Source organism: Grampus griseus (genome assembly GCF_964374135.1).
Source record: "Grampus griseus genome assembly, chromosome: 9".
Classification (NCBI taxonomy): Eukaryota; Metazoa; Chordata; class Mammalia; order Artiodactyla; family Delphinidae; genus Grampus; species Grampus griseus.
The window spans coordinates 13,358,224-13,502,402 of record NC_139003.1 but is presented as its reverse complement, the minus strand read 5'-3'; the positions used below and the strand labels follow the sequence as shown (position 1 = coordinate 13,502,402).

Sequence of the window (144,179 nt, the reverse complement as noted above, 5' to 3'; positions counted from 1 at the left end):
ATATATAAAATAGATAACTAATAAGGACCTACTGTATAGCACAGGGAACTCTACTCAGTACTCTGTAATGGCCTACATGGGAAAAGAATCTAAAAAAGAGTGGATATATGTATATGTATTACTAATTCACCTGAAACTAACACAACATTGTAAATCAACTATACTCCAAAAAAAAACCTTGTGGTATCATTGTTTAATGGGGTGAAAAATATTCAATAATAGGGTAAATAAAAGATTCAAGAGGGACTTCCCTGGTGGCCCAGTGGATAAGAATCTGCCTGCCAATGCAGGGGACACGGGTTCGAGCCCTGGTCTGGGAAGAATCCACATGCCGCGGAGCAACTAAGCCTGTGCATCACAACTACTGAGCCTGCGCCTTAGAGCTCACGAGCCGCAGCTACCGAGGCCCGCAACAAGAGAAGTCACAGCAATGAGAAGTCCGCGCACCGCAACAAGGAGTAGCCCCTGCTCGCCGCAACTAGAGAAAGCCCGTGCGCAGCAATGAAGACTCAACGCGGCCAAAAATAAATAAAATTAAATCTTAAAAAAAAATGATTAAAGAAAAAGTATGATTGTTACAAACAAAAAAGTATAGATGTACACAGAAAGAAAACTACAAACGATATAACTACAAGGATATAAACCAAAGTGTTATTCCTGGATATATTAGTTTTCTATTACTGCATAACAAATTGCTACAAACTTAGTGGTTTAAAACAACACGTTTATTATCTCACAGCTTCTGTAGGTTTCTGTAGATGTGCAGGCACAGCTTAGGTGGATTCTCTGCTCAGTCTCACCAAGCTGAAAGCAAGGCGTCAGGCAGGGCTGTGGTTTTCATCTGGGTCTCAGGTTCTTCTTCCAAACTCACTGATTGTTGGCAGAATTCATTTTCTGTGGTTGTAGGACCGAGGTCCTTGTTTTCCTGTCAGTTCTTTTGTTTGTTTCGGCTGCGCTGGGTCTTTGTTGCTGCGCGTGGGCTTTCTCTAGTTGCAGCGAGCGGGGGTTAACACTTTGTTCCAGTACGTGGGCTTCGCACTGCGGTGGCTTCTCTTGTTGCGGAGCACAGGCTCTAGAGCACAGGCTCAGTAGTTGTGGCGCACGGGCTTAGTTGCTCCACGGCATGTGGGATCTTCCTGGACCAGGGCTCGAGCCTGTGTCCCGTGTTGGCAGGCAGATTCTTAGCCACTGCGCCACCAGCGAAGCCCCTTCCTGTCAGCTCTTAAAGGCTGCTTGCAGTTCCTTGCCACACGGTCCCCATAGGCAATCACAACATGTGTGTTTGCTTTCAGCCAGGCCAGCTGGAGCATCTCTCTCCACTTTCCCTTTGGCAACCAGCCAGTGAAAACTCTACTTTGAGAGGATTCACCTTATTAGGTCAGACCTACCCAGGATAAGGTCTCTTTTGCATTATAATGGAACATAATCACAGGAGTGATATCTCCCATCATACTCACAAGTTCCATCCACTCAAAGGGGATGGTATGATATCTGAGCAAGGGTCATTCTAGAGTTTTACCTATCACATTGGATTCTTTGGGTTTAAAACTTTATTCTTTATGATTTTGTTACATTTGTTTAATAAAAAATGTTATTAATATAAACCTGTGAATAGTTATCATGTAAATGAACACTGTCCCTTAATTTCAGTGCCCGTTTGCCTTTGCTTTTATAATTGTGTTGGTACCAAAATTTGTAATGCACCTGTGTCTCAAGCTGCAGTCCACAGACTACTGTCTCTGGAAATGACCTTTAGAGTCCCTAAGACTGTAGGTTATGACAGCAGTGTTTTCGGAACTTTGACTATAATCCATATTAAGAAACACAATTTACATTTCTACCCGGTAAGACGTGTCCTTATCACATGAGATGCACTCTGACATAAATATACCATTCATTTGCTTAAAATGTTGCTTGTGGCCCATAAATTGTTCTCCCCATCCATGAATGGGTTACAACCTGCAGTGAATAACACTGCTCTGGAGCGGAGGTTCCATGTCTCTGCTACTCCTTTACTCCTTTATACCAGCAGTATGATTAGCAAGCAAGCCACTTAAATGCACTGATCATCTCAGACACTTAGACTAGATTATAAGCTAGAGGGTAAGAGTTGTGTTTTGCCTATCTTTGAAGTCTGCAGGATTTAAACAAAGCATATCCTCTGTAAGAAACTAAATTTCTTACATTTGAATCTCCTGATGCAAGTAAACAGAACTAGAAAAATGACCAAAAAAATCACTCCCCCCAAACCTTGAGGCTTAGGACTCCACAGTGTCAAGAGAGAACAGATGTTCAAGTCACAAAGGCCAACTGAGGGGATGGTGGTGAGGAAGAGTGTAAATCTGTTACTCAAGTCACCCAGAAAAGTGAGCTATATCCAGAAAGGAAGCAAATGGCAGCAGATCTGTTTAGACCCAGACATGGAGTCCAAAGCTATAAGGCTTCCACGGACACACTACCTGCTGGACACTGGGCTAGTTAACTCCTGCACCTTGGTGTTCTCATTTGCAAAATGAGACAAAAACTGGCCTTAACTACTTTACAGGCTTGTGAGGATCAGTTCAGAAAGCTCGAGGGCTTCCCTGGTGGCGCAGTGGTTGAGAGTCCGCCTGCCGATGCAGGGGACGTGGGTTCGTGCCCCGGTCTGGGAAGATCCCACATGCTGCGGAGCAGCTGGGCCCGTGAGCCATGGCCACTGAGCCTGTGCATCCGGAGCCTGTGCCCCGCAACGGGAGAGGTCACAACAGTGAGAGGTCCACGTACCGCAAAAAAAAGAAAAGAAAGCTCGCAAAGCGCCTTATAAAGCATTGTGCAAGTTCTTCCATGATGACAGTGTCATGGCTAGGTGGCACGGACTTCAAACTATGGCACAGACGGCCCAATAATGTGCAAGTGGCTTTAGAAGAGTGATAGCTGAGGTCCCTGTGGGACAGGATTCTGCGGGTGCAGTGACTTCAGGGGAGGGCTAAGTTCTGGTTAGGCTAAGAAGAGGACCAGTTGGGTGTGTCACATGTTACTAAAGTACTGAAACTTAGCAAGATCATCTTGATATATTAGGGCAATCCAATATTATCCCTATAAATGTTACCGACACACTTACATTGATATTCTTTTCTAAAAGGAAAGAAACTGTTGTAGCTAAGATAGTAAACTGGGCATATCCTGCAGGGTATCGACTGCCACTGATGGTAGGGTTCAGTATGAGGTATCATATGTTCTGCCTCTGCCGGCTTCACGGCTTCAGCACGTCTTTGGTCTGAGGGGTTGTCCCCTTTCCCCCCCTTTCAGGTCTCAGCTCAGATGAGCTCTCCCTGGCCAGAGACGAGCCAGGCCTCCCATTGAAAGCTCTCATTTTACACCTTTATAGTAGTTATCATAATTTATAATTACCAAAAATAATCACACAATGGGACTTCCCTGGCAGTCCAGCGGTTAAGACTCCACACTTCCACTGCAGGGGGCACAGGTTCCATCCCTGGTTGGGGAACTAAGATGCTGCATGCCGCGTGTTGTGGCAAACAAACAAACAAATAAATAACACAAATATCTCTAACTCCATTAAGAAAAGGACTACAACTATTGTTATCAGGGTATTTCATGCTAGGCTACATCGGCAAAGAAACAAAACAAAATAGACTCGCAAACCTCAGTGAATCTCTTGTTCATGCAAAATCTGATTTGGGGTGGAGGGGTTCTCTTCTCCAGTGACCTGGGGACTCAGGATCCCTCCACCTTGTAACTGTCGATTCAGCGGGGTGGCTTTCAACATCTCCTTGGCAGGAGGAGGGATGGAGGAGGCATGCAGCACGTGGTCTGGGTCAGTCACATGGCAGCAATTCAACTAAAGTCCTTCCTACATGTTTAAAAACTGTAGTACAAAATCTCGTTCTTCTAAAAAAAATTACATATTTTCATTAGTAGTATTTATCACCAAAGATTAGGCAAAAAAGCAAGTAAAGTTTGTAATAATGCTTTTCCTACTAATCATGTCTGTATATGATGTATCAATTTTAAAAGATAAAGTTTATTTATGTTTGTTCATCAGTACAACTTACTTGATCACCTTACAACTTACTTTCCATTGGATTATCTTGAATAGAGGTGCCTAAAAGTACTGTAAACATAAATGAATATTTTAAATACTGAAAGTCTTTTACTTAGATTTCTGTATAAAATGACAACTCATTTCTTTAAACAGATGATTTCAACACAGGACTGGTTGTTACGCTGTGACGACATGAAGATCCAGAATTTCAGAGGCTTTTTACCCCCCAGCTGGCGTCCCATGCCCCTCAGAGGTCAGCTGAGCGTTCGCCCCACCTCTCCCTGCAGTGTGACCCAGGCCGGTGGAACCGCCACCTCCTCAGAAATCACACGTGGCCACAGGAAAGTGGAGAATGAGGAAAACCAAGGGCTGACTGACTCTTAACTTTCATCTGGAAATGATATTTGTCACTTCCGCTCACATTTCATCAGCTCACGAAAGTTAGATGGGCTTTGCCACTGTACCGCGCACCTACAGAAAGCCGACTTGGACATTTGAAGAGCGTGAATAACGACGACTACAAATACCTTTATCGACAGCATACCTCCTCCCTCCCTCCCCCAAATCTTCGGCAGTATTTGCTTCACTTTTCCTCCAATCTTAAAAAAAAATAATCTGTGAATGTCCACAGGAGTTAGTCACAGATGTAAACATCACTTATTGTTGTGTGGTGGCAGGAAAGACGTTGAGATGGTAGTTTTGTGCAAATGGGAAAGAAGTTTCACTCATCACCGGTGGTCCCCCAACCGTGTGCAATCGGCAAGCACACAGAAAGAGCTCACTTTCAATGTAGGCAGTGACCAGGCAGCAACACGCATTAAGGACAGGCTTATACATAAGCTTCCACTGCCTTTTCTGAGACACAAAGAAGGCTGCTCCGAACATCAACCCCCCTAAACTCCAGCACTAAGCCATTATCACCACCTGGGTCACGCCTAGACCATTCTCCCCACCAGACTCGGACATGCCGCCAACGGCGCAGCTCCTGATGAGCCTCTTCCTACTTTCTGGACACCAAAAAAACCAGAGGCTTGAGTCTCTGGCCCGGCTCAGATCCCCAACACTTCCACCTCGCCTCAGGCTTTCTAGCACCCCTCTGGGAGTACATGCGGTCCCCAGCAAGGCCTCACCAGCAGCAGCTGAGGGTGAACTTTGGGCACTTCTGGAAGGGAGCAGCTTCAGCTAAAAATCCACCAGAAGGGAGCTTACAGGAACAGACTCCTCAGTGGACCTTCAGCTATGACCATGACTACAATAAGTTGCAATACACACAACCCTAGATGTGGAGACGTTTTCAATAGCATTAATTCTTAATATAGATATTACAACTATTAATTCTTAATTATAGATACTAAATTATTTTACAAATAGGCACTGTAAAAAGGTTACTGAAGGTCTTCCATTGGAGTGGTGGAAGGGTTTTTATTTTAATAATAAAAAATTTACATAGGGAATTCCCTGGTGGTCCAGTGGCTAGGACCCCACACTTTCACTGCTGAGGGCCCGGGTTGGATCCCCTGGTCAGGGAACTAAGATCCCGCAAGCGACGCGGCACGGTCAAAGAGAAAAAAAAAAAAAAAAATCACGTAATAGAATTAGGAACAAAAACACCGTTATTTGCGGGTCTGAAGCAGGTTCAACCAGCACATGGCAACAGAAACTGTCAGTGCCACTGTCCAATAAAGAAGGCCTAAGCGTTAGTCTTAAAAATCCTAAAAAGAAATTTGATGATCCCAGCTGGTAAGGTTTTCCTCTTTATCTCTTTCTCTCTCAAACATTTCTCAGCAGGCTAGATGTTTTAGGAAAGGTGTCAACTTTTCTCAATGAACCTATATCCACAGAAATTTGACTAACTGATGAACTGATCCAAGAGGCAATGAAAGAAACAAATATGCTTTGACATCTGCACATTTCAAAATGGCTCACTACACAAAACAGAAAGCCAAATTATGGGTTTTTAAAATTGTTTTATTTGGGAAAAGTGCGTCTTACAAAAGGGCAGCTGCAAAATACAGAGACCTCTGCAACAATTACTTGTTTTTGCTTAACGTGAAAGAATGAGTGGTATCCAAGGAATCAAAGCAGTAGATGGACAAATCAGGGGCATCTCCAAGTTATTTTCAGGAAATAGAGCAACAAAACGCAAATTTATAATTTCTGATCAAGGAATTCTTCTAACAATTTAACTTGAGCTTATCTCGTGGATTACCACCTCTCCGTCCCCTTTTAGTGGAAAAGCATGACTTACTACTGCAAACCAATTACTCCACTACAGGAAACACCTTAGAACATAGTTTTGAATCACACCTGTCTAGCTGCAAAGCTCAGGGATGGAATGAGGCAAATACCCACAAAAACGAACAGAAAAACCCGACAACAAAACCCCTCAAATGAGGACAAAGGTTTGTCAAAAAGTGCCTGGACTAGAAAGTCTAGGAGATCATAAAACATTAAATACAATTGTGTAACTGAGACCCAGTTTGTGTTAATACATGAGACAACCAGATAGTTTGAACTTCTATGGCTAAGCCCATTTCCCTATTTATAGAGACAGAGCTAGCCCTGCTCTATTAACAGCTACCAATGTACTGCTTTGTCCTTTAAGATCTATTTGCCACACGAGGCTGAAACCACTAAACTTGAGTTTTTCCACTAAGGCTACAGACACTGCATCTATGCAGGGATGAGAAGCTTGTTACACACTCACACGTACCAAGTCTATCAGCCCTTGGGAGTCAACTTCCAACTCTGCATTTATTTTATTCCACTATATCTTTATATGTGTTCTTTCACAATTTTCCTATCAGGCTAAACACAGTAAAAATCTCAACACAGTCGCACCTGGTTCTGGTTACCCAGCAGTAGTACTTGTGTGCAATTAAACAAGAGACCAAAACCACAGAACAAGTGCACAGGGTGGGGATTACAGGGCAGGGAACAGATATAAAAACACAGATGTGCAGAATTCACCAGAAACCTCAAGCATCTGCCTAAGTCTATAGCAGAAGGCTACATGCCACAGTTCAGATCCTTCACCTATCACCCCAATTCTTGGACCCCACAGCAGGGCCAATGCTGTTACTTTTGAACCTGGGGTCCTCAAAAGTGAGTACTGCAAATCCAGAAATGCTACCCTTGAACTGTGTGAATCTGGCTGAAAACAGATGACGCAACAAACCTACACTCTAACTGTCTGACAGTTAAATTCATGTTACAAAAAAAACTAACTTTAAGATTTATTTTTGTAACTTTCTGAAACAGAGAAAACAACATACTCCTTGGGGAAAGGTGAGGGATTGAGAAGACAGGCCCTGGGTAAAACTTATTACGACAGCACCTGGAGTCGAGAGGCCTGCCTAGGAGAGAACCACGGGCGCTGCCGCCACGAGCGGGCACGGCTGCCGTCTGAGGCTCAGCAGACCAGTTCACACGCCCCGCAAAGCTGCTATAGATCCAAGTCATAAAAATCTTCCAGCTCATCGTGAAACAAGTCCCACTCGTCTTCAGAGTCCGTCAGGTCGTCGTCCCCACCTGCAGCCAAAAGCATAAGCAACATCTCGCCCAGCTCGAAGGTGACAACCTCTTCGTCGTCGTTGTCGAAGGGGTTGCCGTGCTCTCTTTCCTCAATGAGCTCCCAGAAGTGGTTCCTTCGTTGGGCCTGTAAAAAACAGGGCCGTGATAGGGATGGCACTGCCGAGTAGCATCTTCTATTCTCTTGTTTCTAAGGCAAAACGTCCAGCACACCAGAGGGCATGACGAACCAGACTTCTTATTTAGGGTTTCGACTTTACCAATTCCTCCCCTCTGGTTACTTGAGGCCAACAGCTTAGTCTAGAGCTTTAAGCATTCTAGTTTCTCCTCTCACAGCCCTCCCAGTTTGCCGAAGTTGGTTTCCTCCTTTAATGCTCTAGTCTCGTTCCCAGTGTTAATCTTCTCCTTCCCCTACCCCAATCTGTGTGGGACTCAACTGAGAGTGTGGTATTTCCCCTCCTTCAAAAAAACAGTGAGAGTTACCCGGTATCTGCTTGATGTTCCCACTTTCTGTCTCTGTGGCTCCTCTCTACGGCCATCAGGGTACGCATGCTTGTAAAAACAGTTCCCTCCAAATGGACAGCTCCCGCGTCCTTCATCAAAATACCTGCACGCCTTGTTGCTGGAAAGGAAAATATCGCAACCCTTATTCACAGTGGATTTCAGGTCTGTATTTGACTATCATCCAGGGTTTCTTTAAACAGGGAGGGATAGAACTGGTACGTCTGTTTACATCCCTTCCCAAGGTGTGTTCTTAAACACGTGTGTGCTATTGCATGAAACACTGACCAGAAACGGAAAATGGTCAAGTCTACTGTTTAACAGCCCTAGTACCGCAGATCCAGCAGAGAGAAAACCTTCGAGAAAGCCCACACACAGGAACATAGGACAACTGTAACATGGAATCAGGACAAGGCAGACCCCATTCCTGGGGCTTTAGCTCTCTCAGCAGTGCAGACTTCATCGTAACGCAGCCCTCTGGCGTGCACCCCAAGGACTGTGTTATAGCAAGATACAGAACAGGTTAAGTGTTATCAGCGGTGACAAAATAAACTGTACTGGGAAGTAAAAGAAAGGGTAGGAAGGAGGTAGGAGTATATAATGCAGCACTGTTCTTTTCAAAGTGAACCCAAGCGACGTTGGGATCTTAGGTTGAGAAAAGGCTGCAGTGCTCATACCTCATTGCCTCCTTGTATTTCTGAATGAGTTTCTGCTTCTCTTCTTTCTCCTCCACCCAGTACTCACTTGGAATGACAAAGTTAGATGTGATGCGGCATTCTGGGCAGGACCTGGGAAACAATGAACAGGCTGCAATGCAAATTCCCCTTCACAGGCCCACTCTCCTTCAAGGACACACCCTGGTGTGTCACCTCCAGGTTTAAAGACTTAACTGAAAGGCAAATGGGCTTTTCCTGAAAGGGTTCCACACACTGGTCACACAACTGACCATTTATTTTGAGGCAAGACAAACTCCTTTATAAATTCAACTCAACGGCTAGCCAGTTCATTAAAAAAAATAATAATAACTTAGGTTAAAAAAAAAAAAAGAAGACATTTCACACAGACTCCTTTTTCTTTCGTTTAAATAAATTTATTTCTTGTAACTTTGCTCTGTTTAGATTATGTAGTTTTTGTTCAGTTATGAGAACAATCTTTAAAGGATGGTGGATTATTGGCTAGCTTAATGGATGGAATAGGAAAGTGGAAAATGTAAAATGTCAGGAAACATACATTCAGAGCTAGATAAGTTTGTTCTCTGAACCTAAACTGGCTAATCCATTAAACACAATCTCCTCAGAAAAAAGCACGAAGATTCTACTAACTGATACATATGGTTTCCTCATTCAAATAAAAGTAGATATATCAACTAATCTAGAAGCTAGCTGAAATACAAAGAAGAAATCCCAATTAGAAGAACCCCCAGTTTCAAGATAAAATGCATGCATTTAAATGCGGTCCATCTGGTTGAAAGTTGGCACAAGATACTAAATTCTTCCCCAAAATAGAAAAGCACAAACGAAGACTGGGGAGGAGCCTCACTTTATGATCTTGCTCTCAAATTGCTTAGCACTCCTCCACTTGCGAATACACTTGAGACAGTAGGTGTGGTTGCAGTTGGAGAGGATCCCGAAGCGGCGCTCGCTGGGGTTGGCTTTTTCATAGACCACCTCCATGCAGATCCCACACACCATGTCCTTGCTGCGCTGCACGGCAAACGAGAGCTCCATGTCCTTCTCATGGGCCTCGATGCAAGACTAGAAGTGGAGAGAGGTGCAATCAAGTCATGGAATCACAACAACTTGACAGCTAAAGACTCCTGTGCAGAGAATCGAACAGTCAGGTGAAAAGATAATGTTCCCAATATGACACTGAAAACAGCTTTGTTCACCAGTGAGTACAGGTGCACCGACATCTGGGGACTTCACGATACTATAAAGTCAAACTCTGAGGACTCAACTTCAGGAACTAAAAAATTACCTAATTTTCTCTATTCTGCAACTCAACCCCTGCTGTTATTCACACTATAGTTTTTCACACTAAGTTTGTTGATTTTACAGGTTTCTAGATGGAAAATGTAATTAGGATTAAGGCTGTAATTTATAACCTATCAGAAAATAAGGGTGAAGGAAACTAACCTTTATTAGGTGACAATTATGTGCCAGGCATATAATTCACATTCAAAATAAAACAGCTTTATTGAGATATAACTTACATCCCATATAATGCATTCATTCAAAGTGTACAATGAAATGGTTTTTGGTATATGCACTGAGCTATACAACCATCACCACAATCAATACTAGGACATTTTCATTACCCCAAAGGGAAACTCCAAACCCACAGCAGTCACTTACTTCCCCCGACTCAACACCTGTAGCCCTAGGCAACGACACATCTGTGGATACGCTTATTCAGGACATTTCGTATAAATACACGGCCCTCTGTGACTGCCTTTGTTCACTTCGCACATTTTCAAGGTATCTATGGTGGCACAATATATGATTATTTCATTTTCTTTTTCTTGCTGAGTAATATTCCATCGTATGGAGAGACCACAGTTTGTTTTCCCATTTTCAGATGATGGACATTTTGGCTGTTTCTGCTTTGGGGCTGTTATGAATAGTGCTATGAACACTCATGTGCAAGTTTCTGTGTGGACATCACATACTTTTTATTTTAAATGAGGTATAATTTACATAACATTATATTACACATATTTTAATCTCTAAGAAACATGCTAATTATAGGAAATACAAAAAAGCAATAGAAAAGTCCCATAGTCCCATATAACCAGTTATTTTAGTATATATTTTTATCCTTTTCCTAAACCTTTTTTTAAACATCTTTATTGGAGTATAATTGCTTTACATAAATGCTGGTTTCTGCTGTACAACAAAGTGAATCAGTTCTACGTATACATATATCGCCATATCCCCTCCCTTTTGCGTCTCCCTCCCACCCTCCCTATCCCACCCCTCTAGGTGGTCACAAAGCACCGAGCTGATATCCCTGTGCTATGCGGCTGCTTCCCACTAGCTATCTATTTTATATTTGGTAGCATATATATGTCCATGCCACTCTCTCACTTCATCCCAGCTTCCCCTTGCCCCTCCCTGTGTCCTCAAGTCGATTCTCTAGTAGGTCTGTGTCTTTATTCCTGTCCTGCCCCTAGGTTCTTCATGACTTTTTTTTTTTTTTACATTCCATACACATGTGTTCACATACGGTATTTGTTTTTCTCTTTCTGACTTACTTCACTCTGTATGACACACTCTAGGTCCATCCACCTCACTACAGATAACTCAATTTCGTTTCTTTTTACGGCTGAGTAATATTCCATTGTATATATGTGCCACATCTTCTTTATCCATTCGTCTGTTGATGGACACTTAGGCTAAACTTTTTTTTTTTTTTTAAAAACAATCCCCTGAAGTAGGCACTGCTCTCCCGAATATATACAGGGAGGGGTTCAAACTGCTACATCACACAGCCAATACGCTGAGAAGGCAGAGGTCAAACCACACTCCACTGCTTCACCACCACCCACAGTCAAAGTGAGTTTATTAAGAGATGATTATGATTAGAAGCAAAATCTGCTCCAATAAATATAAGGTTTTTAATACAGGGTCTTCCCAACAAAAAGAAATTCATGCAGCAAATGGGCTTAGGAAACCATAGTTTGAAACCTTCATCCATCGCTGATGAGAATGTAAAACAGTGCAGTCACTGTGGAGAAAGCTTGGCAGTCGCTCAAAATATGAAGCATAGTTGCCATGTGACCCAGCAACTCTATTCCAAGGTAATCAAGACATATGTCCACCAAAATTTACACACGAATGTTCATGGCATTATTTATAATAGCTGAAAGGTGAAACAACCCAAATGGAAAAACAAAGTGCTGTACAGCCATACGGAGGATTATTACTCAGCCATGAAAAGGAAGGAAGTACTGATACACACTCTAACACAAATGAATCCTGAGAACATCTTGCTAATCTTTTAGCCAGTCACAAAAGGCCACATATACGAAATGTCCAGAACAGGGAAATCCATAGAGACAGAAAGTAAAACAGTTGTTGCCAGGAGCTGGAGGGAGGGAAGAACGGAGAGCAGTGGAGCTAATGAGCCAGAGGCTTCTTTTCTGGCATAATGAAAATGTCCTAAAATTAGAGAATAGTGGTTGCACAACTCTGCGAATATACTAAAAACCAATGAAATGTGCATTTTAGAAGAGTAAATTGTATGGAATGTGAATAGAGAAGCTGTTATTTTAAAAAAGAAGAAATAAAAAGGAAAAAAAGCCCAAAAAAGTCTGAGGTTCTAAAGCACAATTTTCTTGATAAAGCAGTCAAGAAGCCTAGGAAGGAGAACACCCCCAACTTAATGATAATCACCATTCAATTCACCAAACGTTTCTTTGAAATGAACTGACAATGTTGTGAAAGGGAAAATATAGTTCTCACACCTATTAACAGAATATCTTCCTTAAGACTTACTTTTATATGTTGTGATCTTTGGGCAGCATCCATTGGGTGGAGGACCTGCAGCCCACACATATCACACGAGTCTCCGTGGAGATACACACAGTTCTCCCCATATCGGCACTCTCCCACCGCAGCATAGGGGCAGAGCTGCTTCTTTGTTTCCACTGCAGTTTGCTCCTTCTCTGATTCTTCCTTGGTCACTGAGCCCTGCAGGGGTGCTTCAGTGGAGGAAGGGGCAGCTGAAAACGTTTAAGAGTGTGGTAAAGGTCCAAAACGGATAAGGCAGATACATGAACTATAAATAAGGTAACTGAGAAACTAACTGAAAAGAAAAAAAAAAAATGAAAAGAACTTCAGTTAAACTCCAAAGCAGTCTATTGAACTAATTCCCTTACTCTTGAAAAAATGAATTTCTTCTGATACTGACATTTCCAAGATTAGCCTTGTTTTAAAATTTTTTTTAAAAACCTTTTTACGTATTTCTTGTGCAACTGTACTGATTAAAGGAGAGATGCTTGGGACTTCCCCGGTGGCACTGTGGTTAAGAAATCCGCCTGCCAATGCAGGGGACACAGGTTCAATCCCTAGTCCGGGAAGATCCCACATGCTGCGGAGCAACTAAGTGCGTGTGCCACAACTACTGAGCCTGTGCGTTAGAGCCCGTGCTCCGCAACAAGACAAGCCACCACAATGAGAAGCCCACACACCACAATGAACAGTAGCCCCCGTGCGCAGCAATGAAGACCCAATGCAGCCAAAAATGAAAAATGTTTAAAAAGAAAAAAAAAGGGAGAGCAAGAGGCTTCAGTTTTTCAAAACATTCTAAATTCATTACTATTGGGATTCAAAAAGTTTCTTTCACTCCATCTGTTAAGTCTTAGGTAACCTAATTTAAGAGTATTAAGATTAGACTAAATATGAAGATTGGAAGCAGGAAGCTTGTGAAAACTCAGCTAATTGATGAACTACTCCCTATCCCTCTGACCTGTTTTTATTCTTCAAAATACTCACTACGGCCACAGTAGGGCTGCCCAGGAACAAACTCAATGGCGTTCACCCAGTCTTCTGAACCTGCTCCTACAGTTGAAAAGTTTGAATTTCTTGACTCAGCTTCGCCCATATTCATTTCAACAATCGGTCCAACTACTGATGAGAGACTTGAGGAAGCAGCAAGGGGTGACTTTGCAGTTAGATCTGTAGCAGTTGCTTCTTCCTGTTTCAATGGCTTGCTGTGTTCATATCTTAAAAGTAAAATAAAACAAAATTTAAAAAGTCGGCAGTCACTGTCTAACCAGAAGCCTCTAGATGGAATATATTCCCTATCCTGTCCTTGGGTTCTTTTCAAACTACTGTGCCTATGAATCACGTGGAAAACTGTTAAAAGGCAGATACCTAATTTCTAAGTCTGGTGCAGCCCGGAGTTTTGCGTGTCTAAGCAGCCCTCACACGTGCCACTGCTGCTGCTCCAGGGAGGGACCAGTGTGAGCAGCAAGGCCATGAACCAGGGGTCAGCAAACTTAGAGTCAAATACACACAGATTCGGGGCTCTGCAGGTCATATTGCCCATGTTACAACTATTCAACCCTGCAGCTGTGGTTCAAAAGTAGCCATAGGGGGCTTTCCTGGTGGCGCAGTGGTTAAGAATCCACCTGCCAATGCAGGGGACACGGGTTCGAGCCCTGGTCCAGGAAGATCCCACATGCCGTGGAGCAACTAAGCCCGTGCGCCACAACTACTGAGCCTGCGCTCTAGAGCCCGTGAGCCGCAACTACTGAAGCCTGCGTGCCTAGAGCCCGTGCTCCGCAACAAGAGAAGCCACCGCAGTGAGAAGCCCGCGCACCGCAACAAACAGTAGCTCCCGCTTGCCACAACTAGAGAAAGCCCGCGCGCAGCAACGAAGACCCAACGCAGCCAAAAATAAATAAAATTAAAAAAAAAAAAAAGCAGCCATAGGCATTATCTAAATGACAATGCGTGCTGTGTTCCAGTAAAACTTTACAAAAACAGCCTTTGGTCAGGTTTGCCCTACAGGCCATATAGTTCACCTACCCATGCTGTAGAACATCTATTACCCTTCAAATTCCACTCTAATTAGGAGTTTCAGACAGTTGACTACCGTTCCCATGGCAAGTCTGCTAAAGAGATTGTGCAGCCAAAATTAACATTGATTAAGAAAGCAAGGCTGACACTCAAATTCAACAAGTAAATATGTGAAACATTTTACCAACACATAAAATTCCCCCAATATTAAAACGCAGAGATAGTATTTACAAAATATGCAGTATGTATTTTCTTTTCCCACATCCATCCATTCACCTAATTTTCTTTTCTAAATTCTTACCCTACGCATCTTCTGCTTGCTTTTCATCTGTAAAATTATCATTGACCCTTATCCCCAAATACAGAAAAAAACTGTTTATTTCCTTTAAGAAGCACCTTGCTGCCTGAGAAAATCCTCACAATTCTTTGAGCATTCTATGCTGAGAGATTCACCCAGACACAATAAATTAATTATGAATGCAGTATATAAACTGTGTTATACAGTATGTATCCAGCAGTTGTTGTAATTAATTAGTTAACTGGGCAGTACTAAGCATGGATCATCTGTGTTATAGGCGTCTGGCTTTACATCTAAGGAAGAGGTAAAACTTTAACTAAAGACTGTCCTTTAGCTTATGGCAAACATTTGCTGAGCTGGTCTTTATCCTTATATTATCTCAAATCTTCCTATTTCCTACTCCTAAGCATTAGGTAACCTACTCTGCTTTGCAGTACAAGTAATTTGAGTATCCTGATATCAGCTACAAAACCCAGTGCACTTATCCCACAGACTGGAATTATGCCAGCTGAAAATATGCTCTTTCACTTGCACCTCACTTCATCATCAAAAAACTCTGAGAAAGTCCTCTTTCGTTTTATAGATGACGTGTAAGTAGTGCTCTAGGTCTAATGTGACTCCAAAGCCACCCTGTAAAAGAGAGCAGCCATTAGCCGTATCTAGCTGTTTATACTTAAATAACATTTAAAACTCAGTTCCTTGGTCCTGGCACTAGCTACGTTTTCAAGTGTTCAATAAGTAGTCACACGTAGCTAGGGGGTCACCTTTTTGGGCATTCACACTATCACACAAAGTTCTATTAAACAGCACTGCTCTGAAGTTTGTTTCAGAGCCTTAAGGAACCTTAGAAATCTATCCCCAGATCCTCACATTTTAACTGCTTTCACCGCCTTTAAGTTAGAAAAGAACCCGGGTTTCAGAATTAAGACAGGCTCGAATTTAAAATGCCAGCTTCACCAATAGAGAAAGCCTTCAGGGCTTTGGGAAAGTTTTAAAGGATTAAATAAAACTAAATGTCAAGATACATAAAGGGTCTAAAATAGATATGACACCCATATTTTAGTTCTCTTTCTTTCTCCTTTGCCATATTCATTTCAAGAATTTCAGGGTAAATGACTCAAAAAACTACTTAAAAGATAGGACTCGAATGCTTATCACCATCTATCAAATTGCAAATACTACCAAGTTTTTGAAAGGAGTGCATTTTGGTTTTAAGGAAAATTTATCAAGGAATCAATAAGGTATAAATAAAAATTTTGAAAGCACAGAATATTAGCAAGAAAGTTCACACTTGTAAATAGTGCAGAATATATCTATATAAAATACGCTTCTGAAGTAAAATTTTGTGAGTAAGCACTAGGAAAGGTAGGGCACAAATAAGAAAGAATAAAGCAAGAAAGAAAATGACAAAGGCAAAAGCAATACTCCCATTTTGAAAGGAGTTTACTAAAAACTAATGGTTCAGTGAAGCATGGAACTCTTCGTAGAAAAGGGACTGGCCCCCTACGGCCCTCAAGTCAAACCCAACGGGAGCTAGGAATGGTTTTGGCATTTTTAAATAGTTGGAAAAAAGATCATTTTATGACACGAAAAGTAATTGAAATTAAAATTTCAAGGACTTCCCTGGGTGGGCCCGTGGTTAAGACTCTGCACTCCCAATGCAGGGGGCATGGGTTTGATCCCTGGTCGGGGAACTAAGATCCCGTGTGCCACACAGCATGGCCAAAAACAAAATTAAAAATAAAATAAAATAAAATAAACTCTCTCTCAGAAATGTTTAAATTAATTAACTAATTAAATAAAATTTCAGTGTCCCAAAATAAAGTTTCATTGGAACACAGCCACATCTATTAGCTTATGTATTTACCTAGGGCTGTTTTTGTGCTACAAGAAACCGTATGGCCTGCCCAACCACAAATATTAATTCTCTGGTCCCACACTGAAAGTCTTCCAGGCCCCGTTAAAGAGAATCCTCACATCTACTGGATTCAGTCCATGACAGTGGCTTTGTAAAGTTATTAATTCTTTAAGAAATTAACACAGAATTGCTGATCCTTTAAGCCACAGTGGTAAGTTAATACTGAGGCAACACTGAAACTAATATTGAGTTTTTCTTTCACATCTTGCAAAGAATACTTTGATACAGTATCAGTTTCTATCTAAGGAAGTTTAATCCATTTTTCTTCTACCTCTACACAAAAGACAGACACTCCTCCCTCTGGTTGGCTTGCAACTCCCCACCCCCAATCATTCTGAGCTTTGATATCTGCCTTTAAAGATTTTAACTTATGGGATTTGGTAGGTCTATAGGACAAAAAAAAAAAAAAAAAAACCCTCCAAAGGGGAATTCCCTGGTAGTCCAGTGGTCAGGACTCCAGGCTTCCACTGCAGGGAGCATGGGTTCAATTCCTGGTCAGGGAACTAAGATCCCGCATGCCTCATGGTCACTCCAAAGGAAACAAGATCTACCGTAACAATGGTTGTCAACCAAGGCAGTCCTGTCCCTTTCCCAAGTGGGTGTTCAGAAACAATGCCCAGGAGTTCTAATGGCACTTACTCAGTGGGGGCAAAGGATGCTAGATCTCCTGCAACAGTCCTGAGCAACAAAGAACTGGCATCACTAAATAACAGCACCCCATTATGCAACACGGATGCAGCAATACTTCTGCAATACGGATACAGCAACACTTCTGCAACACAGATGCAGCAACACTTCTGACCTGTTGGAACTAGGATATCATTTCATTATAAACTATTCCCTTCATGAGGAGTTAAACTACTCAAAATCCCTGGGCATTGGCCAAGTTGCATAAAAAGATCTCTACATAGTAAGAGTGAAAAGTAGGCTTAAGCCCCCAAGTACAATTTTAATGAGGAAACAAACAGTCTTGGATTTTGGGACAAGCCACTCCATGAGATTCCTTCCTTAGCTAATCTATAATCAAGCTCTTAATAGTCACCTATATCAGCCTGTCCCAAACAATTATCACCAAACTTTCCTTTCAGGTAGACTATTGGGATGTAGGTTTCTCTAACTCCTTTCACTTCACCCTAAGAGCACTAAACCCAGCTCATATCAGGATCATTCCCCCAAAACGGAGCTGTATACCCTTACTAAAGAGAGAACTGCTGATTAACACATGGAGCCTAGGCCTTAGCTCGGATTTCTTCAATTTACCCCCTTATTTCCCAGTTATTTCACCTCTATGGTCCAATACCTCAGAAGAGTACCTCTTCTGAAATAAGAGGCTCATCTGTTAACAGCCATAATTTTCCACAATCTATCACACAGTATATTATTCTCCAAGTCTCTCTGCTGCACACCTTAGAGCCCCGTGTCCACTCTTGCTTACATTCAATTCCTCTCTCCCTATAGTTTACAAGGATTCTCAACTGACTGCCTGGTCAAGGAATTACGATGGTTTAAAAATCCTGCAGAGGAGGTGGAGTCAAGATGGCAGTGTGGGAAGACGCAGAGTTAGCGTCTCCCCACAACTAGGGCACCTGCTGGCCGCTGGTGGTGAACTCTGACACCCAAGGAGACAGGAGGAACCCCAAAGTGAACCGGTAGGACATAGGGAGACTGACGGCAGGAGAAGTGGAGGCCAGACAGGATCGGTGCCCCTGCGGGCAGGGAGATCAGGAGAGGCAGGCGGGAGGGGCCCTCCAGGAGGAGAGGAGGGCGTTTCCCCGCCCACTCAAGCCCAGGAAGCCTGCTGGGCTCCCAGGTGAGGTTCCCGGCCCTCTGAGACCAACCTCTGCTCCTTGAGCCTAAGCCGCAGCCCCCACAGTCCCCAAGGCCTTTTCCAGCACTGTGGGTCCTGAGCACTGGTCCCACCCACTGCCCAAACCTTGCCCTTGCTTGGGCCCCACTCTCCACAGCTAAGGCCTTTCTCCCCTCCCCCCCAACTTTTTCATTTCCTTCCTCCTTTTTTTTTTTTTTTTTACTATTGTGATACTGATGCACCTTCTGGTTGTTGACTCATCTATATTTTATTTTCATATTCTTCCTCAAATATCTGTTAATTTCCTAGGCTAATTTTATTTTTTACTATATTATTGGGGGTTTTTTTGCCACCCCAGGCAGCTTGCGGCATCTTGGTTCACGAGCCCGGAGTCGGGGTGAAGCTCCTGTGGTGGAGTTCCAAGTCTGAACCACTATACTAACAGAGAAACTCAAACCCCAGGGAATATTCATCAGAGTGAGGCCTCACGGAGTCTCTCACATCAGCAACAAAACCCAGCTCTACCCAATAGCCTACAAACCCCAGTGTTGGAAGCCTCAGGCCAAACAACCAGTAAGACAGGAACATAATCCCACTCAAAAAAAAAAAAAAAAAAAAAAAGGAGAGAGGGGGAGAGAGAGAGAGAGAGCAAAAAAATATATCACAGATGAAGAAGCAAGGTAAAAACGTACAGGACCAAATAAATGAAGAGGAAATAGGCAATCTACCTGAAAAAGAATTCAGAGTAATGATAGCAAAGATGATCCAGAATCTCGGAAACAGAATGGCGGCACAGATTGAGAAAATACAAGAAATGTTTAACAAAGATCTAGAAGAACAAAACAGAGATGAACAACACAATAAATGAAATGAAAAATACACTAAAAGGAATCAGTAACAGATAACTGAGGCGGAAGAACGAATAAGTGAGCTGGAAGACAAAATGGTAGAAATAACTTCCGAGGAGCAGAATAAAGAAAAAAGAATGAAAAGAATTGAAGACAATCTCAGAGACCTCTGGGACAACACTAAAAGCACCAACATTCGAATTATAGGGGTCCCAAAAGAAGAAGAGAAAGAGAACGGGTCTGAGAAAATATTTGAAGAGATTATAGTTGAAAAGTTCCCTAACATGGGAAAGGAAATAGTCACCCAAGTCCAGGAAGCACAGAGAGTCCCATACAGGACAAATCCTAGGAAGAACACACCAAGACACATATTAATCAAACTAACAAAAATTAAATTCAAAGAAAAAAATATTAAAAGCAGCAAGGGAAAACAAAAAATAACATACAAAGGAATCCCCATAAGGTTATCAGCTGATTTTTCAGCGGGAACTCTTCAGGCCAAAAGGGAGGGGCAGGATATACTTAAAGTGATGAAAGAGAAAAACCTACAACCAAGATAACTCTAACCAGCAAGGATCTCATTCAGATTTGATGGAGAAGTCAAAAGCTTTTCAGAAAAGCAAAAGCTAAAAGAATTCAGCACCACCAAACCAGCTTTACAACAAATGCTAAAGAAACTTCTCTAAGCGGGAAACACAAGAGAAGAAAAAGACCCACAAAAACAAACCCAAAATGATTAAGAAAATGGTAATAGGAACATACATATCAATAATATCCTTGAATGTGAATGGATTAAATGCCCCAACCAAAACACAGACTGGCTGAATGGATACAAAAACAAGATCCATATATATGCTGTCTACAAGAGACCCACTTCAGACCTAGGGACACGTACAGACTGAAAGTGAAGGGATGGAAAAAGATATTCCATGCAAATGGAAATCAAAAGAAAGCTGGAGTAGCAATACTTGTATCAGATAAAACAGACTTTAAAATAAAGACTGTTACAAGAGATAAGGAGGGACACCACATAATGATCAAAGGATCAATCCAAGAAGATGTAACAATTATAAATGTTTATGCACCCAACATAGGAGCACCTCAATACATAAGGCAAATGCTAACAACCATGAAAGAAATCGAAAGTAACACAGTAATAGTAGGGGACTTTAGCACCCCACTTACACCAATGGACAGATAATCCAAACAGAAAATAAATAAGGAAACACAAGCTTTAAATGACACAACAGACCAGGCAGATCTAATTGATATTTATCCACCCAAAAGTGGCAGAATATACTTTCTTCTCAAGTGCACATGGAACATTCTCCAGGATGAATCACATCTTGGGTCACAAATCAAGCCTCGGAAAATTTAAGAAAACTGAAATCATATCAAGCATCTTTTCTGACCACAACGCTATGAGACTGGAAATCAATTACAAGAAAAAAACTGTAAAAAACAAAAATACATGGAGGCGGGCTTCCCTGGTGGCGCAGTGGTTGAGAGTCCACCTGCCGATGCAGGGGACACAGGTTCGTGCCTCAATCCGGGAAGATCCCACGTGCCATGGAGCGGCTGGGCCCGTGAGCCATGGCTGCTGGGCCTGCATGTCCGGAGCCTGTGCTCCACAACGGGAGAGGCCACAACAGTGAGAGGCCCGCGTACCACAAAAAATAAAAAACCAAAAAAACATGGAGGCTAAACAGTGCACTACTAAATAACCAAGAGATCACTGAAGAAATCAAAGAAATTAAAAAATACATAGAAACAAATGATAACGAAAACACCACGACCCAAAACCTATGGGACACAGCAAAAGCAGTTCTAAGAGGGAAATTTATAGCAATTCAATCTCACCTCAAAAAAACAAGAAAAATCTCAAATAAACAATCTAACCCTACACTTAAAACAACTAGACAAAGAAGAACAAAGAAAACCCAAAGTCAGTAGAAGGAAAGAAATCATAAAGATCAGAGCAGAAATAAATGAAATAGAAATGAAGAAAACAGTAGTAAAGATCAATAAAACTAAGAGTTGGTTCTTTGAGAAGATAAACAAAATTGAAAAACCTTTGCCAGACTCATCAAAAAGAAAAGGGAGAGGACGCAAATCAATAAAATTAGAAATGAAAAAGGAGAAATCACAACTGACACTGCAGAAATACAAAGGATTATAAGCGAATACTACAAACAACTACATGCCAATAAAAAGGACAACCATGAAGAAATGGACAAATTCTTGGAAAGGTACAATTTTCCAAGACTGACCCAGGAAGAATTAGAAAAGATAAAGAGAACTATCACAAGTAATGAAACTGAAACTAACTTAAAATCTTCTAACAAACAAAAGTCCAGGACCAGACGGCCTCACAGGCGAATTCTATCAAACATGTAGAGATCCTTCTCAAACTCTTCCAAAAAAACTGCAAAGGGAGAAACACTCCCAAATTCCTTCTACGAAGCCACCATCATGCTGATACCAAAACCAGAAAAAGATATCACAAAAAAAGAAAATTATAGACCAATATCACTGATGAACACAGATGCAAAAATCCTGAAGAAAATACTAGAAAACAGAATCCAACAACACATTAAAAGGATCATACACTATGAACAAGTGGGATTTATCCCAGGGATGCAAGGATTCTTCAATATATGCAAATTAATCAATGTGATACATCACATTAACAAATTAAGGAATAAAAACCATATAATCATCTCAATAGATGCAGAAAAAGCTTTTGACAAAATTCAACACCCATTTATGATAAAAACTCTCCAGAAAATGGGCAAAGAGGGAACCTACCTCAACATAATAAAAGACACATATGACAAACCCACAGCAAGCATCATACTCAATGGTGAAAAACTGAAAGCATTTCCACTAAGATCAGGAACAAGACAAGGATGTCCACTCTCGCCATTCTTATTCAACATAGTTTTGGAAGTCCTAGCCATAGCAATTGAAGAAAAAGAAATAAAAGGAATACAAATTGGAAAAGAAATAAAACTGTCACTGTTTGCTGATGACATGATACTATACATAGAGAATCCTAAAGATGCCACCAGAAAACTACTAGAACTAATCAATGAATTTGGTAAGGTTGCAGGATACAAAATTAACACACAGAAATCTCTGGCATTCCTATACACCAACAATGAAAAATCAGAAAGAGAAATTAAGGAAACACTCCCATTTACCACTGCAACAAAAAGAATAAAATACCTAGGAATAAACCTGCCTAAGGAGGTGAAAGACTTGTACTCAGAAAACTATAAAATACTGATGAAAGAAATCAAAGATGACAGAAAGAGATGGAGAAATATACCATGTTCTTGCATTGGAAGAATCAATATTGTGAAAATGACTATACTAGCCAAAGCAATCTACAGATTCAATGCAATCCCTATCAAACTACCAATGGCATTCTTCACAGAATTAGAACAAAAAATTTTACAATTCATATGGAAACACAAACACGTATGGAAAATGACTATACTAGCCAAAGCAATCTTGAGAAAGAAAAATGGAGCTGGAGGAATAAGGCTCCCTGACTTCAAACTATACCACAAAGCTACAGTAATCAAGACAGTATGGTACTGGCACAAAAACAGAAATATAGATCAATGGTACAAGATAGAATGCCCAGAGATAAACCCACACACACATGGGCACCTAATTTACAATAAAGGAGGCAAGAACATAGAATGGAGAAAAGACGGCCTCTTCAATAAGTGGTGCTGGGAAAACCGGACAGCTACATGTGAACGAATGAAATTAGAACACTACCTAACACCATACACAAAAATAAACTACAAATGGATTAAAGACTTAATATAAGACCAGACACTATAAAACTCTTAAAGGAAAACATAGGAAAAACACTCTTTGACATAAACCACAGCAAGATCTTTTTTGACCCACCTCCTAGAGTTCGGGAAATAAAACCAAAAATAAACAAATGGGTCTTAAACTTAAAAGCTTTGCACAGCAAAGGAAACCATAAACAAGACAAAAAGACAACCCTCAGAATGGGAGAAAATATTTGCAAATGAAACAACAGACAAAGGATTAATCTCCAAAATATACAAACAGCTCAATATCAAAAAACAAACAATCCAGTTTAAAAATGGGCGGAAGACCTAAATAGACATTTCACCAAGGAAGACGTACAGATGTCCAAGAGACACATGAAAAGATGCTCAACATCACTAATTATTAGAGAAATGCAAATCAAAACTACCATGAGGTATCACCTCACACCAGTCAGAATGGCCATCATCAAAAAATCTAGGGGGAAAAAAAAAAAAACTCTAGAAACAATAAATGCTGGAAAGGGTGTGGTGAAAAGGGAACCCTCCTGCACTATTGGTGGGAATGTAAATTGATACAACCACCAAGGAGAACAGTATGGAAGTTCCTTAAAAAACTAAAACTGGAACTACCATATGACCCAGCAATCCCACTACTGGGCATATACCCTGAGAAAACGATAATTGAAGAAGAGACATGTACCACAATGTTCATTGCAGCTCTATTTACAATAGCCAGGACATGGAACCAACCTAACGGTCCACCAACAGATGAATGGATAAAGAAGATGTGGCACATATATACAGTGGAATATTACTCAGCCGTAAAAAAAAAAACTGAGTTATTTGTAGTGAGGTGGATGGACCTAGAGTGTGTCATACAGAGTGAAGTTAAGTCAGAAAGAGAAAAACAAATACCGTATGCTAACGCATATATATGGAATCTAAAAAAAAAAAAAAAGGTACTAATGAACCTAGTTGCAGGACAGAAATAAAGAGGTAGACATAGAAAATGGACTTGAGGACATGGATAGGGTGGGAGGGCAAAGTTGGGGCAAAGTGAGAGTAGCATGGACATATATACACCACCAAATGTAAAATAGTTGGCTGGTGGGAAGCAGCAGCATAGCACAGAGATCTGCTTGGTGCTTTGCGATAACCTAGAGGGGTGGGATAGGGAGGATGGGAGGGAGGCTAAGAGGGAGGGGATATGGGGACATGTGTATACATATGGCTGATTCTCTTTGTTATGCAACAGAAACTAACACAGTATTGTGAAGCAATTATACTCCAATAAAGATTTTTTTTTTTTAAATCCTGCGGAGACCATCCTACTACAAAGAATCGCTCATTCACAGTGGGATGGACTTCTAACACCTATTGCCCTTTTTAATATTGTGACTGACTACAAAAGACATATCTGGGTTTTTTACTTTTGGGTTTTTTTTTGAGGAGTGTCGTATCAGTTTTTTCCTTCTAGCAATATTGCAATGAAAAAAATCAGCAGAGAGCAAAATGACCACTAAACTCAGGTACCAGGGGTTCCATTTCTGGGAGGCTTCCTACAGTCACATGGAAAGAATCTTGTATTTCTTCTCTACCCTTACTAGATTTCCTAAGTAAAACAGATGTGAGATAGCCTAACATCAATATCCCACCCGTCAATAATTTCTTAGTCTTTTGAACTCTAAGCATTTGAACCCAATAGCTGACACAATTCTTTTCTGATAATAGGATGCTAAAATTGGCTATGACACTGTCAAAATATCTTACCTAGTGTGATCATTTAAAATATGCCTGGGACTTCCCTGGTGGCGCAGTGGTTAAGAATACGCCTGCCAATGCAGGGGACACGGGTTAGAGCCCTGGTCCAGGAAGATCTCACATGCTGCGGAACAACTAAGCCTGTGTGTCACAACTACTGAGCCTGCGCTCTAGAGCCCACAAGTCATAACTACTGAGCCGTCACGCCACAACTACTGAAGCCCACGTGCCTAGAGCCCGTGCTCCACAACAAGAGAAGCCACCATAATGAGAAGCCAGCACACCGCAATAAAGAGTAGCCCCCGCTCACTGCAACTAGAGAAAGCCTGCACAGCAACGAAGACCCAACACAGCCAAAAAGAAATTTTTAAATAAATTTTTTAAAAAACCTTAAAAAATATAAAATAAAATATGCCCAAAATTCTTTAACAGTCCTCCCCCCTTCAACAGGTGGAGGCCAATTTCTTTCCCCTTGAAAGTGGGCTGGACTTAGTGACTCGCTTGTAATAAACAGAATATAGTGGAAGTGACAGTGTGTGACTTCTGAGACTAGATCATAAAAAGGTATTGTGGCTTCGTCCTTGCTGTCTCTCTTGAATCACTTACTCTGGGGACAAGTTAGTGTGAGGACACTAAAGCAGCCCTAGGGAAATGTCCACGAGGCGAGGAACTAAGGCCTCCCACCAACAGATGTGTGAGTGAGCCACCTTCCAAGTGGTCTTCCGGCCCCCACTGAGACTTCAGATGATGGCAGCCCTGGCTGAAATCTTGGCTGCAATCTCTTGAGAGGCTCCAAGCTAGAACCACCCACTCAGCTAAGCCACGCCAAGATTCCAGACTCCAGAAACTATGAGATAGTAAATGCTTACCATTTTCAAGCTGCTGAATTTCAGGGTAACTTGTTTAACATCAATAGATAACTAATACACTTAGATATTTTCTAAACTGAGAAGATAAAGAAAAGCTCTAACTGGGACTTCCCTGGTGGTCCAGGGTTAGGTCTCAGCACTTCCACTGCAGGGGATACGGGTTTGTTCCCTGGTCAGGGAACTAAGATCCCACATGCCGCGCAGTATGGCCAAAAAGAAAAAGAGAAGAAAAGCTCTACCCAATTGCTAGCAGAACCCACAGAACCCACTACTGCTGAATTGCAATTTAACAGGATTATGATACCAATTAATGAATGATTATAGAGATTACTTAATAACTAATCCCTCTTGATTTTCCACATTCTGAGATAGATACTAGAGACTGTTCTGAAGCATTTTCTGTAAATCTTGGCTTAAAATTTAGTCTTGCGAGCTCAAGTGGTTTATGAAAGTTTAGTTGGAATGAGAAGCCCTCTTAACTAGTAACCTAATACACTGTTCCAAATGCCTATGATCTCATTTTCTCTCCATAATTCATACTAATAGAGAACTGAAACTAGTCCCAATTGGTCAAATATGAACCTTATTCTTGGTCTTTAAGAGGAGATGCCATTAACAAACAGGCCTTCACCACACCCTATTCCTAGGTTTGCCGAAGTTGCTCCTCAGGCACTATTTAAATTTAGGACTGTATTATAAACTCATTTTTTAAATGTAATACATTCCCTCCAAGAGAGAGATGTCAGTGTGCTAACATTTCTAATGAGCACTTTTTAAAGTACTATTTTAGGGAATTTGCTGGCCATCCAGTGGTTAGGACTTGGTGCGTTCACCGCCATGACCCGGGTTCAATCGCCGGTTGGGGAACTAAGATCCTGCAAGCTGCGAGGCATGGCAAAAAAAAAAAAAGGACTATTTTAAATCTGTTATTTACAAAGTTGTTGGAATTATGTATTTTCCTCTCATTTTTTTCTGCCAACCTCTCCATCCACCCCTGAACAAAACTGAATTGGAAACAAATTCTTACCTGCAGCGGTCTCCGTAAATACAGTACCCTCGCTGAAAATACTTGCACACTACACCATATGGACTGTCAGAGAGGTCATGTGAGTATCGACAGTTATCTCCTTCCTTACAAACCCCATGCATGAAATACCTGTGAGACAAAGAACCACAAGTTGGTTTATAAGTCAGTACTCAAAGAATTCATGACCAATATATTCTAATAACACAGGAGCACTATATACTAGTACTTTATTCTACTGTTATAGTCTATCTACACAAACACGAGAAATGAACACAAAGAAAGTAGAACTAGACTGTATGACCATAAAAGTATCCATGATGGTACTACAGGAAGGTTGCCTATAGATACAGACACCAATTTAAACTTTGAGGTCATCATTAATCTTGTCTCTACGTGTTAAGTCTGACTACTGCTCTCATTTTACAGTCCTACAGAGGTAGCTTCTTGTTTTCCACTAACTTCAGCCATAATGGCAGCTCTATCTGCAAAAAAATCAAAGATAAGCAAGAAACAACGTAAACCTGAACGGGTCAGACTACTGTATATGTTTCAATTCTTTGAGAAACCATTTTAATTCTTTAAAAGCCACATGTGAAAATACAAGTAAAATTTGTTGCAAAGGTAGAGGCAAAGGGAAATCACTTTCTGTCCTTCATTTAGCAGACTCTTGCTCTGAAGGAGAACATGTGTACCTAACTAGCAGTTTCCAAAAACCAAGTATCAGAGAATGACTCAGTTTCTAAGAGGACCTGGGAATTTGCTACAAGTGCAACTTCTGAGACCTCACCTCAGACCAACTAAACTGGAAATGGGGCGGGGGGCCAAGCAGCAATCTGTAAGTAACTAGGTGGATCAGGGAAGTGATAAGGGGCTTTATTTTTTTTGTAGATAATCCTGATCTTGTAAAGTGGGTAGAACTATCACCACCCGTTGCATCCTCCCTCCCATCACTGACTTTGGTCTCTTTCTCTTGAGTAGAGTTATGAAAATTTCATGTTGGCAGACCATTAACTGCCCCGAATATGCATCTATGTACAGCTGATCCAGAGTAAGGAAAAAGTGCCTACCTCCTGGGTGTGTCAATTATCTAGAGAAGGAAGGTAAAATAGCATTAAGTGCACTCTACTTGTCCACTGGATTGAAGGATATATAGAAAAGAGACTCATATTTACCTAAAGGAGCCTTGAAGAAGCCTGCCCCAAATTGAAATGTGAAAGGTTCTATTCAAATTACTGGCATGGGGCTTCCCTGGTGGCGCAGTGGTTGGGAATCCGCCTGCCAATGTGGGGGACACAAGTTCGAGCCCTGGTCCCGGAGGATCCCACATGCCACAGAGCAACTAGGCCTGTGAGCCACAACTGCTGAGCCTGCGCTCTGGAGCCCTGAGAGCCACAACTACTGAGCCTGCGTGCCACAACTACTGAAGCCCACGCTCCTGGTGCCCGTGCTCCACAACAAGAGAAGCCAGTGCAATTAGAGGCCAGCTCACCGCAACAGGAAGTGGCCTGAGAGCCCGCGAGCAGCAACGAGGACCAAACGCAGCCAAAAATAAATAAATTAATTAATTTTAAAAAAATGACTGGCATGTATACCTTCTATGTGACACAGAAAGAAAAAATGTTAACATCTTGGTGGAACAGCTATAATTATCAAGAAGATCCTGAACTACCCTAGGGTTTCAGTCCGTAACAAAACATAAGAATATAGTAGTAGGAAGTCAAATTCTAACTATAATTAACCTAATTTCAACTATTATCAGGTTTAACTTAATCTAACTAGGTCTGAACTTTTGCTCAACTACAGGGCAACTTTCTGCAAGCTTTGAAGCTGTCTGAGCACCACATAACACAAATTTGAGTTAAACCACTTGCGCCAATAGGTATTTTTTGACTGTATAAATGAACAGATTAATACTTAAAAAAAACCCAACAACCCAACAAGTCAATAATTTCATTGTAATCACCACTAGTATAATCATGCTTCAAAGTATCTATAAAAGTATCCACACACACACAAAAAAAGTATCCACAGTTGGTAATTGCTTATTCATTTCAAACAGTCTCACTGTTTGAATACAGTTGCTTACTGTCCCATCCCCAGTGGGAACTTTCACAATTCTCAACACAAGACAAAGCTGTCTATACCTTCAATATTCTTTGGGGTCAGTTTGAAGTCAAAGGTGCACATACTGATACAGTTTTAAGGCTTGATAAAATACCTGCCCCTGGAGATTGCAGAGCCGTCGCTCCAAGGAGTTCAGCTCCCTGACACCTGCATTTCAATGTCCAGCAGGATGCTCTTCCTCAACACTTGTGCAACACCTCACACCACTATTACTTTCTGACATCCATGATAGTAAAAACTGTTCTCGAGAATCCAAAATGAAAGAGTAAAACTCCGAGTCACTGGCCCAAGACAGTGTAGCATGGCCTGTTGGCACCTTTTGACCAAGAGCATAATACAGCAATGACCAAGAATGGAGAGAACAGAGGGGAGGACAGGCTGGAAGGCTAGGGAAACAGATTCTGCAGGGCCTTTTAAGTCAAGTTATCTTAAAGCAGTAAGAAACCACTGAAAGATCTGAAACAAGGACATGTCAGAATTAAATTTAAATTTTAAAACACTACATTAAACTGCCTTCTTCCAGGTGACGTGTCTGGGCCAGCTGATTACATTTACGTCTAGGGACTTCAGTTGATTCCAAGTTTTAAGAGCCAGCAGTGGATGCAGGCACCAGAACAGTTAATACAATCGGGCTGCAGCAGCAGTCAACTGTTTGGATCCAGGTAGTAATAAAAAGCACACAGTTTAAGAACTGGGAAGACTGTTTAAATTCCAGCTTTGTGACCCTCAGTAAAGCTATTTTGTCTTAGTTTCACCACTCTTTCAGATTTAAGAACTTAAAAAAAAACCAAAAAAACCCCTCCATGTGTGCAGTAGCAGCTGCATAGTGTCTTTGCTGGCACTGAGTTCATTTCCCCATCTCCCCTTCCACATCTCTTCTCTGCCTTGACTACATTTGTTTCCGACCACACACTGTAAGAGGTACACACTAACGAATCGGATAAGAAAAGCAAGAGACCTAGATGTCATGCCATAAGAAGATTTTAAGTAACTGGAGTAGTTTGGCCAGAAGACAAAGGAATAGCCTTTTGCAGCACTATTCCTGGCAAAGTCAATACATGTGGGAAGCTACATCATAAACCTGGCTCAGCGTAAGGACTGAGAACTAGAACTATCCAGCAATGAAATAAGCTCCTGAGGTCCAGAACTAGCATCACCAAAGGAATTCAAGCAGACACAAATCACCTGATACCGCAGAACCAACAGAAACACTAGAATACAAGCCCTAATTAGTTACTGCCAAATACTAAGCATTATTTTACATGGTTGTTTGGTACATATGGTCTGGGTTTCTGGTTTGTTTTACTTGCCTGTTGTCTCGCAGTGATATTAACACTGTTGGTATAAACAGTCCTCACAGTGAAATCCCTTCTTGCCAATCCATGTCTAAGAGATTATGACATGATAGTGTAAGTTATAACCTAAAGAAGAAGAAAGGCAACTCTCCCAAGAATTTCTCCCCATTTTCTTTTTTAAATGCCACCACCAAAAAGTCATCATCCAAATTCACCTTAATGCCAGTGTCCAGGCTGAGCTTGCCTTCAGTTAAAGGCTGGGCCATATGATTTCTATGGTTCCTTCCACCTTGAAGATTCTATGACTCCAATCAGACATTGTCCAGTAATAAAGACAAATACAACTGACTAGAATCCCCGACTGTTGTACCTCTTGGAAACGTAAGCATGGTTACCAAGATATATATAAGAAACCCCAACAGTAGCTTGTGAGGGTGTAAGAGAACCACCCAATACCCTCAAAGTACTTCTAGGCGTCATAACAACCTGTCTGGGGATTTACAGAATATTAATTAATTTGGCACTTAATCACTTAATCTGCTGTGACACTGTTTACTGTTACTTAATTCTTGATAAGTACATGCACCCTATTTCTCAAACTAGATTGTAAATTCCTGGTGTTTAAGAACTATAGTTTATTCTGCTTTTTATCTTCTATAGTACCTGTACACATAATACTTAGATATGTGTTCAGTAAAAACTGTAGAAGACACTAGGTGTCATGGGGAATCACAGTGCCAGTAGCAAATTAATTTCTCTTTCCCTGGGCTGAATAGCTTTTTCAATGGCATCCCTTCAAAAAACACTAAAGTCTGAAGGCAATAAATTTTATTGTGGATATCACAGCACTTGGATAAAGACTTTCCGGAAAAACTCCCTTCATTTTTACACTACACTTAAAGTTTTTGAAAAATCAAAATGAAAAAACACTTGGTTTTTGTGTATTATTTCAATACACTCGTCTACCATTGTAGAAGCACTCTGATAAAACATTGTCTAAGTTCAAAATTACAACTTGCAAGTTATGACTTTGTTGTTTTAACCCCCAACACTCAAGAAAACTAGAAGAAGCAATAGCATTTCTAGTTCACAGCACTAAATTCTAATAAAAGATATCAAAATGGCCTGGTGGGGGCAGCATAACACAGTTCCTTGGGAAAAGTATACCTAGGTTTTCCTTAAAGGCCGCGAAGATAAACACAATGACAGAATTTCAAGAGAAATATTTAGACAATTACTAACCAACAAGAAAATACAGATGATTCTGAGCAACCAAAAACAAATTTATAACATCCAAACAGCTAAGAGGATTATACCCTTGGTGAAGAAAACAGCCTTAGTCAAATTCCCAGATATAAAGGGCGGAAGAGGCACAAACTAGAACACTATCTGGAATTCTCTTCAAAGGAGATTTTGCTATCAAACACAATGAAAATATTTATAATACAGTGCATTTCTGCATTTCCTTCAACATCTAGCTCTATGTCTCTCGTTGTAAGCACTAATGCTTATTTACTGAATAACTGAATGAGGTAGTCCCAGAAAGATATACACATGTTCTATTAAGTCCTTTGTCTTTGCTGATTTACAAGGGTCGTCCACTTCTTAACGAAAGCAGAGGAATCTCACAAGCACATGTCAAAGTGGGTAATTTTAGGTGTGGATTTATCAAGATCAATTTAAGCATTTACTGAGTATACCAGGCACTGAGTAAAGCCCTACAGATACAATGATAAACAAAACAGGGCCCCTGAAAGCTCAAAGCTTACAATAAATAAATGAAGATATCATATTTGGTATTCCCCTATTCAAAAGGAAGAAAGATTTTTTAACAGGAGATCGTGTTACTACTTAGAACAACTGAAAACAATATCAAATATTAAAACCCAAGACTTATCAACTAGCCTGTGCTTTTTTGGATAACTGTCTCAAAGCAAAAGCTATAAACAGCTTCATATGAAAAACAAAAACAATAGCATATCTAAGCCTGTATCTGATACATAATGCTTCTTAGAAATATTACTCAGCTACGTAAATTTCTTAAATATATAAATCTATTGGTTCATGGGCAAGGAACTCCCACTGGTCCAGGATCGATCTGGGATCTTTCAGAAACTCAAAGATCCTAAAGGTAGACAAAAAGGAATGATTAGTCTGGTGAGCTGTTCTGAATTCTGGTGACACTGGTGAGGAAGTAGAAAAGGGGAAGTGGATCAGGGAAAAGTGCCTAACAGAGGGGAAAGTAAAGTGTAGAAGTGATAACGCATTCTGGGCAGAAATGAGTTGAGCTCAGATACAGACGCAACAGGATAATAATGAGACAAGTAATATATAGTAATGTCAAGTTAGTGATGGGTATTCAAGGCTAAACTATATTGAGATCACAGTCTGTGTAAAATCAAGGCACTGAATAGAGTTCTTAAAGAACCCACATATTAAAGGAAGATTAGTCTGTGTATAGATAGATTGGAACTGCAGGATGAATGGCTAGAAAATTCAGGAATGTAAAAGGTTACACTACTCCCTTTATTTTTATATTTTTTATTTTTTTGTTTTTTTGCGGTACGCTGGCCTCTCACTGCTGTGGCCTCTCCCGTTGCAGAGCACAGGCTCCCGACGCGCAGGCTCAGCGGCCATGGCTCACGGGCCTAGTCGCTCCGCGGCATGTGGGATCTTCCCGGACCGGGGCACGAACCCGTGTCCCCTGCATCGGCAGGCAGACTCCCAACCACTGCGCCACCAGGGAAGCCCCTAGTCCCTTTATTTTTAAAAGAGTCAACTAGCACATACATATCAACTGTAACATCGTAGATAAAAGAGAAGTAACAGAGTCAAATAATTGGTTCCATTAATAGGAATTTTTTAATTCTCATTCTTTGGGATACTGCACAAGTATTCTAAGGATCTACAGATCACTAATAAAAGAAGCTACCTCAAACGGCTTTTATGCTTTCTACATCCCGTTATTGAAAATAAACTTAATTAAACTTATCATTCATGCCTTAAATGTATCATGTTAAGCACTGAGAACGCTTCACTCTCGCTGTTAATACCAGGGAAGTGAGTTTTGTATATTAAGAATATTTTCAAACATTTACATATAAATTAAATTACCCCACCTAAGTGAAAACCGGCGTTTCAACTGATTTTTTCAACCGATTGAAAAACAAAAGCTTCTAGGCGCTTACTGATCACTTTTTAAAAATCCAAGTACAACATCCAATTAAATGCCCTAATCTTAAACGTACAGCTCGATAATTTTTTACAGGCGTGCACACGTCAGTATAACCGTCCTCCACTAATCACTTATTTTTTTTCCAAATATTTTCATCCGACATCCCAAACCAAAACAAAATCTCTCTCCTTTGGGAGCGACGAGCTCCTCGACTCCCTTAAGTAAGATGCGTGGATTTCCAAGAGATACCTTTAGCCGGGGCACGGGAACGGCAACCCGTCAAATTTAAGGCGGAGGAGACGACCCCGGCCCGGCACTCGGTTCTAAGACAAAGCTCACAACCGCCAACCTCGATAAACATACAAAGAAGAAATAACCAAAGCTCCTGCTCCAGGTGGGGCGGGGGCCGAGAGACCCGAGAAGACTTTACAAACGGATGACACGGCGCGGGGCCCGGCAGCCAAGCCCCCTCGCCGGGGCCCGCGGCGCCGCTCCCCGGCCAGGCAGGGTCGCGGGGAGGCGGCTGGCTCCAGGAGACACCGCCAACCTCCTTCTCGAAACGGCTAGCTGGAGGCAGGGGCTGGGGGATCCGGCGACAATAAGAAGGAGGGAGGAGTCATCCTACCTCTCCCCGTGCGCGCTGCGCGCTCCGCCGGGTGCGGGGAGACTGCGGGCGGTGCGGCGGCTCCGCAACGAGGCCGCGCGCGCCCGAGCCTCGGCGGCCGGCGGGGGTTGACGCAGCGCGGGCGGCGAGGCCGCGGCGGCCGCGGGGACAGGAACGCCGGCGGCGGCGGCAGCAGCAGCAGCACCGTCGGCGGCGGCTACGAAACGCCGGCTCCCCTCCCACCTCCGGCCGGTCGCCCGCCCCTTCCTCCGGGGTCTCGGTCCCCTCCCCGCGCCCGGCGCCGGCCGCGCTGCGTCTCACCTGCAGGTGACCTGTTTAGTCCAGCCGCCGCTGCTGCCGTCGCTGCCGCCTCCCCCGCCCCCCGCCCCCAGGGACGGGGAGGTGACTGTGGGGGTAGGGGTGGGGGAGGCCGCTGCCGCCGCTGCCGCTCGTGCTCCTGATGTTGTGGCTGTTGTTCCGGGAGCTGCAGCCTCCGCCATTACTGTTTATCCCACACAGCAATGGCGCCGGAACTTCCGGGATCACATAATTCCGGTCCGGCTGCGGGGAGGAGAAGGCGGCAAGGCGAGGGGTGGAGAAGGACACTGAGGCGCCCGCTCGTTCCCCTCTGCCCCGCGTCGCGTCTCAGAGCGATCTCGCCGCTAGCACTGCGGGCCGGAGCCCGAGCGCCCCCAGCCCGCCCCCAGGGCTCTCTGATTGGTGGGCGAGGCAGCCCCGCCTTGGAGGGGCGGGGCGAGGGCGGGCTACCCCAGGTGAGGCCCACCCCCCCACCTACTGCCCCCAGGCTCCACATCCAGGGAACCAAAGTCCTCATTTCATTTCAAGGGCACTGACTTAGAGGAATGCGTCCCAGCATAGGCTGATGCAGTGGAGAGGCGGAGTGGGATTGGGGTCCTGGGTTTGAATCCAGACTTCCCTGGCTCTACCAATTACTAGCTGTACGAATTTGAGCTGGTTACACATTCTCTCTAGCCTCAGTCTCCTGATCTCTCAAATGGGGGTGAGAGTAGGCCCCACCACATTGGGTTGTGGTGAGGTTTATATATGTGTGGCAATCACTGAGCTTACTGCCTGGCAGACTAAACACTTAATAAATGTTCTCTCTTATTCTTCCCATCAGAGGTGGGATCTCTCAACCCAAGAGAATAGCATGGTGGCTAAGCAAATGCTCTGCAGTCAGCTTGTCTCCATTACCTCCAGGCTTCTCCCATTCCTAGCAATGTGTTTTTGAGTAAGTTAACTTACCTCTTAGTCTCCTGCTTTCCATCTGTAAAATAATAATAATAATTTTAAAATAACTCCCTACCCCAGAGACGATTATGAAAATTAAATGAGAGTCCACTGTGCTTCACACTACAGTTTTAACTTAATAGATATTGAATAACAAAAGCTGTCTGAAATATCCCAGCTTCTAAGAGTTATTTCTAAAACTAAGAACATTAAAAAGTATTTAATCCTACTTTCTGATTAAACCCCATGGTCCACACAGATGCTGCATATTAAATCCTGAGCAGTTTTTCATGAGCCCTTAAATTTGCTTTTCTATAGTCTCTCTACCTTGAGAAAGTGAAAATCCACCCCACTGATAATCAGACCACAATGTACCCAACAGACACAAACAAGGACAGTGGCAAAGCCAACAGAAAACAATGTTTCACCCAAGGCCACACCATGACTGCAAAATGACTAACAATCCCCTTTTGAGTAATCACAGCTTTTTGCTAATGACCTTCCCAGCCCCACTTCACTTCTCCCTCTGACCTCCCAAAGAAGATTTATGAGACACCCAGTTTCTAAACTGCCCCACCTCACGACAGCACCCCAAACCAGAGCTGGTCTCCTCTTCTGCTGTGTTGTTACCCAAAAAGAGCTTCAACCCTGTGAGAAGCCCCTCCCTATTCCCCTTTCCAAGATGCCCACATTCCGCTCCTGGGTGGCCTCCCCTGCTGCGGCAAGTTAATAAATCTTTGTTGGACTACAGGTGTGTCCCTGGTAGTCTTTATCTCTTAGGGTTTATCTGTTGTTGTTAAATAACAAAATTTCAACCAAGTCAATTTTATGATCTAATTGGCTTTATTGAACAATTCATGAATTGGACATCTAGAAAGGAGTTGCACTGAGCTGTAGAAAGGAAAGGTTTTTAAAGGCTGAAAGGGGGCAGAAAAAGGAACTTATTAGCAAAGAAAGCATTGTTCTCCCAAAAGGAACAGAAGGGGCCTACTGGTCATTATCACCTCACCTAGTGCTGACCAGGTAATTCCAGGTTGACTGGTTACATTCCTGGGGGGTTGAGACAACAGGCTAGGCATTAAGTCTTGGTTTGGTGATGTGAGGTTTAGCACAAGTGACTCCATTTTGGGCCTTCTGTCTCCTTTTTAACACAGTCAAGTGATAAATTGTGTTTTTAAAATGTGGGAGTAGGAAAGGAAGTACTGAAACTTTTTTATGTTAAGAAAGAGGGCCATTTAAAACAATTCTATTTTAGAAAAATCCTCTTGTAAAGTATGGATTCTTTTTGTCTCCTCACTGCTGCCCTCACCTGGAAGCAGTGATGCTCAGCTCAGGGCCCTCAGAGCAGTCACATGAGATGGTAAAAGATCTGAGTCACAGAGATACACCTGGAAAGGCCCTGGGCCTCAACTTTAAGATGGATTGAGGATGGAACCCAGAGCTGTCCCCGACACCCCATGTGCCCAGCCAAGCTGAGCTCTGAATTTTAGATCTTCCTGTTCAGCCCTGCAGCCAAAGTGACTTTCTCTGCTCCAAGTTCTCCAAGGAGGGTTTCAATCAGGGTAAGGCTTTACTAGGCCCCATCTACAGACCTCATCTCTCTTCTGCCCCTTTTTCGCTTCTCCAGGAACTCTGACCTCAAGCTTGTTACCAAATGCAAGTTTGTGTGCCCGAGGCACCGTGAGGCCAAACAGACCTAAACATCAGAGTCTGGTGCAGAGAGAGGTTTATTGCAGGGCCAAGCAAGGGGAACGGGTGGCTCAAAAAACCCCAACTCCTCGATGGTTTTCAAGGAGAAATTTTTATAGGCAAAATTTGGGGTGAGGGCTGCAAGGTGTGTGACTTTCTTCTGACTGGTTGGTGGCGAGGTAACTGGACGGTGCTCCAGGAATCTAGCGTTCAGCCCGAAGTTGCGAAGTTACCATCCTCCACCTGGGTGGGGACCTTAGTTCCTGCAGAAGAACTCAAAGATATTGTTATGTACATTCCTTCAGGAAGAACCAGGACCCTGCCCCGAGGTTTCACTATTGTTTCTTGACTACTCCTTCTTTGTTTCTGTATTCCCTCCCTTCCCTGATTAGCAACTGTTTGAATCCACCCTTTGGGACTCAGGGAATATCAAGGAGGCTGAATGAAGCTTATAAACAAGAAACAGGGGGCAGGGAAAGGGTTTGTACTTGGTTTCATGCTGACCCAAACACGCAAGTCACACTCTCACAACCTCATCATCTAGACATTTCCTTGGCTACCTCCTCCAAGCTTTTGCCAAAACTCAACCAGAAATTCTCAAATCTTGGGGCTGGGGGTGATAAATTGGGAGATTGGGATTGACATATACACACTACTATATATAAAACAGGTAACTAATAAGGACCTACTGTATAGCACAGGGAACTCTACTCAATACTTTGTAATGACCTATATGAGAAAAGACTCCTAAAAAGAGTAGATAAATGTGTTGACTAAAAAACTCTTCACAACCTAAAAGTTGAGAGTTGTGTTTTATTCAGCTGGAGTTTTTAGGACTTCAAGCCCGGGAGTCAGTGTCTCAAGTAACCCTGAGAAAATTGCTCCAAGGAGAGGAGGGGAGCTGGGATATATACTTTTGTAACAAAGGGAAGTTAGTAGGAACAAAAGATTACTGTTAATAAAAGAAAACCAGATATCTCAAGTTAAGGAATTTAACATTTTTCTATGTATGGGAAGATGCAAGAGTTGGGCTCACTGAAATCATTCCTTTGATATGCACCTCAGTTGTCTGGGGCCAGTACCCTGTGTTTTCACGTCCTGAGTTTCCTCAGGGCTCACCGCAGGGAGTGGCTGCAGTCTGATGGCTGCTAGATGGCAGGTATTCTTTCCTTCCTGAGTCCCCTCAGGGATCACCAGCGCAGCCTAGTGAGCTGCAACTGCTGATGACTGTGACATCCTTTGTTTACTGATAATGGCAGGCAATATTCCATTTATCATATGTATATGTATAACTGATTCACTTTGCTGTACAGCAGAAACTAACACAACATTGCAAATCAACTATACTCCGATAAAAAATTAATTAAGGGATTCCCTGGTGGCACAGGGGTTAAGAATCCGCCTGCCAATGCAGGGGACACAGGTTCGAGCCCTGGTCCAGGAAGATCCCACATGCCACGGAGCAACTAAGTCTGCGAGCCACAACTACTGAGCCCGTGCGCCACAACTACTGAGGCTGTGTGCCTAGAGCCCGTGCTCCGCAACAAGAGAAGCCACCGCAATGAGAAGCCCGCGCACCACAACGAAGAGTAGCCTCCCGCTCACTGCAACTAGAGAAAGCCCGCGCACAGCAACGAAGACCCAACGCAGTGAAAAATAAATAATTTAAATAAATAAATTTTTAAAAATTAATTTAAAAATTAAAACAATTAAGAAAAAGAAATTCTCAAATCTCAATTTCTCCTCTGACTGCCTTTTAAAATATTGCAACACGTTTCCTCACCACCTCACCCCACCCTCCTACACTCCTAATCCCCTTACTCCGCTCCATCTTTCTTTTTCTTTCTTTCATTTTTTTTTTTTTGGCATGCAGGAACTTAGTTACCCGACCAGGGATCGAACCCATGCCCCTGCAGTGGAAGCTGGAGTCTTAACCACTGGATCACCAGGGAAGTCCCTGCTCTATTCTTCTTTATTGCATACTATTTACCTTCTAATTTACTATAGAATTTCTTGTTATTTATTTTTTAATTGTCTATCTCTCCTAGCTAGAATATAAGTTCCCTGAGGGCAGGAATCTTTACCTATTTTGTTCAGATGTATCCCAAGTCCCTAGTACAGTGTCTGGCATATAGTAGGTGCTCAATAATATGTGGGCAATGGATGAAAGAATTCTCTGTTGTTAGAAAAATTACTACGCCTTGTCTCACCATCCATACCAATAGGAATAATGATGTTTTGTATTATAGGGAAACAAAATAAACGAAGAGTCATCCCTTTCTCTGGGAGAAAAGTTCAGCACAAGGCAATCCATTTACCTCTTCCCTCACAAAATATTTATTAGTGATTTTGATTTTGCTGGACCCATGCTACCCAAACAGCCAGGTTACATAGGAATCATGAGCGGACTTTAGTGCCTGAACATAGTAGCCCGGTGACATTGGGCAAGTTCCTGCCTAAGTCTCCTCACTGGTGAAATAAGGCCAGTGGTACACCTTCCTTATAAGTATTAAATGAGTTAATATATATAAGCCTCAAGAAGCCTCCCTAGGTGTAGTAACTGCTAGGTAAGTATTTATTATTGTTTCCATTGATGTTGTTATATGATGTTAAAACAGGGTTGCCAGATTTAGCATATGAAAATACAGGATGCCCAGTTAAATTTGAACTTCAGATAAATAACAAATCGAGTTTTAGTGTAAGTATATCCCAAATATTGCATGGGATATACTTATACTTAAAACATTCGTTGTCTGAACTTCAAATATAACTAGGCCTCCTATATTTTATCTGGCAACCCTACATCAGAATCATACTGATGCTTTTCAAAGGCCTGTCACCTCCTTGTCTAGTTCTAGTCTCACAACAGGCTTGTCAAGTTGAGCAAGCACAGATTATTTTGCCCCTATGAATCTGAGCAGATGAAGTTGAAGAGACAGGCAGAGATGCTGTGCAGGATCACACAGCCCATGAGTGACAGAGCAGAGCTTGAAGCTTGAGGAATTGTAGCTGTGGGGCTAGTGTTCCTTCCCCAGTCGGTACTGGAAGTCAGGCTCTCCCCTAGGGGAAGCTTTTAATGTAAAAGGGAAGACTACAGACAAGATGCAATCCCACTTGTCGGTCTGTGCCGAGTGCTACAAAATTAAAGAAAGTATAAGAGATAAGGCTAGCATCGTGCCAAGCTGCTGTGGATTCTATTGCTGTGGGCAGATCTACTTTGCACTCTGTGGAACAACCTTGAAAACCTTACTGTGTGAATTCTAGTCCCACACAATAAGCACAAATATTAATCTTCCTGTTATTTTCTTTCCAAAGGGGGTTCAAATAATGATTTGGTCTCTGTAAAAACACTTTGTATTTTCACATAGGTCAGTGGTTCCCTGCCTTCTTCGGTGTAAGTATCCTCTCCAACAATTTATGAATTATTTTGTATTAGAGGCTGTGTTAATTTTTCCTTTGTATAATTTTTTTTTTATAATAATACAATCATGTGACTAAACATTTTTTTAAAAGTAGAAAAGGGCCTGACAGGGACTTCCCTGGTGGTCCAGTGGTTAGGACTCCAGCCTCTCACTGCCCAGGGCCGGGGTTCGATCCCTGATCAGGGAACTAAGATCCCACAAGCGTGCAGAGCAGCCAAAAAAGAGGGCCGGGGTGGGGGGGTCATGACAAAGATTCTTTGACTAAACTCTACTCAGGCTCCCCTGAACTTTACAATGAGGCCTCAATTTTTGGACTTCCGTGTTCATCTCTGCATCCAATTTTAGCAAGAATCCTGTTAAATTGCTTTAGCCAGAATCCTCCATCGCACCGGTGCCGGGTCGAATCTGGGAGACAGAGTTTTGGGTGAAGTAGTAAAGGACACTATTGCTTTGCCAGGCAAATGGGAACACACAAGGTTCCTGCCTCAAAAAAATGTGTGTGCCAACCCAAGAGGATTTGAGGAGGAGTTTTATAACAATACTTCAAAGGTGGGGTTGCTGACAAGATGAGGGTGTGTGCAGGGTCTCAGGGTCTCCTGATTTGATGGGCTTCTCTGCTCCCTTTAATCTTGCCTCGGGTGGTTTCTCGGCAGCTCCTCCTTTGATTAGCAACTGTTCGAATCTGCCCTTTGGAACTCAGGAAAGGTCAAGGAGGCTGGAGTCTTGCCTACAAGAAACGGGGGACAAAAAAAGGCTTCCTTGCCCAGGATCCCATAACCCCACCCCCGTTTCACTAAGCACTGGACCACCAGGGAATTCCCCTCTCTCTCTTTTTTTAAATGGAAGTAGAGTTGATTTACAATTATTTGCCATTCCTCTTAATCCTCATAAGTTTAAGAGATACTTTATTTCCTTTTCTGTCTATTCGCAACCTTTGCCCATTTTTCTCTTAGATCATTTGTAAGCGGAATTAGGGAAATTAGCATTTTGTTTCTCATGAACTGCAAATATGTTTCTCAGTTTGTTGTTGGTGTTCTGATTTTCCTTGTGATTTTTGCCATGTGGATTTTTTTTTTTAAGATGCAGTCTAATTCTATGTTTTCTGGATTTTGTATCATAGTTATAAAAGTCTTCCCCACCCCAAGGTTATTAAAGTATTCACTCTCTTTTTTTTTTTCCTAGTAATTTTATGGTTTGATTTACTACGTTTAAATTTATGATCCTTTTGTAATTTGTCCGGGCACAAGGTGTTAGGTGTGACAGCTTTGATTTTTCCCAGACGGTTACCCAGTTGTCTCAACACCATTTATTGAATAGTTCATCTTTTCTCCACTGACTTGAGATGCCATCTTTATGGCATATTAAATTCTTTTTTTAAAAATTTTAATAGTGTTCATTTCTTTTTTTTTTTCTTAAGAAATTTATTTATTTTTGGTTGCATTGGGTCTTCATTGCTGCACGGGCTCTCTTCAGTTACAGAGCGGTGGGCGGGCTTCTCATTGCGGTGGCTTCTCTTGTTGCGGACCACCGGCACTGGGCCAGCGGGCTTCAGTAGTTGTGGCTCGTGGGCTCTACAGCACAGGCTCAGTAGTTGTGGCACACGGCCTTACTTGCTCCGCAGCAGGTGGGATCTTCCCGGACCAGGACTCGAATGCGTGTTCCCTGCATTGGCAGGCAGATTCCTAACCACTGCGCCACAGGGAAGTCCCATATTAAATTCTTATACTCAAGTCTGTTTGTGAACTTTCTGTTCTCTTTATTTAAATCCCAGTGCTGTATATTATTGAAGGTATATAATATCTGTTAGTGCCATCTTACTATTTTTTCCAGAAAAGTTCTCACTTTATCTTTTACATATGAAATTTAGAATCTGATTGTCTAATTTTTAAAATCCTGTTATTTTTATTTTTAACCTTAAACATTTTGCCCTACCCCTCCCACAATCTGCACATAATGCTTGGAGCTCTTTGTCCTCAGCTTTAGCTCACTGCCTGGCCCAAAATCTTTGTTGAGTAAACAAATGAATAGATAAACCAACGGGTAGATGCAGGAATGAATGCAAATTTAGGTTTGTGCTGGTTTACCCTAGTGTGAAGCTCCCCTCCCCCACTCTAAAGGACAGGAGCTAAGGTCTTAGGAAAAAAATTAGGAAAACTTGTAGCAAACTCAGTGCCTCCTCTTTAAATGGCCTGGTGTCTCAGCCCTTCGGCATTCCCACACCCCCAAGCCTTTGTGCAGACCAAATAGCTTTTGCAGTTTGAGGGCTTTCTTTTAAGCAGGGAGCAAAAAATGCTAATAATGTTTCCAGTTTCCATTCTTGCCCTTGCTAGGAGTGTGAGCTGTAATCTCCAAAAGTACAAAAAGGCCCAGGGACAGCCCTAGGGGTGGGTGGGAAAAAGATCAACTAGTTTTGAGAAAAGTAAGCATTTAAAATACCAAGAAGTTAGAAAAATCTTATCTGCTTTAACCTGTACTTTCTAGGGTGTGTGTGTGTGTGTGTGTGTGTGTGTGTGTGTGTGTGTGTGTGTGTGTGTGTGTGTGTGTGTGTGTTTTAACCGTTAGAGTAAACGCTACTCTCTCTTCTGCCCTAGTGAAACCAAGCTTTCTAGGAAACAGAGGCTGGAGAGGGCAGCCTAATCTCCGTAGGAATTATCTATTTCAGAAGACTTCTTGAGTCCAGACTAAGAAATGGGTGCTGAGAATGAATTTAAGAATTCCCTAGGCTGGGATTAACAGATACACACTACTATGTATAAAATAGATAACCAACAAGGGCCTACTGTATAGCGCAGGGAACTATACTCAATATTACATAATAATCTATAAGGGAAAAGAATCTAAAAAAGCATATATATATGTGTGTGTGTGTATATATATATGTAAATAGCTGTGCTGTACACCTGAAACTCACACGATATTATAAATCAATTAAAAAAACAATTCCTTAGCCTTATTTGGTTAAAAAACAATTTTGTTTGTTTGTTTGTCTTTTTAAGAAAAAGCTTCTTCTGGGTACAGTCTAAATGGGCCACAGTCTTAGAATGATGGCATCAGTGAATGTATTCACTTATTCATTCATTTAGATAGGATCATCAGGGAAGGCTTTTCTTTTCTTTTTTTTTTTATAAATTTATTTATTTATGTATTTTTGGCTGTGTTGGGCCTTCGCTGCTGCACGGGCTTTCTCTAGTTGCAGAGAGCGGGGGCTATACTTCATTGCATTATGCGGGCTTCTCATTGCAGTGGCTTCTCTTGTGGCAGAGCATGGGCTCTAGGGGCGCAGGCTCAGTAGTTGTGGCCCATGGGCTTAGTTGCTCTGCGGTGTGTGGGATCTTCCCAGACCAGGGCTCGAAGCCATCTCTCCTGCATTGGCAGGCGGATTCTTAACCACTGCGCAACCAGGGAAGTCCAGGGAAGGCTTTTCTAAGATGATATTTGAACAGACACCTAAAGGATTGGCAAGAATAAGCCAATTGAAAATCTAAGGGAATAGTGTACAGGACAGAGGGAACAGCGAGTACAGAAGCCCTGAGATGGGGTCATGCTTGATATAATCCAAGAACTGCCAATGCCAGTGTGGCTGGAGCCCACTGAGCCAGGCTGAGTGTGGCCAGAGATGGGGCAGGCTGGCTGGGGAGAAATGGGAAGAGAGAGTAAGAGACAGGGTCCCGAGGAGCAGATTCCTCCTAACACCAGTTCACAGCATGCTTTGGGTGTGAGTCTACCAGCCAGGCAGAAGTTATCAAACCTATTGAAACTGCACCGAAGCAGCGGGCATCCTGGTGTGGCTACCTGAAGGGAGGAGACAAAGGGATACTGTGAGGGGAGGGGAGGGACAACACAGACTCCTTTTTCATTCTCAAATAATCACAGGTACAGAGTGTCTTTCTAGCTTTCTGTCTGTTTATCCTTCTGGCTTCACACGTAGCAGGGAGCTTTGATCTGAAGGATTACGGCAATGCATTCTGGATTTGGTAATTACATGGGAGAAAAAAAAACTTTCTCTACTCTCTTAGGTTCATTATCTAGGACATGCAAATTAAACTGATAAAAGACAGATTAACAGGAGAAAAGAGTTTGTTTCATACGCATAAAAGTAGCCAGCGAAAGAAGTAGCTGGCTTTTTAAATGGCTAAAATTAAAGGCTTATACACCTAACTTAGTAGGGAAAAGGGAGGGAGAGAGAAGGCTTCTATGGGAAAAACCCAATAGGTTTCTTTAGGGAAGCCCAGTGGGTTTTTAGAACAGGTGAGAGATAAGAAGGTTTGTGATAATGATTGTCTACATGGGTATGCACTGTATTTCTGCCTTCTTGAGGGCCATTAAGGGGATTTATGGTATCCTCATTTCCTAGCAGTTGCTGATTTTAGTTAGGTAAGGAAAACTCAGAAAAGCTTTTTTTCTGCATCTGTTGAATCTTAATTGTCTTTAGCTTAAAATCATCTTGATATCAACTCTGGGGCCTTGAGTGGGTCCTCACCTTATCTAATATATATCTCATAGCATCTTGTGCCTATTTTCCAAAATATAAAAATGCACAGGTAATTGACAGATGAAACTAATGCCCTTTGATCAGAGAGCTGCGCAGAGAATACTCACTTTATGTGTCCTCATAGGACGGGGATCTGAGCTCCTAGGACTCACCCTTGAAGAGCAGTACAAGACCACCAGCCCCCCAAGCCGCAGAGGAGCCTTCACCTCGCTGACCCCACCTCAGCTCGGTGCCTGCAGCTCCTTGTTGCCTCTCACAGCAGCGGCCAGGCTTCCTGAGCACTGGTTCCCATGCAGGACCACCAGCCAGGCCCAGAGGCGACGGATGCCTTCCTCTCCCTCTTCCCAAAGCCCCCCTGTGCCCAAGTCCTGGCCTTTTCACTTCTGAAATCTATCTCAAATTTGCCCTCTTGCATCTCCACTGCCACTACTCTAAGCTATCATCATTTCTTGCTGGGCTATTTCAGTGGCCTGGTAATTGGTCTGTGGGCATCTACTCTGGCTCATCCCATTCCATCCTCTGCATTGTAGCCAGTGATCTAAATCTGAAGATGCTGTGTCATTCTCTTGCTTAAAACTTTTTCATAGTTTCTGGTTACTTTTATTATTTTTTAATTTATTTTTTAAACATCATTTATATATATATATTTAGTTACTTATTTGGTTGCACTGGGACTCAGCTGCAGCAGGCGGGCTCCTTAGTTGCAGCATGTGGGCTCCCCAGTTGTGGCATGTGAAATCTTAGTTGTGGCATTCATGTGGGATCGAACCTGGGGCCCCTGCATTGGAAGTATGAGTCCTATCCACTGCACCACCAGGGAAGTCCCTCTGGTTACTTTTAGAATGAGAATTAAATCCTTAGTAGGATCTACAGAGCCTTACAAATTTTGGCCCTGTTATGGACTGAACTGTGGCCCTCTCTCCCCCAAATTCCTGTGTTGAAGCCCCAATTCCCAGCACCACAGAATGTGACTGTATTTGGAGACACAACCTTTAAAGAGGTAACTGAGGTTATATAAGGTCATTGGGGTTGCCCCTAATCTAAAATGACTGGTGTCCTTATAAGAAGAGGCACTTAGGGCTTCCCTGGTGGCGCAGTGGTTGAGAGTCTGCCTGCCGATGCAGGGGACGCGGGTTCATGCCCCGGTCCGGGAAGATCCCACATGCCACAGAGCGGCTGGGCCCGTGAGCCATGGCCGCTGAGTCTGCGCGTCCGGAGCCTGTGCTCCGCAACGGGAGAGGCCACAGCAGTGAGAGGCCCGCGTACCGCAAAAAAAAAAAAAAAAAAAGAGGCACTTAGGACACAGACAAGCAAAGAGGAAAGACAATATGAAGATACAGTTCATCTGCAAGTCAAGGAGAGAGGCCCCAGAAGAAAGCAACCCTGGGACTTCCAGCCTCCCCAGCTGTCAGACAATACATTTCCATTGCTTAAGCGGCCTAGTCTGTGGTACTTTGTTATGGCAGCCCTAGCAAACTAATACTGGCCCCTACGTACCCAGCCAGCTTTAATGTCTCTACAAAGCTCCCTTTACTAAGTTTCTAGAACTTGCCTTGCTCCCTCCCACTATGTATCGGTACCAAGCTATTCCCAACCTTCTTTCCCTTGCCTGTTCCCACCACAGAAGTGAAATACTAGCTTTCCCAGCATCCCTTGCACCAAGGGATGGTCATATGATCATAGACCAAGGAGCTATGAGGGGAAGGCTGCAGGGAGGCCTCTGGGAAAGATGTCCTGGGTTTTCTGGATAAGTCAGGCTTCTGCTTGGTCCTCCCTACCTCCTGCCTTTGAAAACCATCCTTATGTCTGGAGCTGGGCTGATAAGAGGACAGGCCTGAGCACAAGAAGTAATGTACAGAAGATGGTAGAGCAGAAAGAGCCTCAAAGACAGAGTGCAAGAACTGGCCCAGTGCCAGCAGCCACCACCTCCATATTTTTTGTTGTATGAGAAAAAACAAAAACACCCAATTGTTTTAGCCACTGGCAGTCAGATTTTGTTTCTTGAAGCCAAAAGCATTTCTAACCAATGTATGACTTAAGGCTTTGCACATGCTATTCCCTTCTCTGGAATGCTATTCCCTCCTCTCCCCAACCTTCAGACCTCAGCTCAAGTATCACTTTCTTGGGGAAGTGTTCTCTAGGCTCCTGACCAAGTCCAACCCCTCTGATCCACTCTCACACTCCAATTCCCCATCCTTCATAACACCTGTCATGATGGAAACATTATGTTTGTTTGTGTATGATTATCTGAATGTCGGTCTTCCCCCCAAAATCTCTTGAGAGCAGGGACTGTATTTATATTTGTTCACTGTTGTACCACCAGTATCTATGACACTCAATATGTGTAGAATGAATGAATGAATGAATGTCAAAAAGGTCCAATCCCAGGACATGCATTCATTCAAACTAGAGCAGTGTCTGGTGCATCATTTCAGTTCAATAAATATATGTCTAATGAGTGAATGAATGGGGGAAACAAAGGTGAAAAGTAGCAGCACCTGTCCTCAAGGAATTTAGAAGCTAAGAGGGGAAGCAGACCCCAAAGCAGAACATTTTACTGGGAATGTGCAGTGGTAGAGGCACCTGCAAGGTGCTGTCAGAGGTCAGAGAAGCAGCCATTATGCCAGACTGATTGAGAGTGAGGGTAGCAGGGAAGGTGCCACATGAGCTGAGCCAGCCGTGTGCCCTTGCTGCAGACTGCAGATGCACAGGCGTGGAGCTCAGGGACCGGATGGTGGAGGAGGGCAGCTGGAAGCAGTTCTACATTCACTGTTGAAGCATAAAATCCTCGGCAGGAAAGGGCAGGCTGCAGCCAGCTCTGGGGGAGGTGGGGAGGGCAGGGAGGGGTTGGACTTGGCCTGCAGGCAGTGGGGAGCCCTGGGAAGGTCTTGGGCAGGAGCCTGGCGCCGGTGCAGGTGGTCAGATCACAATCTAGCAGCAGAAGAAAGGTAGCTCTGAGTCCTGAGCTGCCAGCTTCACCGTGGTTACCTACCCTTCTAACTGGGATGATTCTGAGTCCCAGGCAAGGTTTCTCCACACAAGCTGTTCCGAAAAACAAATCAACCCTGTTAACTGAGTCAAGGAAATGGGTCCTGACCATTCATCAAGGACTCTGGCACCTGCCCCGCAGTCTCTCCACCCCAGGCCAGACCAGAAGGTCAGTTGTCTTTAAAATCCACGGGGAGACTTCCCTGGTAGTCCAGTGGTTAAGACTCCGAGCGTGGATTCGATCCCTGGTCGGGGAACTAAGATCCCACATGCCACGCAGCATGGCCAAAAAAATAAATAAAGCAAAGCAGTATGCTAACACATATATATGGAATTTAAGAAAAAAAAATGTCATGAAGAACCTAGGGGTAACACAGACCTACTAGAGAATGGACTTGAGGATATGGGGAGGGGGAAGGGTAGGCTGTGACAAAGCGAGAGAGAGACATGGACATATATACACTACCAAACGTAAGGTAGATAGCTAGTGGGAAGCAGCCACATAGCACAGGGAGATCAGCTCGGTGCTTTGTGACCACCTAGAGGGGTGGGATAGGGAGGGTGGGAGGGAGATGCAAGAGGGAGGAGATATGGGGATATATGTATAACTGATTCACTTTGTTGTAAAGCAGAAACTAACACACCATTGTAAAGCAATTATACTCCAATAAAGATGTTAAAAATAAATAAATAAAATAAACTAACTCACTTTAGAGATTAAAAAAAAAAGCAAATCAAATCCACGGGGACCACCCTGACTCCAGTTTTCCATGCACTCACCCTCAGGGGCCATTTCCTACCTTAAAAAAAAAAATCCCTACTATATATAAAATAGATAACCAACAAGGACCTACTATATAGCACAAGGAACTGCATTCATTATTTTGTAATAACCTATAAGGGAAAAGAATCTGAAGAAAAATTAGATATACATGTATGCATAACTGAATCACTTTGCTGTACACCTGAAACTAACACAACATTGTAAATCAACTAGACTTAAATATATATATATATATATATATATATATCTCCAACTTAAAAAAAAAATCCCAGATACCTTCTCTACTGTTTATACCCAGGCCTTTTCAGCCCCCCTAACTGCTCTACCTCCAGCCACTGCTTTTATAGCCCATTCTCTAGGGGTTTCAGGGACAATCATCCTGTGAGCCCAAGACCCCCCAAGAAAATGCCACTTGTCATAAAATCTTTCTTGGTCATCAGATCCTGCCCTAAATCAATGAAAAGCTTGAGGCTTTAAATAGAAAGCTGAGACTTCCCTGGTGGCGCAGTGGTTAAGAATCCACCTGCCAATGCAGGGGACATGGGTTTGAGCCCTGGTCTGGGAAGATCCCACAACTAAGGATCAACTAAGCCCGTGTGCCACAACTACTGAGCCTGCGCTCTAGAGCCCGTGAGCCATGACTCCTGAGCCTGCATGCCACAACTACTGAAGCCCGCGCAGCTAGAGGCCGTGCTCCGCAACAAGAGAAGCCACTGCAGTGAGAAGCCTGAGCACCGCAATGAAGAGCAGCCCCTGCTTGACGCTGCTAGAGAAAGCCCGCGAGCAGCAATGAAGACCCAACGCAGCCAAAAATAAATAAATAAATAAAATTTTAAAATAAAAAATAAATAGAAAGATAGAAAGCTGGCCGATTCCATTTGATTATACTCTGGCAATGGGGATTCTGGTTCCAACACTGCATTTGAAATGTAAAAATGTGTGGTGTGATCCAAGTGTCCATCAACAGATGAATGGATAAAACAAAACGTGTTTAACATTCCCTGGTAGTCCAGTGGTTAGGGCTCCGCATGTCCACTGCAGGGGGCATGGGTTCGATCCCTAGTCTGGGAACTAATACGATGCAATGAATATGATTCAGCTTTAAAACAGAATGAAGGGCTTCCCTGGTGGTGCAGTGGTTGAGAGTCCGCCTGCCGATGCAGGGGACGCGGGTTCGTGCCCCAGTCCGGGAAGATCCCACATGCCGCGGAGCGGCTGGCCCGTGAGCCATGGCCGCTGAGCCTGCGCGTCCGGAGCCTGTGCTCCACAATGGGAGAGGCCACAGCAGTGAGAGGGCCACGTACCGCAAAAAAAAAAAAAACAGAATGAAATTCTGACACATCTCCAACATGGATGAACCTTGAGGACATTATGCTAAGTGAAATGAGCCAGTCACAAAAGGACAAATCCTGCATGATTCTGCTTATATGAGGTACCTAAACTAGTCAAATTCATAGACAGAAAGTAGAATGGAGGTTGTCAAGGCCAGGGGAGGGGAGAAGCAGGGAACTGGGAGAATGGGTACCAATTTTCAGTTGGGGATGGTGAAAAGTTCGTGGAGATGAAGGATGTCATTATGGTTGCACAACAGTATGAATGTGCTCACCACTGCGAACTCTACACTCAGGAACGCTTAAGGTGGCCAATTTTGTATTATGTGTAACTTAACACAATTAGAAATTTCAAAAATATGAATGGGTTTAGGAGTATTTGGAACAGATAACACATACACAGTCGAGTGCCTGTTCTGTGTGAAGCCCTGTGTGAGTCAGAGCTGCACCAGGAGCCCAGTGTGCTCATCAGGAAGGCAGACATCACTGGAAAGAGGATCCAGTACCGGGCACTGCAGGCAGCTACCAAATAAGGAGGTGTATGAGATATAAATAGCTGCTAAGACTGGTTGAGGCATGCCCTGACTTTAAGACCAGCTCAGCTGTTAGCTGCCTGGGATACACTGGGCTCTAGCTCAGTGTGCTTCCTCCCTCCTCACACCCCACCTGTCCTGCCAAGGCCTCCAGCTGCTCCCTCCCTCTTGCATCTGCCCAGTGGCCCCATCAGCTGAAGGCCCTGGGATCCCGCCCTGACCGGGCTTATAGACACACTTCCTGGTTGCGGCCACAGGTGCTCCAGCAGGTAGTCAAGTCTGCGGTCAGAAGGGATCTCTTCAGCGACCTCCCTGGTGGTCAAGTGGTTAAGACTCTGCACTTCCAATGCAGGGGGCCCAGGTTTGATCCCTGGTTGGGGAACTAAGGTCATCCCACATGCCACATGGCGTGGCCAAAGAATAAAAAATAATTAAGAAGAGACCTCTTCACCTACTTTACAGATGGGGAAATGGAAGGGCTGGAGGCGAGGAGCTGTGCCCCAAGTTCCACCGTCACCCGGAGGCAGAGCTGGGTGAGGATGTTCCATGCCTCCCTCTCTCCCAAACCTCACTGTCCTTTTGGTGCCAGGGCCTTCCCGGGGGACAGGTAAGAATCCGGAGGGGTGGCTGAAATTTATCTCTTCCTCTCCCCCAGGTGAGGCTATAGGACATTATCAGTTTGCCAGTGAGATGTCCATCTGCTGGGCCTACACAAAACGCTCAGGGAGTGGGACTTCCTGGTGAGGGAGTGGGACTTCCTGGTGGCGCAGTGGTTAAGGCTCCGCCCTCCCGATGCAGGGGGCCCTGGCCAGGGAACTAGATCCCACATGCATGCTGCAACTAAGGAGGCTGCCAGTTGCAACTAAGACTTGGTGCAATCAAATGAATTAAAAAACAAACAAAAAAAACAACGGGGGTGACGACTTTTCTTTCTGGTGTGTGTGTGTGCGCGCGCGCGCACGCACATGCATGCAAACAGAAGAGTGTGTAAAAACAACGTGCATAGTTCGAACTGAAGGAGAACAGTCTATGCTACCCCAAAATGTGCCATTCTGGAATGAAGATTATTTTGAGCTGAAGGCAATTGAGAATCAACAGATGCAGGAAGGGTTCTCTGTCCTTCTGCCCCTTTTCCTCCTAAAAGCAGGATATATATTTCCCTTGTGAAGGTACCAGAAAGAGGAATGCAACTCTTATTACAGAGGTGGAGGCACCAGCATTGAGGTGAGTCTGCACAACCAAATCTCACTAACATAACCCTTATCTGTCATTAGCTTCCCCCATATATTTCCTAGTCCCTTCTCCACAGTTTATCGTCCTTTGAAACCCAAACCATGTTTCCTTTGTTAAAATGGTATATGAGCCCCTGAGTCCCACCATTTCTTTGATTTTCACTTATTTTCTGTCAACTCCCATGCACATAAATATTGATAAAAACTGTGTACATTTTATCCTGACAATCTGTCTTTTGTTAGTCTAATTCACAGACCCTAAGAGCTCAGAGGAAGTTTTCCTCCAACAAAACACACCCAGGCACCTATCACCCATATCACGAAGTAGAATATTATCATATCCTAGAAGTCCTGCCCTGTGTGCCTCTTCTTCCTTTTTTTTTTTATTTTTATTTTTATTGGAGTATAGTTGAGTTACACTGTTGTGTTAGTTTCTGCTGTACAGCAAAGTGAATCAGTTTTACATACACATATACCCACTCTTGTTTAGATTCTTTTCCCATATAGGTCATTACAGAGTATTGAGTAGAGTTCCCTGGGCTATACAGCAGGTTCTTATTAGCTATCTGTTTTATATATAGTAGTGTGTATATGTCAATCCCAATCTCCCAATTTATCCCTCCCCCCTTCCCCGCCATGTGCCTCTTCGATAACACATCCTGGTCCCAAGTAAACCATTGTCCTACATTTTGTTTGAATCTTTCCTTTGGTTTTCTTTACATTTGTTTTTAGCTGCACACGGATTCCTAAACAGCACATTATTAGGTTTGCCTGTTTTAAAATTCGATTTAAGTGGAATCTTACTCATATCCTCTGTTTCTTGCTGCTTTAGCTTATGTTTGTGAGATTAACCTGTATTGGTGCATACGATGTAGGTTATAGATTTTTCACTGTTGCATAGTGTTCCACTGTATGGTTATCCCACACCTGATTTACACATTTTACTGTTGATGAATATTCCATTACCTCCAGTTTCTGGCTATTACAAATGATGCTGCTCTGAATACTCCTGTACATGTCTTTTGATACACGTAGGCATGCATTTTGTTGGGTGTATGCTTAGGAGTGGGATTACTGGGTCATTGGTAATCAATTGCTTTACTTGGTAATGTCGGTTTTCCAGCGGCTATACCATTTACTTCTGTCATATCCTGTTGCTCTCGATTCCTACATTTTTTTTTTTTTTTTCCCGTACGTGGGCCTCTCACTGCTGTGGCCTCTCCTGTTGCGGAGCACAGGCTCCGGACGCGCAGGCTCAGCGGCCATGGCTCACAGGCCCAGCTGCTCCGCGGCATGTGGGATCTTCCCGGACCGGGGCACGAATCCGTGTCCCCTGCATCGGCAGGCGGACTCTCAACCACTGCGCCACCAGGGAAGCCCTCCGATTCCTACATTTTAAACTGTACACCCAGCAGGACCTGAACGTTCCCAAGCCCCTGCTCGTCCAACTCCAGGCCAAGGCCAAAGCCACTGCCCACAGCAGTTTGAAAAAGATGTAATCTTTCTCAAGTGATGAAAGTGTTCTGCAGTTAAACAGTGGTTATAGTTGCACAACTTTGTGACTGTGCTAAAAGCCACCAAACTCTGCACGTGAAAAGGGTAAATGTTACGGTATGTGAAGTGAGTTATATTTCAATTTAAAAAATGGTCTGACTTTAATTTTTGATCATGTGGGAGGTTTGAAATGGTAACACGTAGTGGTTTCAATGTGCATTTTTCTGATCAATATTGTATTTGAAAATACTTTCGTCTGTTTATAGATCATTTGTACTTCCTCTTCTATGAAATTACTATACTCTTTTTTTTTTTAAGTATAATTGATCTTTTCTTTTTGTTTATTTGGCTGCGCTGGGTCTTCGTTGCTGTGCACAGGCTTTCTCTAGTTGTGCCGAGCAGGAGCTACTCTTCGTTGCGATGCACGGGCTTCTCACTGCGGTGGCTTCTCTTGTTGTGGAGCACGGGTTCTAGGTGCGTAGGCTTCAGAAGTTGCAGCATGCGGGCCCTAGAGTGCCCAGGCTTCAGTAATTGCAGCCCTTGGGCTCAGCAGTTGTGACTCACGGACTCTAGAGCGCAGGCTCAGTAGTTGTGGTGCACGGGCTTAGTTGCTCCGTGGCATGTGGGATCTTCCTGTATCAGGTATCGAACCCTTGTCCCCTGCATTGGCAGGTGGATTCTCAACCACTGTGCCACCAGGGAAGTCCCACTATACATTTCTTTTGCCTATTTATCTGTTGGATTGTTTGTCTTTTCTTGTTGTCTTTTCTTATTGTTATAAGCCCCCTTATAGCCTAGGGGCTACTTACATATATTTAGGTCCTAATCCTTTGTTGGTTCTATATGTTACAAATATCTTCCCCCAGGTGTGGCTTATCTTTTTACTCTACAAAATGGTATCCTTTGATGAAGTAAGGATTTTTTCCGCCGTGCTTCTTTTTTTAAATTGCATTTAAAAAACTGAAATAAATGTACAGACAGTAACATGCACAGGGATTTCCCTGGTGGCGCAGTGGTTAAGAATCTGCCTGCCAATGCAGGGGACATGGGTTCAAGCCCTGGTCTGGGAAGATCCCACATACCGCGGAGCAACTAAGCCCGTACACCACGACTACTGAGCCTGTGCTCTAGAGCCCGTGAGCCACAACTACTGAGCCCGTGTGCCACATCTACTGAAGCCCATGTGCCTAGAGCCCGTGCTCTGCAACAAGAGAAGCCACCACAATGAGAAGCACGCATACTGCAACGAAGAGTAGCCCCTGCTCTCTGCAACTAGAGAAAGCCCGCGCGCGGCAATGAAGACCCAACACAGCCAAAAATAAATAAATTTATATAAAAAAACATACACAGAATAAATAAATAAAATAAATTTATATTAAAAAATAACATGCACAGAACTTAATTGTTGTTCAGTGAATTTTGACAATTGTGTACATCCATGTGATCACCACCCAAATCAAGATATAGAAGATTCCCACCACCCCGGATTGTCCGTTGTTCTTTCTCCCTTTTAGTCAATTCTCTCATCCCAGCACCACAATCACTTTCTGAATTTTATTATCACAGATGAGTTTTGCCTTTTTTCGGATTTTTATATGAAGAGAATAGTGCCATGTGCATTATTCTCTTTCTGGCTTCTTTTACTCCACACACTGGGAGGTTCATTGTCTGGGTCAACAGTCTATGTCTCCTCCTTGATAAGCAGTGTTCCATTGTATGAATACACCATGATTTATCCATCTTTCTCCCTCTATGATGTTCTTATTTTTACTATATTAAAGCTTTTCAGTCTTTTGCTTTATAATTTGCACTTTTTATGTCTTGTCAAAAAAATTCTTCCTCGCCTTGAGGTCAGATAGGCATTTTCCCATATTGTCGGTTTTTTTTTTTGGCTGCACCGCGCAGCACGTGGGATCTTAGCCCTCTGACCAGGGATAGAACCTGCTCCCCCTGCACTGGAAGGTGGAGTCTTAACCACTGGACCGCAGGGGAAGTCCCCCATATTGTCTTCTAAAAGTGTTGGATTTATGGGAATTCCCTGGTGGTCCAGTGCTTGGGACTCCACGCTCTCATTGCTGAGGGCCCAGGTTCGAGCCCTAGTCTGGGAACTAAGATCCCACAAGCTGCACGGTGCGACCAAAATTTTTAAAAAATAAAAAAGAAATAAGAAATAAAAGTATTGGATTTAGCTTTTTACACATTAATTTGTTTTACCAGCAGTTAGTTAGTTACCAAGTTCACAACATATTAACTAATTTAAACCTCACAGGTACTTCCTTGGCGGTCCAGTGGTTGACTCTGTGCTTCCAATGCAGGGGGCATGGGTTTGATCCCTGGTCAGGGAACTAAGACCCCACATGCTGCGTGGCCAAAAAAAAAAGAAAAAAAAAAAAAAAGGTAAACCTCATAAAATATTCTTTCCATTTTATAGATGAGGAAACTGAGACAGAGACATTAAATAACTTGCTCCAAGCCCCACAATTGGTGAGAGGGGAGCCAGGATTTGAACCCACACCATGCCCAGAATCCACACTCTTGACAGCTGACATACTTTCCTGGATATCTGGAATTAATTCGTATGCATGGGCTGAGGTGGGGGCCCTATTTTCTTCTTTTTCTTTTTTCTTTTTTTGGCTGCATCAGGTGTTATTTGCAGCACGTGGGCTTTTCTCTATTTGTGGCGTGTGAGCTCCAGAACACGTGGGCTCTGTAGTTTGTGGCACGAGGGCTCTCTAGTTGACGTGCACGGGCTCAGGAGTTGTGGCGTGCGGGCTTAGTTGCCCCGTGGCATGTGAGATCTTATTTCCCCGACCAGGGATCGAACCTGAGTCCCCTGCATTGGAAGGCAGATTCTTTAACACTGGACCACCAGGGAAGTCCCTCTTCTTCATATGGAAAACCACTTTTTCCAGTACCAGAGGACAGTGTGATTCAGAGATACTTTGAAGCTGCTTCAGAACAAATCACTGCTCTTTCAGCCCTAAAAAAAGGAAAGAAAAGAAAAGAAAAGAAAGAAAGAAAGAAAAAGAGAGAGAGAGAGAGAAAGAAAGTAAGAAAGAAAGAAAGAAAGAAAAAGAAAGAAAGAAAATGACCAAGTACATGCCCCCTCCTCAAGCACCCTGTCCTACCTTCCCTTGGCCCTGCAGATCTTCAGGGGCAGTAGGAGCCTCTCTCTCCTGTCTTGGGCCCTGATCTTCCTTTTCCAATACGATGCAAAAGCACCCAACATGCCCTTTCCCACGTAAATTGGTGCAGCCACTATGGAAAACAGTATGGAGGTTCTTCAAAAAACTAAAAATAAAGTTGCCATATGATCCTGCAATCCCACTCCTGGGCATATATCCAGACAAAACTACAATTCAAAAAGATACATGCACCCCAGTGTTCATAGCAGCACTATTTACAATAGCCAAGACATGTGGCATGTAGGCTCAGCCACGACTACTGAGCCCACGTGCCACAGCTACTATATGTCCATTGACAGATGAATGGATAAAGAAAATGTGGTATATATATAATGGACTATTACTCAGCCATAAAAAAGAATGACATAATGTCATTTGCAGCAACATGGATGAATTTAGAGATTATCATATGAAGTAAGTGAAATAAGTCAGAAAAAGAAAGACAAATACCATACAATATCACTTATATGTGGAATCTAAAATATGACACAAATGAACCTATCTAAAAAAACAGAAACAGACTCATAGACATAGAGAACAGACTTGTGGTTGCCAAGGGGGAGGGCGGGAGGGGAGGAATGGATTGTGAGTTTGAGATTAGCAGGTGCAAACTATTATATATAGAAAGGATAAACACAAGTTCCTACTGTATAGCACATGGAACTGTATTCAATATCCTGTGATAAATCATAATGAAAAAGAATACGAAAAAGAACATATATATATATATGTATAACCGAATCACTTTGCTGTACAGTAGAAATTAACACAACACTGTAAATCAACTATATTTCAATAAAATAAAATTTTTTAAAAATGCCCTTCCTCAGCCACAGATGGGTTAGCATGTGTTTGAGCTGGAAAAAACTGCCAAAAACACTACAGCTTTCTCATTCCTCTTTCAGAAGAATCCCTGGTCTCCTATGTAGAGGGCACTGTTCACTGTCCACTGCTGTGAGACTGGCAATAAAATCCCTGTGTTGGGGGACTTCCCTGGTGGTCCAATGGTTAAGAATCTGCCTGCCAATGCAGGGAACATGGGTTCGAGCTCTGGTCCGGGAAGATCCCACATGCTGTGGAGCAACTAAGCCCGTGTGCCACAGCTACTGAGCCTGCGAGCCACAACTACTGAGCCCGCATGCCGCAACTACTGAAGCCCACGCACCTGGAGCCTGTGCTCCACAACAAGAGAAGCCACCACAGGCACAGTGGTTAAGAATCCACCTGCCAATGCAGGGGACACGGGTTTAAGCCCTGGTCTGGGAAGATCCCACATGCTGTGGAGCAAATAAGCCTATGAGCCACACCTACTGAATCTGTGCTCTAGAGCCTGCGAGCCACAACTACTGAAGCCCATGCGCCACAACTACTGAAGCCCGCGCACCTAGAGCCCGTGCTCCCCAACAAGAGAAGCCACCGCAATGAGAAGCCTGCGCACCGCAACAAAGAGTAGCCCTCGCTCGCCGCAACTAGAGAAAACTCGTGCGCAACAATGAAGACCCAACGCAGCCAAAAAAATAAGAATAAAAAAAAAAAAAGCCACCACAATGAGAAGCGCACGCACCGCAACGAAGAGTAGCCCCCACTCGCCACAACTAGAGAAAGCCTGCACACAGCAACGAAGACCCAATGCAGCCAAAAATAAATAAATAAATAATAAAAATAAATTAATTATTAAAAAAAAAATCCCTGTGTGGGGATGGCGAGGGGCCTGTGGAAGTGGCGGGTGTGGGCCGGGACAGAATGTTCGAGCTGTTTCACGTTTTATTTCAGGGCTGGACGCAAGGCCAAGATCAGTGAAATATTTGAAGTCTGCCTATAGCCAGTTGATGAGTCTCTGGGAGGAGGAACAGCCAGGAGATACTGTTGGGAGTTTTGTGTACAGAACACGCAGTAAAGCACGGAGTGAAGGGTCAGTTGAGATAATGATATCAGCTGTTGCGGTGAAAATACGCTTTTCTCTCTCTCTCTTTTTTTTTCGTTGCGTAGCCCAGATTGGCAGCTTGCAGGATCTTAGTTCTCTGACAAGGGGATTGAACCCGGTCACCCCCACTGGACCGTTAGGGAATCCCCAAAATACACTTCTTTAACAAGCAGAGTCTTTAACAATTATGAGGAAACTGTAAGCACGCCTCTGTGGTAGTTAGATTATTGGTCACAGGGCTTGCTGTGACAGTGGCCCCCACACGCCCAGATCCATAAACCAAGATGGGGGTATTCTCTCTCCTGATGTTGGGGTGTGGGTGCTGCTTCTACTTTCTGCAGCCTGTTGGGTCCCCAGCTACAGGCTCTGCTTGTCCCATACACCAAGCTTGCTCCCCTTGTCCCCCAATGGCTGGTCTTGTCTTTTATTTTTATTTTTGGCCATGCAGCATGTGGGATGTTAGTTCCCTGACCAGGGATCAAACCCACAGCCCCTGCATTGGAAATGTGGAGTCCTAACCACTGGACGGCGAGGGAAGTCCCCTTGTCTTTTTAAAGGAACATTTATTTATTTATTTTTGGCTGCATTGGGTCTTTGTTGCGGTGCTCAGGCTTCTCACTGCGGTGGCTTCTCTTGTTGCAGTGCACGGGCTCTAGCCTCGCGGGCTCTAGAGCACAGGCTCGGTAGTTGTGGTGCGTGGGCTTAGTTGCTCCGCGGCATGTGGGATCTTCCCAGACCAGGGCTCGAACCCATGCCCTCTACACTGGCAGGTGGATTCTTAACCACTGCGTCACCAGGGAAGTCCCCTCCCCACCCCTGTCTTTTATTTTATTTTTTTAAAAATATTATTTATTTGGCTGTGCCAGGTCTTAGTTGCGGCATGCGGGATCTTTAGTTGTGGTATGTGAACTCTTAGTGGTGGCATGTGGGATCTAGTCCCCTGACCAGGGATTGAACCTGGGCCCCTGCATTGGGAGTGTGGAGTCTTAGCCACTGGACCACCAGGGAAGTCTCTTGTCTTTTATATTTTTTAATTAATTTATTATTATTATTATTCTTCTTTTTGGTGGTACGCGGGCCTCTCACTGTTGTGGCCTCTCCCGCTGCAGAGCACAGGCTCCGGACGCGCAGGCTCAGCGGCCATGGCTCACGGGCCCAGCCGCTCTGCGGCATGTAGGATCTTCCCTGACCAGGGCACGAACCCGTGTCCCCTGCATCGGCAGGCGGACCCTCAACCGCTGCGCCACCAGGGAAGCACTCTTGTCTTTTATTTTAATTGAAATATAATTCACATACTACAAAAGTTCACCCTTTTAAAGTGTGCAATCTGGTGGGTTTTAGTATAGTCAAAAAGTTGTCATGTAACCATCACCACTATCTAATTCCAGAACATTCTCATCACTTCAAAAAGATCTCGCCTCTTTTCAGCTGCTGTGGGCAGCAGCTTGGGCGATGTCGCAGTGGAGGAGCAGGGTTTCAGGAGGGCTCAGATCCTTTCCCACACTTGGCTGAAAGCGAGGAGGTTTCAGTGCTCCCCTGAAGGTCATCAGTGTCTGTAGGGGGCGCCCAGGAAAGTTGTGCTGCCTCAGACGTGCGCGGGCTTGGGTGCTAGGGAAGGGGCTTGGCTGGGCAGGCACAATGGAGACAGGGGCGGGACGGCAAGTCCAGGGGGAACATTCAGGACAGGCCCCACCCAAATGATCCCTCCCCTAAGCGCCGGTCTTAGCGCTGCAATCCACATTTTGGGGCTACAGCTCAAGAGTCAGCAGTTGAACCGGAAATGCCTTGCAGGGGTGACTCCCTAAACGGTTATCACCACAGCCTTTCTCTGAGGGAGCTTATCTCAGAGGCCGGAGGGAAGATTGAGCTCTGGGGCTGAGAAAGGAAGGAGGAGGGGCCGACTTAGAGAAAGGAGAGGAGAGCGGGAAGACCAAGTTTTAGCAAAATTCTGTCAGGCCAACCACAATGCACATTGCTTTGTCCTAAGGCTCCGTTTGTCATCCCCAAGCCTCTGAGGAAGGCATTAAAGAGCTCCTTCACAGTTCCCTGGACCAGTCTTGCAATAGTAAGAGCCCAAAGTATTAAGAGGAATATATATAACTTTACCAAGTGGACTTAGTAGGAAGTGCTCTTAGGATAAATACCTGTGGAATGGAAGAAAACAATGGCACAGAGGAAGAAGTTGGCATTTATCCTGTAGAAATACATGTGTGAATGATATATGCCCAAGGTTGACATAATTGCACAGGATATAAATGCATTGCAACATTACTCCTATGGTTTTTTGTTTGTTTGTTTTTTGTGGCATTAGGCACATGACATAAAATTTGCCAATTTAACCATTCTTAAGTTTACAGTTCAGTGGCACTAAGTACATTCACATTGTTGTGCAACCATCACCTGCTTTTTTTTTAAAGAGCAATATTTTGACGTGGCTGGAAAGTGCAGGACAGTGACTGTCCCCCTCAGTGTAGCAGGGCCCTTGCCCTACATATCTCCTAGAGGGCAAATGCCCCCATCTCGAGATAGGGGGCAGCTTACGGCATCTCTCTGCTTCCACAGCCCCATCTCCGCACAGAGCAGGGCTTGACTAGGAGGGGTCATCTGGCTGGTGGGAACCAAGGGCGTGGAGCCAGTGGACCCCATGCCGCTGGGAAGGCACTGACCCCCTCGCCCTGTGAATCACCCTAGCACAGCTGATCCTGGCTTGGCCTTGGCAGGGCTGCTGTGCCACCTCAGTTTCTGCCCAGAGCTTCCCAGATCAACCAGGCCAGGGATAAACCAGGGCGGGGAGGGGAGAAAAGCGGCCTCGGCCCCGAGACCCGAGCGGAAGGCAGCGGGGCTCCGGTCTGCTAGGCTCGTTGCCGGCCAGCCAGGCCCTCCGCTCTGCTGGACTCTTGGCCTGCCGCCTCCCAGCTTGTCAGGTCTGGCTGCCACCCACAGTCCCGTTGGATAAGCCCATTCACACCTGTCCAGGGGCCTGGCTAGAGTTAAGGGTGGGTCCACATGAATCTGCCAGAAAAAACAACTCAGCCCGCATTCCGCCTGGGGGGATAAGGGATGAGCTCTGTCGTAGGGAGGACAACCTGTGGTGAGGTTCAGTAGCAGGGCTTAACCTGGGCTCTTAGGATTAGGGTTGGGGGGGAGGGGTGAAGGCTGTAGGCAGGAGAGTAAGAGGGGCAGGTAGGGAGCCCTGATCAAAGGTGAGACGCTCCCTGGCCCATTGTCAGGGAAACTGGCTCCAGGCCGCTGTTAATTGTAGCCCTAAGGAAGTTGCAGGCTGGCAGCTGAACCCCATGCAGGAGCTGGGTAGGGGCGAGGTGTGGTCACTGGACAAGCCAGGGAGTGAAGTTAATTGGCCTTAACAGGTGCCAGCAGCTAAGTGGCCCGTCTCACCTGCCTTCTGCTTTTCTTACTAACCTTTGCTCAGCCAGGAATCTCCCCTTCCTCCTCTACCTGTTTCAGCCCCTCCCAAACATCCAAGTCAGGCTCTGAACTCAGCTCACATCAAGCCCGCCTGAAGTCTGAGCGGAGCTTCCAGCTCCGGCCCGCCTTGCCCTCCTCTGAGTTCACGCCCACAGCGATCTCTCCTCGGGATTTTGGGGAGCCTAACCTGTACTGCCTTGGGTTGGCTTTTAAGCCGAGGCAAGGTAACTAGAGTAATGGGACCTTTTTAAAAAAAACATACAAACAAACCTGAATTCACCAAGTCTGTGGGCTCTTGCAAGCTTTCATCAATGCTTTTATTCTCTAAAGCACTTTAGAAGCTCTTATGTAATGCTGAACTCAGGCCATGCGTGCAAAAGCCTTACCTCCAAAACTTGGTGCTAAGATTACTCTCTGTCAGTGAAACTCAAGGGAGAATTTGTATATAAGGGAGGAGATGGGTCACCTGAAGAAGTGAGACACCTAAGACAGAGACCTGTACATATTTGAAGATACTTGGGGGACTCCCAACCAATCAAGCGTTCTAGGGCCTTAGCCCCAGATAAGTCAAGGTGGATCCCCGGCACCTGCATTTTAAACTAGTACCCCAGGCAGATTTGATGCAGGTGATGTCAATCACCCCTGAGAAACATGGGGCTTCTTTGAGAGGTATGGCTGGAAGGTGAAGGATATACCTAAGAAAGCTGGAATCTCTCTGAAGAAAGGAAGGGAGCATAGGAAAGGGGGCACCCCTCATACATTGTGGGCAGGAGTATAAAATGGTGCAGCCTCTGTGGAAAACAGTTTGATGGCTCCTCAAAAATGTAAATGTGGTAATTACCATATGACTCAGCAATCCACGCCTAGGTATATACCCAAAGAAATTGAAAACAGGTACTTAAATACATGCATACACATATTTGTTGCAGCGCTATTCACAACAGCCAAAAGGTGGAAACAACCCCGGTGTCCATCGATGGATGAATGGACTTTTATGTTATGTGAATTTCCCCCCAATAAAATAAAGAGGAAAAAAAAAAAGAAATGTAGGGCAGGGGGCGGGGGCAGGGGAAGTGCCAAGGATCAAGGAGTCAGCAGGGCAGGGCAGATGGAGCACTGCCCAGGGAAACAGATCCTCGGTGACATGGGAAAGTCTGTTGGGCTCCCCTCCCCTCCTGGGGAGACGTTCCTCCAGACTCTCCACCACCCTTTGCTCTGACTTCCTACTCACCAAGCAACCTTCTGATTATTAATGTGGTCTCCTAGGAGCTTGGTGCTTGTGCTGAAAACAAGCTATCTGAGATGCCAGGAATGGCTGTTACGGTCAGTAGCAGGCTGCCTCCCCTTGATGAAGTACTCCTTTGGCTTTGTGGGGTATGCATCCATCTCTACTGAACTTGCTGCCTGCGATAGAGACAGTATAGTACCAGTTTTATTTTTTATATTTTTAAATTTTTTATCCGTATATTTTATTTTTATTTATTTTTTATATCTTTATTGGAGTATAATTGCTTTACAATGTTGTGTTAGTTTCTGCTGTAAAACAAAATGAGTCAGCTATACGTATACATATATACCCATATCCCCTCCCTCTTGCATCTCCCTCCCACCCTCCCTATCCCACCCCTCTAGGTGGTCACAAAGCACAGAGCTGATCTCCCTGTGCTATGCGGCTGCTTCCCACTATCTATTTTACATTTGGTAGTGCATAGATGTCCATGCCACTCTTTCACTTCGTCCCAGCTTACCCTTCCCCTCCCCATGTCCTCAAGTCCATTCTCTAACGTCTGCATCTTTATTCCTGCCCTGCCACTAGGTTCATCAGTACCATTTTTTTAGATTCCATATATGTGCGTTAGCATCCGAGTACCACTTTTAGTACTGTTGTGGGAATTGTTTCTTTGGTCAGCAAACATTTACTGAGAGACAACTCTGTGCCAGGCACTGGTTTTAGGCTCTGGGAATTCAGCAGTGAACGTGATGGACATAGTCCCTGCCCTCAGGGGCTTACATTCTTGTGATCAAATAACACATGTGATGAACTCAGCATAGTAATGGGCAAAAAGAAGTGCTCAATAGAGGGCAGATCTTATCACTATTCTTGGTCTGAGTGAGAAGAGGTTTGTGTGGTAATTCCTAAGAATTCCTTCTCCCTCGTCTCAGCAGTGGTGACAGCCGCATTCTCGCTCAGACTTGCTCTCTCCGGCCTCTTCCCGAGACATGCCAGCTGCACCTGCTCCCACTCACCCCTTCCCTTGCCCACCAGTGTCTCTGATATTCCATAGCAATAAAATCCACCCAACAAGCCTGCTCCAACTGTTTTTCGTGGCCAGGTAACTGACCATGAATTGAAATACAATAATGGAATGCTTCTAAACACATATTCTTTATGGAAACTGTATGAGTTTTACTGGAATTAGAGGACTTGGTTCTTGGACAGATGGTTGGTGTGAGGCAAGAACCAAAGGTTGAGTGGTTGTGATCTGGTCTAACACACCCATGCTTTATGGCCATGCTTTGTTTCTGAACCCAAATAGCATGATCCATCCAGATCTACCCTAGACTGAGCAGAGATCACAAACCTACTTTTCTCTTTTGTCTCTGATCCTCCCCAGCCCAATTTACCACTTTGCAAAATGTAGACAACTTGTTAGTTGATTTAGTTTCAACTTAGAGTAGGATGGGAGGGATGTTGGGAAGCTGAACCGTGTCCGATGATGTTCTGCTTCTTGATATGGGTGCTGGTTACACAGATGTGATCATTTGTGAAAGTTTGTCAGGCTGTGTATATTTCATAATCTGTGCACTTTTCTGTATGTATGTTTTACTTAAAGCAAAAATGAAAATGAAAATAGGGCCAATGGACTAAGATACTATTTTTTTTGGCTGCGCCGCGTGGCTTGTAGGATCTTGGTTCCACAACCAGGGATTGAACCCATGCCCCCTGCGGTGGAAGCACAGAGTCCTAACCATTGGACTGCCAGGGAAGTCCCTGTACTAAGATACTTTTACAAAGATGCTTTTCTCAGTGCTCCTTATGATCTTAAAAATTGGAAATACGTTGCATGCATGAGAGGACTGGTAAAATAACTTTTAGTATATCTGTAAAATAGAATATTATGTGACCATTAGAGGTGTTGAAAAGATGTATAGTTATTCACTTGGAGGTGTAAACAATATAATATGAAATAAGTTAGAAAAGAAGGTAGATTATAAAATATTAAAAGTGATCATCTTTGGGCAGAATATTGGTATTAATAGAGTTAACTAATCTGAGGAGCTTGTTAGTTACTAATTCCTGAGTCCAAACACTCAGAGAGTCTCTTTCAGTCTTCGCCCAACCCCCAACCACACATATCTACCCAGGTTAATTGTTATGCATAGTCTCATTCTTACTCTTTTGGGGGGCCTTGGACCCCTTTGAGAATCTGATGTAAACTATGGATCCTCTCTTCTCAAAAACGAATGGACACACCAAATCTCGGATACAATTTGGGGGGTCCATGACTTTAGTTAAGAACCCCTAATGTAGAATGAGAGGTCAACCTCTCCTTATTTTCCTCTTGTTCTTATTTTTCCTCAGAAGACCCCCTTGCTCCCAACTCCCTAAAGGTCAAGAACCTCTGCCAGGGGACTTCCCTGGTGGTGCAGTGGTTAAGAATCCACCTGCCAATGCAGGGGACATGGGTTTGATCCCTGGTCTGGGAAGATCCCACATGCCATGGAGCAACTAAGCCTGTGCACCATAGCTACTGAGCCTGCGCTCTAGAGCCCGTGAGCCACAACTACTGAGCCCGTGTGCCACAACTACTGAAGTCCACGCGCCTAGAGCCCGTGCTCCGCATCAAGGGAAGCCACCGCAATGAGAAGTCTGCGCACTGCAACAAAGAGTAGCTCCCACTCACCGCAGCTAGAGAAAGCCCGCGTGCAGCAACGAAGACCCAACGCAGCCAAAAAATTAAAAACAAACAAACAAACAAAACCTCTGCCAGGCAGCACAGGCCCCTGGGCCATTGCCAAGGTCAGAGCACATTCCTTTCGTGTGTTCTTGCAGGGTTCCTGGTGCCACCCAGAGGGAATCCACCAGTGGGATGTGCAGGCAGTGGGTTGGCCGGGGGGTGGCCCGGAGGCCTGCTTTGAGAACGTGCCTGTGCTGCCGACTGGTCTCTTCCGGCCGCCCTGCCTCAGGCCTTGCAGGACAGCGCCCCCCGGAATGCAGCCTTCTCCTGCACCCCCGCTTCCTCCCCTCTGGCCGCACAAGTCTGAGGAAGCTGTCCCCAAGGTTTTGATGCGCCTTGATAACATCAACAACAGAAGTCCCTGCATTCATCCTGAACATGTACTAGTTCATGTACGCTGCTCTGGGTCCCTACACTGAGATGGGGAAATTTCATATAGTATAAATAGTATAAATAGTCCCTACACTGAGATGGGGAAATTTCATATAGTATAAATAGGAATGGGCTCAAAGCAGTGGCTCACATGTTTTAAGATGGGCTCTAGGCAGCATCATAAACTTTAGGACCCTAAGAATATTTTATTAACAAATCTTACGAGGAGATTTCCTCTTTTTGTGTGTACCTCTAAAAGTCATGGGCTGCTTGGGCAGGGGACGGCTCTATGGCTTCTAAGAGGAAAGAGGCCGTCCAGAAAAGTCAGGTCCATTTGGGACCAGAGGAATCAGTGGCATGACAGCAAGTGGCCTTGGCCACCAGGTGGCATCACCAGCCAGCCTGAGAGCGCAGCTCATCCCAGGAACCCAAATCCTTTTACTGTTGTTCTCTTTCTTCCTTTTCAGCACAGATTTGACTCCACTCCACTACCTGCCAGTCCTTTCCCCAAGAGGACTCCCGTCCCGACACCTGTGGTGTGGTGTCTGTAGTGTCTGTAGGCGTCGCCACAGTGCTCCCCCCTTCACCCCGCACTTGTCCCCAGTTCTGCCCAGAGGAGCACCTGGGGGCCGCCCCTTCCCATCTCCTCCTCTTGGCTCCAGAGCACAACTGCCAAGCAGGATGAACCAGGGAGAGGTGACACAGGGCAGGACAGTTGTCTTAGCCTTGGCATAATAAAAGGAAAACCCAAACACTTTTCTTTTTTTCTTTTTAATATCTAAGATAAAAAAAATTTAAAAAACCCAAAACCAACAACCAAAACAATCCGTTTGAATGTGCCTGGTCTCAGGTCCCATTTCCAGTGCTGTTCTAAAGAAGCGGCACCTTCCGGTGGCTCGGGGGGTCCCGGGTCCTGGGGAGAGCCCAGTGGTGGTCGGAAACCATCCCGGCCTTTATCCCAGCCCCTGGGACAACCAAGGACCCAACATTTCAGAAAGACCACCAGGACTGTTTTTAAGACACGCGGTTGCCCTAGGAAAAGTTCTCCCTGGAGGCTGGATTGAGGGCTATTTCTTGTGGAGAAACTTCATTTTATTGCCTAAAAAAAGAAAGTGAGAACATTTCACCAGGCAGACAAAGGGGCTGAGTTAAATCCTGCTCTTTTCACCCCAGAGGCAGTGCAGACAAGTGTGGCCTCCCCGCCCCCCCCAGAGCTTCACCCCAGAGCTCAGGAGAAGTTGGGGGACTTCGCCCTGCCTGGCTGCCCTCCTCGTGCCTCCCAGTGAAAAGGGGTCTTCCTCAGACTTGGGGAGTTTTGAAAGGAAGCATGTCAGAGCTGTAGATGTTGCTTCTGAAACGGTGATACAGGAAGCACTGACTGTAACACATCCCTGAGAGCCAAGTGAGGAGAAAACTCCCAGCAGCGCGGGAGGCAGGCGGTCCCTTCCCAGGCAGCTGGCCATCCTGGCTGAGGCACCGGCACGCCCCCTGCAAGTCCTCCGTGGGGTCCTCCTCACTGCAGTTCCTCCTTACTGGGGCCTGCTTCCTCCTTCACCTTTTTCGCTTTCTTCTCCTGCTCCCTTTCCTAGCAAGGGCCTTTTTCCTGATTAACTGCAGTCCTTATGAAAATTCTTACATTTCCACCTTTTGGGGGCATCATCTGGAGGCTGGTCCAGGTCTTTACTGCCAGACATCTTTCTCTGGTTCCATTCCTCATGCTTCTAAGCCCAATACCCCAGAAGGTTTAAGAGTGTGGGAGATAATAGTGAAAGAACAGCAAGGCAGCCAGGGGCCCAGGAAAGCAGGGAGGGGGCCATTTGTGTCCTTTGCTTACGATCTGGGGACAGATTAGAACAGGTGGGTAAAATGCTGACTTGGCCCACTCGGTGCAGGCCTCAGAGCTCTGCATTATTAGGCCCCGGCTCTAGGGGAGGGAACTGGCCAAGACCCCATGGTCCGGAGGCTGCTGATGGGAACCGAGACCCCTAGGCCTCACCTAGTCCCTTCAGGAACTTGTTGACACCACTGTGTTCTCCACTGGGGAGTGTTTCCAGGTACTCTTGGGCTCGGACCTCAAAAAGACCTGTTGACGAGAAATCCCAGCCATTTTAGTTCCTTCTCTTCGTGCTTCTAGACATATCCATTTCCTTACTGCCATAGGAAAGAGAAACCTTGCTTCTGAGATGAAGTTGCTCCTATAAACATGCTCTGAATCATGAGATTTATAAGGGCTTGTACTGCCCTTATAATTGTCCAACCTGTGCAATAAGTGTCTTTGGAAAGCTGTAAAGCTAGCTCGTATGTGTAATCCTATCTTTACTGGACAAACGCCTTGCAAGCATGTACACCGTGCCAGGCCCGCGGTTTCAAAGATGAACCAGACGGCCTTGACTCGGGAGCTCCTGAGGGCTCCCTTTTCCTCGCATTCTCCCACAAGAGGGCCCCTGGCCAAGTGCTTTGGCCTCCTGGGAACCCGGCTGCCATCTGCAGACTCAGGAGGGCGGGCAGGCCACCTCTGAGGGCCCTTCAGTTCTCACCCGGGACTGGAGCCTCAGGCACGCTGTCTTCATTTCTTACTGATCTTCCACAGACGGGGCTCCTTCTGTGCTACTTTTAAGCCTTATGTCTCGCTCTCTCTATCAAATAGTGATCTGTGTACCCAGCAGGTCTTCTATTAAAAGGAATCCTTTCACCAGGAGTTGTGGGACTCATACTTGCTAATCCATTTTCTTTTGTCTCTTCAGATAGCACTCATCAGAACGCCTCAAGTGTGACAGACTCCCTTTCTGCCTTGCAAAGAGCTCTGGGAATGCAGAGCTTTGGTTCCTCAGATCAGTCTCTGCAATCGCAGCCCCAGAGGACACCAAGGCCTGGGCCAGCTGCTTCCCTGGCCCCCACCCTGGTCACTGTGAGGCATCTCCTCAGTGTTGAGCATCTTTCCCCTTCTCGGGTCTAGCTCCCATCTGGGATAGCCTTTACTGACATTTCTAGTTTTTAGATTCCCACAAGGACTTAAAATGATGTAAGAAAGAGATGGGAATGGTTTCATCCTCCTGGTGCACACTCCCTGCTCCTCCATCACTAGAAGCGTGATGGAGTCCAGCAACAGGGACAGGGAGACTAGGAGAGACAGGGGAACCTCACGGAGCGAGGGCTGGGGCGGGGCTGGGCAGTCTCGCGGAGCGATGACCCACAAACTCCACAGGTTGGGGCAGTCTCTGCCGTCCTGCCTCCCCCATGGCCAGCCCGCTGGGCTCAGTGGCACCACGTACAGTGGAGGGCGTGGGGCCGTCCTCTCCTCCTCTACCCCATCCCCAGGTCCCGGAGGAGAGGCTGAGGAAGCAGGGCAGAGGGAACCAGAGGAGGCCTGAGGAAAAGGGAGGGGAAGGGAAGGGTGTCCTTGAGACTTTCGTTGAGCTGGGGAGAATAGAACAGGAGGGAACTTGCCACCAGAACCTGCAGTGTGGTTCTGGGAATGGGAAGCAGAGGGGAAGCGACGCCTGAGGAGACGGCAGGACATAGGGGCAGTTTCCCCAGCTCAGAGGTGGCGAGAATGAACGTCCTCCAGAGAAGGCTGCATGCTGTTCCCATCCGTGCCCTGGCCCCCGACCTTCCGCCCTGCTCAACACCCACCCGGGGTCTGGGCATCTCTGGCTGCCTCAGCCCCCCACAGGGAACATGCCTCCTGACCTTTGGCATCCTGCCGGCGCCGCTCCCGCTCCTGGATGAAGCCCCGGAACGTCTGGGTCTCCATGAAGACCTCCAGGAACCGGCGGAGGCTCTTGGAGGAGACGGCTTTGCGGAAGGCCTCTCGCTGCAGGGTCCTCTCCTCTCGCTCGCCCGCCGTCAGGAACAACGAGTAGTGGCCCACGATCTCCACGAAGAAGCGGACAAAGGCTTCGGATACCACTTCGTTCAAGGGGCTGGACTTGGGGCCTGAGCAAAATGGGGAAGGACCAGGACCGGTGAGGGCGGAGGGCTGAGGCAGAGCCTTTGGGACAAGCCAGGCACTAAGACAAGGATGCTAGCTCCCTGGATGGCAAACTGCAGTGATCCACAAAAAGATTACCCACAGTGAGCATTCATTTCTTCCCACCTTTAAACAGATATTTTAGGGCCAAAATGGGGTGGGACAAGTCTTCCCCACAGCTCATTGTTAGAATGAGGTCCTGATAGAGGGGATGAGCGCCCAGCCTCTCTCCCTGTATACCTCTCTTGCCTATTTTCCTGCTTAACCCAGTGCCAAGTGGGACAGATGCCCATAGTCCATTTGCTCCCTGACTCCAATGATGGAAGAGGGGGTGCAGTCTGGGAGGTGGATGAGCATTTACCACGCTTGCAGTCTGGGGACCTGTCATCCTGGTCACTAGCCAGGTCATTCCTCTGTTCCAGAATGTGTTCCAGGGCTACCTGAAGCTTCCGGGGCAGAATGGAATCCTCGTCATCCATCTGTAAAGCAGAAAAAACAGGTGGGCCATCGCCCCGGTGCTTCTGGGGATGGTGGCTGCATCCTGGCCAGCAGGACACATTGGACACTGCAGGGCAGGCCTGGCAGGGTTCCTGGTTTAGTGGAAAGAACACAACTTAGAACTAGAGGTCTGAGGTTTGAATCTTGATTCCACTTTTTACAAGCTATGTGAGCCTCAGTTTCCCCACCTGTAAAATGGGCTATCAATCAGTATCTACCTCACCGTGAAGATTAAATGCACCATATAAGACGGTGATGAAAGAAACTGAAGAAGATATAAATTAATGGAAAGATATTCTGTGCCCATGGATTGAACGAATAAATACTGTTAAAATGTCCATACTACTTAAAGCCATCTATAGATTCAATGCAATCCTTATGAAAATTCCAATGACATTTTTCACAGAAATAGAAAAAACAATCGTAAAATTTGTATGGAACCACAAAAGACCTTGAATAGCCAAAACAATCTTGGGGAAGAAGAACAAAGCTGGAGGCATCATAATTCCTGATTTCAAACTTTATCACAAAGCTACCGTAATCAAGATAGTATGGTACTGGCAAAAAAACAGACATATAGACGAACAGAACAAAATTGAGAGCCCAGAAATAAACCCGTACATATATGGTCAGCTAATATTTGACAAGGGAGCTGAATATTTAATGGGGAAAGGATGGTTTCTTTCTTTTTTTTTTAAAAATAAATTTATTTATTTATTTATCTTTGGCTGCACTGGGTCTTCATTGCTGTGTGTGGGCTTTCTCTAGTTGCGGCGAATGGGGGCTACTCTTCCTTGCGGTGTGCAGGCTTCTCATTGCGGTGGCTTCTCTTGTTGCAGAGCATGGGCTCTAGGTGCATGGGCTTCAGTAATTGTGACATGGGGGCTCAGTAGCTGTGGCTCATGGGTTCTAGAGCACAGGCTCAGTAGTTGTGGTACATGGGCTTAGTTGCTCCGCGGCATGTGGGATCTTCCCGGACCAGGGATTGAACCCATGTCCCCTGCCCTGGCAGGCGGATTCTTAACCACTGTGCCACCAGGGAAGTTGGAAAGGCTGATTTCTTAAATAAATGGTGTTGGGAAAACTGGACATCCACATACGAAGGAATGAAATTGGACCCCTATCTTATACGAATGAAATTGGACCCCATCTTATATGACTCACAAAAATTATGTGGATTAAAAAAAATTGGATTAAAGACTTAAGTGTAAGAACAGAAACTGTAAAACTACTAGAAGAAAATATAGGTGAAAAGCTCCTTGATATTGATCTTAGCAACAATTTTTTGGGATCTGATACCAAAAGCACAAGTAACAAAAGCAAAAGTAAACAAGTGAGAGTACATCACACTAAAAAGCTTCTGCACAATAAAACAAACAATCAGCAAAATGAAAAGGCAGCTTACAGAATGGGAGAATATATTTGTAAAGCATATATCTGATAAGGGGTTACTATCCAAAGTATATAAGGCACTCATACAACTCAATAGAAAAAAAAGATGGGCAAAGGACATGAATAGACGTTTTTATAGATGTGTATGTACGTGTATATACGTGTGTATGTGCATATATACACATAGATACACATACACACAATGGAATATTATTCAGCCATAAAAAAGAAAGAAATACTGGGCTTCCCTGGTGGCGCAGTGGTTGAGAGTCTGCCTGCCGATGCAGGGGACACGGGTTCATGTCCCGGTCCGGGAAGATCCCACAGGCCGTGGAGCGGCTGGGCCCGTGAGCCATAGCCGCTGAGCCTGCGCGTCCGGAGCCTGTGCTCCGCAGCGGGAGAGGCCACAACAGTGAGAGGCCCGCGTACCGCAAAAAAAAAAAAAAAGAAAGAAATACTGACTTTTGTGATAACATGGATAGACTAATACTAAGTGAAGTAGATAAGACAGCAAAAGGTAATACTGTATGTTCTCACTTATATGTGGAATCTAAAAAAACTGAACTCTGGGAATTCACTGGTCATCCAGTGGTCAGGAATCAGTGCTCTCACTGCCAGGGTCCCGGGTTCAATCCCTGGTCAGGGAACTAAGATCCTGCAAGCCCCGTAGTGCAGCCAAAAAAAAAAAAAGTTTTATATATATATATAGATATATATATATATGAACTGAACTCATAAAAATAGAGAGTAGAATGGTGGCTACTAGGGGCTGAGGGGTGAGGGAAATGGGGAAATGTTGGTCAAAGGGTACAAACTTCCCGCTATAAAATGAATAAATTCTGGGGAATCTAATGTACAGTTTGGTGACCATAGTTAACATATACTTGAAAGTTGTTAAGAGAGTAGATCTTAAATGTTATCACTACACAAAAAAGGTAATTATGTGAGGCAATGGGGGGTTAACTAACCATACTGTGGTTATAATTTCTCAGCGTGTATGTACATCAAATCATCATGCTGTACATTTTAAACTTACATATGATATGTGTCAATAATATCTCAATAAAGCTGGGGGGAGATTAAATGCAACACAATTAATTTGTGAAAGTGCCTGGCACCTAGTGGCTCCTCAATCAATGTTTCCCACTGTCCCCTACCTCCCACCCCATGGGGTGGCTAGTTCTAATCCGGGGACTCGGGTCAGGGCAGATGACCAGTATTTTTTTTTTTTTTTTTTAACCAGTATTTTTTAAAGCTGGCTTTATGATCTGGGTCTCAAAGCAGGAAGGCCTTGGGATGGGCCTACCCAGAGGGGCTTTGGGAAGTGAAAGTAGATGGAACTAATGATAAAAAACAGGCATTAACATATATAACTTTTCAGTGGCCATTCCAAGTGTAAAAGCAGTCCTTCAGAATGCCCAGAAAGCCTTTATGTAATGATTCTTTGCAAGACCTGATAGGAGTCAGGCCTTTCTGGCAAGTGATAACAAGAAACTGTGTATTACTTTCTCTGATAATGAAAGTAGTTTATAATCATTATAGAAAATATATGAAAGTATCAAAACAATTAAAAATCACTCATAATCTGTCTCCTTTTCAGTCTCCCATCCCAAGACGACCAGAATTAATGTTTTGGTGAGTTTTCCTTTCAATCTTTTTTAGAGTTTTATATATATATATATATATATTTTTTTTCTTTCTTGTTTCTATTCTTTTTTTAAAAAAAACAAGGTCAGCAAAATAGTGTATACAATTTTGCATCCTGATTTTTCCACTTCATATTATATCATGAAATTTGTTATCAAATATTATTGAAAAGCATGTTGAAAAAAGACAAGTGTCCATAGTTATAACCTATACAAAGATTCTAATTGTCAGTAAACCGTTTTGTGACAGAACACGTGGGAATCGATCCTTTGTCCAAAGCCCTCCTCTTTGGCCCCGTCTTCTGTCCTATCCTCAGTCAAGCCCTGGCCAGGGACTGCCCAAGCCCCTTGACCTGTTGTGCAATTTCAGGCACACAAGGGAGCCTTTCCGCAGCTGGAAAGCTGAGCTCCAAACAACAAAGAGCTGAAAACAGAGCAAGCAGTGGGTTGAAGCTGCACTTCTTACTCACCTGTCTGAGGAACCGATTGTTGACAAGATCGACCACAAGGACCTATGAGATAAGGAAAAGGGACTATTATTGTTACCAGGGCTTCCGGGATACAGAGATGGACTCTTAGCCTTCTTCCTTCTTGGCACCCAGAGTGGCAGCAGGGCTGGGGGTGGAGGGGGCCATTTGTGGTTTCCTGACATTGCCACTGTAGCCACAAACGATGAAGAGGGGAGGTGGGGCAAAGGGCTTTCCAGAAACACACACTTTCAACACTGTAACTGCAGGCTGGGACGTGTCTGGGCCACAAGCTGGACTCCCTGCCCTGTTCTCGGACTGGCTGAGGCAAAGCCACTCAGACTGTTTTTTAGCGTGTGGGTCACTGAGGAGGCGCTAGAGGCCACAGCCCCCCATCGTTCCCATTCCACTCGGTTCTGTCACACCCCCACCCACCAGGCCTCCCTCCTCCTACCTCCCAGTGACACACTTAGCCCTGTCATTTGTTTTAATAGGGTAGGAGGGGAGAGACCCAGAGGACTGGACCCAACGGGAGAGTAAGTCAAGCTACAGGTGCTGGGCTTCCATGAGTCAAGGCTTTCAGGCTAAAGCGCCTCCCTCCTCCCTCCTCAGAGTGAGGCTGAGACCCAGAGCCACAACTAGGGTGAAGCAAGTGAAGGGCCTAGGGCACGAAACTTAAGGAGGCGCTCACTCATAGGATCATGCAAGTGGCCGAGCCCCAGGCCTCAGCGTGGGCCACTGGCTCTGATGGAGGATGAGCAGGGGGCCTGGATGGCCACCATGATTGCACCAGCAGCGGGAATCATGGGCTCTGACACATGGCCCAGGAGTTAAGGGAGCGCTCTCCTTCCTTCTCACACCTTCTCCTGGGGTAGAACTGAGCCATTTGCGGGATTGAGGGTACCCAGGCAAACTCTTTGCAGTTCACAAACCCACACTCAAAGACCTGAGTCTGATGGTTAATATTTAACGGGACTTTAGGACTCTCTGGGCAATTAGAGGAGCTGCATCTGGGGACACGGGGAGGATTTCAGGCCCAGGGGTTCCCTGGGGGTTCAGGACTGCGCAGCGTCATTCAGTCCCCACGGTTCTGCTCTGACTGCTGGAGTTCTCAGTACACGGGGACAGACTATTTAAAGGAAGGGGCTGGGACTAAACATCCACAGAAATGCCAAGGGCTTTCCTCACTTGGATGCTAACTTGAAAATCCAGAACGCGATCATTAAAAACATTTTGGTTGTGGTCTTTTTAACTGATATGGAAAAGGACCTCCTTGTAGGAGCACAGTCTTTGTCAAGACTTCGTTATTAGCCCAAAGACAGTTTCCAGTTATTGTTCGCTCTTTGTGTGCTGTCTTCCCCCGGTGCTGCGGGGTGGAGAAGGGAAGGATAGGGTGGATGGCTATTTACGGATTAGGTGTATTAAAATCTGGGTAACTTGTTGATTGCTGCCCTTCTCAATGGGTATACATGGCAGTAGGTTCATTTAGAGGGGAAACCGAGTCTGCAGTCACTGAGGGTCTACTGAAGCCGACTTGGGGCGGCGAACTCCCAGACAAAGCTGTGGGGTCCCCCTGCTCCCTGACCCTGCCTGCTGGCAGAGCCACAGCCAGCACCTCCCCTCTGCCCCGCCCCACAGGCAGGGCACAGGGGACCTCCCTGAGCTCACCTCTTCCAGCGGCAGCTCCCTGAGCAGCGGCAGCGAGCTGGTGAGCAGCCCAATGAGGAAGGGGGTTGGCGAGCACACGATGTCGATCATGGCAGGTGGCAGCACAGGGATGTAGGTGTGCTGCCAGGTGAAGGGGTAGATGACCGCCACCATCGCGTGGCAGCACGTGGACAGGGTGCTGCAGTGGGGAGAGAGGGGAGAAAGGGCCGGTTTAGGGGAGGTGGGCAGCCTCCACGGGGAAGCCAGAGAGACCTGTTCACACTCCAGCTCCCATTCATTCCTTCTCCCTCCCAAAACACCCCCAAACAACAAAAGCCTCTTTTCTCATGGGTACTCCTTCTCTTATTGAAGATGCTTTGTATGCAAACACACAGTCTCTCCGCCAAGCATGAAAGCCTAGGTGTGACCAAGGGAAAACAGGGTAAGTCCTTCAGTATTCATGTGCAGCCGTCCGCTCCAAATGGCTCGGTTTGTGTAAAAGCGAAACTCACATACAGTTGCTTCTTGCCCAGAATCCAAAACACAGAAAAATAACAACATTCAGAGAAATAGTCTCTCTTAAAGCAGAATGATCATAATGCAGCCTTTTAAAAAAATATTTATTTATTTATTTATTTAGGCTGTGCTGGGTCTTAGTTGTGGCACATGGGATCTTTAGTTGCAGCATGCATGTGGGATCTAGTTCCCTGACCAGGGATCGATCCCAGGCCCCCTGCATGGGGAGCATGGAGTGTTACCCACTGGACCACCAGGGAAGTCCCATAATGTAGCCTTTTATTGGCAAACGCTGGGCCTTATGAATCGTGCGTGATCCACAGCGCTTTGCTCAGTGCCTGGATTCAAACTCAGTTTGTTGAATGAAGGGTGGATTATTTGGGATTATCACTTTGATATCAGTTCTGTGGAGCGGAGCCGCAGCGCAGTGATGACTGGCGGCCTTCCGAGATGAGTGAGAGCAGATTTTCTCTTCTTCCTTGCAGCCGTTTCTTATCGCTACTGAGCCTGCTCACAGCAGCTCCCCTCTCCTCTCATTCTAATATGCTGTTTCTAAAATGCTATGGGATTGGAAACTTCAGAAGCTTGTTAGAAATGTCTAAGGTAAGAATAAAACAAAAGTGAGGGCCCAGTGGATTCGTCTGTGAGTATACCAAGTCATCTTCAGGGCCCTGTAACCAGCATTTCATTTGTTAGGACATCTTTTGAACATTTGCCCTGGTTCTCAGCTGTGCTCTGTTTACGTAAAGTTGCAGGGAAGCTGAGTTCTGGATAGATGAATGCTCCTTTACTAGGTTCCCATGATGTCAGGCACCTATAATCTCATTGTCATAAAACTTTCCTGAGGCCGTTTAAAAAAATCACTTAGCTCTGGTTTACTTAAGGAAAAAAGAGGTGGATTAAAAGATATTGGCTAGGGACTTCCCTGGTGGTCCAGTGGTAAAGAATCCGCCTTACAATGCAGGGGATGTGGGTTTGGTCCCTGGTGGGGGAACTAACATCCACATGCCGCGGGGCAACTAAGACCACACGCCACAACTACGGAGCTCCCACGCCTCAACTAGAGAGCCTGTGTGCCACAAACTAGAGAGCCGAAGCGCCACAACTAGAGCGAAGCCCACGCCCCACAATGAAGAGCCTGCAATGCCTCAAAGAAGGTCCTGTGTCTTAGCCGCAGCTAAGACCGACACAGCCTAAAAAATAAATAAAATAAATATTAAAAAAAAAATGAATTAAGCCAGGCAGAAAGAGACAAATATTGTTTGATTCCACTTATATGAGGGACTTAGGATAGGCAAATCCATAGAGACAGAGTAGAATAGAGGTTAGCAGGGGCTGGCGGAAGGGAGAGTGTTGCATTGTTGCTTAAAGGGTACAGAGTCATAGCTGAGATGATGAAAAAGCTCTGGAAAGGGATAGTAGTGATGGTTGCAAACACCGTGAATGTACTTAATGCCACTGAATCGTACACTTAAAAATGATTTAAATGGTAAATTTTATGGTTATGTATATTTTACTGCAATAAAAAAAGCAGGGCTTCCCTGGTGGCACATTGGTTAAGAATCTGCCTGCCACTGCAGGGGACATGGGTTTGAGCCCTGGTCTGGGAAGATCCCACATGCTGCGGAGCAACTAAGCCCGTGCACCACAGCTACCGAGCCTGTGCTCTAGAGCCCGCTCGCCACAACTACTGAGCCCGCATGCCACAACTACTGAAGCCCTCGCGCCTAGAGCCTGTGCTACACAACAAGAGAAGTCACCGCAATGAGGAGCCCGCCCACTGCAACGAAGAGTAGCCCCCGCTCACCACAACTAGAGGAAGCCCGTGTGCAGCAACAAAGACCCAACACAGCCAAAAATAAATGAATAAATTTATATATATATAAAAGAAAGCAATCCCCCCCAAATCATTTAAATTCCTCTGAATCTAGTGAGTTCCTCTGAATCTAGTACCCCCTGAGACATCCTTAAAATATACACTAGCCCTCTTTTCTATCCTGCTCCGACTTTGGGGCCCCTAACCTAATAAGGGTAATGTTGAATCTTGTCCATTTATCAGCATGTCTCCTAACCTTCCTGTTCTCAATCTTAGCAAATAGTCAATCTCCTAATACTCACTGGAGTCATGAAATGCCTCTTAGTAGCATAGCATCCACATATTTCACTGACATTTGGTCTTGTGTTTTCTTTCAAATGATCACCCCCAAAATGAGAAAGATGCTACCCCAACACTTTTGTTTTTATCACTATAATACCTTCTTTATTAGCTGAGTAAGGGTGAGACAGACTAAAGTTCAGACTTATACCAAGGAGAGCAACATCAATAATTCAGCCAGCAGCTTGGGGTGAAGTGACTCCTGCCTTTCAAAGGATCTTCTTGAAAAGCACAGAAGCTTTTTTTCTTAAGGCATCACTTTCTCCTAGATATCAAGAACATTGATACTTTTAGTGAATTGCTTACCATTTATGTTTAATTTCCTTGATCTATATAGATCACTGAATGTGTTGAATTCACTTTATTCTAAATCTTTTTGATTTTTAGGACTAATCTGTATTTGTGTGTGGCCAGTCTACAAATTTGATCTGCTCAAGTACCATGGCTGTGAGGTCATGACTTAGAAAACTAGAAGGACATTAAACTATAAACAAGGATAGTTGTGTCTAGAACAGGTTTTTGCAGACTATATTTACAGCCCATTGGGGGTCTTGAAATAATTTCAGTGGGTTGTTATTAGCATTAAAAACAACTACCGGGCTTTCCTGGTGGTGCAGTGGTTGGGAGTCCGCCTGCCGATGCAGGGGACGCGGGTTCGTGCCCCGGTCCGGGAGGATCCCACATGCCGCGGAGCGGCTGGGCCCGTGGGCCATGGCTGCTGGGCCTGCGCGTCTGGAGCCTGTGCTCCGCGACAGGAGAGGCCGCAGCAGTGAGAGGCCCGCGTACCGCAAAACAAACAAACAAAACAAACAAACAAAAAACCCAAAACTACCACAGAAAGAATAGAATAGAAAATAAGAGAATATGTTGCATTTTTTCCAGTTGTAAATGACTATCTGTGTGTATTATGTGGGTGGTATATTGGGTCTGAATGTAAAATGTATTTCTTTTTAAAAAATTATTTATTTTTTTGGCTGCATTGGGTCTTAGTTGTGGCACGTGGGATCTTTGTTGCGGCACGTGTGCTTCTCTCTAGTTGTGGCGTGTGAGCTCCAGAGTGCATGGGCTCTGTAGTTTGCGGCACGTGGGCTCTCTAGCTGAGATGCGCAGGCTTAGTAGTTGTGGCACACGGGCTTAGTTGCCCCGTGGCATGTGGGATCCTAGTTCCCCGCCCAGGGATCGAACCCGCGTCCCCTGCATTGGAAGGCAGATTCTCTACCACTGGACCACCAGGGAAGTCCCTAAAATGTATTTCTTATTGGGGACTGCAGTAAAAAGGCTTGGAAGCCAATGATTTGGACGAGAGAACTGGTGGGGGCGGGGGGTGGAGACAGGTAGACAGTGATGGTTGAGTTGGAATTTTGACATTTACGTGTTTTACTAGGATGTTGGTTTTCATTTCCAAGTGACTAGAGGGAGTCCCTTAAAAGAGACCCTAAGAAGGAATTCCCTGAAGGAAGCCTTGTGCATGAAATCCACCTCTTTTTATAGCACATTTGTTGTTAAGTTCCTAAATATTACTTGGAGAAAGAGTGGATCATGCGATGGTCCAGGCCACAGACGCTGTCATCCACGGTCTCTTCAGCAAGTCTTTGAAACTCTCACTTTAGTCAATTCACTAAAGGAGAATAAAAATTTAGCACTCATGTTTAACAGTCCGTTTACAGGGGACTTCCCTGGTGGTCCAGTGGTTGAGAATCTGCCTTCCAATGCAGGGGATGTGGGTTCGATCCCTGTCGGGGAACTAAGATCCCACATGCTGTGGGGCAACTAAGCCCATGTGCCGCAACTACGGAGGCCACACCACAACTAGAGAGCCTGCACCTAACTAGAGAGAAGCCCATGAGCTGCAACGAAAGATCTTGCATGCCGCAACTAAGACTCGATGCAGCCAAAAATAAATACGTAAATATATAAATAAATATTACAAAAAAGAGTCAGTTTACATTTCAGAGATGTGATTTAAGCATTTTTGACTCCAGGGAAGTTATAGAATCACAGAATTTTAGTCCTGGAAGTGATTTTAGAGATGGAGTGCATCGTCTTTTGAATTTTATACTAACAAGCCCGAGGCTAAAAGAGGTTAAAGTAGGGACTTCCCTGGCAGCACAGTGGTTAAGAATCTGCCTGCCAACGCAGGGGACACGAGTTCCAGCCCTGGTCCGGGAAGATCCCACATGCCACGGAGCAACTAAGCCCATGCACCACAACTACTGAGCCTGCGCTCTAGAGCCCGTGCTCCACAATAGGAGAAGCCACTGCAATGAGAAGCCCATGCATCACAACGAGGAGTAGCCCCCGCTTGCCACAACTAGAGAAAGCCCATGCACAGCAACGAAGACCCAACGCAGCCAATAAACAAATAAATAAAATTAAAATAATAATAATAAATAAATAAATAAAATAAAAGAGGTTAAAGTAACCTCTGCATTCAGGATGGGGGGAGAGTGGGGACAGAGGAGTTCTGCAGACTTGGGATGGTAAAGAGATACACACTGAGGAATGGAGGTACGAAGAGGCCCGGCCAGAAGCCTTTGGGTTTTTCTCAGTCGCTGCAATAGAAAAATACAACTGTTTTTTCCCAACTCAAAGAAAAGGCCTCCCGCCCTTCTGCTTTCTTTTGGCCTCATCCCTAGAAGGAGAAAGTCTAATGGGTTCTCCTTTCTCTGTGCTGCTGCAGCGCTTTGTGTCTCCTGGCTGAAGCCCTGCAGGGCCGGGGCTGGGGGACAGGGTGTGCCTGGCTTAGGTGCAGTGAGTGTGAACCAGCTGGACTGGGAAGGTGTTGGAACAAGTTGAGAAGATAATGATGAGCAACGCCAGAGCTAGATACATCGGGCCGGTGAATAAATGTCACAAAAGAAAGAAGAAATTCATTCATTTCACTGGAACGCAGGGAGCTAAAGGACAACTGTACTCAGTTTGATGACAACTCACTGCATCACCTGTTGGCCATGTAGCTAGGTGCTGCCACTGTTTGTGATTTCTCCTAACAAGTGGTTTTTGTTTGTTTGTTTTTTGAATAGTCTGATTCGCTGTTGCAGCTGGGTCCCAATGTTCCACACCTGGTTCCCACTGCCACCTCGTTAGCTGGCACCTGTGGAACCCAGCGTGTCAGGAGCCACATGGCAGGTGGGCAGTGCTGGCAGCGTCACATCCCTCTTGCTTTCCAGCTCCACCAATATTCTAAACAAAAGTTCTGCCTCTTGAAACACTATAAGGAAAGGTCAGATTCTGTATATAATACAGCTAGTGGCAGCTCTTCCCCCAAAATAAATGGTGGAAGAGAAAAGAAGGGGTTATTCTGAGTGTAGCCTGTCGAAATTTTATTCCCCGACTCGTGAAGGCTAGAGGAGCCTTCCATGGGGGTGGGTCCTGCTGGGATTGGTGGTTTCTTAGGAACATGCAGAGAACAGTCTGTGGTTCTGGGGATGCTAAGGATGACTCTTCAAGTTCGCTTGCCCCTTAATGTGTAGCCTTACTGAGCATCTGCTGGTTGAAGGACAGGCAGTGTTTTTGAAGGAAGTCCTAGGAAGAGAGCCCTGGAAGCTGGCTTGCATTACAGTGGGGGTGGAGGAACACCAGGGCCCGCAGCTGTGATCAATTCCTACAAAAGCGAGGTGGGGGAGGAGATGCCCCAGTGGGAGGTTGCCTGGGCCACAAGGTTAAAAGATGGGCACAGGGGAGAAGGGTCAGGTCTCAGAATGCTTTGCCATTCTGTGGTGTTTCCTGAGGATTGAAGCATCAGTCCAGAGACATCAGGATACACTTGTGACTGCTTAACTTCTCCTGGAGAAGACACTATGGTTCTGGTTGCTACAAAGCCCTTGTGCCCTACTTGGGGTTACTGTGCTGGGCAGCCTCCCAATTCACCTAGCAACCAGTAAGAATCAAGCACAGAGCTTTCTCTAAGATGCTACCAGAAAAGTAAATGATGAGTTTCCAGAGTTGGACAGACCCCAGGAATTTGAAGGATGAGCCCATCAGCATCCTTTAGCATATTCCAAGCAAAGCGTCTCTCCTACTGTGCATCAATCCCAGGAACGTGAGTGAAAGGTAACTCGGATCTAGTCTGGGGCCTGGTGAGACCTAGTAGGAGGTGGCTGCCGTATTTCCATTACTATACTTTCAAACCCTGGAGTAATGTGTCACCGAGTTAAAAAGAACACAGCCTGGGCCTCAAGAAAACTGGGTCTGCTGCTCTCTGTGTGATCTCAGGTAAAGCCCTTCTCCAGGCTTTAGATTCCTCATCTTTGACATGAGGAAAGTGGACGTTCCAGCTTTAACATCTACAAACTATGAACTATAAGAGAGAGAGAGGGCTTCCCTGGTGGTGCAGTGGTTAGGAATCCACCTGCCAATGCAGGGGACACAGGTTCGAGCCCTGGTCTGGGAGGATCCCATATGCCGCAGAGCAACTAAGCCCGTGCACCACAACTACTGAGCCTTTGCTCTAGACCCCGCAAGCCACAACTACTGAGCCCATGTGCCACCACTACTGAAGCCCGCACGCCTAGAGCCTGTGCTCCACAACAAGAGAAGCCACCGCAATGAGAAACTCGTGCACCGCAATGAAGAGCAGCCCCCGCTCACCGCAACTAGAGAAAGCCCGCGTGCAGCAATGAAGACCTAACACAGGCAAAAAATGAAAGGAAGGAAGGAAGGAAGGAAGGAAGAAAAGAAAGAGAAAGGAAAGAAAAAAAGAAAGAAAGAAAGAAAAAGAAAGGAAGGAAGGAAGGAAAGAAAGAAAGAGAAAGGAAAGAAAGGAAGGAAGGAAGGAAGGAAGGAAGGAAGGAAGAAAAGAAAGAGAGAGAGAAAGCCAGGAAGTGGAAATAGGAGCCAGGAGCTGGAAACAGCGATATTGAAAAGAACCAAGGCCTGTCATCAGAGGGTAATTGTATAGCTCATTAGCAGAGACAGGACAGAAGAGCAATGGCGACACCTCACTCTGAGCAACTAATGGATACAAGTGTTGGAGAGTTTTTAAACTGCTGCAGTAAGGCCCCAAAAGACTACACACAAAGCCAGCATAGCCTGGGAGGGATCTGAATCCGAGGGAAGAACTGGAGTACGCTTCCAGCCCGAGATTCTGTCAGTGATGGATTTGGAGTAGAAGACAATTTGTGGCTATGCTACTGTCTAAATGTTGCTTCAAATGCTATCTTCTTGGTGTTTGTAGGCAAAAATAGGTAGTTAATATATAGTCAGTCTGATGGCATTGTGCTATTAAAATTGCATTTTTCATAGCACTCTGATGAATTAAATGTAGGTATCTCCCTGCCAGCCACTCTGAGGACCTCTGAAGTAGTATTCTGGGTGCCAGACCACCAAGATGGCAGCTACTCACACTTTTGGGTAGGCCTTGGCAAGCTCACCTGCCTGGAGGGGGCAGGCCACAAACCCAACCTTTTTCTGAGATGGCAAACATTGCTGGTGCAACTGATTCCAGACAAGATAGGGGACCCCATTTAAGCTTACAGAAACTGATTAAAAATGAACCAAAAGGAACACACAACAAGATGAAGGCGCACAGCTACACATGGACTTATTTGCTTAGTTATCCCATGTCAAGGCCAAGGTTCAAACTCTAAATTTGTCAAGATTCGACCACCGAATCCTACCTATCATTAGCTAGAAGTCTGTCATTTGGCTTCTGGTCTTAATGCACTACAAAAAGATAAGAAGTAAATTTCTTGAATATTAAAAACTTCATCCTGGGACTTCTCTGGTGGCGCAGTGGTTGAGAATCCGCCTGCCAATGCAGGGGACATGGGTTCGAGCCCTGGTCCGGGAAGTTCCCACATGCTGCGGAGCAACTAAGCCCGTGCGCCACAACTACTGAGCCTGTGCTCTAGAGCCCATGAACCACAACTACTGAGCCTGTGTGTTGCAACTATTGAAGCCCGCATGTCTAGAACCTGTGCTCCGCAACAAAGAGAAGGCACCGCAATGAGAAGCCCGCGCACCACAATGAAGACCCAATGCAGCCAGAAAATAAATAAATAAATAAATAAAAACTTCAACCTGTCTACAACTTTTGTACAAATTGTTTATGTGCAGCTCTGACTTTATTATTCAGCCTAGTTGTAGATTTGGCCAAAACTTTGGGAACTGAAATTAATAAACTAAAAAACAAAATGTTTATCATCAGAGAAATGAAGAAAGGGGTATAGGGAAATATTTATTTGGGTTGTTATGACAACAGAACAAGCCATCACAACAACATTCTTTCTTTTTCATCTGCTAAACTTTGGCTTGACAGAGCCTTAAGAAACACTCAGCGTCCACCCTAGAGATGAAACGGAGCAGAAATGTTATTCTAAATTCGATAGATTTTTGGCTCAACTTAAAACCCTTCTGTAACTCACACGGTGTTTGCCACGGCTCCCAGCTCTTCCCTCTTGCAGTGGGCAGCCGCAGCTGCGGTGCTGAGCAGATGAGTCGTGCGATGCGGAGGGTGCTGGTGGCAGTGACTACAGGCCTCAAGCAGGCTAACGTCCGCCCCGCGAAGTCACGGGGCCACTCCCTGAGTTTGCAGCATGCCCTGTTCTCATGCCCTGCTCTGTGGTCTTAAGAAGACTGGGGCTACGGATGGCAATCGGGAGAGGCCCGCTTCTCGCTAAGCAGGGCTGGAACTCAGTGCATGTGCAGCCTGTAGAGAGCGGTGCCAGCTGATGAGGATGAAGGTACCGGCGGAACTTAGGCTGAAGGCTTTCTTCATAGACTTTCCCAGGTCCGACAGCTTGCGGCCAGCTACTTGTTTGTCATGGCCTGGCTGAAAAACACTTCAATCCCCTCTAGCTATTTTCCCGTAAATCAGAACTAGACTGAGGCTGAGGCCTCCCAGAGGAGTACCCTTAGGCGGAGCAGAGGAGAGAAGGAGGGTTCTGGCTTTCTCCCTCAGTGACGTCACACCCACCATGCTTTTTGGTGGCGTTTCTGTGCTTCAATCATTAGCTAGGTCTCTGCCTCCCAGGTGAGGCAGACTTCTGTGCGCGCTCCCTGTTAGGGGAGGGGGCACATCTGCGGGTCAGAGAGGCCCAAAAAGAGAAGGCCGTGCTGAGGCCCCCTCAGAAGAGGGCAGTTAAAGCTGCAAGAGGAGGTGCAGAGGGTGCCCCCAGCTGCTGAACACAGGCTAGAGCAGAGGCCTGGGAATCCCATGAGAGCAGATCCACAACATGGTGTGTATTTATCTTTAACCCACATAAGGTGAGGAGGGCCATTAGCGGAGCACTCACAGTGGGTTACCTCAGCGTCTCACCGCCCTGAAGTGCCCACAATCAGAATCCCTCTAAGGGAAACGCTATCTGGATGGTTAATACTGAACCAGATCCCCGGGGAGAGAAGTGGGCCTCCGTGAGGGTGGGGAGGGGCAGATGTCTGGTTATAGGGCTGACTTTCCCTCAGTAGCGCCTTCATAGAATCCCAGAGCATTTGAGCTAGAGGGGTCCCACAGGAATTACACAGTCTACTCCCCCACTTCACAGCTGGGCAGATGAGGTGGTTGTCCCCTGGGGCACTTTTAAAAAAAATTTATTTTATTTATTAATTTTTGGCTGCATTGGGTCTTCATTGCTGCACGCAGGCTTTCTCTAGTTGCGGAGAGCAGGGGCTACTCTTCATTGTGGTGCACGGGCTTCTCATTGCGGTGGCTTCTCTTGTGGCGGAGCACAGGCTCTCGGCGCACAGGCTTCAGTAGTTGTGGAGCTCAGGCTCAGTAGTTGTGGCTCACGGGCTCTAGAGCGCAGCTTCAGTAGCTGTGGTGCACGGGCTTAGCTGCTCTGCGGCATGTGGGATCTTCCCGGACCAGGGATCGAACCTGTGCCCTCTGCACTGGCAGGCGGATTCTTAACCACTGCGCCACCAGAGAAGCCCCTTGTTTTTTGGTTTTTAAAAATATTTATTTATTTGGCTGCGCAGGGCCTTAGTTGCGGCAGGTCGGATCTTTAGTTGCAGCATGTGGGCTCTTAGTTGCGGCACGTGGGATCTTTAGTTGCAGCAATGTGAGCTCTAAGTTGCAGCATGCATGTGGGATCTAGTGCCCTGACTACGGATCAAACACGGGCCCCCTGCCTTGGGAGCGCGGAGTCTTAACCACTGGACCACCAGGGAAGTCCCCCCTGGGGCACTTTGGAAATCACAGGATGCCTGAGGTGGATGAGTCCTGGGTCAGGAATTGGGGTGGGGGGACCTTAGTAAGTCCTGGAGTAAGATTGCTGGGAGGGCAGACACCAAGGAGCACAGTGCCAGGAGGCCTGGGGCACCCTGGTCCACAAAGTCAGAGAATATCATAGCTGGGAGAGACTATGGAGGTCACCCAGTCCACCTGCCTCACTGGGGTCCCGGCTGGAAGGCTGAAGGCTGTAAGGGAGGGTGGGCCCTGGGGAGAAAAGCACAGATGTCTTAGCATCTTCAGGAGACAATTCTAGCCTGATTGCCAAGCACCAAGGGGGTCCTAATGGCATGTTTTTAAAAAGACTGTAGACGGACAGTCTCACAGACACTACCTCCCCCCCACCACCACCACCACGGAGGCCTGCTCCGCTTCCTCCTTTGCCCTGGAGCCAGCTGACCTTGTCCGAATCCCGGCCCTCCCACTGACCCCTCCCTCCCTTGAGCAAAGTGACTTAACCTCTGTGTGCTTTTTAGCTTCCTCCTAATAGAACCTAACTGACTGAGTTGTCAAGAGCCTGAGAGAATACAGGCCCAATGCTTAGAGGAAGGAGCCGGGCCCAGGGCAGCTTCCAGCGCTCCCTGTTCTCACGGTTGCGCTGTTGTTATTCTCTCACGGTTGCGCTGTTGTTATTCTCATCAGGTTCGCTCACGCTGTGTTTCCTTCTCTTCCTGCCTCAGAGCTCTCAGGGCCTTTCTTTCTTTATTTCCCCACCTCTTCAGGTCCACATGGAACTAGTGTTGGGTGGAAAGATAATTTATTGGGCAAGAGAGAGAACACTTTGAGCCATTTGTAACAGGACAATCATGGGCTGCTTCTGCGGACCATGAGATGACACTGAAGCCCCAGCAAGTCAGCGCTCCGAGGGGCCGGTCCCAGGCAAGCCCTTGTTTCCTAAATGAAGAGACCCGGGGCCAACAGCTGAGGATGTTCAGGCCTCCTCCCGATCCGGGAAGACCCCTCTTGTGTGATGAGAGATGGACGTGCAAGCCTGAATGTTGTAAAGGATCTAAACATGTAACTCAGGTATTTTATACGCACATGCATGCACAGGCACACACTAATTAGTGCACCATGGCCCGGCTCCGGACCCAAAGGCGGCGCCAGAATTATCCATGTCCCTGCCCCCGCCTCCTCCCCTACAAAAACCCTGTCTCCTCAGTGCCCCACGTCTGGCAGCTGCTGCAAAAGAAAACAGCCAGTGGGCAGTAAGGGCCCTATGGCGAGAACGGCGCGCAGCAGCTACAGCTGGCATTTCACGCTCTCGTGGGTGTCTGCTGCTTGAAGAGACTAAATCTCTCAGGGCAGAGTGCCAGGCACCATGGCAGGTGGGGTGACGAGAGAAACAACCAAGTCCCTCTAATCAGAACACCGCGGTGACTTGTCTCCTGCCAGAGCAGGAGGGGAGGGGGCTGGGAGGACCGACCAAGACCCAGGGTAGGGCAGGCTCCATTCTCAGGGATGGGGTCCCTTCACCGTCCATTGTCTCTCATTACAGCAGCTCCGTGTGAGGGGATGCCCAGAGTTCAACCTGTCAACCCAGAAATCTGTCCAGGGACAAGGTAGACGTGGCCAAGTCCCTTCCCAGACATCTCTGTCCTAAGTACTTCCCAGTGTCTTGGTGCCCTGAGCCTCTGACACATGCCCTCTGTTGCCCTGCAGGGATGCACTGGTCTTTGATGAGGCTCCCCTCCCTTTCTGTTCCCAGCTTCTCTTTCATTGTACCTTCATGAGAAAGACAGGTGATACTTTCTGTTCTCCTTCCCCCTGAAGAAAGCCTGGATTAGGGCGGGGGCCACAGGCCCTGGTGGCTACTCCTCTAGAGGCACGCCCACCTTCTCAGACATTTTCTCAGGCTGGACCCTTCCCGAGCCTAACATCTTTAAACCAGAAGCAAGCGTCTCAAGGGACTGTTTGTCCCATCTCCACTCCTGGTAAGCCTTCTACTCCTTGCCTAGGTCTTTCTGAGATCCATCATTTTCCCCTCCCCCAAAGGAAAGCCTGAGAATTCTACAACTAAAGACGTGGGGGAGTGGGGGATGGTAGGGCTTCCAGAGAATACAGACAGTTACTCGAGTGCCGGTGAAATCCCATCCTGGTCACGGAAGGGTTATTTCTCAGCCTTAGCTTCCAGGGCCCTAACCCAGAGAACTCTCTGGTCTGAATTCCCCAGTGCCCAGGGAGCTTGGAGAGCTGCCTGGCGGCCAGCACCAGCTGCAGGCTATAGGCAGGGCCTGCTTCCTGAGCTGACAAAAGTACACAGGGAGTACAATAACTATGACATTAAAAGTGAATAGCTAGCTCAAAGGCAGGGTGGGAGCAGCCTGGGAGTAGCCAAGTGGCTGCCGTCCAAAGGGTAGCATCATCAAGGTGACCAGATGGGCTGCGGCGAAGAGAGGGCTGGATTCCATTTCCCACCACGCCTCCTGAGGGACCCCACATTCATACACCTTGTCCTTTCCATGCTTCTTTCCCTTTTCGTCTTCCTCCCTTTTGTTTCTAGAGTTGAGAGTCATATTTCCTCTCCAAACCACAGTTCTCCAAGTTTTGTGTTTTGGCATTTCTTCTTTCCAGATGGACTCTCAGCTGGCCTCCCTGCCTCTCCTGCGGTTGGCCCACCTCTAGCTGGGCCCCATATCTCAGCCCTTCCTGGAATTGCAGCCACCACTTGTGCAACTATGTCCTCAGGTCCAAAGCGAGGAAGGCTCTGATTCGGTATTTTGAAATGATGAAAATGCCAGGAATTTTTTTTTTTTCTTTTTTAAAGTTCAGAATTAACCCAAATCCCTACCTGCATCTCCTTCAGGATCTTCTTTGATTTGTGGCCTGGGCTTTGCAAATCACTGAATGTGACCACGAGGATGTGGGTGCATCCTACTGGGCAATGAGTTTGTGTGTGTGATTTACGTTAGTACTGAGAGGAAGGGATGCCTTAGGCTGTGTCTCTGCTTTCCACCACAGTCCTGCAGCCCTCCAAGAACCGGGCCTTGCCCATCTCTGCCAGTTCCTGGCTTTCTTCTGGGCTTTCCTCTCTGCTCAGCCACACTGAGCTGCTTTGCAAGTTCCTGAAGGCGATGCTCTTGGCCTCTCGTCTCCCTGCCTTTGTACAGACAGCTCCTTTTGCCCGCTATGTGCTTTCTACTTGCTCTTCATCTTAAGACACAGGGAACTCGCCTCCACTGGGAATGAGCACCCTCCTTGGTCTCCAGAATGCTCTGCCTCTAGTCAGCCTTTACATGCTGCTGGGTGGTCTGTTCACCTCTCCATTCCCCGCCTTGGACTGAGGCCTCTTTGAGGACAGCTCTGTGTCTTTAATGCCTCTTTCCTTAGCACATGGAAGGGTGCCCAGCACAAAGCAGAATGAGTGAAAAGTAGACCAAGTACCAGAAAAGTAGTGCACAGAAGTGCGGGCTCACCTCACTTTACACAACTGGTGTGCCTCACAAACCTCCAGCCTTAGCTGTCCACTGACTCACACCCCTTCTTCCGAGGAGCTGCCTCTGCAATCCCAGGCAGTCCCTACCCCACAGATTCCAGACGGTGTGAGACGCCCGCCGCTCAAACACCTTAGCAGGAGTAGCCACGGGTGGTACCTGAGTTTGTCTGCGATGAAGATGACCCTCCTTTCCAGAAGCAGGGAGGCAAAAACACAGAGCAGGTGTCGGACGCTGAGACAGGAAAAGAGAGACTCAAAGTCCACGTGTTCGAGCCGGGAGTCCAGAGGGCGGCACAGTTCAATCACCTGCCGGGAAACAGGAGCAGCATGAGGGGGGCCAGGCCTCTCACACGCAGTGCAGACCTGGGGCTCTGCGATCTGCAGCAGGGGTGGCCCACTGCCAGTGGAAAAGGGAAGGAGAAAAAAAAGGAAAACAAAAGGGACTGGGAAAGGAAAGATCACAGGAGATTGGGGAAGGAGGTGTGTTTGGTAGGGACTCAGTCTCACAGCTGCGTGTGAGGACAGTTTGGACGGAGGTGGGAAGAGAGGACTGCAGAACAAGAGGCCCTCGGCCCAGGATGGTTGGAGACCCTCCTTGTCGATAACATATCTGGAGCCCACACAGGGAGTTCTATGACTGTTGAGGTCCTGTCCCTCGCAGTCCCACAGCAAAGCGTCTCCGTCTCACATGGGAATCACAGGCTCACGCAGAAGGACCAGCAGATCCAAGCACCTCTTTCAAGACTCACCTCCTCTAGAAGGTGATTCGTAATGAACTCAACCCCATTCCAGCCCCTTCCCAGTGATGGCTCTTTCAGCTTGTATGCTTAGTGTGCGTATCTTCTCACTCCGTACTTGCTGAAATGTTCCTGAGTTCAAGTCATTACTCATGTGCAGGTTTTTCTTTTTAAATAGCTGACTCCTTCTTGGTGAGCAGAGACTGGCTTCTACTCTCAGCACGGCACCTGCCTGGTGCTGCCCACACAGTGGGGCTCACTAAGGTTGACACCCCCATGGCCAAGCCACCTGTGTCTGTAGGGGTAGTTTAGGATTCTCCAGCAACAGGGAGACTGCTCCTCTCTGTGCTGGGAAGTTGGGTTGTTCCAGAATATCCCAGACACATCCTCATCCTTCCCCTGTCCCCAGAGGTGACCTGCTCTTCCGAGGGCCTTTAGAACTGGAGACTCAAAGCTGAATGGGACCTGCCCTCTGATATCCACAGAGTCACACACAGGGAATGGGAAGGATGAAAACAAGCTCTGGCATCAAATCCCAGCCCAGCCAAGGAAAGGGACATGCTTCAAAGTCTAGGATGAATAAAAAGTAGTACCTGAGCTTATCTTCCCTGAAAAGAATCTGCTTTACACTATAAAGTGGTAGAGGTGATGCAGACCAAAAACCTGAATAGGTTTAAATACGATTTATGAAGGTAGTAGGCTAATAAGAGAAGCTAAAGATGTTCACTGCCCTGGCACAGTTCTGAGCCAGAATCCTGGGCTGGATGGACTGGACTTAGGGTGGAATTTATGATACTCTTAGAAATGGGTGATCTGGGCCAGCCTGAGGAGCAAGAGGACATCACTGAATATGACAGCCCACTGGAAGCCAGCCCCTGGGATCACTGGAACTTGGCCACAGTCTGGGCTACTCCCCCCAGGACAGGAAAGGACCCTGATGGCTTACCTCAGTTCCTGATCCTGGCAAGAAGTTCTTGACAACAATGGTTTTGCCCAGGGCTGGGAAAGGGGCTTCCATGACGCTCCTCATGAGAGGCTGGACCAGGGCGGGAGAGATGCCTCGTCGTTTTTCCACCTCATCCAAGATCTGCAAGGGGCAGAAAAGCAGCTCAGCTATCCTGAAGTCAGGTCATCAAGGTGTAGCTCTGTTCCAGATGAAGTGGGCCTGCCACAGAGGCTGAGGAATTGTGGGGAAGCCCGTTGTCCTCATCAGGCCAAACAAAGTCTCTTTCACCTTGTGTGTTAGGGCCCCAATTCTCTCTTCTATGCAGCCCCTCTTTTTCCACGTGACTCTGTAATTTCTCCCACTAAAGGGGTGAAGTATAGTTTCTTGCCCCCTTGACTTTGAAAACTGTCCTGTTTGTCACACGGGTATGGCCATGTGACTTACTGGATTGATATATGCATTCTCAATGGGAAGAATAGCACCCCCAAAGAGGTAAAAATTTGTTTGGGGGTTGGTGGTGAAAAACTTAGATATTGTGAGGGTTTATAGCCTTCTAAGGTGCCACAGTACATAAACAGATATGCGATATATCTATGGAATTAAAACTTCTCTGGGGGGGCACTTCCCTGGTGGCACAGTGGTTAAGAATCCACCTGCCAATGCAGGGGACACGGGTTTGAGCCCTGCTCCAGGAAGATCCCACATGTCGTGGAGCAACTAAGCCCGTGCGCCACAGCTACTGAGCCTGTGCTCTAGAGCTCACAAGCCACGACTACTGAGCCCATGTGCCACAACTACTGAAGCCCGTGCGCCTAGAGCCCGTACTCCGTAACAAGAGAAGCCACCTCAATGAGAAGCCCACGCACTGCAAAGAAGAGTAGCCCCCGTTCGCCACAACTAGAGAAAGCCCGCGCACAGCAACAAAGACCCAATGCAGCCAAATAAATAAATAAAATAAATTAAAAAAAAAGTTTCCCTGGGGGGTAGCCATTTGGGCAACACAAACCAAAACCAATGAGATACCACTTCATACCCATTAAGATGGCTGAAATAAAACACAGGTAACAGGTATTGGTGAGGAAGTGCAGAAATTGGGACCCTCATACACTACTGGTGGGAATGTAAACTAGTGAAGTTTTTCTTTTGAAAACAGTCTGGCAGCTCCTCAGAAAGTTAAACATAGAGTTACTATATGACCCAGCAATTCCACTCCTAGGAATTTAACAAAGAGAAATGAGAACATGTTCACATGAACACTTGTACATGAATGTTCATAGAGCATTATTCATAGCAGTCAGAAAATGGAAATAACCTAAATGTCCATCAACTGATGAATGATAAACAAAATGTGATATTCATATAGTGGAATATCATTCAGCCATAAGAAGGAATAAAATACTGATACGTGCTACAACATGGATGAACCTCGAAAACACTGTGCTAAGTGAAATAAGCCAGACACAAAGGGACAAATAGTGTATAATTCCACTTACATGAGAGCCTAGAGTCGAACTCATAAAAGAGACAGAAAGTAGAGTAGAGTGGTGGTTGCCAGGGGCTGGGGGAGGAGGGAACAAAGAGTTAGTGTTTAATGGGTACTGAGTTTTAGTTTGAGGAGATGAAAAAGTTCTGGAGATGGATGGTGGTGACGGCTGCACAACAATGTGAATAAACATAATGCCAACCAATTGTGCACTTAACAATGGCTAAAATGGTAAATTTTTTGTTATGTATATTTTAGCACAATAAAAAGACAAAAAATTAAAAGTAATTCCATGGGGAGGGGAGGCAATTGAGAAAAAAAATATCTAAAAAGGCTGCTTAGGGGCTCAATAATGAGAAAAAGGTTGCGGAGGACTGTGCCAGCAGAATGAGGCAGAAGTGACAGTGGGCCAGTTCTAAGCCCAGGCCTTAGGAGGCCTGCCTTATGTGTTTCTGCTCGCCCTCTCATGCCCCTGCCACAGCTGCGAGAAGAGCACGCATGGGACAGCTTACTGTCTAAGGGAGGTGACAGATGTGTGAGCCAGACCCGCACCCAGACTTGCAGCCTTAAGCACAGCCCAGTCAGCCTAGATCAGCCAACCCCCAGCCTACTAGCAGCACATGAGTGAGCCCATGGAGACCGGCAGAGCCGAACCCCAGCTGCCTGCCCCTCTGTGAGAGTAAATGATGGCTGCTTTACACCACGGTGGTTTGTTACATAGCATTATTGTAGCAATACTTCTGCCTTTCTTCAGAGATTCTGAGAGCTGTTCTTATCCACGATTCCTCTTTCTGTACTAAAGGACAATTTGCCATTTTAGTTATCCTTGTCCCTCACCTAGAAATAGCTTGAGATTTTGGAATCATTTAGCCAAAGCTCTGTCTATGGTTCTATGCTGAATATTTGCTGTGTGATCTTTGGCAAGTCTTCATACTACAGTCTTAAAACATATGCTGTCACAAAACTGACATGAAAAGGCAGGACTGTGCATCACACGAGTATGTGAGGATGTTTACTTGCTCTGCACCCCCTGCCCATGATATAGCAATGCAGCTTATGTGAACCCCAAAGCTGCCCCTGGGTGCTGAGCTACCTCACATCAGCTGTTTGCTCCTAGATTCATAAGCATTCTTGCAACAACAAGGGCTATGACCTACAGCCTTATTTCCATGTTTAAACAAGCCCATGTTGAAGACTGGCATGAGCAGCAATGCATATCTGTGCTGCAGCTTGTAAATGACTGACTTTAATGTACAATGATTACCACTTCACGTGGAGTGGAGGTAAGACCATGACTCAGATTACACTGATAACGTTAACTACCTCAGACTTGCATACAAGTTCTACCGTGGCAAGAGGTCACGCTACATCAGTATAATTCAGGCTTCCTCTGAGTTCAGGAGGAGGGTGGGCAGGAGGGAGGGAGACTTTTGTTTCGGAATGCTTTTAGGGAGTGTTGCTTACATCCGTGGAGAGCAGATGTAGGACTTCAATTCTCTAAAAGAAAGCTCAGACTGAAATACGTGCTCAAGAAGGATTTTAAAAAAATTTATGGAGGGACTTCCCTGGCGGTCCAGTGGTTAAGACTCCAGGCTTCCACTGCAAGGGGCATGGGATCGATCCCTGGTTGGGGAACTAAGATCTGCATGCTGTGTGGTGTGGCCAAAAAAAAAAATTTATGGATTATATATTCAGGTCTGGTTAACACAGGAAAAAACGTTGAATTATACCTAACTTTTGAGATTGGCATCATATAGCATAGTAATTATCTCCTACACGCCATTCCGGAATACTGGGGTGGGTTAGCCAATTCACCACGGCAATCCCTATGTCTTGGTATACTGGCTCATTTTCCAAAAAGGACCAAATTATACTAAGATTTTGATAGAGCAGTCTTGCGATAGCAAATCTTGCACACACACAACAGATATACACACACGACACATATACACAACGCACAACGTGACAAAAGATAATGCTTAAGAGAAGGAAATTAAAACGTATGGAATATTCTGGGGAGATCCTCTGCCCCTCCCATCCTCAACTGCAATGACTTTGACCTTCTCCCCTCCCCCACTTTCTGGGCCACAACCTTCATCAGCTCATTTCCTGTCCTAAAGTTTAGAGAATAGATGAGGCTCAAGGAAGGGAGAAGGAAGAAGTGGGAAGGAAAACAGGTGGGGGAATAAGAGGATAAAAGTCACACGAGTTAGGGTGTCTCCTGTGTCCTCCTGGGCCCTGCCCTGCATTCCCTCCCTCCCTTCTCTGAGGCCCAAGTCCTCACCTTCGAAAAGAGGCTGAAGCATCCCAGGCGGCTCACGATGCAGTAAACTTCAGGGAGACGCTTTCCTTTGCCACCAGGCTTTTTGGAGTGAAACACAAGGCAATCATGAGTGTTACCAATCTCAGGGGAGGAAAGACCCCAAATGTTTTTAACATGCTGCCTATTGTTTCCATACACCATAGCTTTTGAAAATCAGTGAGGTAAGCAGTTACCAATACCCCGTCTTACAGGTGAAAGCACTTCTAGTTACGTAGACATATTTTTTAATTCTCCCAAAGGGACCAAATCAAGAGTGTTGTGCACACAGCAGGTGCTCAATATGGCCTATAGCACCATAAAATAAGGAATCTTGTTTACCCGTATCTCTGTAATTCCTCTCAAGGAAATTATTTATTCTTTATCATTATTATAATAAGTCCGAATGAGAAATCATTTCTGAAAATCCTTTTTGGAAACTGACTTTTAATTTTCAAAACAATCTCAACACTTAAACTCTAAAGTAATTATATCAACAAAATCTATTATCCCACTTAACTTTTTTGATTATTATCCACACTTTTTATTCACTAATTACTAAACAGCCACTATGTGCCATGCGTTATTCTTGACTATATTAGCCTATTTATAAAAAGACTAAAATATACTCTCAGTGGAAAATGATTTGCCACTACAGAAGATCGTCCCCAAAATGGGCCTCAAAAAGACCAGTTCTTAAATGTTTTGGCAAAATCATTTCATTGAAATAAGTTTCTGACTTTTATAGGTTAATGTTCTGAAGGAGGCACTTAAATTATTTGCGTCATAAACAACAAAGCCATCCTTCTTCTGCCCTAACAACTATTATGAATGTTCTCTGTAGGCTCTCAAAGTCTGTTTAGCACACTTTATTAGAAAGGACATTTGGTTTGAGGAGAGAAAGTCATTTATTTGGCAGGGAAAACAATGGAGAGAGTATTTTCTTTCCAAAGGAGACAGACAATGTTCCCGTCTACCAGTAAGACTCACGTGGACCCCCAAATATTCCTTCCTGTTTTTAACTGCCCCGGTGAACTTGCTACACCTCCTGTCCCTTCTCGTGTGGCACGTGGTGAGTGAGACCTCAGGAAGCCAGCGCCGGCTCTGCACAGAGCTCTTGCTGACCGAGAGCAGGACGTACTGACCAGCAGTCTTCGGCAGTAACCGAACCTCCTGCTCCCATCTTCTCCAGTTAAGACAAACGAGAATGTTTCACTGTGGTTGGGAAAACGAAAGCGCGTTACAAAGCAAAACAAAACCAAAGTCACATCGCGTTGAGCAACCAGGGGACATTCTGGGGGAGGCTGTCAAAAGGGCTGCTCACTGTCTGGCTTGTCCACCTCTGGGCTGGGGCTCCGGTCACCTACTGCTTTGGAGTCTGTGTCAGGGACAGGGAGATCTAAAGTGTCGCTGCGTCCTGAGACGAAGTGAGGAATTTTCTTTTCACCCTGAGCCCTCATATAATCCTATCACCTGGGCCATCCCATTGCATGCACACAGCAGTCATTATCTGAGCCCGGGAGTGAGGTGGCATCTGCTGATCTAGGGATGTGCCTCAGCGAGGGAGCAGTGGAAGAGTAGGACACTTCTGTGCCCCTCTCGGAACCGCCCCTTGCGCGGCTCTCCGAGGCCTGGACCGTCCCTAAAGACTGCTGGGCCAACTTCAAGGAACTCAGTATCCCTCAAACACTCAGGATTTGGAGCCTCCTGAGTTTGGTCAGTTACTGAAACATCTGATAAAAAAATATTGGTATCCAACAACATGGGTTAAAGCAGAAATGTAAACTTATCACAATCCGAGTAACAGCTGGATGGGCTACTGAAGAAATATTTCCAGAGCACTGGACAAGTATTAGTGATGGGCAATGCTTTCCTAGGCTATGAATTACCTTATTGCCCATCACGTCAGCTTATGAAACACACTCCCAGGTGGAGCGGGAGATCTGGGAATCTGCACACTTAGCAAGGTGATTCTTGTCTTCAGGCAAGTTTTAAAAACACCTGTGGAGGAAATTGCTACACTCGGGCCCACCAGGATCACTTAGCAGCAGGACCGACTTATGGGGTCTACCATCTATGACCCCCTCTAGTTCTTGCTTTAGTCTTTGCAGGAGGGGAGGGGGATGCCAGCACATACCTGGTAAACTGCTGGACAGGAGTCCAGTCCTTGGCGTCAGGGAAACAGAATTGGGGGATAGCCTTCAGCTGGTCCTCAGCTTCTCTCATGAACTTGAAAGACCTTTCCAACTGCAGAGAGAAGGGCGAGAGAAGATTGGAGAATAAACCCCAGCACCGGAGAGTGAGGCAGATGCTTGGCAAAAGCACATCTCCCACCTTCCTGAAGTCATGACTGCCACCTTAATCTCCACTTTGAGGAGGGTTTGCAGCTCAGTCTGTTTGGGGTTTTTGTCCCCAGGGCAGTTCCAACTATAATCTTATGGGGGAAATGAGGAGAAAATAAGTGTGCTTTAGAGAAATGTTCTCTATGCAGAACATTCTGGAATGTAAGTATTTTAATCAATAAGGAAACGCTGTCACAGCAATCCCTTCCAAACCGGAGACTCATGAATCTGCAAGGCAGAACCTCAAATCTAGTCTTCTGACCTCTGGGCCCAGGCAAATGCGTCCCTCCTTGATCTAGGCAAAGACGTTTTACAACACTTTTTAGTGACTACATCCAGCTAAATTACATTATATGGTGAAATTTAACTCATTTCAGGAAGTCTTTGAATGTCAGAACTAAAGGAAAACTAGACATCATCCAGCCTGACCTTCTTATTTTAGAGATAAGAAAATAAGCCCCGGGAAGTTAAGTGATTTGTCCAGGATCACACAGCTAGACTCTAGTAGAGAATCAAAATGATCTTAATCTCTAGCCTGTCTATCTTTCTCTCTCTCTCTGATTTATCTGACATATCACAGACTGGATGAACATCATCTCATTTCAAAATGGAATGAATCAATAAAGTCTGATTTAGAGATGATATTTAAAGCCATGAGTCTGCTTGTTCTGTGTCTGAACAGGTTACCTGTGCTAAAAAAAAGCATCCCATCCTGTTGGACAGCAATGCACATGCAGTTAACCATACTGTACTGTGCACATGGAGATGTTGGGATGGTGAATTTTATGTTATGTGTGTTTTTTTTGTCTCAATTGAAAAACAAAGGCACTCTAGGTATAAGTTTGGGATACAAAAAGGAATAGTTTATAATTAGCACAGTTAGCTTATAAATTGGTACTTCTAATGTGTTGGGAAGAATTGTTGGCTTTTGCTGTGTTGTTGATGATAGGTTTACACTTGTTAAATTTCCTTTATAAACAGTTAAAGAAAAATAAATTATGCTAAAATTATCTTCAGTCATTTGAAATATCAGATATTTGAAGTGAGTGGAGTATGAATTTCTAAAGTTACGAAATTGTAATGTCTAACCTAAATTCTTACTATAATATTTTCCATAATTTCTTATTTTGTTTCTCATAGTTTGCCATTGCCCTCCACCTTAAACCAGGCTGGCAGAGAGTTTCTGACATCTGCAGGCCAACAGTACCTTTGACTCCTTCACAGAGGATCTACAAGCCTTCCCAAGGCCATGAAACGTCAGAGAAAGGAGGTTTCTGGAGAGCATCCAAAAGAACAGAGCACCGGGCTGATGGCTTTCAATTTGAAAACCCACTTCTAGTATGATTCCCCTTAGGCTAGATCAAATTTAAGTAAAGCTGCTACTACTATTAATGGTGGAGACAACTATCAATGAGTGAAACACAGTCACCATATGTAGACTGAAAGCCAGTCATTAAGAGTCCTTTAGTTTTTCTTCTTCAGAATAAATAGTCACTCTTTCTTTTCTGTATAATTGTTCTCTCTTCTATCCATGACTCAGAGGCTTCCAAATGGTCCTGGAACAGTCTTTGAGTTGATAATTCACTAGCTCAGACTGTTGCCAAAGCAATAATTTTTGCTTACCCTTGGACAGTCTTGCAGAGAAGCAAATACCAGCTGGGTGTAGTTGTTGGAAGGGGTCATTAATCATCACAGAGTGAAGGACCCCAAACTATAAATAATACAAAAGGAAGGAACAATGACATTTCTCCACAGTGGAAACAGCATTAGAGAACTGAAGCACAGGCCTTGTAGAGAAATGAGTTCTAGCGCTTTTCAACGTGGCCCAGTCACCATTTGGATGAACCCACCCTCAGACCACATGCACGATACCCAAAAATATGTGTCTATACACATGTGCTTACACACACTGTCATCAATGTATGAGTTATCCACCCGTATGTGCACACACATGCTCTGACATGCACAGGAGCACATTTATAGGAAGTGGCCCGCAGAGATCTCTCTTACAAATACAACCAAGCACAGATGGCTGGAAAACAGCCTGACCTCCATGAGTTGTCATAAAGATAACTGCAAGATATCAAGCATTTTAAGGAAATACAGCAGGCATGATCTCTAGTGTGCAAATATGGAGTGTAAACCTTGATTAAAGTGGCTATAGGGGTGGAGGATAAAACTCATGAAAAAGAGTTAAAAGTGAGGAGGCAGAAGGAGAAAAGGGGCCTTCTGACAGAGGGAGCAAGTGAAGGGAAGGAGATATAAAGTAGCCTGGCATGCAAAAATGCATATAAAGGATGATCAGCGTAACATTAAAAATACATATCTAAAGAAATACTGGCAGCAAGACACATTTCCAACAGAAAGAGAGTGGTTAAATAGATTAGGGTAGGGGATTCCCTGGTGGCACAGTGGTTAAGAATCCGCCTGCCAATGCAGGGAACACGGGTTCGAGCCCTGGTCCAGGAAGATCCCACATGCCACGGAGCAACTAAGCCTGTGTGCCACAACTACTGAACCTGCGCTCTAGAGCCCGTGAGCCACAACTACTGAACCCGCGCGCCTAGAGCCTGTGCTCCGCAACGAGAAGCCACTGCAACGAGAAGCCCGCGCACCGCAATGAAGAGTAGCCCCCGGTCGCCACAACTAGAGAAAGCCTGCGCGCAGCAACGAAGACCCAATGCAACCAAAAATAAATAAATAAATAAATTTATTTAAAAAAAAAAGATTAGGGTATACCCACATAACGCAGCATTATGTAATTTCAAAAATGATGTTTTAGAATTTGTATTAAATATGTTTATAAACAATGACAGGTTTATAAAACGACACGGAAATTACACAATGTATGATCTCAGTTTTGTAAGAAAATTATACTATGAGAAAAGACTGGAAGAAAACACAATAAAATGCTAACAGTGATGATCTCTGTGGGATTAGAGATGGCTTTTTTCTTTATACATTTCTGGATTAGTCCCCTTTCAACAGTGACTATGCAACTTTCCACTCTTTAAAAAACGTTTTAATATGATGTCTAAGAGTCTGGAGATTCCATGTTGGAAACTCAAGCATTCAATAGTTAGGTTGATTCATTAATTCATTCACAAATTAACGCTTTTATTCCTGGAACACTGGTTAAGTATTGCTATATGTATAACATTGTGCTATGCCCCAAAGGAAGTACATAAAATAATAGGACAGTCCTTCATGTGTTGGTGCAAGTGTGGTTCTCAACTAAATATGGGCACAACCGTAGCACTGGGGTTTTCAGAGCATCATCCCTGGAGCTCAGACAGAGGAAGTGGAATAAGTGCCGGTGTGGAGGGCTGGTGCCTGTGGTTTCTTTCAGTTATACATATTTCCATCCTAAACTCCAAGCAGAGGGCTCGATTGCTGTGCTGGAACCCAGTGCACAGGACAGAAGGCAGGCTGGCCTGAGAAAGGAGAGGGACAGCTGGAACCTAGGTCTTGGTAGATGCTGGGATTATGCTTGGGTGGTGGCAGCAAAGGGAGGCCCTGATGGGACTAGGACATGAGCGCCCTCCCGTTCCTGTGTCTGCGCACCTGCATTGTATGAACTGTACAGAGACTGTCACATTGTACCTCGCGAGTCTTTATAGGCTTATCTCATGCCCTCCTATCAGAGTGTAAGCTCCTTGAGGACAGGAAACACATTTTGCTCATCTTTGTAATGCCCTGGGGCCAAGCAGAAAACAGTTTGAAAGTAAAAGGGTCTCAGTAAATTCTGGCTGAACTCAATTAGAATGTGGTGGAAGCTCTTTATTACTGATGTCAAAGGCTAAGAATAATTTACATATTCTAGGCCGTGTCATTTTCGGCTTTATTGAGCGCCGTTTCATTTTAGGAGCCATAATTTAATATATGGTAAAGCCACATCCACATAGCCATGACCCATGTGAGAACAGAACAGGATTCTCGTGCATACACACATACAGAGGCACACAGGGCACGCAGGGTGTGTAGCATGGACACAAACATGACACTCCTTAGGGAGAGTTGTGCGGCTGATGGAAAGAAGCTTCTAGGACAGGTTGGGAAGAGACCTGGCTGGATAAGGAGATGGGGAGGATGAAGAGGATAGTACAGTCAGCACAGTGACCACAGGAAGGGGCTAAGTATTTCTGTCCCTGCTTTGAGCATTGACTCTCACACCTCCTCGGAACTCGCAAATTCTCCAGCAGCGGTTTTTTTCACTTGATATACCTTAATTAGGACCCATTTTTGAAATTCTAAGCACTGAATGTTCCTTGGGCTCCTGTACCTCCCCGAAACCGTGAGTACCAATAAGATTTTGTCAAGAATGCTGCAGTCCCTGGCAGGCTGCAGACGCCTGGCCCACCCTGTACCTTCAGAGGGAACTGCTGGGTGAGTTCGGGCACATAGGCAGCGCCGGCCTGCTTCTTGTGCAAAGACACGACCACAAAGTACTCGAAGAGCTGCCTCTCCTGGTACTCGACGAGCTCCCGGTCCAGTGATGGGTATCTTGGAGCCTGCTTCAGGCGTGACTTCACATTGACCAGGCGCTGGCTGTGGGCTAGAGAGGGAGTAGAGGAGGGGGAGGGGGGGGGAGGGAGGGAGGGGGGGAGAGAGAGAGAGAGAGAGAGGGAGAGAGAGAGAGAGGGAGGGAGGGAGGGCAGGAGGGAGGGAGGGAGAGAGAGAGAGAGAGAGAGAGGGAGGGAGGGAGGGAGGGCAGGAGGGAGGGAGGGAGAGAGAGAGAGAGAGAGGGAGGGAGGGAGGGAGGGAGGGAGGGAGGGAGGGAGAGAACGCCTGAAAATGACTCACCCCCAATGTGGAATTGCACAGAGCTGCAACACGTTGTGTAATTCCTAGCTCAAAGAACTTTTTCTAATCCTAAAAGAGTGTTCCCACATTTAACAAATTAGTACAAAGCTCCTTATTTGGGATTCTTGCCAGAGTTTTAGTTGGAGCAACACCCGCCGGGCCACCAGGCTAATCGGGGTGCAGGAGCCTGGAATGTGGGATCTGCTGTCTGGACTTAGGGCAGCGGCTTGAGTGACCCTTGGGTTCCTCTGTCAGATGGGGTGGGGACTCTTCCCTTCACTCACTTCCTTCATCTTTCAGTTTGGGGGATGTGACAAAATCCAGACCCTAGCGCTTTTGGAGCTGGGAGCTTTGAAAACATTCCATGTGGCTCAACTGGCAGAGACCTGACTAACTCAGGAACCCCATCTGCCTTCTCTCCTGCCACCATTCTGTGCAATGGAAGTGACTGGCTTCATTCCAGAGGTGGGAGCAGGTGGGTGCTGGAGGCAAATGAGGCAGGGCCACTGAGCAGATGGGTCCCCATCACCTCACTGAGCAGTCCTGGACTATGGCTTTCTTTGGCTTCCCCCCTAGGGTCTGAAAAGCTGTGGAAAACTCACTAAAGCCTAGATTGAGATCACGAAATTTAGATCCACAGGGACCAATAATTTCAGTGACTTCATTTGACAGATGAGGAACTAGAGGCCCTGGATCTCAAGTGATTTCTTCCAGATCACAGAGCCAGGAGTAGGGCAAGAGCCCCAGGTCTCTGGAGTCCAGGCCAGCACACTGTACCTTACACAGGTGTGAGAAACACCTATGACATAACGGAAAGGCACAGGAACGGGGTGTCACTGCAGTGGTAGCCACCCTGGATCTCTATAACTGAGCTGTAGGCTCAGGGACCGAACAGGCCCACTCTGGCCAGGCTCAGACTTTCACGACTTGCCCAACAAGCTCATGCAAGGCCACTGTGTCCCGTCCCTCACACTGAACAGGAAGGGCTACCTTCGCAGCTTCCCAGTCACCTGCACGCGCCCTGCACCGCAACTGCTCTTCTCACCTTTCAGCTTCTCCTCGGTGTCACTGTCAGACTCACTGTTCTCATCTGTCACTAGACAAAAAAACATAACAACAAAAGGAAGAAAGTTGCAAGTGTGGGTTTTTCTAATGCAGGAAACTTTTTATATGTGGTAGCACAAATCCAAGACTTCTAGTTCAGAGGGGCTGTTTTCTTTTTGTCTATTTAAATGTAATGAACAAACTATGTCTTTGTCCAACTACATGTGTTTCCAAATTAATTTGGCTTTAGTTCAGATGGTACCTATATAAATACAGCAAAAGATACTGGCCCCTTTAATGTATATTAAGCAAAGAAGGTTGCTCCCATGGTGAGGTCAGAGAATGCAGCCCTAGGCTGACCTGATGGATACACAGGGAGACAGGATGGTGGGGGACATTTCCAAAGCCCCCAACTTGTTCTCCTCCTTGCTGAGTCAACCCCAAACAACAGGAAGCCACTTGTAGGAAGATTCTGTTTTCAGATTCTTGGGGGAGAAGGGATGGTGGCAGGGCCCTACCTTTTCCTGAGTTGCTCTCCGTGGACTGGGACAGCCTCTTCACCCGTTTCTTTCCTCTCCGGGCCTCATAAATGGCATTGATTCGCAACACCAGCTGCCAGACACGGGGAGAAGAAAAGCCAGTGTGAGCAGTCTCCTCCCTGTGGCAGCTGGGATTCCTTCGCTGCCCATTCTCTTTTAGGAGGGTGGTGGGCCAGGGAAAGGGGGTGGGGGGAGACATTTCCCACTGGCCCGCCGGCATCTTTCGGTCATTCCTCTGGGCCAGATAGAAGCATGACTGTCAAGAACACTGAAGGCCGCTGCCAGCCTCACTGATGTATGGGCGGGTGTCGTCTGAATATGCTAACGCAGCCAGCTGAGACACAGAGGGAGACGATTTCATTGGCTAAATGGTGTGATGGCTCCCCCCCCAGCCCCCCCACCCCCCGGCCCTGATAGTGAAACGTAACTGTGGTTTGGGAAGGAGCTTTTGCCCCCAAAACAAAACAAGGAAAGAAAGAGACAGAAAAAAAAATGTTCTCAGGCAGGGCCCCTTTCATAGGCACCATGCCAAAGAGTGTCTGAGCAGCAGGAAGGGACCAGGGACTGCGGTGGCTCTTGAGTCTGAGCTCAGGACTGCAGGGAGGAGTGCCATGTACTGGGCACACCGTCCTTCCTGCAGAGGACACACTGGCCGCAGACTTGCTGAGGCCTTTCATGACCTCTCTGGCGCTCAGAAGCCGAGCTGCTCAGCAGACACCTTAGTAAGCAGCACATCCTCCAGACTGACTATAGCAGAACTGTCCGGTGATTGAGGCTCTGGGTCACTTCCCCTCAGGCTTTACGGCACCACCTGCAACTTTCAAGAGAAGAAGCTTCCTGGACTTCCCTGGTGGCACATTGGTTAAGAATCCGTCTGCCAATGCAGGGGACACGGGTTCGAGCCCTGGTCTGGGAAGATCCCACATGCCGTGGAACAACTAAGCCCGTGTACCACAACTGCTGAGCCTGTGCTCTAGAGCCCACGAGCCACAACTACTGAGTCCACGAGCCACAGCTACTGAAGCCCGTGCGCCTAGAGCCCATACTCCACAACAAGAGAAGCCACCACAATGAGAAGCCCGCGCACCGCAATGAAGGGGAGCCCCCGCTCACTGCAACTAGAGAAAGCCTGCGCACAGTAATGAAGACCCAAGGCAGCCAAAAATAAATGAAAAAAAAAAAGAGTGTAAGCTTCCTGGGTTCCATCTGGTTGGGAGAAAGGGAAGTCTACCCATGCATAATTGACACAAACCAGTGACTTTAAAGGGGAGCTGTCTGTAAGCTGCTGCCTTGAAAGGTTGAATATTCTTTCATACATTGGGAAGAACAGGAGGTGGTGTGCTATGGTAAACTGGGTGATGCGTACCCGTCAGGGACAGTTGCCAATACCCACCTCTGCCCCCTACTCCTCGATCCCCTCCCTAAAGTAGTTCACCAGCTCCTCTCTACAAGCACTGGCCCACCAGAGAGGAGGGTGGCTTATTCTCAAGGCCTCCTTGTGGCCAGCCTGGGTTCCGTCCCCCCAGCTCTGTGGACTCTCACTGACACTGCCCTGCCGTAGCCTCGGCCATCTGTGCCCTCTGGCTCCTGACGGGAAGCCCAGCCCTGGCCTTGCCAGTTCTCAGTGTGAACTCCTCTTCCCTAACCGTGAACCTGACCCAACTGAGGCCTCTGTCTTCACCCCCAAATCCCTGCCATGTGGCAGCTCTTTATATTTGCTCTCACGAACCAGCCACCTCCTTGACAGCTCACACCCCTGAATTGGCCTTCTTTTCTTTTCCCGCATGTTCTAACTAGTGGGATATAACACTAACCCCATTTCCCATGCAAGAAGACACCGTATCAACAGTATTATTCACAAGGACCAAGAAGTGAAAACAACCCAAATGTCAACTGATGGATGAATGGATAAACACAATGTAGCATGTACATACAAGGGAGTATTATTCAGCCTTAAAAAGGAAGGAGATTCTGACACATGCTTCAACGTGAATGAACCTTGAGGATTTCATGCTAAGTGAAATAAGTCACAAAAGGACAAATATTGTATGACACCACTTATACGAGGTACCCAGAGTAGTCAAATTCATAGAGACAGAAAGTAGCATGGTGGTGGCCAGGGGCTGGGGGGAGGGGGGGAATGGGGAGTAAGTGTTTAATAGGTGCAGCGTTTCAGTTTGGGGAGATGAAAAAGTTCTGGAGACAGATGATGGTGACGGTTGCAGAACAATGTGAATGTACTTAATGCCGCTGAACTATACATTAAAAAATGGTTAAAACGGTAAGTTTTATGTTATGTATATTTTATCACGATTTTAAAAATACAGGTAGGGCTTTCCTGGTGGCGCAGTGGTTGAGAGTCCGCCTGCCGATGCAGGGGACACAGGTTCGTGCCCCGGTCCGGGAAGATCCCACATGCCGCGGAGCGGCTGGGCCCGTGAGCCATGGCCGCTGAGCCTGCGCGTCCGGAGCCTGTGCTCCGCAACGGGAGAGGCCACAACAGTGAGAAGCCCGCGTACCGCAAAAAAAAAAAATACAGGTAAATAAACAAATGAGTTGCTAGGTCAAATTGTTTTTGGAGAGAAGGAAATTTTTAAACCTTTTCAAAATCTCCCCCCAAAGTATCCAAAAATTAACTAGAAAGAAGACATTTACAATATAGTTAATATCCTTCCATTTGTTTAAATAAAATGAACACTAGACTGTAAGCTCCATGCAGGCAGGAATTTTTGTCACTTTTATTTACTGCTGTCACAGTACCTGTATGGGATGGAGCAGGGCCTGGCACACAGTACGTACTCAATAAATATTTGTTAATTATTAATTTGTTGAATGAATACTGAGCATCTCCTATGTGCAAGGGATTTTGCTAGGAGCTGTGAGGGATAAAAGGACATATGGGACATGGCACACATTCTCAGGGAGTTTACAAGCTAACAGGAAGGACGAAGGTGCATTCGTAACTATAAGACAATTCATGAGTGCTATGTAAGTAGTATAAATAATATGACAGAGAAGGTTTTTCTCATTTTAAATCAGGTCATAGAGTAAGTGGAAGCCAAATATATACTTCAGTTAATAAATCTTTGTTCCTTTTTATTTAAAAAAAAATTTCCCCAGGGAGAAAAACTTAAACACGCTTTCACATAATTGAACTTTAACAGGAGATAAGTTTTGTTGTTTTAAAAGTGTTCTGAAAAAAAACACAAAAGTGTTCTGTACTAGAAGTATTGGCCTTTTTAGAAACTTTTTTAAAGTTGAAAACAAACATTTTTAACTATAAGCTCATTTGGAAGACAGTCTGTTTCAGACAGAGTCATCTGGGACCTAATTCTGCCTATGATGGCTGCCTAAGAAACAAAGGATTCCACATAAACCTGCTACAGTGCCGAGGGGGAGTTCACTTCTCATTATAAAGGACAGCACGATGTTTCATGAAACCTGGGGACATCACACCACTGTGTAATTAACTGCTCCGTTTCAGCTGCCACGTTAATGAAGGTACAGGGTTGCTAGGAGAATATAGGGAAGGACTGTCTCTTTCTCTCTCCCCTCCTCCACTGGGACCTTCATTCCTCTTAGGGCTGAGGCGGGAGAGATCAAGGGAAGCATCCATACTTCCAGAAGGGACTCGTGTTACGCGTTACAGCAGAGGCAGCTGAAGGAACACCAACCAACCCATTAACTGATGAGTTGTGAGTAGACCATTAAGTCCTTCTTGCTAGATAAAAACACAAAAGCAAGGGTTTTGGATAGCAAACGCTTTAAGGTTCCAAAACCTGGAAGTCATGAATGTGCCTGAAAAAGAAACTTTGACTTCAAGTAAAGGATTCAAAGCATTTGGAAAGGACAAGCCTAGGTTAAGATTAAGTAGCAAGTGACAGAACTGAGGATTCATGAGACTTCTAATAGACTGTAATGAGTCATTTTTAAAGAAATATTTATTTGTTTATTTGGTTGTGCCGGGTCTTAGTTGCGGCAGGCGGGCTCCTTAGTTGTGTCATGCAAACTCTTAGTTGCAGCATGAATGTGTGATCTAGTTCCCTGACCAGGGAACCAACCCTGGGCCCCCTGCCTTGGGAGCACGGAGTCTCACCCACTGCGCCACCAGCGAAGTCCCTGTAATTAGTCATTTGTTTTCTTTTTAAACATTCCTTTGAAGAATTGTGTACTTCACCTTTATGACTAAAATTTTAATAAGATTTTGTTGTTGTTGTTGTTGCTGATTTTTCTCCAGATTTGATTACACCTGCCAAACCCTACTTGAGTAAGTGCTTGGGCACTACGTAAGTGGGGAAACTCACTTCAATTTCAGGCAATAAAGTAAGAGGGACAAACTGCTGCTTGCAAGTTAAACTCATATGAAGTGGCAGAAATAGTTCTACCTTTATCTCCACCTCTCTATTTTTATATAAAATATGCACACATATTCTCTTCCCCTCAATCTCAAAAAATCTTTTTTAAAAATTAAAATACTATAAAGGGGGAAGTGATGGGTAAAAGCGCAGGGGTAGAAGACAGAGGGTAAATGCTTACTAAGAGATACAGAGTCAGACTTAGAGTTGTATCAAAACTCTTTTAAATTCAGCTGATTTATTTGACTGTTCCTGTTTAATTTGCTAAAATAACAGTGAGGCTGTATAGATGTTAACAGCCACTTGTAATTATTTCACTATTGCAGGTTTTTGACATTACAGATATGTGTGAGTCATGCCAGAACAAGAAGAGGAGAGTTAAGACAGTGACTGAAAGACAGCCAAAGGGAGACAGAAAGCGATTCCACCAGGGGCGAAGGAGACTGGGATCCATGTACTAGTGGGAGCTCATTCAGCCAGCATCTAATGATCAAGATGCAACCTGCACTGTGCCCCAGGTGGCACGAGGCAACCAGGAGAACAGGAAGGGGAACGAGGCCTGACTCCTGCCCTCCATCAACAACACAAAGCAAGACATCTTCTCCCCTGTTCCACCTGCAACCCCGCTGCTGGGCTGCAGGTGACAGGTCTTCTCTTGCCGCCTGAGCCTAACCGCCCTCACCCTTCAGAATGCACTCTTTTTTTTGGCTGCGCTGTGCAGCTTGGGGAATCTTAGTTCCTCGAGCAGGGATCGAACCCGTGCCCCCTGTAGTGGAAGTGCAGAGTCTTAGCTACTGGACCTCCAGGGAAGCCCCCAGAATGCCCTCTTGATTGTCCAGGTGACTTAATTTCACTTGAATAAGAATGTCGGGGGCAGGGGTGATATTATGGCTCAAAACACTGATTAACCAAACTGGGTCAGGAGGGACTGGCTTGTGAAAATGTCCCTGGACTTTCAGGTCAACGGGTCACTTTGAGAAATCTGATGAAACCTACAGACAACCCACCCCCTCTTCCTTTTATCCCCCCCAAGCTCATCCATACAGTTTTACATGATTTTGTGGGTTTCATGATCCCCTAAAGTCCATCCATGGACTCTGAAATGAAGAATTCCTGCCCTAAAAGTTCCTGAGGGAAGTTGGTACCAAAGTGGCCAATGAAGAATGACAAGCACTGCAGGGGTTGGACTGAGCAAAGGAAATGTAACAGCAACAGCGGCCACATGAGATGCACATCCAAGCCCTTGGGCATGTTTTGCCTTTGGGGCTGAAAAGAGCCAGAAAAGATGTATTTTTGACAAGTGCTCCCTTGGAGCGCAGGCTCCATGTGGTGCCACCTCTGCGGTGGGAGGTGACGGAGTCTGAGCCAGAGCACAAGGGATGGAGCTCTGCTTTTTGAGGCCATGAAGGAGGGAGATGCGGCCCTTTGAGGCTGGGTCCTGGAAGCACAGGTTGGTATCCTAAGAGTGATAAAGGTAGGGAGAGGGATGGCTAAGAGGAAGGCTACAGGACCACCACAATTACTCTGACAAAGGGCCAGATATCTCAGCCTGCTGGCTTCACTGTGTCTACCCGGCCTGTGGTGAAGCAGGAAGAAGGGCTCAGTGATTTGATCTCTGCCCAGACTCCTCTGCAGCCTTCCTTTGCAGGGAAGGGGGAGTGCACATCTGAACATGAAGCTTGTTGCAAGCCTTACCTTGGGTATCTTTCTCTTCTTCCTGCCGTTCTGTGGGTCTCCGAGGTTAAAGAAAGTGTCATCAGGGCTGCTGGGGGTGGAGGGAGGGCTGATTTTAGAAGGGGACCCAGTGCCATCCCGACTCAGCTTCCTAGTGTCCAGCAGTTTGAAGTTCCTCCTTTCTGAATTTTGCCGGAAAAAAGCAGGTTTGGACAAGGACTGCTGTGAGGGGAGAGGAAAAAAGAAGAGTAAATAAATACAAAGGGAATAAATGAGAGGTAACTGGTGGTGGCAGTGATGGAGACCAAGAAGATCAAGAAGGGAAGCTGGTCTATGTTCCCAAGGGTATGTTGAGTCTGCCTATGCTATTCTTAAGTGCTCAATAAACACTTATCATTCAATTATGGAAAATGAGCATGATAAAGGATGCAAGTCTAATCCAGTCTCTTTTTAGACAAGTGGGAACTCACCTGGCTCAATCCCTTACTTTACAAATGAGGCTTTCTGATACAATGTACCGGGAGTTACAAGACCTAAGCATAGCTTTGTCCCTGCCACTGGTAAGCTGAGTGCCTTCTATACAAGGAATTTCACTTCTCCGGGCCTCAGTGTCTTATTTCTAAAAATGAGCTGCTTTAAGGTCAAAAGGCAAATAAAAAACCAATTAAAAAAATTTGCGACTTATAGAACTCATTTTTCTAATACATACTATATATTAATGAGAAGAAGACTAACAACTCAGAAGAAAAACAGGCAAAAGATGAGAATTGAAAGTTTACAGGAAAGGAAATATAACAACTTTTATATATATAAAAGATTCTTAGCTTCACTCAATCAGAAAAAAAAACATTAAAACTCCACTGAAGAAACATTAAAAATTTTTATTGGAGTATAGTTGATTTATACTGTTGTGTTAGCTTCTGCTGTGCAGCAAAGTGAATCAGTTATACATATACATATATCCACTCTTTTTTAGATTATTTTCCCGTATAGGTCTCATTATACAGTATTGAGTAGAGGTCCCTGTGCTATACAGTAGGTCCTTATTAGTTATCTATTTTATATATACTAGTGTGTATACGTTAATCCCAATCTCCCAATTTATCCCTAACCCCCAACCCCCCTGGTAACCATAAGATTGTTTTCTACATCTGTGACTCTATTTCTGTTTTGTAAATAAGTTCATTTGTACCTTTTTTTTTAAGATTCCACATATAAGCAATATTATATTTGTCTTTCTCTGTCTGATTTACTTCACTCAGTATGACAATCTCTAGGTCCATCCATGTTGCTGCAAATAGCATTATTTCCTTCTTCTTTATGGCTAAGTAAAATTCCGTTGTATATATGTACCACATCTTTTTTTAAAAAAATTAATTAATTTATTTATTTATTTTTGGCTGCGTTGAGTCTTCGTTGCAGTGCGCGGTCTTCTCATTGTGGTGGCTTCTCTTGTTGCAGAGCATGGGCTCTAGACACGCAGGCTTTAGTAGTTGTGGCACGCAGGCTCAGTAGTTGTGGCGCACGGGCTTAGTTGCTCCGCAGCATGTGGGATCTTCCTGGACCAGGGCTCGAACCCGTGTCCCTGCATTGGCAGGCGGATTCTTAACCACTGAGGCACCAGGGAAGTCCCCCACATCTTTATCCATCCCTCTGTCGATGGGCATTTAAGTTGCTTCCATGTCTTGGCGATTATAAAGAGTGCTGCAGTGAACATTGGGAGTGCATGTATCTTTTTAAATTATGGTTTTCTCCGGGTATATTCCCGGGAGTAGGATAGCTGGATCATAAGACAGCTCTATTTTTAGTCTTTTAAGGAACATCTATACTGTTCTCCATAGTGGCTGTACCAGTTTACATTCCCACAAACAGTGTAGGAGGGTTCCCTTTTCTCCATACCTCTCCAGCATTTACTGTTTGTAGATTTAAAAAAATTTATTTATTTATGGCTGTATTGGGTCATCGTTGCTGTGCACGGGCTTTCTCTTGTTGCGGAGAGTGAGGGCTACTCTTCGTTGCAGTGCGCGGGCTTCGCGTTGTGGTGGCTTCTCTTGTTGCGGAGCATGGGCTCTAGGCGTGTGGGCTTCAGTAGTTGCGGCGCGTGTGCTCAATAGTTGTGGCTCACAAGCTCTAGGGCGCAGGCTCAGTAGTTGTGGTGCATGGGCTTAGTTGATCCGTGGCATGTGGGATCTTCCCGAACCAGGGATCGAACCCGTGTCCCCGGCATTGGCAGGCGGATTCCTAACCACTGCGCCACCAGGGAAGTGTCTGTTTGTAGTTTTTTGATGATGGACATTCTGACTGATGTGAGGTGATACCTCATTCTAGTTTTGATTTGCATTTCTCTAAGAATTAGTGATGTTGAGCATCTTTTCATGTACTGAAGAAACATTTTTCAAAGATTAGCAAAGATTAAAAAATTTGATAACTCACTGTATTGATGAAAGTGAGGGAATAAAATCACTTTCACACTTTCATACACTGTTGGTGGGAATGGAAATTGGTACACCTCTACGGAGGGCAATCTAGCAGTGTCAACAAAAGTACAAATACATATATGCTTTGACCCAGTAATTCCACCTGTAGGAATTTGTCCTACTGATATGCTCATACTTATGCAAAGTTATATTGTACAAGGAAAGTCATATTATGCAAAGTATACCGTACACTGTGCCATGGTTTGTAAACACAAAATACTGGAAACAACCTACAGGTGTCGATGGAAGCTGGTCAAATTATGGTACATCCATAAAGTAGAATACAATGCAGGTATAAAAAAACTTAATGGACTGGTATGGAAGGTTCTCTCATTTATACATTGTTAAGCATAAAAGGTAAGGCGTAGAATAGCTGGTATAGTATGCTGGTGTGTGTGTGTTGGGGAGCTATTCTGCTGGTATAGGCATAGGACAGTTCTGGAAGGATACACAAAAAACTAACAGTGGTTGCTCTGGGGAGAGAGATAGGGGTGAGATAAAGACTTTTCATTGATACTTTTCATACTAAAACTTTGAATGATATGAATGTAATAACTACTCAGCAAAATAAGGAAAATTAATAAAGATTTTAAACAACTTTGACCACATGTTCTCTAAAGGTACTTCCAGATGCATGTTTTATGATACCATAATTATAGCTGCAACGTCTCTTTTTAAAAATTACCTAATGAATTAGATGAGATAAAGGTATCTAGCAGAGTACCTGATACACAATAGGCATTCAGTGTAAGTTTTTCTTTAAGACATTGACATTTTTTCATACTTTAATGTTCTAACTGCATTTTTATTATATTGTTTATGTTCTTTTCCTGTTTATTCTTTGGGATCCTCGTGTTTTTATTATTATTTTGGATGAGCTCCCTATATAGAACAGATATGAACTATTTGTCAGTTTTGCTGCAAGTGTGTTTTTCCCGTGTGATTTGTTTGTATTTTTATTTTGGTTATGTGGAATTTTTCACATAGTTTTTTTTTTTTTTTTTTTGGCCTCACTGCTTGCAGGATCTTAGTTCTGCGACCAGCGATCAAACCCAGGCCCACAGCACTGAAAGGTTGGAGTCCTACCCACTAGACTGCCAGAGAATTCCCCATATAGCATTTCTATGTATGAAAATCTGATCATCTTTTCCTTTGTGATAAATTTACTCTCTTCTTTCTTTCCCTAGAAAAACAATACCTTCTTAAAGGTTTAATATATATTTAATTCCATTTTCTTTTGGATGTTCTTAGTTTATTTTGAATATATTTTATTCATTAGTCCATTTGTAATTTATTTTATTGTATGTTAGTCTAAACTGATTTTTTCCTTCAAGCTAACTTATCCCTATTCCATTTAATAAATAAGCCTTTCTTTCTCTATCAATTTATAAGACCACATTTATCATATCTTAAACTCTCATAGAATAGTTTTATTTTGTTCCTTTGGTTTCTCCATTCTTACTTAGTTCCAAACAGTATGTATCAATAACTCCAGAACCTTTTTTTTTTTTTTTTTTGCGGTATGCGGGCCTCTCACTGTTGTGGCCTCTCCCGTTGCGGAGCACAGGCTCCGGACGTGCAGCCTCAGCAGCCATGGCTCACGGGCTCAGCCACTCCGCGGCATGTGGGATCCTCCCGGACCGGGGCACGAACCCGTGTCCCCTGCATCGGCAGGTGGACTCTCAACCACTGCACCACCAGGGAAGCCCTCTAGAACCTTTTTAAAGATTTCCAGGAATAAAGACTCCCAGCCTTCCCAGGTGGCCTCCTCCTGTGTCATCATGGGTCTATAGGGAGCAATCACAAGCCCTGAGTAGAAGAGGCTGGCCTGACTTGCTCTCTATGGGCTTCTTAATAATTAAAGCAGCACAGAAGAAGGAATAATGACAAGCCTTCTTCAAGACCAAACTCCATCTGCAATGAAATCCAAGGAAATGGCCCCAGTTCTTTCACTGCATTGGAATCTCATACCAAATTGTTGGCAAAAAGCAGGTATCTGTTTTTATTAGAGATTTAGATTGTGATAGAGTTTGTTCAAAGAAGTTTTGACCTATGAAAAGGGCTGAGAATAAAGAAAACGGAAAGGAAGGAAAACACGGCACATGACTTTCTGAAGGGTGTGAAGGCTGTGTAGGGGTTGCATCTTCCAGGGGTCATGCTGCTGGAGAGGGGGCCTGGTGTGTCCCAGAGCACCCAAAGGAAGCCACCAAATGTCCAGGGAGTTTTCATGAGGGGGTGGAATTTCATTAGCTGCTTCTTTTTTTTTTTTTAATATTTATTTATTTTATTTATTTTTGGCTGCATTGGATCTTCGCTGCTACACAGCGAAGATCTACACGGCCCAAACCCGTGTCCCCTGCATTGGCAGGCGGATTCTCGACCACTGCGCCACCAGGGAAGCCCTCATTAGCTTCTTTTTTTTTTCTCATTAGCTTCTTAACTGATAAAAAGGCTTAGTGGGCTGTCGGGGAGAGCATTATCATGTATAACAAGCACAATCTGAGAACAGGAATAGAGTCAAGAGCAAATAAAACCAAGAGTATCTTCGGGGTTTACAGCCAGTGCAGTGAAACAGATGGAAAGATGGTCAACAATGAAGACAGAATTGCCTGTAGAAGGCCTTTGAAAGTGAGGATATGAAGCCAGCAGGAATCAGCAAGTTTTTTCTAAAAGGCCAGACAGTAAATATATTAGGCTTTGTGGCCTATACTGTCTCTGTCACAACTACTCAACGCTGCCACTGTAGTGCAAAAACAGCCATAGACAATATGTAAACAAATGAGCTTGGTTGTGTTCCAATAAAACTTTCTTTACAAAATCAGGCAACCATCAGCAGTTTGCCAAACTTGAACTATAGTATAAAAGGAAAGTCACTACAGGACCCTAGGAATGATTGTGTCAGACTATGGTCCAGAGAAGATCCCAGCTTTTGATCAGAGCACCTCAGACCGACAAGCCCTGATGATAACACACCCATCCTATGGTGTCTCTATGGAGTAATCTCTATGGAGGAGCCTAGCTCTGCTGCAGCAGAGTCTCCCTAACCTTAGAAATATTTGATTTGCAATGGACTCAACCAAAGATCTGTAGTGTCCAAAAGGGAAAAGCAGACAAGAACCCTCTGTTGAAACCTCTTATTTCAGGAGACAGTATGATGGGCCCTAGCCAGGGAGCATACACTGGGAGGAGGGGGCGACAAGGAAGCTACGTGCCTTGTGCCTCGAAGAGGGAGCTGACCTGGACTCAGCCAGAGTTCATTCACCCTTCTTGTCTGTGAATGGTGGCTAATGGCTTAACTCCTTCCACTCCTCGAATGTCCCTGTCCTACTGCCTCAGGAGACTGACCGCAGGAGACTGAAAGGGTCCTTGATATAAAATATCCCATCTCCTCTTTTACCTATCTCAACCTGACTCCTACTCTCTTCTACAGAGGCCTCCCCCAGGAAGTAGTCAGATGCCATTCACACACACGTACACATTTGTTCACATATGCCCACAGGTACACATATTCACATGAATACATAGAAGCTCCCTTAACTATACATACATAGAGATACACAGGAAAGCATACACACACGTTCCAACAATTGGGACATTACGCTAATGTAAAGTAATGGCATTACATTAAATGATGGCATACCATGCAGGCAATACAAGTTGTTTTTAAAAATAAAGTTAATGACATGGGGAAACACTCATGATAAATGTAAAAGAGCAGCAAAAATGTATATACAACATCATCCCAAATCTTTTTTTCATGTACACACACACACACACACACACACACACACACACACACATACACACAGTGTGACATGGTCTGGAAGGAAGTAAACCAAAGTGTTAACAGTGGTTTTCTCTGGGTGTTGGGATTACATGCAATTTATAAAAATACTTTAAAAACACACACACACACACATAATAACAATCTATTATAGAAAAAAATATAGGTGAGTACAAAGAAAAAATAAAAATTCCCAATTACAGATGAGTTTTTTTAAGATTACACATTTTGGTATTTAAAAAGAATTTTATAATGAGAATGTTCTGCTTTTAGAAAATGAGGTTATTTTATAAAGAACACATATTGAGGGACTTCCCTAGTGGTGCAGTGGATAAGAGTCCACACTCCCAATGCAGGGGGCCTGGGTTTGATCCCTGGTCAGGAAACTAGATCCCACATGCATGCTGCAACTAAGAGTTCACATGCCGCAACTAAGGAGCTGGCAAGCTGCAACTAAGGAGCCCAGGAGCCACAACTAAGGAGCCCACGTGTTGCAACTAAGACCTGGCGCAACCAAATTAAAAAAAAAACACACATATTGAAAAGCATAATTCTTTTTCTTTAAATTAAAAAAATTTTTTAAACTTATTTACTTATTCATTTGGCCGCTCCGGGTCTCAGTTGTAGTATATGGGCTCTTAGTTGCAGTATGTGGGATCTAGTTCCCTGACCAGGGATCGAACCCGTACCCCCTGCATTCGGAGTGCAGACTCTTAGCCACTGGACCACCAGGGAAGTCCCTGAAAAGCATAATTCTATCTATTTAGCAAACACACATAAATAGTAGTTATGTTGCAGGCACTAATCTAAGTGGTTTACAATAATTAATTTGATTAATCTTCATAAGACCCCCTAAGAGGAGTGTACAATTATCATTCCATATTTTTACCAATGACATACAGATGTATAGAGATAAGATTATTTGCCCAAAGTCACAGAACTAGCAAGTGGTCTAGGTAAGTTTTGAATGGAGGCAGTCAGGCTCCAGAACCTGCACACCTGACCAGATACGGTCTCTACGTAGCCGCAGCTAAGTAACAGATGATTTGTTGGTGGCAGATGGTGTGGGTAAGCTACCCAGGCAACCAGAGAATGCCAGTTAGTGACTTTTCCCACTTAGGTGTCAATACATAAGAAAGAGTATCTCATATTAGCCTAGATTTCCTTTATTACAAAAAACAGTTCCTACCATATTCACTGTGCTATTCTACGTTTGGGAATGGTGGGTGACACATAGCAAGAAAAGAAAACGGCCCCTTCTCAGGAGCTTGCATTGTGTGTTTGTAAGTGTCAGCATCTGCCCCCAGCTGCACGTCTCTCCTTGTTGAGGAAAATCTGTCCAGTTGACCCTTACTTCTCTACTGGGACTAGGCACAATCTAATTAAATAAAAATCCTCAAATATGTTTTAGGACTTTTCTGTGGCTGGTAGAGGAGGTTGTCACGGAAAGACTGCTTCAGTAAGTTCTCAGTCCCAGATGCAGCCCAGATGTGGCAGATGCTCCATGAATATTGATGAGCTAAATGGAGGAGGTGGAGAAGTCTGCAGCTGTCCCCCAGAACGGGGACACAAACCAGACACCCAGATGTAGGAAGGCAGAGAACTGAGCATGACACAGAGTCTTGCTAATGACTTGCAAAGGCCCCAAATGCCTGCAAGTATCTGTGGCAATCAGACGTGTGCATTGGGCAACTGGATTCTCTTTCTGCAGGATAGCTGCCTCTGGACTTCAAGTTCTCATTGACATGATTACCTACTGTGCTTTACTGTTTTGGGGACAGGGGACCTAGGTTTTCTCTAGCCTGGCAGGAAGGGGAAGAAAAGGGCTGCTAAGCCTTTATTTTCTGGTAAGAGGGAGGAGCACCCAGTTCTGCAGGCTGAGCTGCTTTGGACAGATGTTTTCCATTGTTCCTAAGAGGCCATGCAGTTCACTCCCTGCATGAAGTGGGGTAGAACTGAGTAAGACACGAAGGGGGCAGACTGGGTATGATAGCCTTCTTTTTCTTTTTTTAAATTTTTATTGGAGTATAGTTGATTTACACTGTTGTGTTAAGTTTCTGCTGTACAGCAAAGTGAATCAGTTATACATATACACATATCCACTCTTTTTTAGATTCTTTTCCCGTATAGGTCATTACAAAGTTGTGAGTATAATTCCCTGTGCTATATACAGTAGGTCCTTATTAGTTATCTATTTTATATATACTAGTGTGTATATGTCAATCCTAACCTCCCAATTTATCCCTACCCCCCCACCTTTCCCCCTGGTAACCATAAAATTATTTTCTACATCTGTGACTCTATTTGTTTTGTAAATAAGTTCATTTGTTCCATTTTTTTTAGATTCCACATAAAAGTGATATCATATGATATTTGTCTTTCTCTGTCTGACTTATTTCCCTCAGTACGACAATCTCTAGGTGCATCCATGTTGCTGCAAATGGCATTATTTTGTTCCTTTTTATGGCTGAGTAATATTCCATTGTATATATGTGCCACATCTTCTTTATCCATTCTTCTGTCGATGGACATTTAGGTTGCTTCCATGTTCTGGCTATTGTAAACAGTGCTGCCATGCATAGTGGGGTGCATGCATCTTTTCAAATTATGGTTTTCTCCAGGTATATTCCCAGGAGTGGGGTTGCTGGATCATATGATAGCTCTATTTTTAGTTTTTTAAGGAACCACCGTACTGTTTTCCACAATGGTTGTTAACAATTTACATTCCCACCAACAGTGTACAGGAGGGTTCCCTTTTCTCCATACCCTCTTCAGCATTTGTTGTTTGTAGACATTTCACCAAAGAAGACCTACAGATGGCCAAGCGGCACATGAAAAGATGCTCAACATCACTAATTATTAGAAAAATGCAAATCAAAACTACAATGAGGTATCACCTCATGCCGGTCAGAACGGACATCATCGAAAAGTCTACAGACAGCCTTCTTCTTCTAAGCCAGACTTATCCACTGTGGGAAATGAAGGATTCCCTAAATGTTGAAGACATCCACATTCCAATGAAAATATAAACAACACATTTCAAAGGCAAGTAGAAACTATTTGCTAATTATTGGTTGTCATGGATTATTCATGATGACACTCTTTTCCATAGGAGGAGAAAGCAGCAGTTAATTGGTTTTGGCAAGTATTGCAGCAATTGACTTGGGTGGGTAAGATCCACCCTTCATGAAAGGTTCTACCTTCCACCCTCTTGAAGAAGATTCCCTTTGTGACTATCATGTCTCATGTGTATACACCCCGCCCGCCAGCAAATCCTGACCTCGAGTGGAGCCCAGAGAGGAAGATGGCTTCTTTTCTTAGGCTGGAAACAGATCCTTTCAATGGGATTTAAACGGACACTTGCAGCCTGGATTTGGTCTTCCTTGATTTAATTTCTTCAACAACTAAACCATTGTATAACAACTACTTATGGAAGACACAAAGAAAACAAATATATACTTCCTGACCTTGAAGAATTTACAATCTAGTTGGGGAGATGTTTTAAAGATATTTTACGTGACCTAAATCAGAATTCAAACCATCAAAGTAAGAGATATCATAAGACAGTATATACAGTTTGATGTGAAATGAATGCTTAGCCCACTGAGTGTTGCAGGCAAGTACAGGGGGAACAAGTCCCAGGGACTGGGATGACCTGGAACCTTCCTGAAGGAGGCATGATTGAACTGGGCCTTAAAGGATGGGAAGGGAGAGGTCCAGGCAAGAGCCAAGGGCAGAGGTAGAAATGACCTAGCATAGGGGTGGGCAAGTTACGGCCTATGGGCCACATCTGGCCCGCCACCTGTTTTTGTACAGGCCATGAACCAAGAATATTTTCACTTTTAAATGGCTAAAAAATATATATATATATTTCATGACACATGAAAATTATATAAAATCTAACTTCAGTGTCCATAAATAAAACACAGCTTCACTTACTGGTTTGCATATAGTCTGTGGCTGCTCTGCACCGCGATGGCAGCACTGAGTAGTTACAACAGAGATCATATATCATCATATATAACCAGATCTCTGGTTCTTTAGAGAAAAAGTTTGCTGATCCTGGGGCTACAATATCAGAGGGGCAGTTAGTAGGCTTTGGCTGGAGAGAAGATTTTGTACATAGAAACTGCGGGAAATGGTAACCAGGGATCAATTATGAAGGAAGTTTAATGCTATGCTAAAGAATATGAATTCATACTAATCTGTTCTCTGTTCCTACAATTTTGTCCTTTCAAAAATATTATATAAACGGAATCATGTAGCATGTAACTCTATGGGAGTGGCTTTTTTCACTCGCCATCATTCTCTGGAGATTTATCCGGGTTGCTGTATACATCAATAGCTTATTCCTTTTTATTGATGAACAGTATTCCATCATGTGAATGTACTATACTATATGTAACTGTTCACCCACTGAAGGATATTGGGGTTGTTTCCAGTTGGGACCATTATAAATAAAACTACATACGCAAAAAAAAAAAAAAAGAATATGAACTCAGTTCTGTAGGCAATGTGTTGATGTTATCATGTATGTGAATACAGTAATATCATCTGTATGCACATAGTACAAAACTGCAAAAGGTTCAAAAAGATATTCTGTGAAAATGTCAGTCTTCTTTCCTGACCTCCAGATACTCAGACACTCAGACAACTCCACAGAGGTACCCACTTACTCATTCTTAGGGACCCTTACAGAGATATTCTAGTACATTCACAAACATATATGAGTTTGTTTTATGTCAGGACATTCTTCTTTATAGCTGTATTACATGGATGTACTATCTTATTTACTCAGCTGGGGAGAATTCTGACCTAGAAGCTAAAATGACACTTTAGAAAGCCTTGTTGAGCAGAGGGGTTCCAAGAGAACTAGAGGCAGGAAGAGGAGGCAGGCTGCCGACGTGTAAATCCAGGAGCCTGGCAGTGAGGGTGGCCTGGCATTCCAGTGTGACCCAGAACTCCAGCCTGCTCAAGGCCGTGGTGCTGGGGACCCCTCTCCCCCACTGCTCCTCTGGGGGCTCATACCTTGGTGGGTGTGTCAGGGATGGAAGAGGTGGGAGAACCTGGAAAATTCAAGACACACTTCTTCCCGAGGCATCGACCATGTAACTCAACGTCCTCATAAGGATTTTCCTTCATTGGTGGATCTGCAGTCAAAGGCAACAGATTAGAAACTGGGAACACTAAGGAAGTTCTCCTTATCAGATCACGACCCAACACCTTATCAGGTCTCTCCTTGTGGGGATGTCTGTTGTCTTGCTATCCATTTAACCTTCCTCTTGGTAACAGACCTTGGTTTTCACTGGGATAACTCCCTGACTCCCCATTCTTAGAAATGTGAGATTAACTCCACTCCCAGTTTCAGGGTTTAAGCCAATCTGAGTATCCCGAATCCCTGCCTCAGTGACCAGCTCTGGGAAGGGCTCATATTCCAAGCCTAAGCCAATTGCTGCATGGCATTCCTGGGCTCTGAAGGTGAACAAGGGACCTAAATCAGTCTCATCAGAGTGAACCTCAGGATGTTTGCTGGGACTTGCAGGACACAGGCTTTCCTTTCTCGCTGCAAGGCACAGATTCTGGGGAGCCAACGGCAGCCATCATGGGGATCGTGGGAAACCTGCTGAGAATGGAGCTAACATGAGAGATAAGAAATGAGGAAGAAAAAGCCAGTTCTGGTCACATGAGCCAACAAACTCCCTTTGTTGTTTCAGCTGGGTTTTCTGTTCCTTGTAACTGAAAGCTTCTCTGTCAGGTACACACTGCTAAGAGACGTCTAGATCTCATACCCACTTTGGATTTGGGAAGCCTACTGCTTTGGCAGGAACCCATCTCTGGCAGCTTGGACACAGCAACTCAAATAGCTCGGCTTAGTGTACGCCCTTCCTTAAGTCTCATGTTTCCTCCTACCATGGAGTTTCTTCTAGTGTTGATGACTGCATGCATGTAAGTACATGTATATATGCCTGCTCTGCCCCTTGCATAGGGACACAGAAGGGTTTCTTACTCAGCTCATTTCTCGCCCACTGCCGCCCTCAACATATGCAGACACGGTCTGGGTCTACACCTTACTGAAACTGTGATCCTCCCTGGAGATTATTTAACTCACCAAACCTAAATGCACAAAAGCTCTGTGAATCTGAGCCCCATTTTGGAATCACAGAATTCTTTAGAGCAAGGCCAAAGTTACTTTTTAAATAGAAGACATTCATTTCAGTCTGAATTGTGATGCCGTTACTGCCACATTCCTACAGTTTTGGAAAGAGTACGGTGGTCTTTGGTTTTCTTTCATTCAGTAATCCCTACAATTCACTGAGAGTCTCTTATAAACCAGGTATTTTACATACCATTTTCTTCAGCCCTCAAACAACCCTGTAAAGTAGCTGTCACCCTCCCTAGTACAGAGATGAGAGAATTGAAGTTCAGAGATGTTAAGTCACCAGCTTAATGTCACACAGCTAACAAGTAGCAGAGCCAAGATTCAGTCATGGATATTGAGGCTCCAGGTCTCACGTGCTTCCCGCTGTATCACGCTGCCTCCTTGGCCGTTCATCGCCAGCCCTTCCTCCCCACTCCAGCCCATTTTTCTCTCATGTATTTCACCATGGGTCACTCTTCCACCCACCTACCTGATCTCTCATTCATTTGAGTACATGTTTGTCTTTGAGTGTGACTGTGTGTGTGTGTGTGTGTGTATTTCAAGCAGCCAGCCCCATTTCCTCCCTCTTCCTTCTCATAGACAGACTCACTCAAACATTTTGGCCTCTTACCTAGAATGTCCTCATAGACGTTCTCCTCCGATAAAGTGCGTGTGAGCCCCAGCTTAGTCTGTGCGTACCAGTCCACCCTGCTGTTCTCAGAGGAAGACTGCAGTAAGTCTTCAAACTCATAGGACTTTCTGGGTTGTACAAGGTGGGAAGAAAAAAAACCGAGAACTCAAATCAAATTAGGCTGGTTCAGAGAATACATGCCAAAATGTTTTTTTTTCTTGCAAAAATTTCCAATACTGAAATCAACTCTGTTCTTTATAAGAAAGTGTGAAAATCCTCAAATACGAGATGTGGTTTTTACTTGTGAGAATGTTTATGCTATTATGCCAGCTAAAGATAGTAAAGTATACATATAAAATACAATCCCAACTTTGTAAGCAAACATGTACATAGAAGATAAAAAGAAGAGAAGTGAAACATAGAGCTGCTATCTCAGGACTGAGGGACGACTGGTGTCTTCTCTTCACTTTTACTTTTCTGGATTTTTCAAATGTTCTAGTGTTTACAGAGCACACATTAATAAACACAAAGGAGTAGTAATGGCCAATTCAGAGCAGACAAGAAGCCTGAGCACCTCCCCCTTCTCTCACCCAAGTGGTTATCAGAAACCCAAGGGCCAGTTGAGGCACCCCACGCCACCCTGAGATCTGTGCAAATGTGCCCGGGGCTCTGTCTGGGGCCTGGCTCACCGCCACCCTCCCCCCCATCTTACATCCACACAGGCTGTCCCTGTTCTGCTGGTATTGACTCTACTGTGAAATCTAGCCCCTTCTCCAGCTCACACACACACACACACACACACACACACACACACACACACACGGCCAGTCACCTTGAGTTTCTATGATCTTTTGTAACTCTATGGAACACTTGGGAGATCATGAGGTGGGTCATATTATGAAACATACAAAACATCACCCATCTCACAGGTTCACTCCACCTCCCCCCTTTTTCTTCTCTCTCTATCCTTCTCCAAAGTAACCCACAACTTCTCCCTGTTGGAGCAGAACAGTCCTGCCCACTCAGGCTCCAGAGGCTCACCTTCTTCTGGCCCCAAGCAGATTTATCAGGAATTTCTGCTGAACACACCTGGGCCTTCTGTGAATGGAATTTAGGTGAACATGCAGTCCACCCACGTTAAACAGGGCACATCCCTGAGCTGACTTGGTCCTGGCCCCTCACTCCTTCTGGTACAGGGCCCAGATGCTCACAACCCTCCTCTGGCTCAGCAATCACCGCTCTTCTCTCTCACTGTGTTCACATGTGTCTAGTACAGTGTTCTGCGCATGCCAGATGGCACATTGCAGCTAACTGCTGTGAAATGCAGAGTGTCCTCGTTTCCTCACCCACACTTCCAGCCCTGGGAGAAAGTGCCCCTCTGGTGGCTCTAGGATTAAACAAATCTGGACACAGATCCCGAATCCCTCATTCACAGTCTTTTCAACTTGGATAAACTACCTGAGCTCAAACTCAGTGTCCTGATTTGTAAAAATAGTAATTATCTCATAGGACTGTCCATAGAACAGAGGACGTTTGTAAAGTCCTTGGCACCTAATAAGCCCTCAACAAATGTTAGCTATTATTATCTGTCGTGGTGCTATTAGTTATTTATGCAGCCAGGGCTTTATATGAACATTTACTGTGTGGGAGGCACTGTGCTCAGGGTTTGGAAAATGAGGACTAAAACAGCCAGAGTCCGTGCCTCAAAGAGCTTACATTCTAGGGAGGAAGACAATGTTCAACCAGCTCACACACAGATAAACAGAATTATAAACTGGGTTAAGTTCAGTGATGGAAAAGCACAGGTTGCGAGGATGTCGAGGAAGGCTCAATGTAGGTTGTGGGATGCATCAAGGGAGGCCTCTATGAGAAAGTCACTCATTGAAGCTGAGCCTTGAAGGATAAAAAGAACTTAGTCGGGGGAAGAGCATTCCAAAAAGAGGGAAAAGCATGTGGGAAAGTCCTGAGTCTACAGAGAGAGCTCGGTGCATTTCAGGAAACGGCAGACAGACGGACACCATGGCTGGGCTGCAGGGAACAGGGTGGAAAGTGCCAGGCAATGAGACAGCAGAACCAAGCAGAGGCCATCTGCCTGCTTTCCAAGCTTTGGGGATTTCTTGCATTTGAAATCTTTCCCTCTCCACTAGCTTCTTTCTCTCCTTCTTTAACATGCACAGGTTTCCTCTATCTTAAAAAGCTTTCATTTGGAGCAATGACCTTTGTGGTTCTGCTATTTCTCACCTTCCTTGCCAAAAAAAATTTTTTTTTTTTTTTTTGCGGTACGTGGGCCTCTCACTGCCGTGGCCTCTCCCGTTGCAGAGCACAGGCTCCGGACGCGCAGGCTCAGCGGCCATGGCTCACGGGCCTAGCCGCTCCGCGGCATGTGGGATCTTCCCGGACCAGGGCACGAACCCGTGCCCCCTGCAACGGCAGGCGGACTCCCAACCACTACGCCACCAAGGAAGCCCTTGCCAACATTTTTAACTAAAGGGAGGGGAGGATGAGCAGAGATTATTCTCTTAGTTTACCACAGTTCACTCGTTTTCCTTTCCCTTACCCTCTCAACCTGTCCGTGTGCATCCCTTTCCTGAAATTCCTCTCTTAGTTTACCACAGTTCACTCGTTTTTCTTTCCCTTACCCTCTCAACCTGTCTGTGTGCATCCCTTTCCTGAAATTCCTCCTAAAGGTCACTAGTGAGTTTCTGGTAGAACCTAACAACTTTCTCGGTCCTTTCACTACGTGACACCACTTGGTTTCTACAGCATAAGGTAGCAGTGCTCAAAGTGCAATCTGTGGGCCAGAGCTGGGGTGCCAACTGTTTCCGGTCCTTGACAAGATAAGTACAGAAATTGAGAGAAAGTGTTTAGGAACTTTTCAAACAATTTGACAGAATGAACTTAAAAAAAAAACACAAAAAAACTAAGGTTTGTATACTGACGTCTTTTTTCATTACATTCCTCTGGTAATTCTTTTTTTTATTATATTTTACAGAAGTATCTTTTGGCAAAGGGTTGGAAACACCTGCAAACCGGCCCCCCTGATGGTTTGAGGAGGCGGGTGCAGAGCTGCCCTAACTCTACTTGCCTTGTCAGACCGCTCTTCCTGGGCTTGCACTGGCAGCTCTCTACCTCTTCCTCTTTCTGGGCTATAGGTATTTCCCAAAGCTTCTCCTCTTCAGGCTTCATACTTTTTTCTTTTTGGCTGCACTGCACAGCTTGCGGGATCTTAGTTCCCCGACCCGGGATTGAACCTGGGCCCACAGGAGTGAAAGTGCCGAGTCCTAGCCACTGGACAACCGGGGAATTCATTGGGTTCTATACTTTAATATCTGCACAACTGAATTCATCACCCCTTATCTCCACCCCACCCTCATTCCTTTATGAACTTGAACGCGGCACTTAGGACAGGAGCACAAAGATGGGCTTCTAGGCTGGAGCTCTATGGCCTTAAGTCAGGTCACAAGGCTGAAACCGTCACCAGTGCCCCAGGGTTCTGACTTATGAAAAGAAGTTTGTGCCCAAAAAGAGGGATACTAATCCATGAGCCCCTTCTTTCTCCCCTTGAGGTGTCCAGCGGGGAGAGGAAGGACTGAGTTTCAGAGCTCTCGCAGATGGGACCTGGGGGAAAGCAGGTCTGAGCCGTTTTCTCTAAGATGGGAATGGGTTGTGCTGTGACCCCACTCTGAACATTTTCTAGTCCAGTTTCCATTAGCCCAGGCTGGCAACAGCCAGGCAGCTGATTGGGGCTGGAGGTGTGGCCCAGAACTCCTGGGTTTCCCCTGCTGAGCAAACCAAGTTACGTTAGCTAGTCCTCAGCATGTACGCTCCGTGGTAGGGAAAGTGCAAACTGTTCAGAGACCACAGAATCATTCATTCAGTACTTACTGTGTACTGACCAAGTGCTTGTCTTGGGTCAGCACATTCAAACTTTACAACAACCTTGTGAAAGATTACTATTATTATACACATGTTATGCATGAGAAAACAGGTATAGAGACATAAGGTAAATTGCTCAAAGTCACTTTGGGAGAACCCAGGAAATCTGGTTAGAGATTGGTGCTCTTAAAAAGACAGGCACTGGACTTCCCTGGTGGCACAGTGGTTAAGAATCCGCCTGCCAATGCAGGGGACACAGGTTCAAGCCTTGGGCGGGGAAGATCCCACACGCTGCGGAGCAACTAAGCCCGTGCTCCACAACTACTGAGCCTGCGCTCTAGAACCTACGAGCCACAACTACTGAGCTTGCGAGCCACAACTACTGAAGCCCGTGTGCCTAGAGCCCGTGCTCTGCAACAAGAGAAGCCACCGCAATGAGACGCCCACGCATTGCAACTAGAGAAAGCCCATGCTCAGCAAGGAAGACCCAACACAGCCAAAAATACATAAATTAAAAAAAAAAAAAAAAAGACTGGCATTATGCAGAGCACACAAGTAAGGCAAGGCAGGAGGAAAGCTGCAGTCACAGTCCCCAGATTAAATCAGGTCGAGTTTCCAAAGTTTACTGTTAGGAACTTGAACTATTTTTTTGTTTTTTATTTGGCTGTGTGGCTTGTGGGATCTTAGTTCCCCAATCAGGGACTGAACCAGGGGCCCTCGGCAGTGAGAGCACGGAGTCCTAACCACTGGACCGCCAGGGAATTCCCAAACTAATTTCCTCTATAAAACCATATTACACATTACTGAGCATTGCCCAGGCAAGCCCTCTATTTCCCATAATGTAACTAAACTATACGATGAAGAGATGCTATGAACCCTCACAGGGAAAAGAGAGGACAGGTGGGGAGTCACTTCACTGGGAGCTGAGCAGTTTCTGCCACAATAGCAGGAAGTCCACTCCCAGCAGCAGAGGGAGAGGGTGGTGGCCACTGCCTACAGTTAAAGCCTTGACTGCCTGGGATTCCAGCATGACGTTGGCTAAGGTGGGCCTTTTCTTTGATTGCAGAAAGGGGCTGCAGCTGTGCCTTGCTTTGCCACGGAGAGAGCTCTATCGTTATTTATTTATCATAAATTTATTTATTTATTTTTGGCTGCGTTGGGTCTTCATTGCTGAGCGCATGCTTTCTCTAGTTGTGGTGAGTGGGGGCTACTCTTCGCTGCAATACATGGGCTTCTCATTGTAGTGGCTTCTCTTGTTGTGGAGCACGGGCTCTAGGCACGCGGGCTTCAGTAGTTGTGGCTCGCGGGCTATAGAGAGCAGTCTCAGTAGTTGTGGTGCACAGGCTCAGTTGCTCCACCGCATGTGGGATCTTCCCAGACCAGGGATCGAAAGCGTGTCCGCTGCATTGGCAGGCGGATTCTTAACCACTGTGCCAAGAGGAAAGCCCTATCACTATTTATTTTTTAAATTTTATTTATTTATTTATGGCTGCGTTGGACTTTGTTGCCGCGCGCGGGCTTTCTCTAGTTGCGGCAAGCGGGGGCTACTCTTCATTGCGGTGCGCAGGCTTCTCATTGCAGTGGCTTCTGTTGTTGCGGAGCACGGGCTCTAGGTGCGCAGGCTTCAGTAGTTGTGGCTCGCGGGCTCAGTAATTGTGGCTTGTGGGCTCTAGAGCACAGGCTCAGTAGTTGTGGCGCATGGGCTTAGTTGCTCCGCAGCATGTGGGATCTTCCTGGGCCGGGGCTCGAACCTGTGTCCCCTGCATTGGCAGGCGATTCTTAACCACTGCGCCAGCAGGGAAGCCCTATCATTATTTATTTTAATTTTTTAAATTTTTATTTATTTATTTTTGGCTGTGTTGGGTCGTCGTTGCTGTATGCGGGCTTTCTCTAGTTGCGGCGAGCAGCGGCTACTCTTCGTTGTGGTGCACGGGCTTCTCATTGCAGTGGTTTCCCTCATTGTGGAGCACGGGCTCTAGGCACGCGGGCTTCAGTAGTTGTGGCACGCAGGCTCAGTAGTTGTGGCTCACGGGCTCTAGAGCACAGGCTCAGTAGTTGTGGCACACGAGCTTAGTTCCTCCGTGGCATGTGGGATCTTCCCGGGCCAGGGATCGAACCCGTGTCCCCTGCATTGGCAGGCGGATTCTCAATCACTGCGCCACTGGGGAAGCTCCATTATTTATTTTTAAAAATATCATTTGAGGTACCAGTGAAGCAATATTTTTATAGGTCAAATTTTAAAATAATAAAATTATTAAAAAATAATATCTGAATATTAGTTCAAATGTTTTAATAATAAATGACCTGGGAGACGCAAGAGGGAAGAGATATGGGAACATATGTGTATGTGTATACTGATTCACTTTGTGAATCAAAGTGAATATGTATATGTGTAACTGATTCACTTTGTTATAAAGCAGAAACTAACACACCACTGTAAAGCAATTATACCCCAATAAAGATGTTAAAAAAAATAATAATAAATGCCCTAACAATAAAGATGTTTGTATGCTAAAGGCTCTCCAAGTCCCAGCGGATGGCTCACTTATTTAGAGCATATGTGGCACAATCAAGAATCTGGATCATCTGTTGGGGTTTGTTAGGATGGGATTAGCCTGTAATCCTAATGGCTGCTGTCAGATACCCTGGGATTTCAAGCTATAGTTTGAATTTTTTTTACGATCCTTCCATATTTCTGAGAACAAGATGCTAAAACAAGATATCAGCCATATTTTGCATTTGATTACCAACACATAAAAGGTACCACCAATCTAAACAGTATTAGAAAAACCCACTTTTAAAATGTTACAAACTTCCATTAATAAAAAAAAAAAAGCTGATTAGAGGATGGTTATTCACAGTGCAAAACTCTTATTTAATTTGCAAAAGAATTCATCACAGGATTTCTTAAATAGTAGTTCCATTTCTGTATTAAAATGTTGGGTTTTAGCTGGTTAATTCTTATACAGGAAGCCTGAAAGACAAACTTTAAATCAACATGAAGCTACTGTCCATCCAAGATCAAGAAGAAACCAGAAATCCTTACATGCCCAGCTTCTAGAGGCAGTGGGAAAACAAAATTCCAATCACGAAGTTTGATTTCTCATTGTCCTGTGTTGGTGACATGTTTGCAAGCATTAGCTTTATTAAGTGGTTGGTTCCTCCTCAGCACTATTTCTATAATCTGCATAAATGCCTCCAAGGACTGCAGTCCTTTGGTTCTGAGGTTCAAGTCGGTGATTAGGGTCCCAAAGAGGAGACATGATTAAACTAATCATCCAATCATTTAGCTAAGTCTTTTCCATGAAAATATTATTTACTTGAAAAAAAGGTTTTAATACCGTTATTTACACATTAACTTTGAAAGGAAATTTTGAAAGGCTAATGATAACCACATCCAAATTGGCTTCTCTCTCGTTTAAACATTTCCACGTTTGTTCCACATCCAGCTGCATGTTTAATAAGCACCTCTTAAAGGGTGGAATTGAGCTCACAGCTGGTGATGCACGGTAAGAAGTCCCTGGGAATGTATTTCCTCGAGGTCCAGTGACTGGGACTCTGCGCTTCCACCGTAGGGGGCACAGGTTGGATCCCTGGTTGGGGAACTAAGATCCGGCAAGCTGTGTGGTGTCCCCTAGCAAAACAGTGTAATTTCAAGTAGCATTTTGAATGTTTTTGTTTTTGTTTTTGTTCGCAGCACACGGGCCTCTCACTGTTGTGGCCTCTCCCTTAGCGGAGCACAGGCTCCAGATGCGCAGGCTCAACGGCCATGGCTCACGGGCCCAGCCGCTCTGCGGCATGTGGGATCTTCCCGGACCGGGGCACGAACCCGTGTCCCCTGCATCGGCAGGCGGACTCTCAACCACTGCGCCACCAGGGATGCCCACATTTTGAATGTTATTTGTGACTTTTCCATATTTTGTAAACGAAGTACTAACGTAAGAGCTCATCCCACATCTCCGTTTAGATGATGCAAGAGAAGCTCAAAATGAACAAATCCGAAGTTGAACTCATACCACCATTCCCCACTCCCTCACGAGGACCAGCTCCCTCTCCAGTGCTGCCATCTCGGCAAAGGCCATCACCATCCATCCACGTGTTTACGCCTTAACCCTGGAAGTCCTGTGCAACCTTCCCTCTCCATCACTGCCCACATCTAACCAACTAACGAGTTCTACCTGCAAAGTATCCCTGGGATCCACCCACTTCTCTCAACCCCCACTGCAGTTATACCACAGGGTAACCCCAAAACCTCCTTGATCTCCCTCCCACCCGCCCCAACTACCCACCCTGTCCACTGGTGCCCCTTCCAGTCTCCCCGCAGCTGTGGGGTGGGGCAACCTCTTAGGAACGCAAATCGAATTGTGTCTCTCCCCTTCTTGGACACTTCCAGATGCTTCCCATTCCTCTTCGGTAACAGGCCAACACCCTCGCCTGGGCTCCAAGGCTCTTCCAGAGCTGACTCCAAAGGGCTTCTGGACCTCAGCTTACACTCTTCCTGCCCCTCTGGCTCACCCCCTGCCTTTCAGTCCTCCAGTGTGCTAAATTCTTTCTTGCCCCAGGGCCTCTGCTTGTTTGTCCACTCAAACTGCGCGCGCGCACACACACACACACACACACACACACACACACACACACACACACCCATTTCCCAGCCCACCCCCTTGCCTGGGAACCTCAGGCCTTGTATGAGTGTCACTTCCTCTCTGAGCTGGCCAGGTTTCCATGACAGGCTAGCTACCCCTGCTGAACATTCCCACAGCACCACAGGCTTCCTCACTGCCCCGAGAGTGCTTAGTTACATAACCAGTTGTATAGTTCTGACTATTACTAGTACATAAGTTTCATGAGGGCAGGGTCTGAGTCTGTCTTATTCATTGCGATAGCATAATACTACATAGGTATAGTAAAATGTTGGTTGAGTAAGTGAGTGAATATTTTAAAAGCTGGTTTTAATGGCCATCTTTACTGCTTATAATTTATCCCTATTTTGGGGTAAAGATATATTTTATCTGTATTCTGAGAGCTAATGTTTAGTCAACTGTTTGAACATATTTCCCCCAGAATTATTTTCAGCTGTATTTAAATTTGCTTGGACAGCCTGAGACCCAGCACCCACCTAAAACACCATTCAGATGATCTAGAAACCAGGGATGCCTTGCTCTGAGTCCCTCATCCACCTCCAGCTGCCACAGACTCTCTTCTTTCCTCCATCCCCGGTGATCAGGGGCAGCTCTTCTCCTTGGGAAGGGCATTCATACCACTGTTACTGATCAGGGTTCTTGGCCTCCTTAATCAATAGAAATTGATCAGAGGCCAGAAAAGAGATTCAGGCAAGACTTTATTGGGGCCCCTGCTGCAGCAGTGGGGAGTGAGAACAAACAACAGGTTCCCTTGCTTGCTCATTTGCTCAAGGGGCTGCGAGCTGGTTCCTTAAATGGGGTGAGGGTAAGGGTGTGTCCAGGGGTCGGGCCAGAGGGATGGTTTAGGTGGGTTTCCCACCCCTTTGGTGGTGTTGTATGCAGCGGACATGCGCAGTACCCTACTTTTTCTCCCTCCCGCTCTTCAAAAGTGGCAGTTGGGTTTTTTTGGCCTCTTTGTATCTTTTGTCCAGAATTTGTCCCAACTGCACATGCACACAGTTATTTTTAGTCCCTTATAGTTTCTTTGTATTTTGCTGCTCAAGGAGATGTTTGTCCAGGTGCAAGCATTGAGCACTGCAGCAAAGAGTCCCCGGTCCCAGCCTGTCTCACCACCAGGTGATCAGAGTAGGGGGCTAAATGAATGTTTATGTCAGCTCTTAGCTCTCACTCTGCTACTGGGTATCTCCTCTGTCGAGGGCTATGACTACGCCTGTTGAGTTTTCACTTATCTCTATCCTGGATGCAAAAATAGAAATGTCAGAAGAAAAACTATCCTTAGCCACCATTGTACCTAAAATCCAACCATTTCCACCTTCTCATGAGAAATGACATGACAATCACTATTGTAATGTAGAATGACAACCACCCTCTCTACTCTCATCTCTTTGTCTTCCAATGCAAACTACTATCGAAATAAATGAATTCACAAAGTCAAGCTTCTCAGCTGCTTTCAAAGTTACTTTTGCTCTAAATCTCAAATTAATCAAACAATTTGCCCCTTTGAAAATTTTAAACATTCAGTTTTTAGACATGGTAGTTAGAGTTGCCTCATGGATGACATGGTGACTGAGACAGACAGTGACAGAGACAGACCACAGTGTGGCTGGTACGTTAACTTTAACGACTAAACCCATGATAGCTGAGGGCTGCTGCCCAGCCAGACTTCTGTGGGGATCCCTATCAGTCCTAGAGTAGATGGAAATTATGGAATCAATAACAGTACCGTATAATTTGGCAGCCATATAATGACTGAGGTTTCTTGTCCTCAGAAAGTTCTGAAAGTCTTACACTAAAGCCCCAAGGAAAGGCTGAATCTCTGTGATGCCAAAATAATCAGTTGAAAAGTTGAAATTTTGGTCAACATAGTTATTTGGTTTCATAAAGATCTAAAAGCTCTGTCATGTGATCATATTAAACTAAAATAAAACAATCTGAATTCGAATGAAAACGTTTTGGACACACAGACCCATGTGAATTCAGGACGCTGCTTACACTTAAAAAATAATCACTTTTCTTGTTAAATGTCAGCCTTAAGGCATTCCTGCCAAAGTTTTTAAACGTATGCCATAAAATATACATAACCAAGTTAATGCTGCTGTAGGAAGCTTATCTTTGGAATTTCCTGACATTTGAGGGTTTCTCATTTTCCATTTTAGGATTGAAGGCATAAGTCCTTGCAGTTAATTTCCTGGGGCTTTAGAGAAATGAAGAAAGAAGAGAGAAGAGACAGAAGGAAGGAGGAAGAGAAGAAAAAAGAGGAAAAAAGAAAAAAGAGCAGGGAAAAACAGAAAGAGAGAAAAAGAAGAAAAAGAAAAAGACATTTTCTCAAACCGAGAATCTGAATCCATTGGTTTGGCTCTTGCTGAGGTGGACTAACGGCCTATGAAAATAAGCTGAATACGTTCTCGGGAGCGCGCAGCCTGGCCGTGTAATTCTAAACCCTCATAACCTCAAAATCCTTAATCATTTCTTTCTTCAACCTTGGCTTGGCTTTCCTGCCTCAGAGAGGACAGGAAGCCTGCCAAATTCAGAGTTGGGTCTTTTCTTTTTTTTTCCTTAAGCGATAGGACCACAATAAAGAGCATACTTTGTTTTTTAAGAGTAGAAAGCGAACATCTTGCCCTAATCACCTCCATTGTACAATTTTAAACAAAACGAAAAATCCAAAGCCAAAATTCTTAAAACACAGTTGATGCAACCATATTCAAACTGGCCAAGAAAAATTACATCTTTGGACTGAAACTAAGTAACTTTAGCTGGTTTTAAAGAAAATGCTGGAAGACTGAAAAGAGCAGATGGTAGCTAAGAGAGAAGAGATAATGGGAATAACTGTTCACCAGGTTGATCTGTCTGCCCAGTGATGACACAGCTGAAAGATACCAATTTCCCAGAACGAAGCTGCCCCTGGGAGAGTGGGTCTCTTTGGAGGAATAGCCCGGAAAGGGCACGGAAGGGCTACTCTGGGTAAGCACTGGGGACAGGAGCAGAAAAGTCACGAGGGCACTTAGGGCCCTGAGGTTGGCACTAGTTTGGGAAAGGATTTAGAATTGGAGGTCGATTCAAACCTTCTCAGCACATAAAGAAGGAAGCCTGTAAATTCTTCTATAGATATCACATAATGCTGATACCAAAGCCTAGTAAAGTTAGTATAATAAAATCCAAGTATAGACCAGTCCCATTTATAGAATACTGGGACAAAAATCTTAAATAGGGGGCTTCCCTGGTGGTCCAGTGGTAAAGAATCACCTTCCAATGCAGGGGATGCAGGTTTGATCCCTGGTGAGGGAACTGGGATCCCACATGCCGCAGGGCAACCAGGCCTGCACGCCACAACTACTGAGCTTGTGCACCTCAACTACAGCCCACATGCCGCAAACTAGAGCCCACGCACCCTGGAGCCCACACGCCACAACTAGTGAGAGAAAATCTGCACACCACAACTAGAAAGAAGCCTGCGCGCCACAACAAAAGACCCCATGTGCCGCAACTAAGACCCGATATAGCCAAAAATAAATTAATTAAATAAATAAAATATAATAAATCTTAAAAAAATCTTAAATAGAATAATAGCAAATAGAATTCAGTTGTGCATTAAAAGAATAATGAACCAGAACAGAGTGGGAGTTCATCCCCCAAATAGTACGATATAAATTCACTATTAATAGGTCAAAGGAGAAGAAACACAAAATCATATAATGTTTCTGAAAAGTAATTTGACAAAACCCAATCCTAATTTTTTAAACTCTTAGTAAGAAAAGGATTACCAATGAACACCACCTTGATAGCATGAAAACATAACTCCAACAAGAGTTCTTGAGAGTAACACCAGAAGCATTACCACTAAAGTTAGGGGTGAGATAAAGCTGCCCAGTGATATCAGCACTATTATTTCACACTGTTATGAAAATATTAGTCAGTGCACTTTAGTAAGAGAAAGAATCTGGAGATGTAAATCAAAATGAAAAACATAAAATGATAATTCTTTGCAGACAATATGATTATATACGCAGAAAGTCCAAGAGGAACAATTGACAAACGATTAGAAACAATAAGAAATTTAAGGAGTCTTTTAAATGAATAATATACAAAAATAAATATTTTCTTAAATACAAAGACCATATAATGAGAAAAAAGATTACATTAACAATGGCAACAGGGCTTCCCTGGTGGCGCAGTGGTTGAGAGTCCGCCTGCCGATGCAGGGGACGTGGGTTCACGCCCTGGTCTGGGAAGATCCCACATGCCACGGAGCGGCTGGGCCCGTGAGCCATGGCCCCTGGGCCTGCGCGTCCGGAGCCTGTGCTCCGCAACGGGAGAGGCCACAACAGTGAGAGGCCTGCGTACGGCAAAAAAAAAAAAAAAAAAGCAACAATGGCAACAAAAGAATAAAATACTTAGGAATAAACTTAGCAAACGTATAGAATCCCAATTAAAAGCTGACATATTTCGTGTGTGTGTGAAATTTGATAGTGATAATATAGACCATTTAGGAAAAGACATCAGAATATTCAAGACATTTTTTGAATAAGGAGAATAATTAGGAAATAAATAAGAGGTTTATAATTATTAAAAAGGAGACCAAATGATCATTTGTGTGTGTATTACATAGTAGTGTATGTAGCATGTCCAAAAGAATCCACTAATTATTAGCAACAATAAGAAATTTCTGTAAGCTCTACTAGATGTTAAAACAGATTATGAGGGGACTTCCCTGGTGGCACAGTGGTTAAGAATCTGCCTGCCAATGCAGGGACACGGGTTCGAGCTCTGGTCTGGGAAGACCCCACATGCCACGGAGCAACTAAGCCCGTGTGCCACAACTACTGAGCCTGCGCTCTAGAGCCCACAAGCCACAACTACTGAGTCCACGTGCCACAACTACTGAAGGCCCTAACTCCTCACATACAAGGGATCTTCAATAAGATTATTTGATTTCTAATAGAAACTATGGAGGCCAGAAGGTATTGGGATCACATATTCAAAAGGCTGAAAGAAAAATATTGTCAATTAAGAATTCTATACCCAAACAGGGACTTCCCTGGTGGCACAGTGGTTAAGAAGCCACCTGCCAATGCAGGGGACACGGGTTCGATCCCTGGTCTGAGAAGATCTCCCATGCCGCAGAGCAACTAAGCCCATGTGCCACAACTACTGAGCCTGCGCTCTAGAGCCCACACACCACAGCTACTGAAGCCCGTGTGCCTAAAGCCCGTGCTCTGCAACGAGAAGCCACTGCAATGAGAAGCCCGTGCACTGCAACAAAGAGTAGCCCCTGCTCGCTGCAACTAGAGAAAGCCTGCGTGCAGCAATGAAGACCCAATGCAGCCAAAAATTAATTAAAATAATTAATTAATTAAAATAAATAAATAAAACAGATTATGAGGTTAAAATAATTAAAACAGTTTGGTCCTAGAAAAGAAATAGGTACCCTGGGCTTCCCTGGTGGCGCAGTGGTTGAGAATCTGCCTGTTAATGCAGGGGACACGGGTTCGAGCCCTGGTCTGGGAGGATCCCATATGCCGCGGAGCAACCAGGCCCGTGAGCCACAACTACTGAGCCTGCGCGTCTGGAGCCTGTGCTCCTCAACAAGAGAGGCCGCGATAGTCAGAGGCCCACACACCACAATGAAGAGTGGTCCCCACTTGCCACAGCTAGAGAAAGCCCTCACACAGAAACGAAGACCCAACACAGCAAAAATAAATAAATAAATTACTAAACTCCTACCCCCAACATCCTAAAAAAAAAAAAAAAAATAGGTACCCTGATTAATTAAACAGAATAGAGCAAGAAAAAAATAACAGCTAACATTTATTGATCATTTACTATATGCCAGGCTCTGTTTTAACTTATGTTTACAAATATTTACTCATCCAATCTTCACAACAAAGCTATGAAGTGGTCACATGGAGATAATTATACATCTCCATTTTACAAATCAGTAAAATGAGGCTCAGACAAATTTAGGAGCTTGTCCAATGTCACACAACAACGCTGTGTTCATCACAGCGTTATTTGTAAACTGGAAACAACCTAGGTGTAAATCACTAGGGGAATGGCTAAATAAAATATGGTTTAGCCAGGTGCTGTAAAGATGGCAGTTAAAAAAGGAAGGTGAAAAAAAAAAAGGAAAGTGGAACCACTGAAATATCTCAATGAGATCCTAAGTAAAAAACAGTCGATATAGAGCATGATTTCATTTTTTAAAGGATATAATATATACGTGTGTGTGTTTCTAGAAATTCTAGAACACCCAAACTTTTTTTCCCCTGTAAGAGAACATAAGACATTGCATTTCTGGCACCCAAAGAATCCTACCTGACAGACCATGTTGAGTAGGGGACTGACATGATCAACTCTGTATTTCTAGAAGACTCCTCTGGCTGCTGAGGAGAAGAACACTGGGGGTGGATACAAAATGACTAAGGTGGTGGCAGTGGAGGAGATGTAGTCAGCTTTAAGAAAATGTTTAAAACTAGAACCGAAGGACTTGCTGATGAATTAGACTGGGGGTATGTGAAAAAGAGAGAAATCACAAATGACTCTTAGGTTTTTGGCGTAAGCAAAATAAAGGGTGATACCACTAATAAGATAGCATCTATTTTGGGAAGAGACCGTTAGTAGTGGCCTGGATTGAGAATTTAGGTTTAGACGTGTTAAGTCCAAGCTATTAGATAACCAAATGGAGACCCAAGCATGAGAGGACTATACAAACCTGAGGCTGGGGGAGAGTCAGGGCTGGAGATATATATCTGGGAATCATAAGCATGTAACTGACACTTAAAACCATGGGACTGGGTGAGATCATTTAAGGGAGTGAGTGTAAATGGAGAAGAGGTGACATGATCCCGGGATGGTGTGTAGATGGGTTTGGGGGTGTTATTCCGACATGTAGAGGGAGAGGAAAATGGAGCTGAGGAGGAGCAGCCAGTGAAGTAGGGCTATCAGGAAAGCAGGTGGCCTAGAAGCCTAGTGAACATAGTATTTCAAGGTGGTGCGAGTCAAGTTGGTTCTCAAATGCTAAGAGAGGTCAATCAAAAAAAGAACAGAAAACTGGCAACTGTATTTAGCAAGATGGAGGTGGTAGGTGACTCGGTCTAGAGCAGTTCCAGCATAAGTGGCAAAAGCCCAACTGCAGTGAGTCAAGATAAACACAGGAGGGGAAGAAGTGGTGACAGCAGGTACAGGCAACTGCTCTGAGGAGTTTTTCTCAGTAGCTGGTTTCCAGATTAGCAGGTATCAAACCAATTAGCACATTACAGAAATAGACAAGAAATTAGGTTTCAAAACAGAAAAGAAATTGTTTCCAAAGCACAGATTTTACCTTCAAGCATTCACATGTTTTTATTACCTAAGGTGTTATTTTAATATTATAAAATATTTACCATGTGTGCATCTATACGCATAAATGAGAAAACTGAGGCCTCGAGAGGTTACGTAACTTGTTCAAAGTCACTTAGATAGACCATGATAGGGCCAGGGTAGGTCAGGCAGTGTGTTTCTAGAGCCCATACCAAGAAAAAACATGAAAGGAAGAGCCGGGAAAGACTTCCGGCACCACGCACCAGGTGGGGATGGTAGTAGGAGAATGAACATCAATTAGCACCAATTAGTAGATGGCCAGTGTCAATACAAGTTTTCATTTAACTCTTGGTTACTGTCTGAATTACAAGCACTCATCACATTCAAAGGGTGATTTTTCAAGGCCAATACTCTTTTTTGAAGACAAGGAACTAACACAAAACACCTGTAACAGTTACCATGTTTTCAGGTTTAATCAGTGAACCATCTTAAGCTATGAACAGTCTCAACTAACTACAAGATCCAACAGTTTAATAAAATAAATAATTAGGCTGAGAACAGACAGTTGCAGTGCGGCCTAAAGGGCTCCAGCTGACAGCCACCAGTCACCTACCTGTGGTCAGCACTGGCCTTCGGTCTCCCGCTCCACAGTCTCCTGTTCACAGAGGAAGGCGGGGGAGAGGAGGGCAGAGGCGGGGCCGGTAGAGAGGGCAGAGGAGGCAGGTTCCTTTTATCTTTCCGGAAGCTGATGCCTGGGTTCCCATCCTTGTCCCCTTCGCCATCATGTTTGAAAGTTCTCCGGGGTTTGGGCGGGGGGCTGATGAAGGGTCTTGTGGGGGAGTCCTCCGAGCCCCTGTACACACTCTCCAGCCTCTGGTCACAGGGCCTCCCGCACAAGCCCTTCCTTTCCTCTGTGGCCTCAGGGGCAGGCTCCCTGCCTTCCAGGTCCAAGCGGTGGGCCCTGAATTCTGAGACACTCCCGCCCCCACGGTTCTCAGGAAGGGTGGGCCCCTCCTCGGCCTTGTCCGGCAGGCAGTGTGGGGAATAACAGGTGCCAGGTAGCTGGGGATCCAACCCTGCAGACCCATCCTTCAGAGCCTGCTCAAGTTTCTCCACCTGCTTCAGCACAGACAGGCTATCATTCTGAAAGCGCTGTTTGCCAAGCCTGGGCTCCCGGCCTCTTCCCAAGCTAGGAGCCAGCTCCCGGGCTGGCTGGCTCAGGTCTTGCCTCTGCTCTGCATCCTGTGCCCCAGCTTTCACTACCCCTTTATTCCTCTCATCCTCTCTACTCTCTGCGTCCAGCCTTGTTCCGTTCTGAGCCTCTGTGACCCGAGTCCTCGAACCATCGCTGCTTCTCCTCTCCATCACACATGACGTCAGGTAATCCTCTAGCCCATCTGCTTTCCTGCCAGGGGCAGGAGTGGGCAACTCCTTTTTCCCTTCCCATTCTGATATCTTGTCCTTTATGCTGAGGGACTTGTGCCAGGCCCTGCCTCGGGCGGGAGGGCAGGGGTTCTGAACACTGCTTAGCTGCCTCTTGCCGGCCCTGCTGGCTCCTTTAGTGCCGAGATCTGAAGCTGGGTCGCTGATGATCATATTTGAGCTGAACATGTTCTGCTGAAAACAGTCCACTCTTGGCTCTAGCATCAGGTTATAGAGGCTCTCCAGCGGGCTTCTTCGGAAGGGTGAGTCCTGATCCGTCTCTAGGAAAGGAATGGAGGACCTAAACGGCTGCCTTTGAGGGTCTTCCCCAGCCTTTGGACCTTCCACCTTGACCCTGAACAAGAAAGACAAACACTGAGTGCAGGAATTCTTGGTTATTGTTCTTAACTAGTCATTCAGATTTGCTAGAACTTAGATATAGATGTTACATACTAGTTGCAAGCCACACACATTGAAACCACCATTAAAAAAATCACTTTATGTTTTTCTTGGGGAGACAGCACGGTGAAATGAAAGGAGCTATTGGATTGTGGAGTCCAATAGACTTGGGTTTAAATCCTAATTCAACCACCGACCAGCTATCTGACCTTGGGTAAGTTGCTTAACTTCTCTAAACCTCAGTTTCCTCATATGTGAAATGGGAATAATAAACATATCTAACAGGGTGGCTGTAAACATTTAATAAGCTAGCTCACATAAAGCATCTAGTATGGTGTGAGTGTACAGTAAATGGTAGTTGTCATTAGCTTTTTTTAGTATTTTATTTATTTAGTTATGTATGTATTTATTTATTTGGCTGCACCGGGTCTTAGTTGCCACGTGCGGGATCTTCACTGCAGCATGTGGGCTCTTAGTTGCGGCATGTGGGATCTAGTTCCCGGACCAGGGATCGAACCTGGGACCCTGCATTGGGAGCGTGGAGCCTTAACCACTGGACCACTAGAGAAGTCCCATATTTGCTTTTTCCCCTGATGAAAATAGGAGAAGTTTTTCCTAATACTGGGTTTGATAAATTGTCCTGATCTGAGTGGGTAAAGCCACAATGATTGGCTGCATTTGAATGGAACCTCCTCTAGAATGTGAGCCCTACTAGACTGGTCTCTCCGTGAGGACAGGGATTGTTTTGTTTTGTTTTGAACTGTGGCCTGTTTTGGCTACTGCTACATCCCTAGCACCCAGAACAACATCCGGCAGAGTAGGTGGTCAATAAATATTTGTTGAGTGAATAAGTGAGTAAACAAGCAGATTCAGATTTCTCACATAGCCTGGAACTGCACTGTCCAATATAGTAGCCACTAGCTACATGTGGCTATTTGAACTAAAATCAAATTAAATTAAAGCTCCTCTTCCTCAGTTGCAGCAGCCATATGTCAAGTACTCAGTAGCCATGTGTGGCTAACGGTCACTGTATTGGATGCAGAAGAACATTTCCATCATTGCAGAAAGTTCTGGCCTAGCACGTACGTGTGGGGATATAGGCCTCCATACGTGACTTTAGGAGATGAGTTAGTGCCACAAAGATGTTAAAAATTATTTTGAAAGAAAAACAGAACACTTGAAGCTATTCTAATGAGAATGGGAGTATCTGTGTTTTGAAATGCAAAGCATTCGTCCACCAGCAAAGGTCATGACGGAGCACAGGGACCTTAAATGTGCCAAGATTAGCAAACATGCATGGACCGACTTCATGGTGCATGTTTTCTGAATATGTAGATCTGACTATATGGAAACTCCAGTTAAGGTTCACATGAAGGATGAATAATTAGCAATTTCATGCATCCTGTTACTAGCTAGCTTTCTATTCCAGAGACTAACGGTTGTTTATGTAAAGACTTCTCCCAGGACTGGGACATTAACATGTAAATTATGTCGTCGTTCTTGGTTGCTCAGCATAAACCAGAAGCTTGTGAAATTGCAAACAAATTTTCATATGTTAAATGTGGCTATCAAAGCAGAACTCCTTGTTTAAATAATCAATTAGCATTCATAACAGAGCGCTTACAAAAAAGAAACCCTTTTGTAATGGTCCTGTCACCACTGAGGATATTAGCATGAATTCAAATTTTAGTCAGAACCAGTTTGTTATTTTACTGAGAGTTCAAAAGACAGAAATTTAAGTCCTTGCTCTCATTGTGCTAGAGGCAAGATGAAGAAACAGGACACATAAAAACACAATTCAGGTTAGTTCACACTTAGTGAGAATTGATGATATAATATATAATCATAAATATCCTATGTACTGTTAAAAAATATTGACAGTAGATAAATATATGGCTTTAGAGTTAGAGGGACCTGGGTGTGGACCCTGGCTTCATTTTTTTCACTTTAAAATGAGAACACTGGATTTTATTGGTGCAGAGGCCAAATTTATCTTGTTTGCTGTGACCAGTACACAGTAGGTAGTCAATGAATGAATGGTTGTGTTAATATATGTAATGTGCCCAGAGCACAGCACACATTATAAGTCTTGATGGCAATAAATGGTAACTAGTGTTATTATAATGATTGTAGTTATTGTCTAAGATCCCAGACATCTGGAGCAGCTTCACAATCACTGAGGCCCCATCTAAAAGCTGAAGAGGAGAAAGGCTAGCTTGCTAGAAAACCACGCTGGAATTACAAAGCTCAAGCAAGAGCGGCAAGGATGATGAAACCAGGGGCAGAGTGCCTTCTCCACATGGTTGCTGTACCCAAGAAGTTCTCGAGTTCCTGTTTCCAGGATTCTGTGGCCTCAGAAGGGGCTCTGGACTGGGATGCATAGCTGTGAACAGCTCAGTGATCTGTGAACAGCTCAGCAATTGCTAATTCCATTGCAGAATGTGAGACAGGGTATCAGAGGAAAGGGCTCCATCTGGGGAGAAAACAACCCTGCTAATATAAAGCAGGCTATGTGGACAGATGCAGCTGCAAAGCTTTAGGGCTCAACGATAATTAAAATACCTGCACATCCTAGTAGTTAGAAAAATAAACCCTGGACTGGAAGGCATACATGGGGATAGGGCCTGAAGTGGAACACTGGGCACCAGGAAGACCTTTCCTTGACCACTCTGGTCTTGGGTTGCTGACTGAACGCAGTGCATGGAGATGATTTACAGGAGGCTCACCACCAAGACTTGGAAAAGAATGCCTCCTTAGTTCAGGGAGGCAGGGTTAGTGAGGAGGGAAAGGCAGTAGAAAAAGGAAGGAGACTGCGAATCCGGGCCAACTTCTGCGTTCCTGGGGGAGAAAAGTTCTTACTTGTCAGCCAATTTGTGGCCCAGGTTTTCAGTCTGGCTGTGGCTGCCCTTGGCTGGCCTGCACACTGTCATCATGTCAGCACCGAGAGGAGCTCCAAGTCACCTGGGGGAACAGGGATGCACACTCAGTGAGCCATGGCAGCAACTCTAGGGCCCACACCCCAAACTATTTATCTCTGGTGGATTCCACCCAGGAGTAGAGGGTGACAGAGATGCACCATACAGAATCCTTGACCCAGGAAGGGGTTGGGTCAAAGGCACAGAATCCTGAGGTCCACCCAGATTCAGACCCCATGCCAGCACTT

The 144,179-nt window shown here is 45.0% G+C and overlaps 2 protein-coding genes across 5 annotated transcripts; both read right to left on the bottom strand.

Moving 5' to 3' along the window:
• Nucleotides 1–6,002: 6,002 nt before the first annotated feature.
• MKRN1 (makorin ring finger protein 1) lies at nt 6,003–34,835 on the bottom strand. 2 transcript variants are annotated; one of them, XM_082662181.1, is made up of 8 exons: nt 34,467–34,835; nt 26,948–27,076; nt 13,573–13,802; nt 12,574–12,800; nt 9,617–9,831; nt 8,755–8,865; nt 8,060–8,198; nt 6,003–7,703 (listed from the first exon to the last, which is right to left on the bottom strand). In XM_082662181.1, the coding sequence occupies exons 1-8, from the start codon at nt 34,643–34,645 to the stop codon at nt 7,491–7,493; spliced, it is 1,443 nt and encodes a 480-aa protein (XP_082518307.1). In that variant the 5' UTR covers nt 34,646–34,835; the 3' UTR covers nt 6,003–7,490. The 2 variants fall into 2 exon arrangements, with proteins under 2 accessions (XP_082518307.1, XP_082518308.1); XM_082662182.1 differs by having other exon boundaries at nt 8,822–8,865.
• A 28,317-nt stretch (nt 34,836–63,152) lies between these two features.
• Nucleotides 63,153–143,977, bottom strand: DENND2A (DENN domain containing 2A). 3 transcript variants are annotated; one of them, XM_082662216.1, is made up of 19 exons: nt 143,876–143,965; nt 139,809–140,972; nt 123,378–123,505; nt 121,636–121,757; nt 110,368–110,568; nt 104,297–104,390; nt 103,780–103,830; nt 102,299–102,486; nt 97,727–97,836; nt 96,735–96,804; nt 95,575–95,652; nt 91,808–91,948; nt 90,282–90,430; nt 75,869–76,046; nt 74,204–74,245; nt 70,559–70,676; nt 69,918–70,163; nt 68,224–68,310; nt 63,153–63,300 (listed from the first exon to the last, which is right to left on the bottom strand). In XM_082662216.1, the coding sequence occupies exons 1-19, from the start codon at nt 143,947–143,949 to the stop codon at nt 63,221–63,223; spliced, it is 3,321 nt and encodes a 1,106-aa protein (XP_082518342.1). In that variant the 5' UTR covers nt 143,950–143,965; the 3' UTR covers nt 63,153–63,220. The 3 variants fall into 3 exon arrangements, with proteins under 3 accessions (XP_082518342.1, XP_082518341.1, XP_082518340.1); XM_082662215.1 differs by lacking the exon at nt 63,153–63,300 and adding an exon at nt 66,983–67,326 and having other exon boundaries at nt 143,876–143,977; XM_082662214.1 differs by lacking the exon at nt 63,153–63,300 and adding an exon at nt 66,983–67,326 and having other exon boundaries at nt 110,368–110,565; nt 143,876–143,977.
• Nucleotides 143,978–144,179: the final 202 nt, after the last annotated feature.

Coding starts and splice junctions, on each gene's coding strand:
- DENND2A (XM_082662216.1), bottom strand. CDS start 143,949: ATGATGACAGTGTGCAGGCCAGCCAAGGGCAGCCACAGCCAGACTGAA. Junction 121,758..123,377: donor CGTCTATGAGGACATTCTAG/GTAAGAGGCCAA, acceptor CTTTGACTGCAG/ATCCACCAATGAAGGAAAAT. Junction 97,837..102,298: donor CCCAGCAGTTCCCTCTGAAG/GTACAGGGTGGG, acceptor TTCTCTCTGCAG/TTGGAAAGGTCTTTCAAGTT.
- MKRN1 (XM_082662181.1), bottom strand. CDS start 34,645: ATGGCGGAGGCTGCAGCTCCCGGAACAACAGCCACAACATCAGGAGCA. Junction 27,077..34,466: donor ACTAAACAGGTCACCTGCAG/GTGAGACGCAGC, acceptor TTTGTCTCACAG/GTATTTCATGCATGGGGTTT. Junction 9,832..12,573: donor AAAGATCACAACATATAAAA/GTAAGTCTTAAG, acceptor CTCCACTTCTAG/TCTTGCATCGAGGCCCATGA.